The following is a 133,640-nucleotide window of genomic DNA, read 5'->3' as shown; positions in this document are numbered from 1 at the left end:
ATGGAGACGCCCTCTCTCTTACCAGTCTTGCCTCTTACCAGCCTAAATGAATAAGACACATTTAGTCCTTGAAGACATACTCAATTCATACTCCATTCATAATTTTAACCCAACATTTCTGCATTTTTTAGGGTCAGCAGCCAAGTGTGATATCCACCAATCTATTTGGGCTTTAGCAGACTTATCTTCATGGATCTGAATTTCGTCAGGAAAAGTGAACTAGAGGTTAAATCAGCATAATTATGAATACTCTCTGCTTGCAGCAAAATATAAAAAATGTTCCAATTTCTCCCTTATCCATTGTTATGGGCCTGGAGAAGCACCATGCAAATTTCATAGACAAGAAAATGTTCTCCCCTAAAGCTCCAGAAAGAATGTGGCTCATGACATTCAAGATTTGATTTGAGGCTTCTTTCCCCTCATGTATATTCTGAGAAAATAATACAGTAATGATATTCCCAGTAACTCATGCAAATTCATCAGTATTTATGGGATGGTTCCAAGATACAGAGCACCAAAGGAAATAGCACAATTTCATCCAATATTTTCCTCTTAAAATATATGGGGTCGACATCTGCATTTTTGAAATCTTCTTTAAAAATTGAACTGTAACAGGACTTCAGAAAAGCATATAAGTCAGATGTATGTAGTTTGATAATTCCAAAGTGAATAAACATATACAACCTTCTCCTGCATCAAGAGATAAAACATCAGCCAGGCATGGTGGCTCATGCCTGTAATCCCAGCACTTTGGGAGGCCAAGGCGGGCAGATCACGAGGTCAGGAGATCGAGACGATCCTGGCTAACACGGTGAAACCCCGTCTCCACTAAAAATACAAAAAAATTAGCCGGGCATGGTGGCGGGTGCCTGTAGTCTCAGCTACTCAGGAGGCTGAGGAGGGAGAATGGCGTGAACCCACGAGGCAGAGCTTGCAGTGAGCTGAGATCGCGCCACTGCACTCCAGCCTGGGCGACAGAGTGAGACTCCATCACAAAAAAAAAAAGAAAAAAAGAGAGAGAGAGAAAGAGGAACCATCACGGTGGCCCCCAAATCCTCCATAAAGCACCTTCTATCGCTTCCCACCCTCAAGCCCCCAGGCCCCCATACCCTCATATGCAGACCAGCGTTGTCTGTTTTGAGCTTCACAGTGATGGAAACATAGCAGGATGTATTTATTCACTTGCTGCTCAGCTTCTCTCATTCGGGATTCAGTTAGTAAGATGCACCTGTTGTTTGTATCAGCGGCACATTCATTTTCATTTCATACAGTATATTTGGTATGAATATGCCAAAATGTATTTGCTCGTTCTACTGATGATGAGTATTTGGGTTGTGTCAGATTGGCGGCTATTTTAATAATGGTGCTAGTAACATACATGTACATGTATTTTGGTGCACATGTGAAATTGCTGGGCTGGAGGGCTTGGCTATCTATATTCAGTAGATAATGCCAAATCATTTTCCACAGCAGTTTCACTAGTTTTCATACCCACCCACAGTATATGATAATTCCAGTTACTCAAAATCCTCATCCATAGGAGATATTTGTCAGACTTTTGAATGTTTAGCCATTTTGGTGTCTACATAAGTAATCTCATTGTGGTTGTAATGTGTACTTCTATGACTAATGAGTTTGAAAGTATTTTGGTGTATTTATTGATTCTTTGGACATTAGCCACCCACTCCTCAATTTTTTTAAGTGACTTTTAAAGAAATTTTGCAGGCTGGGCGCAGTGGCTCATACCTGTAATCTCAGCACTTTGAGAGGCCAAGGTGGGTGGATCACCTGAGGTTGGGATCAGCCTGACCAATATGGAGAAACCCCATCTCTACTAAAAATACAAAAATTAGCCAGATGTGGTGGCACGTGGCTGTAGTCCCAACTACTTGGGAGGCTGAGGCAGGAGGATCGCTTGAACCCAGGAGGCGAAGGTTGCAGTGAGCCAAGATCACACCACTGCACTCCACTCCAGCCTGGGTGACAGAGCAAGACTCCAACTCAAAAAAATAAAAAAAAGAAAGAAATTTTGCCATTGTTCTAATGTGTTTAAATGTCCTTTGCTTATGTGAAGAACATTACGGATTTCTAGAATTCTTTATACTTCCTAGAGATGTGCCTTTTGTTGATTTTATATGTAAAAACATTTTCTGCCATTCTGTGGTTTGCCTTTCCATGTTCTCAATGTGGCATTTTGATGAATAGAAGTTCCTAGTTTTAATGTAGTTTAATTTATCAATGTTTGATTGTGTCTATTGCTTGTTACGTCTTGTTTAAAAAATCTTTGCTTACCCAAACATGTTTTCTTCTAGAAGTCCAGAGTCTTGCCTTCTGTAGAGAGCTCTAAAATTCACATGGAACTGGTTTTTTATGTAGTGTGAGACAATGGTCATAATTGTTATTTTTTCAGTATAATATACCAATGAACCCAGCACTATTTACCAAAAAGAGCCCTTTCTCCGCCTCAATGCAGAGTCATCTTTGACATAAGTCAGGTTTCTATATATAGGCAGATCTGTTTCTGGGTGTGCTCTTGTGATCCATTGGCCTATTTCTCTACTTTTTCACCCATACCATGCTGAGGCAATTATGACAGCATTGTATTATTTCTGATAATGCACTGTTTCCAATGCACTCCTCTTCTTAAAGATTTTCTTGGCTATTCCTAGCCCTTTGCATTTAACGTGAAGTTTAGAATAAATTTGTCAAATATCTTCTGAGATTTTGACTGGAGTTTTATGGAAACTATATTAAGATGTTTACATTAGGATGTCTATTCCATGACTGTGGTATGACCAGTTATGCATACATTATTTAATTCATCTGAGTAATGCATAATAGTTTACATTGTAGGAGTCTTGAATATCTTTCATTAGATTTAGTCTTCACATTGTATCTTTTCACCATATTGTAAATTGCAAGATTTAATGTATTTTCTGAGTGTCTGTTACTGGAACATAAAAAATGGTTGATGTTTTATAATGATATTAGATTCACACTTTCTAAATTTACTCATTAATTTTTAAAATTATCTCTATATTTTAATAATGTCTGTATATATGGTTATACTATGCACATAATGGCAGTTTCATTTCTTCTTTCCCAGTCCTTAATTGTTTTGTTTCCTTTTGTTCTGTTAGCAGATTGGCTAGGGCTTCAGTACAATGTGTAACAGAATTGGTGATATTGGATGTCTATGTCTCATTTCTGGACAAAGGTCGCTTTCAACTTTTTGCCATTAGGTATAATATGTGCTATAGCTTACTCATTGTGACTATTCTGCAACAGGCTAATATGCTTCCCTGCTGGTTATAATTTTACACGTTTATTTTTTGCATTATGGTCAATGTAGAATTTTGTTAGATGCTCTTTCTGCATCTAATGAAGAAACTGTACAATTTTGAACATGTACGTGCTGACAATTTTTTAATATATTAGAAAACATTTTATGAATATTATCAATTAGCCATAAACATTTTTCTTCAAAAAACTCGGCCAGGCGCGGTGGCTCACACCTGTAACCCTAGCACTTTGGGAGGCCCTAGAGGGAGAATTGCTTGGGCTCAGGAGCTCGAGACCAGCCTGGGCAAAATGACAAAACCATGTCTCTAGTAAAATTACAAAAATTAATCAGGCGTGGTGGTGCGTGCCTGTAATCCCAGCTACTCAAGAGGCTGAGGTGGGAGGATCACCCGAGCCTGGGAGGTCTAGGTTGTGGTGAGCCGCGATTGTGCCACTGCACTCCAGCCTGGGTGACAGAATGAGACCCTATGTCAAAAACAAAAACAAAAAAACCTCTTCACATTGAAGTATTTTTTATGAAAACGTGAAATCTTCCCTTTTCTCACAATTTTACCCCCACAGGTACATACTGTTAATTTTTGGTGCAGAATCTTCCAGAATTTTTCCTATAGAAAACAAATTTTAATATTATTATATAACGTACTCTTTTCTTAGCATATTTCTCCTTGGGGGTAAGGCATTACACTAGCTAAAACTATATTTGATCACCTCGTGAAAAACGAAAGTTTTAGTTTGCATTTTTCCTGATCGAGTAAGGAGAAAAGTTATGTAAATATCTGGTAAAAAACCAGGTGAGCTCTCAAATAAAGTCATCAAATCAGCTCAATTAATACAAGTCAGCTGAATTTGGTAGACTCGGTGATATGTTTCTAAGGTCTAAATTGAAAATAATCAGTAATTTTTAAAAAACACAGCATATTCATTGGATTGGCCAGAGCTGTGCTGCCGCATAGAAGAAAGAGCACGGGCTTTGGAACCGCGGATTTATTCATTCTTCCGATTGCTACATGGGGCCACGAACCACATGTCAGCATCTTGGGTGCTGGGGAGAGAGGTGATGAGACAGATGTGTCTCCTGCCTTCACAGGGGGTAATGAAATACTGTCTTAAGCATTGCTAGAATGATCTGGGAGCACAAGCAAAGGGACATGAATATTCAAGGAGTTGAGGAAGGACCTGGAAGTGATTTCTTCTCAGGTAGGACTGGGTGGAAAGTGAAGAGGCAGGTGCTCAGAACCAAGAGGAAGCAAGGACGTGGGCTTTAGATTTCAGGAAAGAAGATGGCCTTGGACTAATGGAATCTTTAGCCATAATGGGGAGAAGTCATGAAGATTCATGTGGCCAAGTTTGGACTTTATCTCATGGACAACAGAAGGCATCTCAGAATTTCTTAGGCAGGGCAGTAACACAGCCAGATTCCTGTTTGAGAGCACTCCTGTTCCTTTCGTTGTGGAATGAAGACCCACTGGAAGGGGACCTGCTATGCAGATATTGTAATACACATGGTGACACATAATGAAGCCTAGGTTCATGTTAGGGCAGCAGGCATCAAGTTCAGAGAATCAGGAAGTCTCTAGGAGAGAGGCTTCATTGGACTTTGTGATGATAAAGAAGTTGAGAGAGAGGGAAAATCAGAGACAGTATCCATATCATTCTCATGAGGAACTGGGTGTGTGCAGGACCCAGGAGCTGGCCTGGGGTCAGGAAACCTGGCTTGGACAGAGCCTTTGATCAAGGGGACAGGGCAGTGAGAGGAGCAGCCTTTATGAAGCCCTTACTGGTTCCCAGGTCAGTAATCAAAATTCTAACTAGTACTTGTAAAGCAAGCAGTATCCACCATCCATTCCCTTAAGTGCTTAACCAAAGCGAACTCAGGCATTCCTTACCACGATCCAGGGAGATAGGGACACATTTCTGCTGATTACAGATAAAATAGCTGAGGCACAGAATGGTTATGAGAGACCTCAAGGCCCCCAGTAAAAAACTGCAAGGCTATGTCTTAACCCACAACATCTGACTCTTCACTGCTAAGCTGAGCATAGAACATTTACAACAGGCTGCATAACCTCTCTGTGCTCCACCGCCTGTGTGGCAAGGGAGAGTCAGAGCCTGCCATGGAAGATGTATGAGTAGCGTGAGTCTAGCAGTGACCCTGGCCTGAGAGTTCCCCTGAGCATTAAGGGAGCTCACAGCCAGAACAAGGCCTGACCAAAGGTGAGGGCTCAGGGAACAAAACCACATTCCTACTGCTGCTATCATCATCCACCTCATCTTGGCGCAAACACACCCAGTACCCACAGAGCATGACAAGAACTCCTGTAAACAGCTGTCCCAGCAGGAAGGCTGCTGGCTCCCCCATACCTGGATGAGATCCAGGCAGGCTTCCCCACATACCCTGGGACCTTGGGGATGTGGTTGCATCTCTCTGGGCCTCAGCTTCACCATCTGTAAACTAGGGTAATAAGAGTTGCTCCTGCTCAGGGCTGAAAGGTTTAAGTGTGTTTCTTACCTAATGCCTAGAGCAGCCTGCTGTTGGGGCTCAATTAGCATGAGTCCCTGTGGACATCACCTGGGGCAGCAGGTGGGCAGGTGAAACATATAGAAATGCAGAATGGGGCAGGACACCGAAGGTTACCAAGGCCTCCCTCTGATAAGGGGTGAGAGGAGCTAATAGTGCAGAACCTTATAGTCTACAGCTAGGCTGTGGCTTTACTTGAAAAGATATGCAATCACTGGAGAGTTGTGAATGGCGGGGAGGTGATTGGTCTGACTACTATTTAAATGTTTTCAACTTAATGTCATGCTCTGTGGGTACCGGGTGTGCTCGCTCCAAGACCAGGTAGATGATGATAATAGCAGCAGGAATGTGGCTTTGTTCCCTGAGCCCCTCACCCTTGGTCAGGCCTTGTTCTGGCTGTGAGCTCCTTTAATGCTCAGGGGAACTGAACCCATACCCATCTCCTGAAATCATACATAAACTTCAAATAGAGACAATAATGAGGTTATAATTATGCCTAACATAATACAGCTATCCTTCGTACAACCTTAAGTGCACCAATCCTTAATCTAAATGCCATTACATAAAGTTAACAATACTTAAATGCTGACTTGGAGTTAATAAATCTTATGTCACATAATAAAGGGAAAAGAAAGGAAATAAAAAATGAAGATATTTTCTTAGTGCACGTGTATACATGCACAAACATGTTCTTAACAAAATAAGAAGGAAATATACAGTCCTCGTTTCTGCAACTGGTCACATGGTCATAGTTGGTATTGATAACTACCTTATTCTACTACCCAATGTGTATTCCCTTTGCCTTCAGCAAGCACCTCAACAGGTCATTGGTTTTTTTTTTTTGTTTTTTTGCCTGGTGGAGTGACCCACACCTTCATTCCTGAAGGGTCTAGGCCATATGTAGTCCTGCCTGGATTGGGCTCTTGCAGTTTCCCATTGACCTTAATCACAGAGCATGGTAATACTAAGAGACACCTTAACGGATCTCCTGTATTCCATTCATACTCTTCCTTACCTCCACTGTGGAGTAGTAGACTGATTTCATCTCAATAGTCTGGGTCAATCATCCCTGCCAACACTGTAACTTCCTTAGCCTGTTGACTTAGGAGTAGGAGGGGCCTAAAGTGGCCAGGTGGCAATCTTAACTTCCAGTTTAATGGAATCATTGTGTCTCCTGGTGGCAGCATTCCTCCCTCTGGAACTAAGACCTCTAGGCCAGCAGAACGTAATGTCGTGGGAAAAAGGAAACAAGAATTTTGCTGGTGGGTCACTAGGGGTGATAGTAATAGGTGCCACTTCCACTTCCATCCCTTGGCTCCTAGAACCATCAACCCTGGCTATGGGACATACAGGACCATATGTTGGACACTGATTCAGACATACACAGCCTTCTGGAGAACATTGCTCCAGCCCTGCAAAGTATTGTCACCTAGTTGGTGTTGTAATTGTGACTTCAAAAGGCCATTGCACCATTTTATCAATCCAGCTGCTTCAGGATGATGGGGAACATGGTAAGACCAGTGACTCCCATGAGCATGAGCCCACTGCTACACTTCTTTGGCCATAAAGTGAGTGCCTTGGTCAGAGGCAATGCTGTGTGGAATACCATGATAGTGAATAAGGCATTCCGTGAGTCCGCGGATGGTAGTCTTGGCAGAAGCATTGCATGCAGGATAGGCAAACCCATATCCGGAGTAAGTATCTGTTCCAGTGAGGACAAACTGCTGCTCTTTCCATGATGGAAGAGGTCCAATATAATCAACCTGCCACCAAGTAGCTGGTTGATCACCCTGAGAAATGGTGCCATATCAAGGGCTCAGTGTGGGTCTCTGCTGCTGGCAAATTGGTCACTCAGCATTGGCCATAAACTGGTCAGCCTTGGTGAGTGGAAGTCGATGTTGCTGAGCCCATACATAACCTCCATCCCTGCCACCATGGCCACCTTGTTCATGGGCCCATTGGGCAATGACGGGGTGGCTGGGGAAAGAGGCTGAGTGGTGTCCACAGAACGAGCCATCCTATCCACTTGATTATTAAAATCCTCCTTTGCTGAGGTCACCCATTGGTGAGCACTCACATGGGATACAAATATCTTCACAGTTTTTGACCATTCAGAGAGGTCCACCACATACCCCTTTTCCAAATTTCTTTGTTACCAATTGTCCAATCATGCTTCTTCCAAGTCCCTGACCATCCAGCCGAATCACTGGCTACAGCCCATAAATCAGTATATAACCACATATTTGGCCACTTCTCCTTCCAAGCAAAGTGCACAACCAGGTGCACTGTTCAAAGTTCTGTCCACTGGGAAGATTTTCCTTTGCCACTGTCCTTCAAAGGTGTCCTAGAAAGGGGCTGTTAGTGCTGCAGTTGTTCATTTTCGGGTGGTACCTGCATATCAGGCGGAACCATCTGTACAGAAGACCCTAGTCGTCTCTTCCTCTGTCAACTGAGCATAGGAAACTCCCCACGAGGCCATCGGTGCCAGCTGGGGGAGAGAAGGCCGGGTGGCAGGAGTGAAGGCCACGAGCATTTGAGTCCCTTCCTCATGTAACTTACTTGTGCCTTCAGGACCTGCTCGAGCCTGATCACGTATATACCACTTCCATCATCACCCCTTCATTGTACACACTCTTGCAACTACAGCCTTGGGCCTCACTGACATGTTGTGTCACTATTGGCTTGATTTGTCTTTTCCAGAATTTCACATAAAGAATCATATAGTCATGGCCCACATAATAATGTCATACACAAAGATGGTCCCATAAGATTATAATACCGTGGTTTTACTGTGCGTTTTCTATGTTTAGCCTTACAAATATCTACCATTGTGTTACATTTTTCTATAGTATTCAGTACAGCAATATCCTGTGTAGGTTTGTTGCCTGGGAGCAATAGGCGACACCATACAGTCTAGGTGAGTAGTAGGCTCTACCTTCTAGGTTCATATAAGTCCACTCTATAATGTTTGCACACTGACAAAACTGCCTAACAACACATTTTCTAAAAAAACATAAAACAAAAAACATATCCCTGTTATGAAGGACAATGACTGCAGTATGTATTCTTTTGTGTCTGGCTTATGTTACTAAGCAAAACGTTTTTTAAGATTTATCCGTATTATTGTATATATAAGAATAGTTTGTTTTTTGTTTTTGTTTTTGTTTGGTGGGGGGCTGTTTCTAGACTATCACCTATTAAAAACAAAACAGGGTATTTGTACACAAGTCTTTGTAAGCACATATATTTTTATCTTTATTGGATAAATACCTAAAGGCATGATTTCTGAATCATATTGGATGAGAATGCTTACGTTTTTAGGAAACATGCAAACTATTTCCCAGAGTGATTGTTCTCTTGCTGTATTGATTGCACCAGCAAAGCAGGAGGATCCCAGTTACTCCACGTCTCTGCCAACTCCCTGTCTCACCAGGATTTTTAATTGCAGCCATTGTGATGACTCACAGAGTTTCATAATTGTGATTTATTTTACATTTCCTTGATGACTAATGATGTTCACCACCTTTTCATGTGTTTATTGACTCTTAAGCTTAACAATTACGTTAAATTGGAAAAAAAGTGTGTGGTAGACACCCATCAAAGACCTTACCCTCTCCTTAACCCGAATTTACAGGCTAGAGGCTGCTAACATTAAATACCCCATTCCCAGATTCATCTGCCACTAGGGTGCCCCATGAGACATAAATGGAAATTGCTGAGGGAAAATAACACAGCTTTTGAGAAAGCGTTCGTGTCTTTTGTAAATTGGAGAAGTTGCAGCTGTTGCTGACTCCTCTTCCACTTCCTTCCTGTCTTCACTGTGCACATGACTGCTGGAGCTGCAGCCACCATTTTAAGACCAAAAGGAAAAAGTGACTTGGGTTGTAAGAATTGAGGTCCTGACTTTGTTGAGTCACTAAACCAATTATGGAAAACACCCACCTCCAGGTTTTTGTTTGTTTGTTATGTGAGAAACACAAACCCTATTGGTCTGAGCCACTGTTACTTAACTGTTCTGTTACTTGCAGCTAAAAGTATCCCTAACTGATGCTAAGTATCTCTTGGGGAAAGCAATGAAGTTGCAAACAAATGGTAATCTTAACGGTAACATGAATATGACTAAAAGTGCTTTTTAATTTGTTTCATAATTCAACATATTTATTGAGCATCTGCTATGTGGCATATTCCATTCTCAGTGATGAAGATTCATCAATGGACACAGTGGAAAAAGGCCCTTCTCTTCCTGTTATTAAAATAGAGAAAAAAAAGCATAGGTTGACAAAAAGGATCACTTTAGGTATCAATGAGTGCATTGAGGAAACTGAAGCAGGAGACACGATAGTGAGAGAGGGTTATGCAGGACCCTCCTAAGTGTCCTTGTGAGGAGGTCATGAGAGTGACTTTGATGGAGTGTTCAGAGAAATATTCTTTGAGAGGTCACATTTTATTTAATATCTGAATAATGAGAAGGATTCGGGCATGTGAAGATCTTGAAGAACATTGCAATTAGAGTAACCACTGGAGACCAAGTGTGGTGAGTAGCAGCCAAACTAGAGGAACAGGAGCTGGGTGAGTGAAGGGTGAGTGGGAGGGGTGAGGCCAGAGTGCGGACAGGACAGAGGCTGCATCCTGCAAAGCTTGCAAAGGCCATGATGAGGAGTTTGGATTAGACTCTTAAATCAGGAGTCCATTCATTCTAGAAAGTAGTTCCTCACTAAAATTGGTCTTTTCATCCTCAACCTGTAGAGACCCTTTACTGTATAGTGATCAGGTTTTACAGAACCCATGGCTGTAAGTCATCAGTAGTCACCTCGAGTCAATAGAGCTTCAGACCCCTCTGGTTCTGGTCAATCTAACCCCAGAGATCTGCAGCAGGTCCCAGTATGAAAAGAAATGTCTCTATTAAAAACCACCCAGCATTTGGTTTCTGCCACACAGGTATTAGTTAATAATACACAGAGATTAAGAGCTCAGGAAGTAAACTTGGTTCCCATCTTGACTGTCTGTTCACATCTTAACTGCATAATCCTGGGCAAATTTCTCAGACTCTCTGAACTTCAATGATCTCATCTATATAATATTGATAATAAAGGGATTTGTCTCACAGACGTGAGGATTCAGTGATAATGTAGATAAACACTCTATCTAGTGCCTAGGATGCATGAGGAACAAGAAAAGTAGCTACTTTCCTTGTCATATCATCAAATACCATTGTCTTGAGTAGGAAAAAGGACAAAGCTGGCAAAAGAGCTCATCTGCAGTTCAAAGAGACACTTGTAATTTCAGCCCCTTACTCTGCCTGAAACCCCATGCTGGTCAGGTATTAATCATTAGCTTACCTCTAGCTATCCAGAGACATTTCCACTCCAAACTGACTAGGCTAAAGAAGTCAATAATTAATTCATAGATAATTTATTACAGAAATATATTTTTGAAAAAAGCAGGATACAATTTAAGTACGTTTCACTGAAGCTACATCTGAAATCACATTGCACTTCTTTTCTTAAACATTTTTCATCATCTGAATTACCTTTCAGGGCTAAGACTAGGGTGAGCCAGGTGAGTCTCACCCACAGCTCAAACCTTAAGGAGGTTCTCACAATCAGATGCCATCTTTGCACTTGCAGGAGCCTGAGAACTAGTGCCATCTTAAATCTTGTCCCCTGGGTGACTTGCCTTCTGATATGGTTTGGCTGTGTCCCCATCCAAATCTCATCTTGAATTGTACTCCCATAATTCCCACGTGTTGTGGGAGGGACCCAGTGAGAGGTAATTGAATCATGGGGGCGGTTTCCCTCATACCATTCTCGTGGTAGTGAATAAGTCTCATGAGATCTGATGGTTTTATCAGGGGTTTCCGCTTTTGCATCTTCCTCATTCTCTCTTTGCCTGCTGCCACCTATATAAGACAGGACTTGCTCTTCCTTGCCTTCTGCCATGATTGTGAGGCTGCCCCTGCCATGTGGAACTGTAAGTCCAATTAAACCTCTTTCTTTTGCAAATTGCCCAGTCTCAGGTGTGTCTTTATCAGCAGCATGAAAATGGACTAATACACCTGCCTTTTTCTAGTCTGGACCCTGCCACCCTTCTTTGAGTTACAGCTGCCCTATTATCACTCTCAGGCAAATTGCTTGAGCCTGCATTACTGCAAAGGCTGGGATAACAACAGGAGAGGTAAAAGGGGTGCCCATTATTTCCTTATCTCTGACCAAGACTGGAGGCTGATTCTGTCTTCACCTGCTACTAATCTCTAGGCCGCTTCATAGAGATTTTCTCCAATCCCCACAGAGCCAATTTCCTGACAATGACACTAGTAACAGTGGCTAATATGCACTTCATAAAATTGCAGAGTGGATCCCAAGCTGTAAAGATATCATATTCTTTCTTTGTCTTACAGAATCGTTTAAGCTGTGAATCAACCAGGACCCTTAGGGTTCAACAGCGTTACTGGTGGAAAGTGCCCTTGTGGAATGCAGAATCACTTACAGATTTTTGACAACTTGCAACTGACTCCACTGGGGTCAGAGAATGTCCTTGATATTTATGTTCTTAGACATGGAATAATCATGCCGATAGGATTAGGAATGAGTCCTAATATATGACCCCTTACTATGTGCCAGACATTGGGCATTTTCACCTTTAATCATGGCCTCCGCCCTGTACGGAGATGCTATTACCATTCCCCTATTACCAATGTAACAGCAGCTAGCTGCAGTCTGTGCTGGGCATTCTTCTAATTACTTTTTGTCTTTGAATTTATGTGATCTTCATCGTATTCCCGGAAGGTGGGCTCTTGTCACTCCCATTTCACAGATGGGAGATTCATGCCTGCCCATTGTCCAAAAAACAGAATGTAGAAAAGCCAGGGATCTCCATTAAAGACCCTTGCTTCATCTATGTTGTAAGCAGCTTCATATGATCTAAAATGCTTTAAGATTCCCTTCTGAGTTACTCAGAAATCAGAGTTTACTAAACAACAAAAATGTAAACATGAAGGCTTTGGAATTTTACAAATCCTATAGCAGAACTATTATTTTTCTAATTGGGAGGCTCGTAGATGTTACCTGGAATGGGAAAGATATTGTGCTGATCTTCAAAGAGCTACACCATCAGTCATAGTGCAGCATGAATGTGCAGTCAGGCAGACGTGGAGCTGCATAGGGACTGCAACTCAGTGTTGGAATCAATACTTACACATAACACGGTGAAGATTTGCACATAAGCCAAGAGGCAGAATTAATACTCATAGGGATTTCTTTTCCTGTATGACTATTTTTCACAAACTATGAAGACCCCAAGGATCCTATCACCTTACTGAGTGTAAAGGAAGTGAGATGAAGAAATTACAGAAGTATTGAATAGGAAAAGAAAGGGTCGGGGGGAATGCGGAAGAGAGTGGACATAGAGGTGAATACAAGGTTGAGGAAAGAAGAAAACAGCACACACCCACGGGAACCTAGAGTCTATCACTACATTTCCCAACATAAAACTCAACACAGGGCTTCCTGTTAAGCCTTTATGTTAACATGGATATTAATGTAAGCTTTTGGTAACAGAGAAAAATGATCTGAGATTTGTTCCAATATATTATTCATAAGTTGTGCTTAAGCGACCAAAGCAGTGAATGTATTTTCTCTCACAAACAGAAACTCAAGGGCAGAAGAACATTTAGTGAAACTCTCTCACTAGGCTGAATGGTCACCACACAACTGATAAATGCCATATTAGATAACATTGGCCTGGCACAGTGGCTCAGGCCTGTAATTCCAGCACTTTGAAAAGCCAAGGTGGGAGGATCGCTTGAGGCCAGGAGACTAGCCTGGGCAACATAGTGAGACTCCGTCTCCAGCGAAAAAAAATTTTTTAATTAGCCAGGCATGATGGTGCATGCCTGTGGTCCTAGCTACTTGGGAAGCTGAGGTGGGAGGATTGCTTGAGCCTGGGAGTTTGAGGCTGCAGTGAGCTATGCTCACACCCCTGCACTCCAAGCTGGGTAACAAAGTAAGACCTTGTCTCAGAAAACAAACAAACAAACAAAAAACAACTAAAACCAAACCAACAACAACAAAAAAACGATAACATGAAATTTCTAGGACACATTTCTCTCCTCCTCCCCATGTTATCTTACCCCAAGACCCTCTTAATGATTTGGGTTTGAACATGGGACATCTTTTTTTTTCCATAAGTTATTGGGGTACAGGTGGTATTTGGTTACATGAGTAAGTACTTTAGTGGTGATTTGTGAGATTTTGGTGCATCCATCACCCGAGCAGTATACATTGCATCATATCTGTAGTCTTTTATCCCTCACTCCCTCCCATTCTTCCCCCTAAGTCCCCAAAGTCCAGTGCATCATTCTTATGCCTTTGTGTCCTCATAGCTTAGCTCCCACATATCAATGAGAACATACGATGTTTGGTTTTCTGTTTCCAAGTTACTTCACTTAGAATAATAGTCTTCAGTCTCATCCAGGTCACTGCAAATGCTGTTAATTCATTCCTTTTTATGGCTGCATAATATTTCATTGCGTGTATATACCACAGTTTCTTTATCCATTCATTGATTAATGGGCATTTGGGTTGGTTCCATGATTTTGGAATTATGAATTGTGCTGCTACAAACATGCATGTGCAAGTATCTTTTTTGAATAATGACTTCTTTTCCTCTGGGTGTATACCCAGTAGGGGGATTGCTGGATCAAATGGTAGTTCTGCCTTTAGTTCTTTAAAGAATTTCCACACTGTTTTCCATAGTGGCTGTACTAGTTTACATTCCCAGCAGCAGTGTAGAAGTGTTCCCTGTTCACTGCATCCACATCAACATCAACTGTTTTTTGATTTTTTGATTATGACTACTCTTGCAGGAGTATGTGGTATCACATTGTGGTTTTGATTTGCGTTTCCCTGATCATTAGTGATGTTGAGCATTTTTTTCATATATTTGCTGGCCATTTGTATATCTTCTTTCAAGAATTGTCTATTCATGTCCTTAGCCCACTTTTTGATGGGATTGTTTGTTTTTTTCTTACTGATGTGTTTGAGTTTGTTGTAGATTCTGGATATTAGTCCCTTGTCAGATGTATAGATGGTGAAGATTTTCTCCCACTCCGTGGGTGGTCTGTTTACTCTGCTGACTATTCCTTTTGCTGTGCAAAAGCTCTTTAGTTTAATTAGGTCCCAGCTATTTATCTTTGTTTTTATCGCATTTGCTTTTGTGTTCTTCGTCATGAAATACTTGCCCAAGCCAATGCCTAGAAGGGTTTTTCCAATGTTATCTTCTAGAATTTTTATAGTTTCAGGTCTTAATCCATCTTGAGTTGATTTTTGTATAAGATGAGAGATGAGGATCTAGTTTCATTCTCTTACATGTAGCTAGCTAATTATCCCATCACCATTTGTTAAAAAGGGTGTCCTTTCCCCACTTTATGATTTTGTTTGCTTTGTTGAAGATCAGTTGGCTGTAAGTATTTGGGTTTATTTCTAGATTCTCTATTCTGTCCCATTGGTCTATGTGCCTATATTTATACTTTTACCATGCTGTTTTGGTGACTATGGCCTTATAGTGTAGTTTGAAATCAGGTAGTGTGATGCCTTCAGATTTGTTCTTTTTGCTTAGTCTTGCTTTGGCTATATGGGCTATTTTTTGGTTCCATATGAATTTTAGAATTGTTTTTTTTTCTAACTCTCTGAAGAATGATCATGGTATTTTGATGTGGATTGTGTTGAATTTGTAGATAGATTGCTTTCGGCAGTATGGTCATTTTCACAATATTGATTCTACCCATCCATGAGCATGGGATGTGCTTCCATTTGTTTGTGTCATCTATGATTTCTTTCATCAGTGTTTTATAGTTTTCCTTGTACAGGTCTTTTGACTTCTTGGTTAGATATATTCCTAAGTAGTTTTTTTTTCAGCTATTGTAAAAGGGGTTGAGTTCTTGATTTGATACTCCACTTGGTCGCTGTTCGTATATAGAAAAGCTACTGATTTGTGTACATTATTCTTGTATCCAAAAACTTTGCTGAATTATTTTTTAAGTTCTAGGAGCTTTCTGGAGGAGTCCTTAGGATTTTCAAAGTAAACGATCATATCGTTAGCAAACAGTGACAGTTTGACTTCCTGTTTACCAATTTGGATGTGCTTTATTTCTTTCTCTTGTCTGATTGCTCTGGCTAGGACTTCCAGTACTATGTTGAAGAGGAGTGGTGAGAGTGGGCATCCTTGTCTTGTTCCCTTCTCAGAGGGAATGCTTTCAACTTTTCCCCATTCAGTATTATGTTGGCTGTGGGTGAACATGGGATATCTTATTAGTCATGGAGCATTGGACAAATTGTCTAACTTTCTGTGCCTCTAAGTCAGATAATGTGTGTGATGTATAAGGCCCAGCATATGTTTTAAGCCACTAAAAGTTGTGGGTTTTTTTATTGCACCAGCAGGAAGCTAACACACAGAGTGTCCCTCACTCACAACCCTCTACGACTCTGATTGTAGCCCTGATAGTTAACAATCCTCACAGTGAGATACCTGTCATCCCAGCAATGATGCCTGTAGTCTGTATGGGGGAAATAAGCAGCCAAATCCATTGTCCAGAGTCATTTTGAATTCATAAGATATTACATTTCTCCATATGCAATCACAGCCATTTATACCTGTATATTACTTCAAAATGTACAGCTTTTATATATAGAATTGCATGTCATATACCCAAGATAAGCAGGGATTTTAATTCCCATTTTACAGGTAAAGTGGTTGAGGCCATGAGAAGTTAAGTGGTTTCCGGACTCAAGTTCAAGCAAATGGAAACGAAGGGAGACAGATGTGAACCGCGGCTTCTGACTACAAGTGAACATAGTGGTGTCTCTATAGGAGTGAGAGAGTCAGCAGCATTTATTGCATCTACCTGTATGCAAAGCCAAGGTGTATGAAATATCCAAAGTGTAGATGCCAAGGTATCATCTCTCAGGAGCTTTCCATGGGTTTGGAGATTAAATGCAAACATTCTAGGGAAAGACAAGAACATTGTGCAGCCCTACACCGTGGGCTCCAAGGCTCTACATGACCTGGTCTCTGCCTTCCTTCTTGACTTCATCCTGTCCCTCCCTCGCTCTGTTCAATATGCCCCAACCATACCCGACTGATCTTTGGTTCTCAAATATGACTCTTGCTTTGCATTTTGTTTTGCCTGGATCAATATTCATCTATATTTTTGCACAGCTGTGTCTGTCTCAATACTGAGGTTTCAAATCAAATACCATCTCCTCATGGAGATCCTGCCTGACTTCCTATCTAACTAGAGTCAAATATCCTCCACTTATTCTAAATATCTTGGAGATGCTCTCTTCTATTCCATCATCCTGATTTCATGTTTGGAATATTACGTCATTTGTTAAAATTATTTTATGTGTTTGTGTATTGTCTATACACTTTCTGTATTGGAAGATGAGCTACTTGTGTGCAGGGATCTTATATCCCATATTTACTATTGCCCCTGTCACCTGGAACAAGGTTTGGTACAGAAGGTATCTGTATAAAATGCTTGTCAAAATGGGCAAGAAGACAGGTGCACAGGACTCTAGGATGTACATTACCCTAGGTAAGGATACTTTAGGAGAGAAAGACATGTATGACTCTGGAGTCAGAAGATAGTCGGGTCCAATTTTCAGCTTTTCCACTGACTAACACTGTGCAACTCTGGGAATTTGCTTTAAATGCTATGAAGCTCTAACTTCTCATGAATAAATGGTGCTATACACTGTGCTTTGCTCCAATGTTGCTGTGAGGCTACACCAAGATAAACCATGTGCTGTGCTTAGCACAGTATCTGGCCCATATTAAAGGACCAACGTGAGCTCCTGTCACTGCAGGATGCTGTACACAGGGAACGCATGCCAAGCTGGAGAGAATAACACACTGCAGTAGATAGGATCATTGTTCCCAATGCCTCCTGCCCTCCTGCATTTATTTTGTACACACTCATCCTTTGCCATGTGTCTTTGCAGCTCCTCGTGCTAGAGGAGAACTGCCTTTCCCCATCTGATGCCGGACATGGCCATATGGGTTGCTTTGGTGGATGGAATGTGGACAGAGCAGCAGGTTTCTGATCTGGATGAGACTTCAAGAAGCACCACAATCTCAACTCATGCTTGTTCTCCTGTAATTAACAGAAGAGTTAATCCTGGGTGACAACTGCCCCTTCAGCCTGCATATCCACCAGCATAAACATTACACAAGTCAGTACATACAACATTTCTATCACCCAGGAAGCTGTTCCTTCCCTTTTCCAGAAATAGCCAACTCCTCAAATGCAACCACTTTTTAAATTCTACCATCTTAGATTAACTTTGCATGTCTTTAGACATCATATAAATGAAATCATATTTTTAGTCTTCTCATCCCTAAAGTAAGACATTTCTCTTCACCAAAACAAGTCAAGATTTCATGGAAGATGTGGGAAGATGTTACCATTTCTTTCATTTCTATTGCACTTGAGGAGCATCCATTCTCTGAATCTTAAACATTTCAGGGTTGCATTTTCCTTTTAGTCTTCCATTCTCTTCTTAACTGTAAAAATCTTAAGCAACCTTTGTTGGCAGGAGAGTCTAAGTAAGCCCTCCAGGAAAGTTTGATATGTCAACATTCAAATCATGCACATGTATGACTTTCCTCATGGTGACTTTGATTTACTGGCAACCTAGTAAAGAAACTAGTTTACAAGCTATGACAGTGTCAGGGACACTTTTGTAGTCTCACACCACTTTCCTGCCACTATACAGCCTATCATAACTTTCGTCTAAGGTAGAGATCTACAAACACAGTCATACCTCTGTGAAAACAAAGGGATGTTGCTCTCCTTCAAATGCAGCCCCAAGTATGCATGCTGCTATCTGCCTTCTCTGTCATTGATAAATTACACAAGCAGCGCTTATCAGATGAAGCACCTACTTATGTCGAATGAATGGCAGCTTCCTTAAAAAAAAAGAGATTTGCATTAAAACACTGATACATCTAGAGTTTCCACTGCATGGTAAATTGTTGAACTGGTTGGTATTAGCTGTCATTGGCACCTGTGAGTTCTTCGTGTATTGCTGAATGAAGCTGAAGTGCTAAGTTCTTAGGGATGTTGACAGATTTTAATTCCTGCTCTTTATCATTGGATAGCAAGCTCATGTTTGATATCACTTTTCACCAACATATTCATTTTAACTTCCACTCCCAATTTTCATTAACAGTTAAAAAGTGGCACTTGTAATTATTTTATGAGGCATACACCATTCAAATTTAGTTGGAGTGGAAGTCGATCTGAAGATGGGGGTGAAAAGCAACTACTTATGTCAGAATGAATTCCAGGTTCCGATGGCAACTTCTTTCCCCCCTCAAAAAAAAGAGTTGCATTTAAACACTAATATATCTAGAGTTTCAATTGCATGGCCAATGGTTGAACTGGTTTGTCTCTAAAGATGCTCATGATTGCAGATGCACATTTCTTTTTTTTTTCTTTTTTTAAATTATTATTATTATACTTTAAGTTTTAGGGTACATGTGCACAATGTGCAGGTTAGTTACATATGTATACATGTGCCATGCTGGTGCGCTGCACCCACTAACTCGTCATCTAGCATTAGGTATATCTCCCGATGTCATCTAGCATTAGGTATATCTTCCCTCCCCCTCCCCCCCATCCCACAACAGTCCCCAGAGTGTGATGTTCCCCTTCCTGTGTCCATGTGTTCTCATTGTTCAATTCCCACCTATGAGTGAGAATATGCGGTGTTTGGTTTTTTCTTCTTGCGATAGTTTACTGAGAATGATGATTTCCAATTTCATCCATGTCCCTACAAAGGACATGAACTCACCATTTTTTATGGCTGCATGGTATTCCATGGTGTATATGTGCCACATTTTCTTAATCCAGTCTATCATTGTTGGACATTTGGGTCGGTTCCAAGTCTTTGCTATTGTGAATAGTGCCGCAATAAACATACGTGTGCATGTGTCTTTATAGCAGCATGATTTATAGTACGTTGGGTATATACCCAGTAATGGGATGGCTGGGTCAAATGGTATTTCTAGCTCTAGATCCCTGAGGAATCGCCCTAAAACCATAAAAACCCCAGAAGAAAACCTAGGCGTTACCATTCAGGACACAGGCATGGGCAAAGACTTCATGTCTAAAACACCAAAAGCAATGGCAACAAAAGCTAAAACTGACAAATGGGATCTAATTAAACTAAAGAGCTTCGGCACAGCAAAAGAAACTACCATCAGAGTGAACAGGCAACCTACAAAATGGGAGAAAATTTTCGCAACCTACTCATCTGACAAAGGGCTAATATCCAGAATCTACAATGAACTCAAATAAATTTACAAGAAAAAAACAAACAACCCCATCAAAAATTGGGCGAAGGACATGAACAGACACTTCTCAAAAGAAGACATTTATGCAGCCAAAAAACACATGAAAAAATGCTCACCATCACTGGCTATCAGAGAAATGCAGCTGCACCTTTCTTTTAACAATTTGAATGAAACTTTCCTCCAATAAAGTTTCCTTTTCTCCAAGCCTCTTTAGGTCTGAAGAGTTTAGACATTGATATTCTTTGTCCTGCTTGGAATGCTATTTCTCATCCTCTTTTCCTTTTGTAAGAACAGCATTGAGGTTTATCTTTGAGGATTCCTCTCTCTGCTCCTCTGGGGTTTTCTGGTCTTGGTCAGGAGAACCAGGCATAGGACCCCAATCAGTCAGAGCACTAGGTCCTCTAGGACCACAGTGATGGGTTCAGGATGGACACACAGATCCCAGCTTTGAGATTGTTGCTGGGTTGTTGGAAAAGAGGCCACCTTTCTGCTGTGTAAGTCACTTTTGGCTGAAGCAGTTTCTTTCCCCTGGTTTCCTTGAAGCAACGTCTGTCTGTCACCCTGTGTGTGCTGCAGGTTTGCCTGTGAAGTCATTTCCGGTGTGTATACCCAAGAACTACCAAAAAGCTCTGTGCTCAAAGCATGCAGTTCTGTGCTTCAAGTCTGCTGGCATCTGAGTACAAAAGACTTTCATAGGTGACCAGCTGTTAGGGACTGAATTGTGTTCCCCGAAAATTCATATCTTTAAGTCTTAAATTCGAGTAACTCAGAAAATGACCATGTTTGGAAATAGTTTCATTGCTGAGGTAATTAGTTAAGATGAGGTCTTTAGGGTGGACCCTAATCTAATATGACTGGTGTCCTTGTAAGAAGGGAGACCAGGTGCAGGGGCTCACACCTGTAATCCCAGCACTTTGGGAGGCCAAGGCAGGATTGCCTGAGCCCAGGACCAGCAATGTAATGGTCCTGAGACCAGCCTGGACAATATAGTGAGACCCTTTCTCTAGAAAAATGAAAATAAAAAAATTAGCCAGGCATGGTGGTGCATGCCTGTAGTCCCAGCTACTCAGGAGGCTGAGGTGGGAAGATTGTTTGAGCCTGGGAGGTCAAGCCTGCAGTAAGCTGTGATCCTGCCACTGCACTCAAGACTGGGCAACAGAGCAAGACTCTGTCTCAGAAAAAAGAGGGGGTCAGGGAATGTTGGAGACACACACACACAGAAAGAGAGAGAGAACGCTGTGTAAAGATGAAGGGTAGAGATTGGGGCTGTGCTTCTCTACAAGACAAGGTATTTCAAAGATTGCCAGTGAACAACCAGAAGCTACAAGATTCTCTCTCGAGAAAGAACTAACCCTGTCAACACCACGATCTTGGACTTCCAGCCTCCGGAACTTTGAGATAATAAATTTCTGTTGTTTTAAGCCACCCAGTTTGTGGTGCATTTTTAAAAGATCCCTAGCAAACTAATACTCAGACGCAAACCTGGCTGTGAGATGAATAAATTCCCATGGTCAAAATGCTAACAGTAAATCCAGTGACCACTGTCAATTATCGTAAGTCTTTTGTTCTCCTGACCCTTGCAGTATATCAGTGGAAACTGCATACAGTGAGGTTATTATACAGGAGCTAGTAACGTTTAGCTGCATATGAACTGCCATCCTTTGTCAGTGTTTCTCAAAAATGATTTGTGATTAAGAAAACAAGTGGGGGACGTAGGCCAATATAAGCAGCTTACAAAATGAGGCTTTTGCAAAATACCATTAAATTTTCACAGGCCAACTGTTCTCACAATTGTATACGATAATTCTGTGTTGTTGGTCCAAACTGGGAAAAATAATCTCCTTATGCAAAATATATGTGATTAATAAAAGATGAACATTTTTATTCAGAAGTTCTTGCCCTTCCAAATACGAATTATATTTATTCCTTTTTATTCAGCTTTTTTATATAAATGTAATTATTGTTTAGGAAATTCATAACCATTTGTTGAACAGCAATGCTGATCACATCTCTTCAGTTGTGACTTGCAAAGCATTTCATTAAAATGAATTTTGCACCAAGCTTCACCCAGTGAATTTAACTGTGACAACAGAATAAAGCCACACATATACCAGGCACTTTAAAATGCTTCTTTACATATTATCAGCCAATGTTGCTGAAAAAATTACTTGTTTCCAAAGAAATGAGGAAAGGAGGTCAGGATGATGATGAACACAGAAACACTTCACAATGGAATCTACACAGACCTTGGTTTCGGCTTTTTTCACTTTCTGGTTTGTATGAGAAAAAGTAATGAAAATATCCACCTTACAGAAATAGCTTGGGTGAAAAAAGATGGCTTTTGAAGAACTCTTGTGGGATTTCTTGTTGACACTGCAGTCATTTGGCCAGGTGCAGTGTTTGTAAACACTCACCTGCACCAGTTCCTCCCCTGAACTCAGTGGGAGGAAGCACTTGTGAAGAGGGCCATGAGAGCTGTACAAAAATTGTTTATGATGCATAAAAGCCCTTGTGGAGAAAAATGGTTTACCTGTGGCACCTTACAATGTTTGTGGTGTACACTTAAGCAGAGTGAGGGAACTGTAACATATTCAATTTCCCTGGAAGGAGTGCAGAAAATGCCACCCAAAATATGACACTTTGGTATGACTAATTACTTTGAACCAAGGGAATTTGGTAAACAGCAGGTGCAGGCAGAGGCTTTCTTTGAGCTTGTCTTATCTGCTTAAAAAGGGATCCTCCAAAAGGAACTCAATTGTCTTGAATTCCCTGCCTAGGAAGGAATCTTATCAATCAGAGAAGATTAACTTGGATTACAGGAGAGAACACTGGAGGTCGACAGCAGCCTGGATACTTTTATTACCTGAGAGACTTTTTATCTGCATGGTATGGTTTGGCTGTGTCCCCACCCAAATCTCATCTTGAATTGTAGCTCCCGTAATCCCCACATGTCATGGGAGGGACTGGGTGGGAGGTAACTGAATCACGAGGGAGGGTTTTTCCTGTGCTGTTCTCATGACAGTGAATAAGTCTCACAAGATCTGATGGTTTTATAAAGGGCAGTTCCCCTGCACACACTCTCTTGCCTGCCACCATATAAGATGTGCCTTTGTTCCTCCTTCACTTTCCGCCATGATTGCGAGGCCTCCCCAGCCACGTGAAACTGTGAGTCCATTAAACCTCTTTTTCTTTATAAATTAGCCAGTCTCGGGCATTTCTTCATAGCAGTATGAAAATGCACGAATACACTGCATAACAAGACGACCATACACTTCTTCCTCTCACCCTCCCAGAACTTGTGTCATCACCTCCCTCTAGAAGCCCCAAGCCCATATTCCTTTCTGTAGCTCAGGATCCTGTATAAGCTTCAATCACATGTCTCTTCTACTCTGATGTTTTGTGGGACTCCCATGTGTACTTGCATAGTTCAATATGGTTTTTCTCCTGTTAGTCTGTCTTACATCAGTTTAATTTGTAGCCCAGCTAAGGAACTTACAAGGATGGAAGATAGCCCCGTCTTTCTCTGCTACATTCTCTAGTTTAAAAAATCATTTGCTATTAATTCCTCAAGTTTAACTTTATTCTTTCCAAAGTACAATACTGTGCAAGGAGATCACCAAAGAGCTTTCTCCTTGGAAGCCATCTCTCTAGGTGCCTCAGGGGCCTCATTTGAAAGTTTCTTTTTGTTGTTGTTGTTGTTGTTGTTGTTTTGAGACTGTCTCACTGTGTTTGCCCAGGCTGGAGTGCACTGGTGAGATCTTGGCTCACCACAACCTCCGCCACCCGTGTTCAAGAGATTCTCCTGCCTCAGCCTCCTGAGTAGCTGGGACTACAGGCGCACACCCCCCATGCCTGGCTAATTTTTGTATTTTAACAGAGATTGGGTTTCACTATGCCAAGCTGGTCTCGAACTCCTGATTCGCCTGCCTCAGCCTCCCAAAGTGCTGGAATTACAGGCGTGAGCCACCGTGCCCGGCCTGGAAAGTCTCTACCTAATTTTTCCCATTCCTGTGCCTACAAGACCCACCTGAGAAGAAAGTATGCTGGACACTTGCCGGTGGAGGAGAGCATTTTTTTTCTCTCTCTCTCTTTTTGTAGAGAGTGGTGAAAAGCACTAGCTGGCCTGCCTTTTAGAAATGCATCTGATTTACATGCAGGCCTAAAAAGAGAAACATCCAGGACAAAGGAGACTTCTGCTTCTGGCTAAAGTCAGGTCATTTACACAGCAGTGAAATTCCAGGATCAAGTCAGCAAGATACACAGTAGGATAACTGTCAACCATTTAGCTTATATCAGTGAAATTCCAGGATCAAGTCAGCAAGATACACAGTAGGATAACTGTCAACCATTTAGCTTATATCAAACACATTATTCTTCAGAATCCTCTTAACATACTTTTCTCTCACAGACACTTGCACGTAATCACAATGTTACAGACCAGCAGATCTTGGCACTACTAAAATAAACACTTTTAATATTCAGAGAATTTATTTGCCCTTCTTAGTAAATAGCTGGAGAGAGCAACTCAATTTTATGTTGATAAGATACAGAACAGGTATAGCTGTGACCTAAGTTTTATGGTATGTAAATATTCACCAACATTGTCATTCTCTCTCTAAGACAGTATAAAGTCCAGCCCTGTATTTTCTCCTTTCTTAAGGATTTAACCTGGCAGGCCTAGGACTGCATTTGTCAGGAGACCCTGGCTGGCACCTGGTAAAGGTGGCTCACTATGCCCAGACATTTTGTACAAATAATACGATCCCTGCCATACACCTGTTTTCCTTCTGGAATTTTAGTACCTGCCAGGAAGAGGGTGCCTATGGAATCAGCCCCCTAGTAAAAATCCTGGGCATTAAGTCTCTAATGGACTTCTCTGTTATACTTGGCAGATTTCACACACATTGTCACTTGTATTTGCTGGGGAATTGTGTCCTGTGTGACTCCATGGGGAGAGGTTGAGGCTCGTCTCCCCCAGACTTCACACCATCCACCTTTTATGTTGGCTGACTGTCCTTCATATCTTTTTGTGGTAGTAAAACTTAGCCATAATTATAAACCAGCAGATCTTGGCACTACTAAAATAAACATTTTTTAATATTTAGATAATTTATTTGCACTTCTTAGTAAACAGCCTGAGAGAACAACTCGATTTTATGTTGTTAATGTAACTTATCAGCATAACACTATATGCCGAGTCCTGTGAGTCCTCCTACTGAATTATGAAGCCTGGGGTGGCCTTTGGAAATTACAGGCCCTTTCCCCACCTCCCACCCTACCAAGGCTCCTTATTAAACTGCCAACTGGAGCTATTAACTTCTGTTTTTAGTTAAAATTAATAGCCAAGATTAATATAAAGGAGGCAGGAGAAAGGGAATTGTAGTTTTCAGCTTCCCACGAAATATTTTCTAAGTTAGTGAAAAACAAAATCCAGCTCACATCTCAGCAAATGTTATCCCCACATTTGCAAAATGCCCTGGTACTTGCTGATACAAGGCTTTGTCTTCCTGTGCAGTATCAGGGTCAGGGGCATACACGTGTCATTCAGGTCCTGGCTTCCCTTCCTACCATGCGACCTTGGATCCTAACAATAAATTAGACCATGATGTAAAAGACTTAGCTCACTGCCTGTTGCTAGATATCACTCACTAAAAGTTATTGTTGTGTTGTTGCTATCATTATTATTACCTGTCATCTTCCAAGCATATAGCCCCTGGTTCAGGTTTAATTATCAGATTGACCTAAAAGGCCTGTGTTCACTGTGGGTGGGCTTCCTAAGCCCAGGTATTAAAAACGAGATAAAGACTCCATTATTTGACAACAGAAGTATATTAAATATTTGCAAATAGAATTTCAAAAATCACCCTTTTATTTGACAGTTCTTAATTATTTTCACAGGTTCCATTGAGAAAATGCCTGATAGAATTTCTTGGTTTCTTTTTTTTTTTTTTTTTCTGAGACAGAGTCTTGCTCTATCGCCCAGGCTGGAATGCAGTGGCATGAACTCTGCTCACTGCAACCTCCACCTCCCAGGTTCAAGCAATCCTCCTACCTCAGCCTCCCGAGTAGTTGGGATTACAGGCGCACACCATCAAACCCAGCTAATTTTTGTATTTTAGTACAGACGGGGTTTTACCATGTTGGCCAGGCTGGTCTCGAACAGCTGACCTCAGGTGATCCACCTGCCTTGGCCTCCCAAAGTGCTGGGATTACAGGTGTGAGCCACTGCACCTGGCCAATTTCTTGGTTTCTCAAGAAAAATGGAGTATATGTTAGGCACGTTGTTCAAGTTGATAATAGTAATGAATTCTGTGGAGTATGGAGTGAAAAACACTGTCACATCTGAGAGCTTGGACGGATCCCATGTAGGGAGAAATTGAAGGAGTACCATGCCCTAAGAAACGCCCAACAGGCCTGAAGCAGGAAGGTGTCCCTCCACATTCAAAAGGATGGAAAGAGAGAGGCAGATGGTGTCTCTTATTCACTGTGATTGAGAGACAGTGGCAGGTGGCATTCCTCATTCAACATGGTGTGGAGACAGACAGGAGATATCTTTCATCTAATATAGCAGAAAAACCATTAAATCTGCTATAAGAATAATCATTGTTCACGTTTTGGCCCCAGGTCTTACCAAATGAGTGACTTTCACAAATCAGTTCGCTTACTCTTAGATCATCATAAAAGATTGATAAATGTGATAATTAACCTACTATTTGTGAATTTAGTGACTTGATTCTGAAACTTCACTATCTTGTGAATGACCTGACTTACTTGTTGGTATCTTACATGGACTTTTGGTGTATATGTGTCACTGGTATTCTGACACATTTTCAAATGATTGCTACCAGTGTTACTTTTCATTCTTAAATGGACTCAAATTTGCTAGGTCTGTCCCGCAAATCCTGGCCAACAGATGAAATGAGTACTCAGACACAAGTATGTAGCATAAGAGCAGCTGGGTGACTGCCTGGCTCTAGTGGCCAGAGAGCAGCCCCAAGAAGCTGGAGCTGCTTGCTTTTATTCAGTGCAGGCACAATGCCGAAAACCTGGAGCCCACACAACCTGTAGGTAATTAACATTTATTGTTTCCCCTTTCAGGAAGAGTCATGCGCGTGGATGATCAAAGGTCAGTTCCTGGTCAACATAAGTAAACAAGCTTGTTTGAGAAAAATTCCCCCACATTCCCTTGTAGCTACTCCTTGCCCTTTGCCTCAGGGTTATAGAACAGCTGCCTTCAGCTATTCTCCCCTGGGGGCTCTGCAGAAACTTTCGACCTTTCAGAAGATTTGCGTCCTTTCCATATAGTTTTCCCACCACTCTGAGCGATCCCCCACATCTCCCTCTTTTCTGGTTTTTTTTTTTGTTTTTTGGGGGTTTTTTTTTGCACTAGGTTTTGTTGATTGAAGCATACAGATGTGCACAGCAACAGTTTTGACTGGCACAGCAGTTACAGCTTGTGTTCCGGCTTTACATCCCAGAACCAGTAAATAACATAAGACAAACATGAGTATAATCAGTATTATTCTTTTCCAATCAAGGTGTGATATGTAGTGTTACTTAGCACCTCAGTCCAATGTGTGCCATTACTGAGGGACCCCACTGGGGGTATGTCAATCCCTCCTAGCCAATCAGTCACGTTATTAGAGCCTGGGAAGGGAGTGTCTGCCCAAGTAACAGGGTGGGAAAAAAGGCAGATCTAGAAGATGGGCCCAATAGAGTGTAGCAGTTACAGGTAGCAGGCAAAGTGAGAGAATAAAAAAGCTTAATACCCTACGAGAGTTGCAATGTACAACAGCATAGCAAGGAACACATTACCTGGAGTGAATGGTGTCTGTGCCTGGAGCAGGATTTGCTTGGCCTCCTGAGTTGTCTTCTTCAGCATCCCCCAGGTAATGTCCAGGGCCTGTGTCATCCAAGGAAGCCACATCATCCGGGATTGTGGGTCCTGTAGGGTCATTTTCTTCATTTTGGTACCGGGTTGGGTCCTAGCCATGCCATGGTATGGTTTGATGCCTCGTGCTGGAATCCAAAGAGGACCTGACGGGGTGTGAACACAAGCATATCCTCTTTCCCACATTAGCAAATCATTTGGACCACACCATATATTACTATTTACATCCTTCCATAAAACTGAAGGTTTTATATCTTGAGTGATTTTTGCAAAGCGCTTTTCTATACCTAATTGAAATTTATCATCTAAATTGAAGAAATTAAGGGTAAATAAGGCTTGTGCCAATAGTGTTGCAGGGTCCTTACTCATATTCTGCCTTTTTTGTTTTCTGAGCTTATTTTTAAGGGTGGAGTGGGCACATTCTACTATGGCCTGTCCTTGAGGGTTATACGGGCTACCCGTGGAATGTTGGACATTTCATGTGTGACAAAATTTTGAAATTGTGAGCTAGTGTAAGCCAGACTGTTATCAGTTTTAATCTTTGTGGGCCATGCCATAAATGTAAAAGGTTAAGAGAAGATGTTTAATGACATATCGGGCTGACTCTCTAGGAAGAGCATGAGCACTAATTAAGTGGGAATAGGTATCAACAGATACATGTACATACCTTAGTTTTCCAAATTCAGGGACGTGCATAACATCTGTTTGCCATAACTCATTAGGTTCTAGTCTTCTAAGGTTAACACCTGTTGAAGGAGGGGATGTGCCTGTGAGCTGGCAATCTGGGCAATGTAAAATAATTTGTTTAGTCTTTGGGTAAGTTGAAATTGTTTAGCTAAAGTTCTCCAATTCTGATGAAAAAATAGATGTGATTGTGTGGCTTGGTCAAATAGTGACCTCATGACCTGCAAATCTGCTTGATCATTGCCATGAGCCAGCGGACCAGGCAGCGAGCTGTGGGCCTGAATGTGTGTGATAAAAACAGGATGTGTTCCTTGATCCAACAATTGCTGAAGTCAGAGAAAAAGGGCACACAGGGTGGGCTCAAGAGTGGATTTAATGAGAGCTGTTTCAAGGTTTTGCACTAAATAAACAGAATAAGCAGAGTCACTAACGATATTGATGGGCTGAACAGAAAAGGTTTCCAGGGCCAATATTAGGGCTCCAACCTCAGCTCTCTGAGTGCTAGTAAATCCAGATCGAGTGAGAGAGTTATGCGGTTCCCACCAGATAGCTGCTTTTCCTCTGATTGCCTGCATTGCCTGTAACAGTCTATATTAGCACTTTCATAAGCCAATTGCAACAATAAGATATCAGCGGCCTGGGCATGACTAATTTGTCTCTTAATTGGGGTTAACCGATTGATAAATTCAACAAATGGCTCCTGAGGCCCTTGTCAAACATTTACAAAAGATCCCTGTTGAACTCCACCTCCAGAAATTTGGTCCCAAGCCCTGCAGTCACATAAGGACACTTGTGCACAGGCTTGGGGGACAAAATTTAATTGTTGTACATTGACATAGGGACCCCTCCCCTACAGCATAGCAGCCGTTACGTTTTGCCTGGCCAATTGATTTTGGTTGGCTTGTTGTTCACACAACTCATCATATTCTGCCCTCCAGAGGAGATACTGACTGGCCTCTAAAGTTGTTTTAGCTAGCACTGACCAGTCCCATGGGGTTATATGGAGATTATCTGCTATGGCCTCAATTAATCCTTTCATAAATGGGCTAGCAGCTCCGTTTTCTCTAATGCTTTTTCTTATCTCTTTATAAGTCTTGAAAGTAACGGGTTCATGTAACTGATTGCCTTGTTGACCTTGCATCACCAGGCAGGACAAGAGTTCCCCTTCTAATGCCACTTGCCTAAGACAGGGTCCCATAACTGTAGTGTATCCCTTGCCTTTTTTCTAATTTATTGGAGGAGGGGACTCAGGGAGAACCTTTCTCTCCTCTGTGGCACCTTTACCTGGTAATGGAGGGGCTGAGGGAGGAGGAGGAGGTGATAAGGTAGATGATGGTTCTTCCTCCCCTCCCTTTTTAGGCTCTTCTGTGTAGGGTGGGGCCAAAGCAGCCCTAACTAAGGCCCATAACATTAAAGATGTTACTGGGACCCGTTGCCCTTGCACACGATGTTGTTTAAGATTTTTTTCCCACTTGTTCCCAGAGCTCTAGGTCTAACGTGCCTTTTTCTGGGAACCACGGGTTGTGGAAAACAACAGTTTGCATTAGGTCCCTTAATTGGGCCTCTGAGACCGAGGCTCTGCTAGCTTTAAGCAGCTGTTTCAATACTTTATATACTGTTGCTGTTGACCTGATAATTGTTGTCCCATGATGAAACCCTAGCTTGAAAATCCCCTCGAACTTGGAAATCCCCAGCGCGCACCAATTACTTACTGCTCAGTCACTTCATATTTGTTTTCAGGGGTTCCCTTGCAATCCATTGCAGCGTTCCTCACATGGGGCACCACCTGCCTGGTCTGTCCCACAGACCCTGGCCGATGGATGAAGCAAGTACTCAGAGACAGGTATGCAGCATAAGAGCAGCTAGGTGACTGCCTGGCTCTAGTGGCCAGAGAGCAGCCCTGAGAAGTTGGAGCTGCTTGTTTTTATTCAGTGCAGGCACAATGCCGAAAACCTGGAGCAAACACAACCTGTAGGTAATTAACATTTATTGTTCTCCTTTCAGGGAACGTCATGCAGATAATCAAAGGTCAGTTCCTGGTCAACATAAGTAAACAAGCTTATTTAAGATAAATTCCCCCAAACTCCCTTGTACCTACTCCTTGCCCTCTGCCTCAGGGTTATAGAACAGCTGCCTTCAGCCATTGTCCCTTGGGGCTCTGCAGAACCTTCCAACCTTCAGAAGGTTTGTGTACTTTCTCTACAGTTTTTCCTACCATTCTGACTGATCCCCTACACAAATTGTTGGGAAACTCTCAATAGCAAGCAATTAATGTCCCTACAAACAATCATGCCAGAAGGTTAAGTAGTTCTTTCAGGACATCGAGTTCTCCCTTTCCAGAAGTCGCTTATTTAATTCACATACACTTTCACTAAAGTTCAACTGAGTGTCTGCTCTCCCCATAACCCTGCAACGGTCAGAGGGTGGAGACAGGGGCAAGTCATTGCTCTTGTCCTCATGGGACTCTATGGACAAGATCCATAAAAGCTGGCTCAGTTTGTGAGAGGTAGTGGCCAGATGGGGTTTTTTTTTGGATAAGGTGCCTACTTATGCTGATATAGCCATACCACTACATAAGAGACAGGACATACTTTTTCATTTCAATTCAAATAAAACTTTAAATTTTCATATAGGGCTTCCTTTGTTGTAGGAGGAACCATTTGAATATCTTCAGTTACTTTTTAAGTGAGGGAGAAGGAAACACCTATTTTTTCCCAATGCCTGCATTTAGAATTTTTCAGAAGATAATTTAGAAAAAATTTGTAAAAGAGCCAAGGAGCCTCCAAAGGGAAACCATTATATACAAATCCACTTGGATTTTATATTGATCTTATATCCTGCAATCTTATTCAACTTGCTTATTAGTTCTAGTAGCTTTTCTGTTGGTTCCATTTTTAAATAAATAATCATAGTATCTGTAAAGACAGTTTTCAATTTGGATATCTTTTTTTTTCTTACCCTCCTGTACTGGCTAGAACTCCTAGCACAATATTGAAGAGAAGTAGTGAAAGTGGACATCCTTTTCTCATCCCTATTTCCAGTGGGAAACAATCCAGATTCTCATCATTTATTATGACATTAGCTGTAGCTTGTCAGAGATGCCATTTATCAAGTTGAGGAAGTTACTAGTTTGCTGATGGTTTTGATTAGGAATAGGTGTTGGATTTTCTCAAATACGTTCTGTGCATCCACCGAGATAATCATGTGTCTTTTCTCTTTTAGTTTGTGATATGGTTTGGCTCTGTCCCTACCCAACTCTCATGTTGAATTATAATTCCCAGTGTTGGAGGTGGGGCCTGGTGGGAGGTGATTGGATCATGGGGGTGGTTTCCAATGGTTTAGCTCCATCCCCCTAGTGCTATTTTATGATTGAGTTCTCATGAGATCTGGTTGTTTAAAAGTGTGTAGCACCTGCCACTACTCTCTTCCTCCTGCTCCAGCCATATAGAACATGCAAGCTTCCCCTTCACTTTCCACTGTGATTCTAAGTTTCCTGAGGCCTCCCGCAGCTCATGCTTCCTGTAAAGCCTGAAGAACCATGAGCCAATTAAACCTCTTTTCTTTATAAATTACTCAGTCTCAGGTAGTTCTTTATAGCAATGTTAAAACAAACTAATACAGTTTGTTAATTTATTGAATCACATTGATTGATTTTTTTACTTTAAACCAACCTTGCATTCCCAGAACTTCACTTTGTCATGATGCATTTTTCCTTGGTATATATTGTTAGCATTCTATTTGATACATTTTTTTCATCTATCTCTATATGTTTGCGTCTGTGAATGACATTTGTTTTGTAATAGTCTTTTCTTGTAATATTCTTGTATCAGGGTAAATACTGGACTTAAGAAGAAGTTCATAAGTATTCTCTCCTCACACACAGGCAGTCATTAGTACTTATCTGTTTACTCTAAGTCTCTTCTCCACAAATCTCCAGCGTTCTGTATCAGTGTAACTCTCTATACTCTGGTACTGTTCACTGCAATGTCCTCAAGACTCCCAAGTTCTACCTGGGTTCTCCTCTGCACCATGATCTGGAATCTCTCTGCAAACACTAAGCTAGAGCAATCATAGAGTTCATCTCATGTTCCTTATCTCAGAGATCATTGTTCATTGCTTTATGTTCAATAGCTTAAAAACAATCATTTCATATATTTTGTGTGACTTTCCAGCTGTTTCAAGGGAGAGGGTAAATATTACTTCTCTCACTTTATCTTGGCTCCAAGCAGAATTGGGGTCCAGAATTTTGAGTCTCAAAAGTCTTTTTTCTGACTTAACCGTCCTCTCCAAACAATGAGTGTGTCAGAAGCCAAATCTTCAAATATAAGAAGGATCATGAGATGAAATGAAATACTTAGAAGAAATATCAGTTAATATTTTTAAATGTCGTACCAACCCAAAATGCCTTTTATTTTCACACTTCGATATTGATGAGAACGCCAAGCTATAAACATAGAGATAAGGGGCATTCCTATGATGTTTCCCAGCGATACATATGGGGAAAACTCTCAGTGACTAATGTAGATTTTGCAATAGACTTACATGAATTAAGATTGTTTAGAAAAGTATTGTCCTCTTACCCAACCTGTTCTCTCTTCTGAAGCTGTGGACCTTTGTAGTTCAGAGTTTGAAGAAAGAATTTTCCAAGGTCTTCTTTAGCTTTAACATTATATGACCCTATATTAAGCTCTAATCAGAATTGCTAAGTTACAACAGTTTTAATAAAACCAGGAATACAGACTTAACTGATGCAGTAGACTGAATGGTCTCATAAGGTTAACTATGTGTTTCTTATGGAAAGATTCACAAACCTGTGATAATAATCCTAGCATACAAGTGCGGGACACTTTACTGTGTCAACAGTAAGTTGGGCCAGTGTAGTGATCTTTGTTGGCAACCTTCCCAGCAACCATCATCCTCTTTTGCTCCCAATAGAGTCAAAATCTTGTTCAGATATCTACTCCTTTTGCACAGAACCATGAGCCTTGGGGTTATCTTCATGGATGGGTGTGATGGTAATCCATCTCATTGGCATTGATTGGTTCATACATGGATAGATGACTTAGTATTTTCCAAAAAGAAGAAAGTTTTTCTTCTGGGAAGTACTTAATGAAAAAAAAATTAGTTCCATAGAAAGTTATAGGAAAGAAATAACTTCTCTTGTTCCATGTCTAGATGTAATACCTGATACCACTACAACAGTCCTGCTACCTACTTGAGGTTGAAGGAAATGCCCAGGATGGTAGACCAGAGAAAAGGAAAGAGCCTTAATATCACTGAACTTCCGAATCAATCAACTCGGTGGCCTTTTGTAGGCTGGACTCTGTTATGAAGCAAGAGAAATTTCCTTTTTTAAGATGATTTGAGTTGAGATTATATTTCTTTATTTGAAATTATTCAATCATACAAATATTGGTAACATTCTCATTTCTAAAAAATAATCTGAGTTACTTATCTGACCCAACATAACTTCTAAGTGATCAAGCTAGTGATAGAACTTAGTTTTTCTGGCTTCAAGATTATTGGAGGATGGAGGGGAGGAATATCTGAAGTAAAATCTTTAAATAAAATGGGGGTGAATGACTGAAACAAAATTGCATTATGTGCTGGTAAATTATTTTAGAGCAATGGATAACATCTAATCCTTTATCTTATCTTTTTTCTTAGGCTTCAGTCAGCCTCTCGTTCCAGTTGTTAGATAGAATTTTCAGAAAGGAGGCAAATTGAAAAATGGAATGCTAACACTTTTTTAAAATTTAACTCTCACTGTGTCCTTCTTCTCCTTGATATCTCTGATTATTCACTGGTTTTCAGGGACTGAGGTTAACTAAGTTTCAAGAATATGACTTATATAACCCCCACATGGTTTCTGGCAACATTAAGCCCTCACTTTTACTTGGAAATAGTTGCCTCTGGTTTAGCCCTGATGTTCCTTCATAGACAGAATGTCAGTTCCCTTGTTCACTCCATTACTCTCTAGAGTCTTCTAAATGGCCCACTCTACTCACTGGCTTCCCTGGGTCGTGTTGCCATTTGAGTTTACTGTTTGTGGATGTCATTTGAAATCACAATTCAATTTCTCTTTTCCTAATTTTAGAAATTTTCAGGCCAGGCACGGTGGCTCATGCCTGTAACCCCATCACTTCGGGAGGCCGAGGTGGGTGAATCACCTGAGGCCAGGAGTTTGAGACCAGCCTGACCAACATGGTGAAACCCCATCTCTACTAAAAATACAAAATTAGCTGGGTGTGATTGCACATGCCTGTAAGCCCAGCTACTTGGGAGGCTGAGGCAGGAGAATCACTTGAACCCAGGCAGTGGAGGGTGCAGTGAGCTGAGATCATGCCATTGCACTCCAGCCTGGGCAACAAGAGCGAAAATCTGTCTCAAAAAAATAAAAATAAAATAAAATAAAATAAATAAAATTCTAGTCACCAGATAGCCAAGATAGTGAATTCCTGATTATAAATGCTCATATATTTGTGAGTGGCAAATTCAAATTGTACTAGAGAATTAAGCTAGATGATTCTTTCATTTTTCTCCCTATAATGGAAAATTCAGAAAGATTCTACATGCACAAGATGAGGGTTGGGGGGAGAGTTGATTAACATTTTCCTATCCTATTTGTGAATTGACATGTTTTCCATAAAATATATCTCATTTCTGAAGAAATACTAATATTTGAGCAAAATAAAAAGTTATCTTTTGATTCTTAATCATTTTTACTCTTTAATTTCCTGAAACTATCTTATGTTCATGCTACAAACAATTTAGTTCATTTTAAGAATACATTTATTTATGGAAGCAGCAAGTAGAGAACATTGATTTGCAATTTCAGGAGCTTGAACTGAAAGCTGTTGATTACCGAGCCCTGTTTGTAACCCAGAGGAGAATTTTGAAACCTAATTTTTGGAGCTTTTGAACACAAGTCACTCCCACTAACTTCTACTGCCAGTGAGATGTTGGGAATTAAGTATGCATAGGAGTAATCTAAATTTCCTTCTGATAATGAATAGTAATTTAGTCTGTGTCTTCCGGGTATGGCCCCATGACTTGACTTAAAGCAGAGTTTACAATTCATAAACACGCCATCTTAAAAGTGTCTTCCCTAAGTTACAAGTTTCTGCTCTTCAGTTCTAATGCAGTCAAACGTCTCAAGTGAAAATTCCTTTAACCCGTATTCCACTTTTGTTTGACACTCAGTGACACACGATGGCCCTGACAGGTTTTCCTCAATAACTGACAGCAGGTAAAAGGGTCTGCATGGAAACTTCTGCTACTTCACAGTTATAAAGTTCACATGAGGAGGCTGATTAGGGGCATGAGAGGGCCAAACTCCACAATCCAACAAATCCCCTGAGGCTGAGATTTGGATTCTGAAGGGATTCTTTCAATGCTTGTCTGTATACAAAGAATGTAGCCACCTGAACTCTAGAAGACAGATGAGAAAAATAAAATTCACCCTAAGTTATTTCTAACTTCAAAGACTATGGAGTAAAAGCCCAAAGATAGAATAATGGGGCTGGAATTTAAAATGTCTTACGTCTAGAAATTTATGCTTTTACTCTAGTTCTTTTTTTCCTCTTATCTTTATTTATTTATGTATTTACTTACTTACTTAATTTTTTGAGACAAGGTCTTGCCCTGTCACCCAGGCTGGAGTGCAGTGGTGCGATCTTGGCTCACTGCAGCCTTGACCTCATGGGCTCAAGTGATCGTCTTGCTTTAGTCTCTGCAGTAGCTGGGACTACCGGTGTGCACCACCCTGCATGGCTAACTTTTTACTTTTTCGTTTTTTGAGGGGTGGGGACAGAGTTTCACTCTTGTCTCCCAGGCTGGAGTGCAATGGTGTGATCTCGGCTCACTGCAACCTCCACCTCCAGGGTTTATGCAATTCTCCTGTCTCAGCCTCCCAAGTAGCATGGTGCCTGCCACCACGCTTGGCTAATTTTTGTATTTTTTTAGTAGAGACAGGGTTTCACTATGTTGGCCAGGCTGGTCCTGAACTCCTGACCTCAGGTGATCCACCCGCCTTGGCCTCTCAAAATGCTGGGATAACAGGCATGAGCCACCACGCCCGGCCTACTTTTTCTTTTGTAGAGACAGGGTCTCACTATGTTGACCAGGCTGGTTTCAAACTCCTGGCCTCAAGAGATCCTCCCACCTTGGCCTCCAGGGTAGCTGGGACCACAGGCAGGAGCCACCATGCCTAGCTAATTTTTGTGTGTGTCGGGGGCGAGCAGTTTGTAAAGATGGGGTGTCGCTATTTTGCCCAGGCTGCTTTCAAACTCCTGGGCTCAAGTGTTCTTCCTGCTCCGGCCTCCCAAAGTGCTGGGATTAAAGATGTAAGCCTAATTTATTTCTTAAAACAGGAACACTGCATTACACTGTTAATAGAAATCCAGTAGTACCTACCATCATAGGGAGTAACTACAGGAAATAAGTATTGTGCAAATTAATGTGATAAAATGTTACGAAATCACAGCTACTCTTTTCTGCAGAGGCTTCTCAGTCTGGGTTTGGCTCTCTCTCTAAAACATATTATAAATTCACTGGTGCCAAATGGTCTCTCTCTTTTATGTAATCAAAAGGTCTGAAGGACAATTGAAATGAAAATATGTGATTTAATGTTATTTAAAGAGGTATCTGGTGCCACCTAAAACCTAAAATCGCCCAGCATTGATGCAGGTGTGTGTGTCTTCTGCCCTGGGAAAGACTGATGTGGTCTAACAGCTTCATTTTACTGATGAGATTTTAGCACAGAGAGAGGATGTGATTTATTCAAGGTCTTTGGCAAAAGAAGCACCAGAACACAAGTCTTCAGGGTCTATGTTCACAATCATTTAGCTATACCTCATCAATTTCTAAAAATACCAAGAAGGATGTGAACAGACACTTCTCAAAAGAAGACATTTATGCAGCCAACAAACATATGAAAAAAAGCTCATAATCACTGGTCATTAGAGAAATGCAAATCAAAACCACAATGAGATACCATCTCACGCCAGGTAGAATGGTGATCATTAAAAAATCAGGAAACAACAGATGCTGGAGAGGATGTGGAGAAATAGGAATGCTTTTACACCGTTGGTGGGAGTGGAAATTAGTTCAACCATTATGGAAGACAGCTTGGCAATTCCTCAAGGATCTAGAACCAGAAATACCATTTGACCCAGCAATCCCATTACTGGGTATATACCCAAAGGATTATAAATCATTATAATATAAAGACACATGCACACGTATGTTTATTGCAGCACTATTCACAATAGCAAAGACTTGGAACCAATCCAAATGCCCATCAATGATAGACTGGATAAAGAAAATGTGGCACGTATACACCATGGAATACTATGCAGCCATAAAAAATGAGTCCGTGTCCTTTGCAAGGACGTGGATGAAGCTGGAAACCATCATTCTCAGCAACACAGGAACAGAAAACCAAACACTGCATGTTCTCACTCATAAGTGGAAGTCGAACAATGAGAATATATGGACAGAGAGAGGGGAACATCACACACTGAGGCCTGTTGGGGGGTGGGGGCTAGGGGAGGGAGAGCATTAAGAGAAATACCTAATGTAGATGACGGATGGACGGGTGCAGCAAACTACCATGGCACATGTATACCTATGTAACAAACCTGCACATTCTGCACAGGTATCCCAGAACTTACAGTATAATTTTTAAAAAAAAGAAAAATAAATTAATTAAAAAAGAAATTCTGAAATCTTGAGATTAGAATACACATCACATGGATGTGTGCGTGCTAGAACAATCTACGTACCTAAGCATTCTATGTATACCTATGTAACAAACCCACACATTCTGCACACGTATCCCAGAACTTAAAGTATAATTTTAAAAAAGAAAAATAAGAAAAATAAATTTATCAAAAAAGAAATTCTGAAATCTTGAGATTAGAATACAAATTACATGCATCTGTGCTAGAACTATCTATGGACCTGAGCATTCTGTGCCCAGCAATGTGGATAGACATCAGTTTATAGAACAGAAATGGGTTGGCATGGTGGCTCATGCTTGTAATCCCAGCACTTTGGGAGGCCAAAGTGGGTGGATCACCTGAGGTCAGGACTTCGAGACCAGTCTGGCCAACATGATGAAACCCTGTCTCTACTAAAAATACAAAAAAAAAAAAAAAAATAGCCTGGCATGGTGGCAGGCCCCTGCAATCCCAACTACTTGGGAAGCTGAGGCAGGAGAATCACCTGGACCCAGGAGGTGGGGGTTACAATGAGCCAGGATTGTGCCATTGTACTCCAGCCTGGGCAACAAGAGTGAAACTCCATCTCAAAAAAAAAAAAAAAAGTACAGAAATGGTACATGCCTTTGTGAAGTTTATAACTTCACAACTAGTAAGTTATAAACTTACTAGTAAATACATCATTTTAAAACATTGATTTGTTAATTTCAGAAGCTCTAACTGAAAGTTGTTGATTCCTGAACCTTATTTGTAATCCAGAGGAAAATTTTGAAACCTAACTCTTGGAGCCTTTGAACACAAGTCACTCTCAGTAACTTTTTTTTTTTTTCCTGTCACTGAATAACCAACCACCCTAAACTTCACGGTATAAAACAGGGGACAGCAAAGAAGGCCCCAAATCAAAATCTGATTGGCTGTCAGATTTTGTAAATAAAGTTTTATTGAAACACAGCCACACCCATTCATTTACTATTGTATATGGTTGCTTTTTCACTATAGTGGCAGAATTAAATAATTGCAGCAGGGACTGAATGACCCACAAAGACTAAAATATTTCCTGGTTTGTCCTTTACAGCAAATCTTGCAACCCCTTGGTGGAAAACAATAAAATATGTTTGAGCCAACTTAAGTGCCCAGTACTGTGCTGGGGTAAAGACAGACACTGATATTATAAACAGACCTAACATCCGTCCCTGCAAAGTGTACACTCAAAGACCCAGTTTTTGGGGCATTTTTTGTTTGTTCATTGTTCTTTTCTTAGCACCATCACCAATAAATACATGCAAAACTAAGAACTTAATTATCTCATATAAAGAAAGCGTGTTGCTCACTCCAGATGTAATAAAAGTCCATTGTCTGGATGCAAATGCTTCTTGTGGGTGTTGATTCATGATTTTCATTCACTAAAATGACCCTGCACCTTCGCCTCAGTTTCTCCACTGTGAAACAGAATCCTTTCTTTCTCTGAACATGTTAGCATTTGGAACTGGCAGATCATGGTAGTACCTGGAGTTGAAGAAAGACTTGCTTCATTTCTGCCTATAGAAAATCGTTGTGTCTTCAAGTAAAACTTGATTTTTTTTTCCTTATATTTCCAAACAGACTTTATGAGTGTGTTTAGGATTAGAAGTCATCACATAAAACATTAAAATGATCCTGACTTCTTAGTCTGATACAAAGGCAACTTGTCTATTTATGGACTCTGTTTGCATACATAACTCCAATTAGTTTAATGTGAATGTTGTCCACGCACCATTACTGACTCACGGCCTCCAGCTTTTTTTGGGAGAAAAAAATTATACTTACTTTTTCCCTATCATTGGTTTCCTTCCTAAAATTGTAATTCAAAGCTGCAGTTTTGATTCCTTGAAAAGCTGAGACATTAGTGGTGGGTGGAAAGACATCCATCCATCTTAGGCTGATAATGCCCTTAATACGCCAGGGGCTTTGTGAGCCATGGCTTATGATCAATTTTGCAAGTTCATTCTTCCACACCTCTAGGCTCAGATGTGAAGTCCATGTCGTAAGTAGTGAGAGCTGGTCCCTATGGTCTTAAGTTGAAAGGTTTGCTAAAAACACTAAGAACCAGCAGCCACTGGCCCACCAAGCCAAAGGCACGGCATGCAGACCACTCCTCTGGAACATGTCAGTGCAGCTCAAATCCCAGACCAAATCTGGAGGTTTTAGCCTGATGTCTGTAGGTTACATTGGTTCTCAAAGTTCTGTTTCTGAGCCTCTTTGCTTCTTTCAATGTTGATTTACACAATGTTAAAAACTGAAATAGTTGCTAACATAAAAATAAAGAGATTTCAAATCTAATTTAAGATTTCTGGTATCTCTTGAAAAAATCAGAGTATCTGTTAACACAAGGACCCCACGTCTTAATGATGACAAGGTCACTCTCCTTTTGCCTTTGACATCCGGCCACTGTCCCTTCCTTTACCTGAAGCTCACAGACATTTTCCTATCCAATGCCTCATTCTAAAGTTGTACACGTGCATAACATTCATACTTACTGATGTGGTTTGGCTGTGTCCCCACCCAAATCTCACCTTGAATTGTAATAATCCCCACATGTCAAGAGTGGGGCCAGGTGGAAATAATTGAATCATGGAGGCAGTTTCCCCCATACCGTTCTCATGGGAGTGAATAAGTCTCACGAGATCTGATGGCTTTATAAATGGGAGTTCCCCTGCACAAGCTCTCTTGCCTGCCACCATGTAAGACATGACTTTAATGGACTCAAACCTTTTTCTTTATAAATTACTCAGCTTCAGATATGTCTCTACTAGCAGCATGAGAACAGACTAACACACTTACATATCTAATCAGAGCCCATTTATTTTTCAGTAACATTATTTACAATGCCTTCCTTCAAAAACAAACAAATAAGCAAACATCATTTGGGGATGCCCACAGCCACTTGGCAGTTACTCCCCATGTCTACAGCAAGCATTCTGGGGTCAGCCTGCCTGGTGTAAAACCTGGCCCTGATGCTTGTACATCTGTATGGCAGCCGGCAAGCCCAGCTGCTTCTCTCTGCATCCGTTTCCTCATCTGTAAAATGGGGATAATATTAATATATACTTTGTAGAGTTACTGCAAGGGATTCATGGGATAATTTGTATGAAGCGCACAGGGCACAGCTTGGAAGAACAGAACCTCTTGACACAGGTTGGCAGTTGCTACCGTTATAACCACGACTACCTTACCACAAATGACCTCCTGCTGGTGACTGCTGTTCTCAGTTCTTCTGTCCCATGACTGACTTTCGCCTGCACTCTGTTGGGCATCAAATCACACTCTAAACTGCTTTACAGACTCTAGCTGAAGTGATTTCACCACAAATAAGATCATGTCGTCTAGACACTTCAGCAGCTTTAGGGTCTTTCTTTTGCTCTTATAACGAAGACAGTGCAACCCAGTGGAGTCCATGATGCCCCGTGTGGTCTGGCGCCTGCGCTTCTCCAGCCTCAGCTCCTCCCTGCCCCAGCTCCCTTTGTGTTTCCATCTGCAGGGACCTTCTTTGGGTTCCTGGTATTCACACAGATTCTGTGCCCCAGGCCTTTTGCTCATGCTGCACTCCTTTTGTGGGTGTTCTCCTCTCCCCTCTGCACCTCCTAAATATCTACTTGTTCTTCTCTTGACATCTCAGTGATGTAAGATATTTCTCCTCAGTCCTTTTGCAAGCTGGGGACCTCCAGCTAGTGATGCCCCACCAGGCCCCACTCAGCCATGCTGGCATGCCCCTGCTCACCTGTGTTATAGCTTGTGCCTGCATTCAATGGTTCCCAAGCTCTTGTCCCACACCCAAGAAGAATGAGGATATGTGGGACATTGAAGGGAGGAGGGAAGAGAAGAATTTTATTGAGTGACGGAACAGATTTCAATGGAGAAGGCATGTTGGGGATGGTCCCTGACCCCAGCAGTTGGGTGATTCTCACCTCCCCATGTAGCTGGGTCTGGGGCTTTTTACGGCCCTAGGTAGTATTGGAAAAGGCAACATTCGATTAGTTAAAAGGAATTATTCAGAAAGAACCAATCGGGAAAGGGCAGGCAAACAGGAACAGAAGTTCTCACTCTGGGTCATGGGTTTCATTTGGGATCAGCAGTCTGGGCTTTTGGCCTTCATTCTGTTTTTGGCTTGAAGGTGGGGTTTCAACCGAGATGCATCCCTGTCTGTCTAGGCATTTTGCTGCCTCCTGTCTCTATCATTAGTAGACACATTCCCACAGAAGCCTCCTTGACATCCCAAAGGGATGCAATCTTCCCTCTTCTGCTATTAGGGGACCATGTGCTGCTCCCTAGCAGCTCTTGTCACTGATAAAAAGATAAGTTTCATGTTTGGCTCTGAGATCGTTTGCTTATTTTTCCTTCATTATACTGGGGCAGAGGCCAAGTCAAGTTCCATACACTCTTATGTCCTCAGGACCCAGCATAGAGCTGGGGCCCAGTAAACATGGGACCAAAGGAACAACTGACAGGGGCTGACTTATATTTAATTAAGTCAGTTGAACTCATTTAAGTCCTAAAGTGAAGCTCTTTGTAATGCAAATAGCTGCCCCTGATTTATTTGTAATGTTGGTTTTATTTTCACATAGCAAGTTACTAGCAGTGAATTATGTCCCCAGTGGTAATCTTTTGGGAAATAAATGAACTAATTCTAGTTTAGTTGGGGTTTCTCACCTTAAAAATAGCTCACATTTCATGTGCCACTAACAGTTTTAAACAAAGTAATTTGGTTCTGTGTTTGCCCTGAAGAGAGCAATCTTGTTCTACATGACAATCTTCTGGAAGAATGATCCCGGTGAAGTGATTTTTTTTCTCTTTCCCTCCTTACTCCATGTACCCCAAAGCCTAGAGATCTATAATTGAAACGACAATTGTCCCCCAAAAGTCTTCACGTCTTAATCTGTGGAACCTGTGATTATATTACTTTCAGTGGCAAAATGGGATTAAGGTTGCAGATGGAATTAAGGTTGCTCACCATCTGACCATGGGATGGGGAGATTATCCTAGGATTATCCTGATTAAGGCCAGGTGCTGTGGCTCACATCTGTAATCCAGAATTTTCAGAGGCCAAGGTGGGTGGATCACTTGAGGTCAGGAGTTCAAAACCAGGCTGGCCAACATGGTAAAACCCCGTCTCTACTAAAAGTACAAAACAATTAGCTGGACATGGTGGCAGGGACCTGTGATCCCATCTACTCAGGAGGCTGAGGCAGGAGAATCGCTTGAACCTGGGAGGTGGAGCTGCAGTAAGCCAAGATCTTGCCACTGCACTCCAGCCTGGGTGACAGAGCGAGACTCCATCTCAAAACAAAAACAAAATGATTATTCAGGCAGACCCGATGTAATCACAAGGCAACTTACAAGTGGAAAGGGAGGCAGAAGAGAGAGGACAGAGAGATGGCAGCATGAGATGAACTCAGCTAGGAGTTGCTGGCTTTGTAGATGGAAGGGGCCAGGAGCCAAGGAATACAGGCAGCTGCTAGTGTAGCAGTCTTTCTCTCCTTAGCTCAGCTAGGTCCAAGTTCTTGTCTCACGACCAGGAAAATTTAGGCTCATGGACACCAGAGAGTAAGTGGAGTATAATTTATTAAGCAAAAGGAAAATTATCAGTGGAGATGGAATGACAGGGGTGGTTCCCTCACCCAAAGGCAGGAAAGTGCCCCATGTGGCTGCATCTGGGGCCTTTTAAGGACTCAGAATGGAGAGTTTGTGCTGATTGGTTTGTGAGTGTGCAAAAAAGGTTAAAGCAAAGACACCATTCAAAAGTGGGCAGAACAGTGTAGAAAACCAATTAGGAAAGGGTAGGTATATGTAAAATTGGTAAAGGGTGGGGATCAATCTGAGGAAAGTTCACCAAATAAGAAGATGAGTTCTCAATCTGGTCTGAGGATTTAACTTGTGGCTTGGTTTTTAGGCCTTACACTGTCTTTGGCTTGGAGATGGGGTTTCACCAAGGACCTGCCCCTATCTGCCTAGGCATTTGGCTGCCTCCTGCCTCTCTCATTACAAGCTGGAAACCCCAAGAAAATGGATTATCCCCTATAATGTCCAGAAAGAAACACAGTCCAGCAGACACCTGAGCTTTAGGCCAATGAGCTCTGTGCAACACTTCTTCTGCCTTTCAGAATTGTAAGTTAATAAAGTTAAGTTTTAAGCCACTAAGTTTGCAGAAATTTCTTACAGCAGCAATAGGAAAATAATCCAGGTACACCACATGTTAGTGCATCTCACTTTATTGTGAGATGTTGTGAGATGGGATATTGTGCATATTCCCCAATATGCATTTTTTACAAATTGAAGGTTGTGGCAATCCTGCCTCAAGCAGTTCTACAAGTGTCATTTTTCCCAACAGCGTGTGCTCGCTTCAAACTCTGTGTCACCTTTTGGTAACTCTCACAATATTTCAAACGTTTTCATTATTATTATATCCATTATGGTGAACTGGGATCGGTGATGTTACTATTGAAATTGCTTTGGGATGCCACAAATGGCACCCACACAAGATGATCAATTTAATTAATAAATGTATATGTTCTGACTGCCTCACCAAGCAGACATGTCCCTGTCTCTCCTCCTCTCCTCAGGTCTCTCTATTCCCTGAGAAAAACCAATCCTGAAATTAGGCCGGTTAATAACCCAACAACAGCCTGCCTGCGTTCAAGTGAAAGAAGAGTTGGATGTCTCTCACTTTTAATCAGAAGCTAGAAAAGATTAAGCTTAGTGAGGAAAGCATGTTGAAAGCCAAAATAGGCTTAAATCTAGACCTCTTATGCCAAACACTTACCCAAGTTTTAAAACCAAACAAAAAGTGTTTGAAGGACATTAAAAGTGATACTCCAGTGAACACACGAATGATAAGAAAGCAAAACAGTCTCCTTGGTGATATGGGGAAAGTTTTAGTGGTCTGGATAGAAGAACAAACCAGCTACAACACTCCCTTAAACTGAAGCCTAACACAGGGCAAGGTTCTGACTGTCTTTAATTCTATGAAGGCTGAGAGAAATGAGGAAGTTACAAAAGAAAAGTTGGAAGCTAGCAGAGGTTAATTCATGAGGTTTAAGGAAAGAAGCCATCTCCAGAACTTAAAGGTGCAAGGTGAAGCAGCAAGTGCTGATGGAGAAGCTGAAGCAAGTTATCCAGAAGATCTAGCTAAGACCATTGATGAAGGCTACATTAAACAACAGATTTTCAATGTAGACAAAACAGCCTGCTATTGTAAGAAGATGTCTTCTAGGACCTTCATAACTAGAGAGAAGTCAATGCCTGGCTTCGAAGCTTCAAAGTACAGGCTGATGCTCCTGTTGGGAGCTAATGCAGCTGGTGACTTTATGTTGAAGCCAATACTCCATTCTGAAAATCCTAGGGCCCTTAAGAATTATGTTCAATCGACTCTGCCTGTATTCTATAAATGAAACAACAAAGGCTAGGTGACAGGACATGTGTTTACAGCATGCTTACTGAGTGTTTTAGGCCTATTGTTGAGACCTACTGCTCAGGAACAAAAAGATTCCTTTCATATTACTGCTCATTGACAACGCACCTGGTCACCCAAGAGCTCTGATGGAGACGTACAAGGAAACTAATGTAGTTTTCATGCCTGCTAATACAGCATCCATTCCGCAGCCCATGGATCAAAGAGTAATTTTGGTTTTAAAGTTTTATTATTTAAGAAATACATTTAGTAAGGATATAGGTGGCTTAGATGGTGATTCTTTTGATGGATCTGGGTAAAGTAAATTGAAAGCCTCCAGAAAGCATGCACCTTTCAAGATGTCATTAAGAACATCTATGATTCACAGGAGGACCAAATATCAACACTAACAAGAATTTGGAAGAAGATGATTCCAACCCTCATGCATGACATTGAGGGATTCAATACTTCAGTAAAGGAAGTAACTGCAGATGTGGTAGAGATAGCAAGAGAACTAGAATTAAGAGTGGAGCCTGAAGATATGACTGAATTGCTTAAATTTCATGTTAAAACTGTAACAGATGAGAAAAATTGCTTCTTACGGGTGAACAAAGAAAATGGTTTCTGAGATGGAATCTACTCCTGGGGAAGATGCTATGAACATTGATGAAGTGACAACAAATAATTTACAATATTATATAAAGTGAATTGATAAAGTAGCTGCAGGGTTTTACAGAATTGACTCCAATTCTGAAGTAAGTCCTACTGTGGGTAAAATGCTATCAAACACCATGCATGCTACAGAGAAATTTTTTGTGTAAAGAAGAGTTGGTCTATGTGGCAAACTTCATTGTGGTCTTACTCCACAAAATTGCCACAGCCACCACCCTGATCAGTCAACCACCATCAACATCTAGGCAAGACCCTCCATCAGCAAAAAGATTATGATTGGCTGAAGGCTCAGATGAGCATTAGCATTCTTTTAGCAATAAAGGGATTTTTAAAAATTAAGGTATATTTATTGTTTTTTTTGACATAATGCTATTGCACACTTCATAGACTAGAATATAGTATGAAGACAACTTTTAAATGCACTGAGAAACCAAATAAATTTGTGTAACTTGCTTTATTGCAATATTCAGTTGATTGTCGTGGTCTGGAACCAAGCCCACAATATCTCCAAGGTATGCCTGTGCAAGGTCTACACCAACAACTCACACAGCAAAGTCATGAAATCCACTCTGTAGGTCAGATTAAGGTTTCTCTGTCACGTGATTGTGCCCAATGAAATCAATTCTTTCTTCCTTTACAAAGGCTTCACAGCGCATTGTACATCTAATACAGCAGATTCTCTAAACTGCCTAACATTCCTCGTCTACTTTTTTATTGGCTTTACAGAACCCATATTTTCTTCTGAACATTATATGCCTAGCTTAATTTTTTTCCATCACCACATTCTCCCTTGCACCTGGGGTGGCCAGTTGATCCCATTCTGGCCCATGAGACACTGTCATAAGTTTATGGAAGGGTGGTAGTTCTGGAAATGGTTTTGCTGTCCTAATAAAGGGCAAGACATGACTGTCATTACTCCTTTTACATTCTTCTTATTCTTTTTTTGGGGGTGGATGGGAATGTGATTGCTGGAGCTTCAGCAGCCATTTGCAACTATGAGGAAAATGTCCATAAAATTGAAAAGGCATTCACCTAGATTATACTGAGGAGCTGCTAAAGTAAAGCCAAAAAATCTCTACATTTATTGATATAAGAAAAATAATTCTCTATGTATGCTATTATGGTTATCCAATTGCAATTGTGATTGATACCCAATAGCAAAGTACAATACTCACCACACTGTGCAGTCATTACAGAGAATAATGCAAATGTCCATCTCTTCTAAGTTCTTGGGGGGCATTCTCCACTCCTCTGCATTGCTCAAAGTCCCCAGCACAGTGTCTGCTCTGCTTTCTTAAGTCAATGGTGAGAAATATCCAAGTTGATTGAGTTATCTACAAGAATACTGAAAATTATCCAAGGAATCTAATTCAACAAGAATTTATAAACTCTTGCTGTGTGCCAATCATTGTTCCTGATTCTGGACTTAACAGGGGAATAAAGTACTACTCCTACCTAAAAAAATTCACAGTGTCCTGGAGAGAAAAAACAATTTCTCAAATACAAGGTGATAAGTGTTGCAATAAGGATATGTAAAATATAGCAGCAACACACCATTGACAAAGGTGTTTGTCATTAACTGCTTTCAGCTACAGCAAATGCAGTCTCAACATGCTTATTCAAAAGAGGTTCATTATGTCCATTAGGAAGACTACACACCAAGTGGGTCCCCGAGTGCATTGACTCAGTGGCTGAACCACGACAACAGAGGCTGAGGTTCTCAGTTTCTCTGTTGAAGTTCCTGATGGTTTCCTCTACAGGTTGGTAGCCAGAAGGTGGCAGAAGTTCCAGGAGCTCCATAGAGTTATGGCAATATTCACAGAACTGTTTCCTTCTTTCTCGGCTGTCCCTCGGGAGAAAGGAACATTTTCCTAGAATTGCATAGCAGAATTCCCCTCCCACCTTATTAATCAGAGTTGGGAGCTGGGTGAGGAAATGGGATTACCTTGGTACAAATCAAACTCATGCTGGTGCCAGATTGAGGGGTCAGGTCCCCAGAGGCACGTGGATCGGTCAGAAAGAGGGGTTGCCTTCAGTTAGGAAGAAAGACAAGAGTGATAGGTTGTGGGAAGGCAACTCACACTTTCCACTATGGACATGCAGTTCTATAGAGATTCAGCATTTGATAGTTGGGTAGTTTGTTTAAATTACAAACATTTAATAGTATACTTACAGACCGGGCATGTTGGCTCACACCTGTAATCCCAGCACTTTGGGAGGCTGAGGTGGGTGGATGACTTGAGGCCAGGAGTTCTAGACCAGCTTGGCCAACGTGGTGAAACCCTATCTCTACTAAAAATACAAAAATTAGTTGGGAGTGGTGGTGGTCGCCTGTAATCCCAGCTACTCGGAAGGCTGAGGCAGGAGAATTGCTTGAATCCAGGAGGCCGAGTTTGCAGTGAGCTGAGATCATGCTACTGCATTCCAGCCTGGGCAACAGAGCAAGATTCTGTCTCAAAACAAACAAACAAATATAGTACATTTACATTTAATAGTTAGATAGTTTGTTTAAACTACAAAACATTAGGGAATGAGTTATAGTGAGTCACCCAAAAGTTACAAAGCTGTCTTTTGCTTGTACCTATTTTTTAGTATTTTGGAAATTTTTATGCTGACTCCTCATTTTTCAGTGTTTCTTCTTCTTCTTCTTCTTCTTCTTCTTCTTCTTCTTCTTCTTCTTCTTCTTCTTCTTCTTCTTCTTCTCCTCCTCCTCCTTTCTCCTTCTCCTTCTTCTTCTTCTCCTTCTTGTTCTTCTTTTGTTCTTTTTTTGAGATGGAGTCTTGCTCTGTTACCCAGGCTGCAGTGCAGTGGTGCGATCTCAGCTCACTGCAACCTCCGCCTTCCAGGTTCAAGTGATTCTCCTGCCTCAGCCTCCCAAGTAGCTAGGATTACAGGTGCGTGCCACCACACACAACTAATTTTTGTATTTTTAGTAGAGACTAGGTTTCACCATGGTGGCAAGGCTGGTCTCGAACTCTTGACCTCAAGTGATCTGCCCACCTCGGCCTCCCAAAGTGCTGGGATTACAGGCATGAGCCACTGCACCCAGCCCTCAGTGTGTTTTTTTAATATAATAAAGGACTGAAGATGTACCACAGTTTTTAAGAAGAAAAAGCATTTTCAAATGGAAACTAAAGATTATTTCAACATAATCCTGTCTGCTTCTGGAAGAGTGTGAAGATTATTCTAAAAAATTCAATTAAGCAATTCAATTAACCAGTGTGTATTGAGTATTCACTACGTACCAGACAAGTTGGCATTTGAAAATTTAAACATAAGGAAAAGAGTCACGCTGATTGTCATTTCTTCCACATGCACAATTTAGAAAATTGATGCCACTTTATCAAACCACAGCTATTTACTGCATCCCTACTATGTGCAAGGCATGTTCCTAGAAGCACTGACGATTTGAGAAATCATTTCAATAGGGATAAATAAAAATGATTTTTAAAATGTATTTGCTTTGATGGATGAGTTGATTATCGATTGAGATCAAGTTACTTAAGATTCAGTTTAAGGAGGAAGCTATAAATATTTAGGATTCTTGAAGTTGAAAGTGCTTGAGCACACGGAATTGAAAGGAAGGATGAGGAGTCATTTAGCTCTTACATAGGAGAAAATAGGAATTAGACGCTATCCCAGCAGCATCAGTTCTCCCAGGAAAAACTACCAGGCTTGCTCCTTGCCCCTGAGGTTTGCGGTCTCCAAAGTGTTTCTTCATCCCTAATAATTCAATTTCTAAGGGGCTCCCTTTACATAAAACATAATGTGACGATGCCCCTAGAGTCACATAACCAAGTGACCTGCCGCTACCACACACACCAAAATGCTCTAAATTCACCTCCCTGGTACAGAGGTATTGAAGGAACCTGCAATTTGCCACCTGGAATCCCCACAACACCAGACGTGCAGCTGGCCCTGACCTGACCTCATTAAAAACACTCCAGTAAATGGATTCCTCAATCAGCCATCTCACCTAGACCTCAGCGTGCTGCCCTGTCCCCTGTGCTTGCCTCTCCATCCTAAAACCCTGCAAGGACTGCAGCTTTCTAGGAAGCCAGAAGCTTAAATGCTTCCACAGCTTCTCCATTCTGAACCCAATACCAGACACCTCTTTTGAACTTAGCAGCTGTGAGGTCCTCAGACAGGTGGGTGGAACCCAGAGGGTGCAAGTAGAAACCGAGACTTGTTAGTGTCTGGTTTTAATATATTGGGAAGGACCCCAGATGTCATGCAATAGCCTCTCATTCAGATTCAGAGAGGAGACATGGGGAGCCCAACCTCACAGCCTCTGCCTCTGAATTACAATACGGAATTCTTTCTACTACCGCTGAATTTCCCTGTGCAGGTAGGGGGTGGGGGAAGTTCAGGTGTCCTGGGTAAGGGGACATGATATCTTCATTTCAGCCATTGGACAGTTTGTTTTTCAGCAAACATCCTGTGTCTCTGGGACAGAGCACTTGGGCTGTGCTCAGAAGAAGGGCCCAGACCTTCTACACATGGCTTCAGGGAGAGATGACACTACTGATCCAGTCACATTCTGCCTTCTCCTCCCTCTTTCTTTCTTTTTTCTTTTTTTTTTTTTTTTTTTTTTTTTTGAGATGGAATCTTGTTCTGTTTCACACAGGCTAGAGTGCAGTGGTGCAATCTCGGCTCACTGCAGCCTCCACCTCTGGGTTCAAGCAATTCTCCAGCCTCAGCCTCCCGAGTAGCTGGGATTACAGGCATGCACCACCACACCCAGCTAATTTTGTATTTTTAGTAAGGACAGGGTTTCACCATGTTGGCCAGGCTGGTCTTGAACTCCTGACCTAAGGTGATCCACCCACCTCGGCCTCCCAAAATGTTGAGATTACAGGTATGAGCCACCACACCTGGCCATCCTTCCTGTTTCTTGAATTTCCACAGAAACAGATTTTATTCAGGTCTTATCTAGGGACTTTTTGAGATATAGAAGATAGGTGATGCCAATGATTAGTTGTGATTTGGATCAGGGACTAATAAGGTAAAGTGACATTCTCTCAGATTCAAAAAGTGATTCAGAAAAATACACAATTGCAGGTGCTGGGTCTCTAGGCTCTTCCCCAGGTGCCTGGATTCCAACTTTTGTAGCCTAAATGTTCAACTGACAGAACAGGCCATCTCTGTGAAGGTTTGCCAGGGAAGAAAGTACAAAGCCAGGCAAACATTGTGGTTGCTCCCACTTATGTTTTTCCTAAAATAGTATTGCAAACTTAATGTGTATGTGAACCAGGCCCTCCTGCTTCAGCTCCTGGTTCCATTGCTATTGGGGTCTGGGGTTTCTGGCTTGAAAATGAAGTATCTTAGAATTAAACAGGGGCAGTCCAAAAGTTTTTCTTATTAGCAGCCTAAATTAACACCCTGGCCAAAATCATTCTGCTATTTTTCTAATATATGCTTAAATGCCATATTCCAATGTACTCCAATCTCTAGAACCAGATAGTACTAGTCAGATCCCTAACACCAAGGTTTCTTTACTCCTGTAAATTTACGCAGGCATGGTCAGCATGAGGTTCGCTTTTGAACACCTGGACTGGTGGGGGCAGGGCAGGGGCTTGTGTGACTATTTTCCCTAACTGTCCATTTCAACTAGGTCTTTCTGGATCCTTTAGAGAAATCAACAATTGTTACAGTAGGTGCAGATTGAGAGACACAGGGCACAGAAAGGTCTGGAGAATGTCTAAGTGGAGCCTAGTCATAGACTCTTTAGGAACTAATAACATCAGCCACATGGTGATTAGAAGGCCTTTCCCCTGACCCCTCCTCAATCAAGTAATTCATAACCAACAAACCTCCAAGCTCACTGCAAACACTACTTACTGCTTAATTTTTTTAAAAAAAGAAATACTGTGATGGTAGGGAAGATGGAAAATGCAGTCTTATAATAAATATATTCCTGTAAACACAGGTTTGTAGCTTTAAAGACTTTTGTAAAAGATCTCACCAGGTGTGGTAGTGGCTCACTCCTGTAATCCCAGCACTTTCGGAGGCCAAGATGGGGGGATTGCTTGAGCCCAGGAGTTCAAGACCAGCCTGAGAAACATAGTGAGACCCTGTCTCTACTAAAAATTAAAATTAAAAAAAAAATAGCCAGGCATAATCGCACATATATGTGGTCCCAGCTACTTGGCAAGCTGAGGTGAGAGGACGGCTTGAGCCCAGGAGGTCAAGGCTGCAGTGAGTTATGATGGTGCCACTGCACTCCAGCCTGGGCAACAGAGCAAGACCCTGTCTCAAAAAAATGTGTATATATATTTATATATAAAATGTGTGTTTATATATATATATATGTAAACATTGCGTAAGTATGTAAGTATGTATCTAATATGTGTATATATGTGTGTGTGTATATATACATACACATATACATATATATGTATATGGCCAGGAGCTGTGACTCACACTTTGGGATCCCAACCTTTTGGGAGGCCGAGGCAAGTGGATCCCTTGGGCCCAAGAGTTCAAAGCCAGCCGGGGCAACATAGCAAAACCCTACCTGTACAAAAAAAATACAAAAATTAGCCAAGTATGGTGGCACGTACCTGTAGTCCCAGTTACTCTGGGGGCTGAGGTGGGAAGATTGTTTAAGCCTGGGAGGCAGAGGTTGCAGTGAGCTATGATCATGCCACTGCACTCCAGCCTGGGCCATAGAGTGAGACAATGTCTAAAGAAAAAAAAAATCTCCCAGTGAAACATAGCAGATGATTACTCTGTTTCCTAAATTAAAATGAAGTATTTAAAAAGTAATTTCACGTGACTCCAAAGTCAGATCATTACTAGCCACAGAGCAGTTAAAACTTCTGTGTCCTCATTCTGAGAATAAGAGAGATCAGTGAGAAGATTTTAACATTCACTGAGTGCTTTATTTGTACCATGCCAGCTACATGTACCATTTCATCAAATTATCACAACAACCCCTTGAATTAAAAACTATTCACCCATTTTACTGATAGAGGAATTGAAGCACAATTAGAGCACCAAACGAGGCCAGTCTGACTCCTTAGCCTGCAATGTTGAGATCTGTACCTCCTGTATTTCTAAATATAGGACTGATACAGAAGGGCTCCTGACTGAACCCCACTGTTAAGCCTGGAACCGCAGCCCTAAGTGAAAACGGCTGACCCTGTTTTTCCACCCAAATTTTGCCTTTTTGGTCTACCATGCCCCTATCCTGTGCCCATAAAAAGACTTCAGCTGACACAGCAACACAAGTGGCTGAGTGTCAGGGATACAAGTGGCTGAGCACTGGGAATACCAGTGGCTCAGCAGCAAGGATACAGGTGGCTGAGTACTGAGGATACAATTGGCTAAGCAGGAAGCAGAGAAGCAACTGAGTGTCAGAGACTGGATAGACACAGCTAACCTCAGATGGTGCAGCTTTGGAGAGGGCCCCAGCCAGAGATGGCCAGACTTCAGGGAAAGATCACCTTCTTCCTGCACCATCCCCTTTCCAACTCCCCATCCTGCTGAGAGCCACTTCCATCGTCCAGTAAAATCCTCCATATATGCTACCCATCAATCCATGCATGTGACCTGATTCTTCCTAGATGCTGGACAAGAACCCAGGTGCCAACAGGGCAGGGGCTGTCACCCTGACCCTCCACTGAGCTGGTTGGCACTTGGCCAACCCTGGGTGACAGAGCTGAAAGGGCATTGGTTGTAATACACTTGGACACTGCTGTGGGGCTGCACAGAGCCTGCTCCCGCCAGAGAGGAGTGACTGGCTGGTTCCAGTATTCATTCACTCCAGTTCCCACACTTGCTCCCTTACACACTCCCTCTCACAAGGGGTTTGAGCGTGTGGCAGCCGAGTAAACGAGCCACACCCCTGTCACAAGTTCCACAAAGGGATCAAGGGAATTATCCCATCTCACAACCAGCCCTTTAGGTTTGCTGATGAGCTTTTCTTTTGGTTTGAGTTCTTCAGGAAGCAGGCCCTATGTGAAGGATTGCAGTGCCTGTGATTTATGAAATAGTTAATCTCAGGACAACAAGAAGTAAGAGGGAGAAGAAAAGCAAGGATGTGATTCAAGGTAAAGTCTCAACCCTGTCTGATCCTACAGGATGTGTGAAACCACACCTCAGTCTATACTGCCTAGAAACAAAGGGCCGGGGCTTCTGTGTCCCCACACAATTCAGCCACTGGCTATGGGTTGCTCCAGGAGTGTGTAAATGCCCAGGTGCTTGTCCTGTCCCAAGGTGAGGCTGCCCTAGTAGCTCAAGGCTCTCCTTGGAGTGCCACTACTCTGAGGCGTTCAAAGAGCACAGAATACTGGCAAAGGGGACTCGAGAGGACCTGGGCAGGACACCTGTTCTGAGCACTTTCTACTCATCCTGCTGGTGAGGGAGGGAATCCTCACCCTAAATAGAAGACAGGTGAACACACAGCACCTGAAACTGCACAAGTGAGGTAGACTGCAGCTTGTGAGCCACATATACTCACAGAATGGGAGAGGTCAGTGAACACCAGACACCCCTCAGGGGAACACAGAGGCTGCAATCAAGAACCCTGCGGCACCACTCATAATAGCAACACATGGACTCAACCTAGATGCCCATCAATGAAGGACTGAATAAGGAAAATGTGGTACAGATACACCATGGAACACTATGCACCAGGAAATACTGTGTATCTATGTAGCTATGAGATCATGGCCTTTGCAGCAACATGGATACATCTGGAGGCCGTTATCCTAAGTGAACTAAGGCAGGAACAGAAAACAAAATACCACATGTTATCACTCAAAGTGGAAGCTAAACATTGCATACACATGGACTCAAATAAGGAAGCAGTACTTACTGGGACCTTTTAAGGGTGCAGGATGGGAAAAGGGTGAAGAATGAAAAACTACTTATCAGGTATAATGCTGATTACCTAGGTGACAAAATTATCTGTACGCCAAACCCCTGAGACATGCAATTTATCCATGTAACAAACCTCCACAGGTACCCTTCGAAACTAAAATAAACGTTGGAAAGCAAAAAAAAAAAAAAAAAAAAAAAAGGAACAAAGTGAACCATCAGGAGCTGTAGGAAGCAGGCTTTGTAGTAACAAAAGAATGTGAGAATGTGGTGCCCCTGGTTCTGAGAGGAGGATGTGATTGACTTGATTCAATGATTCTGTGGAATAGCAGGGAAGTAAAATTGGTTAGGTTGAGGACATGGTGGAGTGCAAGCAGTCCAGCCCATAGATGAACTAGCTGGGTAGGGGGCATATCTTTTCAGCTGGGGAGGAGGCATATCTGATGAGAGTAGAGAACACCCAGTTAGTCTTGGAGGCCCTCCAAGGCCCAAAGATGTCAAGACAACCCGTGAAATAATAGGCCCTACACTACAGCATCCCTAATATATATATAGTCAATTACACAAGAAGTGAGTGGAGGAGAGGAGACTGATGCAGGGAGCATTGGGCTGTTCTTGCATTGCTATAAATAAATACCTCAGACTGAGTGATTTATAAAGAAAGTAGATTAAATTGACTCATCGTTCTGCAGGCTATACAGGAAACAGTGCCAACATATGCTTCTGGGGAGGCCTCAGGAAGCTTTTAGTCATGGCAGAATGTGAAGAGGGAGTAAGCACTTTACAAGGCAAAAGCAGGAGCCAGAGAGAGAAGATTGGAAAAGGGAGTTGCCACACACTTTCAAATAACCAGATCTCATGAGCACTCACTCACTATGTGAAGACAGCACCAAGCCATGAAGGATCCAGTCCCGTGATCCAGACGTTTCCCATCAGACCCCACCTCCAGTATTGGGGATTACAATTCAACATGATATTTGGGCAGGGACAAATATATAAATTATATCAACCCCAGCCCCTCCCAAATCTCATGTTCTTCTCGCATTGCAAAATACAATTATGCCTTACCAACAGTCCCCCAAAGTCTTAACACATTCCAGCATTAACTTAAAAGTCCAAAGTCTCATCTGAGACATGGCAAATTCCTTTCACCTATGAGCCTGTAAAATAAAAAAGTAGTTAGTTATTTCCAAGATACCCTGAGGTTATAGGCATTGGGTAAACGTTTCCATTCCAAAAGGGAGAAATTGGCCAAAAGAAAGGGCCACAGGTCCCATGCACATTTGAAACCCAGTAGGGCAGTGATTAAACCTTAAATCTCTGAAATAATCTCCTTTGACTCCATGTCCCACATCTAGGGCACACCGATGCAAGAAGTGGTGTTCCAGGGCCTTGGGAACCTCCAGCCCTGTGGAGTTTTTCCCTGTGAAAAAGCCATGAAAACCCTGTGCCTTTTTCATACTGAGGCTACAAGTTGCCAGTGGATCTACATTTCAGGGTATAGAGGATGGTGGCCCCCTTCTCACGGCTCCTCTAGGCAGTGGTTCCATTAAGGACTCCATGTGGAGGCTCCAACCCCACATTTCCCCACCTCACTGCCTTAGTAGAAGTCCTCTGTGAGGGCTCTTCTCCTACAGCAGACTTTGGTCTGGCCATCCAGGCTTTTCCATACATCCTGTGAAATCTAGGTGGAGGCTGCCAATCCTCAACTTCTGCACTCTGTACGCCCACAGGAATAACACCATGTGGAAGCTGCCAAAGCTTACGGCTTGCACCCTCTGGAGCTGCAGCCCCAGCTGTAGCTGAGCCCCATTGACCTGAGGCTGGAGCTAGAGTGGCAGGGATGTTGGGGAGAAGTGTCTTGAGATTACACAGGGTAGCAGGGCCCTGGGCCTGAACCATAAAACCATTCTTCCTTCCTAAGATTTTGGACCTGCGATGGGAGAGGCTGCCACAAAGTTCTCTGAAATGCCTTGGAGTCCTTTTCCCGATAGTCTTGACTATTAGCACTTGGGTCTCCTTTAGTTATACAAATTTCTCTAGTAAGTGGCTGCTCCACAACCTGCTTGAATTCCTTTCCTGAAAAAGCTTTTTCTTTCTCTGCCATACGGCTGCGCTGCACATTTCCCAAACTCTTACACTCTGCTTCTTGTGTAAATATATGTTCCAACTTTAAGTTATTTATTTGCTCTTGCATCTGAGCGTAGGTTGTTAGAAGCAGCCAAGCCACAGCTTGAATGCTTTGTGGCTTAAAAATTCATTCCACCAGATACCCTAAATCTTTAGTCCAAAATTCCACAGATCCCTAAGGCATGGACATAATACAGCCATGTTCTTTGCTAAAGCATAACATGTGTGACCTCTGCTCCAGTTCCCAATAGGTTCTTCATTTCCATCTGCGACCTGTTCAGCCTGAACTTCATGGCCTACATCACTATCAGCATTTTGTCACAACAATTTAAGCAGTCTTTAAGAAATTCCAAACTTTCCCCCATCTTCCTGTCTTCTGAGACCTCCAAAATCTTCCAACCTCTGCCTATTACCCAGTTCCAAAGTCACTTCCACATTTTTAGGTATCTTTATAGCAATGCCCCACTTTTCAGTACCAATTTTCTGTATTAGGCTATTCTTGCATTGTTATAAATAAATACCTGAGACTGGGTAATTTATCAAGAAAAGAGGTTTAATTGGCTCATGGTTCTACAGACTGTACAGGAAGCGTAGTGCCAGCATCTGCTTCTGGGGAGGCCTCAGCAAGCTTTTACTAGTGGCAGAAGGCAAAGTGGGAGCAGGCACTAAACCTGGTGAAAGCAGGAACGAGAGAAGGGGTTGGGGGGTGCGACACATTTTTAAATGACCAGATCTCATGTGAACTCGGAGTGAGAGTTCACTTATCACCAAGGAGATGGTCCAAGCCATTCATGAGGGATTCGCCCTCCAGAAGGAAACACCTCCCACAAGACCCCACCTCCAACACTGAAGATTACATCTCACCATGAGATTTGGAGGGTAAATCCAAACTGCATCACAGGGTTTCTCATCCTCCTAATTAGAGAGCATCACAGTGGATGGTTTCACCCACCCCTGCCATGATTGCCTAATCATAATATTAATGCACAAGTCACTGCACTCTCCATACCTAAGTCTCTGGCAGAAAAGCAATATTCAATTAGAGTACTTAATAAAATATAGACACTATTTGTAAGATTCCCTTTGAATAGACCTCAGTGATTTTTCTCCCTCAGTTATAATGACGGACTGAGTTCAGGATTCCCCCAGATCATGAGAGTTTAGAAACTACCATCAACACTCCACACTGTTCCCAGATACTAATGAGGGGCTCCTTGTATTGAGCAATTTGTTATAAATCTGGTATGAATCTTGGAGTAGAGCCAAACAATATGATGAAAGTGAGACAGTGATCAAAGGAAACTTGGGGTGACAGAAGAGCTTTTTCTTATTTCCCTTCATTTAACGAGAAGTCCTGTTAGAATCACCAGGCAGATTTCAATGTGAGATGAAGATTAAAATAAGCAGAAGCATATTATTCACATACCAGTAAGACAAATTGCTGATGATTAAAGTGTAAATCTTGGTGGCCTAAATTGATGATCTCTGCGGGTTTTGTGCACCATTTGTAAATGGCATTATCTTGTCAACTTGGATTTTGGGCAATTTCTTTTCTTTCATTGAGCAACAAACAACATGGCTCTCCCAGGCAACTAACTTGCTACCTAGAGAACGCCTTTGTTCTTGAATTCTAGGAACCAGAATTTGGAATGGAAGCACAAAATTGCAGTGTCTAATAGCCCTTTTCCAAGTCTTCATGAAGTCCGGTCACATGAATGAGAGCCCTTTCTTACATTTTCCACTGAGGCGTTCTCTCCTACCCCTTCTCACAGTGACCATGTAAGTGCAGAACCAGGTAAACATAATTTAATTGATGAACTTCCCCTTAAGGAGCCAGGGTGAACACTTAGCAGAAAAACAAAACAAAACAAAACAAAAAACCTTGGACTTTGGGTGATAATGATGTGTTGATGTAGGTTCATTGATTGTATCAAATGTCCCACTCTGGTAAGGGATGTTGAAATTGGGGTGGTTGCATGTGTGTGGGCACAGGGGGTAGATGAGAATTCTCCATACTTTCCATTCATTTTTTTCTGTGAACTTAAAAGTGCTCTAAAAATATAGTCTATTAATCTAAAAAAAAAGATTTGACAATGTCTTGTGGACTAATATAAAAAGTGGAGACTAGCCAAAACTTCAAAAATGTAGGAGAGGCTGGATGCAGTGCCTCATGCCTCTAATCCCAACACCTTGGGAGGCCAAGGAGGGAGGATTGCTTAAGTGTAGGAGTTCGAGGCCAGCCTGGGCAACATAGAAAGACCCTGTCTCTACCAAATACATTTTAAAAAATTAGCCTGGCATAGTGGCACACACCAGTAGTCCTAGCTACTCAGGGAGCTGAAGTGGGAGGATCGCTTGAGCCCAGGAGGTCAAAGCTGCGGTGAGCTGTGATCACGTCACACACTCAGCCTGGGCTTCAGAGTGAGACCCTATCTAAAAAATGGTCAAAGAATATAGACTAGAAGGAGACTTTCTCAAGAGGTGTATGGGAGAGGAAGAAAAATTACTCCGAAAAATGCTATTTGATATAATTTTCTCATTTTTATTTTTGTTGGAACCCTCATGACTACAAAAATTCCCCACCCTCATAAAAATAATTATTCATTCACTTGCTCACTCACTCATTTACGAATTGTTTTTGAGAAGCTCCTATGTGTCAGCACTCTTGCAGATACCGGGATTGTTGAGGTGAACAAAACAGATATGGTCCCCACCCTCAGGCAGGCGCATTCTAGTGAGAGAAGACAAGAAAACTAATACATAAACAATAGTTTAGATGCTTGTAAGTGCTGTTAGAATCATAAAACTTGGAAATAGCTGTGTAAAGACTAAAAGAAGAGAATTCCAAGCAGAGGGAATGAGAAATGCAAAATTTCTGAAGCTGTCCTTACCTTGACATAATCACGAAAGAGAAAGGCCAGTTAGGAGTGTGCCAAGCACTGAGCTTCGCGTGCACTATCTCATTAAATACTTCCAACAATCCTAGGCAACAGGTATTACTATTATCCTTGTCATGTAGATAGGAACCTGAGGCACAGTGAATGAGTCACAGAAATCTACTAATTTTGAGGGAGACTCTGTCTCAAAATAAATAAATAAAGCCATTCCCACTGGAAGAAGAAGCACTTGAGTCCTTTCTCAAAACTAGTCAGGTGTTTTTGTCTAATATCCCAGAGTCATTCGCACTCTTACACATGACAAACCTGTATTTTAAAAACCATTTAGCTCCCCAAATATCTCAGAACAATAAAAGATACTGGGAGACGTGATTGGTGGTCCTTGTCTTGCAAATGCCCTTCTCTTGGTGAGTTTCTGTGCAGAATGGGCATTCTGGAAGACGTAAGTCAAACAAAAGTCAACAGTTTCCTGACAATTAATAAAAAGATAATTTAGTGACAGAAAGAGGCAGGTGTGTACAGAGAAATCATAATTCAGCAGTGAAGAGCAGTGTGTTGATAATTTGAAACTATTTAAATCAGATAATAGGGAATGGTTGGACTAAATTCTTTCCTATTTCCATCTTTTACTCTCTCCCCTAATTCTGTGCAGGGTAAACATTCCCAAGCCCCTTTGTTCACCTAAACTTCATCACTCAGAGTACTAAATGGATAATTTTCGGCCACACACTAGAACACTGTCTATCTGACCTGGGTTTTTATTATCTAGATAACATATTTCCCATCTTCTTAATTTATGGCAGAATATGGCATGAAGGCTCAAGAATGAAAGAAAGAGATGGCTTTTTAACAAAAACTGTTAGATTGGTGCAATGATCTAGAATTCCGATGCTGTTTCAGGTTGCCCGAAATTGGCGATCACACTTGTTCTTCTGGCATCCCCGCTCGGCGATGCATCTGCCAAGTTGCCTTTGGTTTTATGAGGCGTGTGTTTCCAGAGTGTTTTGAACTAAATATCATAAGAATCCAGCAGGGCTTTTAGGAATTTCACATGGATGGAAAGACAAATATTGGGTTCACAGCTGCCAAGGAAGCCAACACTTGAGGGGCCATAATCCCGAAGAGCAAGGAGGTACTGAGAAGTAAACACTACCCTCCAACTTTGTTCTCAAAACATTGCCAGGTTCTTAAACCACACAGGGGAGACTGCTGTGCATCTAAACAGAAAGCTGCTAAAAAGTAGATCAAAGTTCAAAGTGCTCTCAAGGTGCTAAGAAGGCAAAAAATGTGGAGTAGGAGTTTGCCAATTCTAAATGTGAGAGCATCTAATGATGTAGCCTGAAATATATATGAAGCAAAACTGAGAACTAAAAAGAGATATAGACAATTACACATACATAGAGAGAAACTTGAGCACCCATTTTTTTTTAATGAAATAAATAAGGAGTTATCACCAGATTGGGTGCTCTGGGATTCAAGACCAGGTTTGTCTGACCCCAGACCTGAGACACAATAACTGAGCATTACTTTGCCAAGTTTACATCATCTTCACCTCTTGAACCTACATTGTTCTCTAACTTGGATTTCCTTTGCTTGATTTTCATTTTGTGTTTTCAAGCTCACTCTCAGTGAGTGGTTCATCATCACATCCTAAATAACCTATTTTATAGTTTCTGACATACCACAGGTATTCAATAACTATTTGCTGAGTGAACACCATCAATGTCTTACGAAAATAATTTATGAGGGTAAAGTCAGCATTGTTTTGTTGTCTTCGGACATTCAGGCTTGTGGTCTTTGAACCACAATTCTGAGCCCTATTTTAGAGTGAAGTGAAACATATCACATCTGATATTTTTAAACTGTTGCCAGTGCTTACGCTTTGACCACTTCTTGCTCCTTTCATTATTATCCTGATAAATTGTTTGTATCCAAATCCGCAACCATTTTTGGCTAAATTGTCTAATTACACAAGTTATACACATCCTTCCAATTTAAATGTTCCTCTTTTATTTGTTCATTTGTCCATGACCCGTTGTTAAGAACATCTTACAGTATCTGCAATGTTGATATAGAAGAAAATAAAATCATTAACCCCAGAGCTAAATCTTCTGAGTCCTTTTTTGTACAAGCAAGTCCTTTTTTTGTACATTTATGAGTCATAAATTTATCCTGTTACTAAAGATAAACAAGTTAGGGTATTGGTATTCTCTTCATTCAGCTGCTTAATCAATAGGTCAATCACTCACTAAATAACTTGTATAATTAGTTAATTAAGTCCAAAATGGTGGTGGATTTGGAAGCAATGAGTGGAGTTACACAGTATTCATTTTGGCCAAGGATTCATCCAATGTATCTTATCTGAATATCAATTATATGATAATATGTAATTTTACTATTGGTCTACAGCATTTTATAGTAGAGATAAGTTATGGATTACGTGATCATTTTCATTCAAACTCAGAAAGCCGAAAGCTGCATTTAAGGGATGACAGTATTCCATTAAAGGTTGATGACTGCTTCCCATTAATAGATTCTGAAACCTTTTAAGAGAAAGTAATTGATATTCAATTTTAAGAAAGGCGAGAAATGTATAAACTCTGAAGCCATTTTCTCAGAAATGGAAGTGATTTTTAGCATCAAAAACTAATATAAAACAAACTATATGGGTACAGAGAAATATTACCCTTTTTCTCAATTTTAGGAGAGGAAGCATATGAGAATATAAGAGAGAACACATATGGCCCATTTTTATTGAACTTCTGCAAAGGTTTCTTCTCACCTACCTTAGTTTCACATTAAAGGCAATTCTGAGGAAACACATTGGATGTAGGGATGTGTAAATTAGAAATTAGGCCGGGCACGGTGGCTCACACGTGTAATCCCAGCACTTTGGGAGGCCAAGATGGGTGGATCACGAGGTCAGGAGTTCAAGACCAGCCTGGCCAAGATGCTGAAACCCCATCTCTACTAAAAATACAAAAATTAGCTGGGCATGGTGGTGCATGCCTGTAATCCCAGCTTCTCGGGAGGCTGAGGCAGGAGAATCGCTTGAACCCAGGTGGCAGAGGTTGCAGTGAGCCAAGGTCGCGCCACTGCACTCCAGCCTGGGCGACAGAGCAAGACTCCATCTCAAAAAAAAAGAAAGAAAAAAAGAAATTAATGTATGTTCACTTTTCTCTCATAAACACTTCTAGAATTTTTCAGCCAACAATTTTATTTCAGCAAGATATTCAGGTTGGTTGATTACTTTAAAACTTATATCTCATTATGATGTTTTGGGAACAAACAGAATATATGAAGACTGTGATGACAAGATTTGTTGTGAGACAATATCTCACAGTATCTTAAAACCCTCAGGAATTAAGACTGAGAAGGGTGTAGATTTACAACGTGGTTGTACTCTATTGTGAATCTGCTTAATGCCATTGAACTGTTTACTTTAATATAGTTAATTTTATGTTACATGAATGTTACCTCATTTTTTAAAAAAATACACTGTAGCCTTTTTTTAAATTGGATCTAATGTTATTTCATTTCTTTTTGAAATTTTTAACTGTTATTTTTTAATTGACACATCATAATTGTACATATTCATGGGATACATGGTGATGTTCAATACATATAATGTATAGTAATCATATCTGGGTAATTTTGTACCCTTTAATGAATCTCTCTCTATCCCTCGCTTCACCTAGTCTTTCCAGCCTCTGCTATTCTCTGTTCTACTTTTTACCTCTTTGAAATAAACTTTTATTTTAGCTACCACGTATGAGTGAGAACATGCTGTATTTAACTTTCTGTTTCTGGCTTATTCTGCTTAACATAATGTCTTCCAGTTAGCCAAGTAAGCTCTCCACGCTTCCATTTCTTCGTTTATAAATGTTTCTAAATATCTAACTAAAACATTATTATGATGAGGTTCAATTGTGATTTAATAGACTACAGCATTTGTAAATGATAAAGCATTACAGAAATGCTAGTTGCTGTTTCTGTTTCTGCTCATGTTGTTCTTGATAGAATTGTCACCGTTTGTGCTTTTAGCTAAACTATAGGAAACTGTCCCCTATGAAGCAAGGAAGGGATTGTGCAAGCTATTTTCATCCATTGAGAAATACTTAGAAAAGAGTGTGCAACTATATTGGCAATTTTTCCTCTTATTTATTTGTGTTGATTGCATGCCCATTATAGCTGAATTCATGAAGACGATTGTCCTCTGGGTTAGAGAGTTCCTACCTCTCCCTCCAGAAGCACTTTTCACCCTTCCCCGCCCTCCTCTGTGCTCTGAAGACTGACTTCTTTGTACAGCATCACCTGGCTTCCCTTTCTCTCGACTTCTGATGAGGTTTAGTCAATGGAGACACCAGCAGCATTGTGGAGGACAAGAGCACAGAGAGATCAGGGAATGTATTTTGCTTACTCCCTCACTGCTGGTCATGGTTTTGTGAAGTCTGTTCATCTGGGGAGGCCCACAGTACCATTGGATAGCCATTCTCTCATGGCCACCACTCTTATGGGGTGTGACAATCTCGCCCACTTCTGCCCTTCCAGCCTGAATGTGAAGACAGCTCCACTGGAGAAGTTCCCGTGTGTTTTGCCCCCTCTCACTGGTTCCCTTAATTTTGTCCACCCCTATGTGAGTATTCCCTATATTAACTCACTCCATTTACTGTCTTTGAATGTGCTACTTGTTTTCTGCCCTTCTGACTGATACACCTTCCCTAACAATATTAATAGGCAACATATGCGTGGTCATATGAATTCGGTGCTATTATTATAAACCATCGATTATACGTGAGGGACCCGAAGCCCATTGAGATTAAGTAACTTGCCCAAGGTCATGCAGCTCATAAATGACAAAGTTGATTTATGACCTGAGGCAGTTTGGCTACACCATAAAAGCTTTAACCCTTATGATTTACTGTCTTCACCTATAAAATTGTTATTGGTGCTGCTTCCAAGTTCTTAAATGAGGGTTGTTCAGGCCAATGACTTTTCCCCTTACACTATCAGTGATATGATTTATTGTACTATTTAGTTTTCATTAGTCACTATTAATTGTGAGAAGTGCTTACTCAAAGTCACAAGCCAATGTCCTCCAATCACCAAGTGATACTTTCAATTAGTCTACTAAGAGAACCCCTCTTGCTACATCTAATCTGCCCTTGTTAACATGCTATTAGTGCAGCATCCAATTTTCTCTTTTCCAGACACTGAAATGAGGCAGGAGCAGCAATAATTTAGATACAATCAGAGTGGGTTATACAGCCTCATTTTCAAATTAGTAGGAATGATAAAATACTTTGCTACACCATCAAAGACTCCTCCATTTAAAAAATAAAAACAGGAAGATATCTCTCACATTCGTTATGTTTTAAAAGTGAACTTTAGTCTGCATGTATGCTCAGGAGTCTAGGGTGGGATTAAAAACAGACAAAAGTACTGAAGAGAAACAGGCACTGGTGACCACTCTGGAAGTTTTGGGTATACCTATGAGATACATGTGATATTGTACACAAATAACACTGTTTAAAATTACTTGACTGGGGGCCATTTGTTCACATGCTTAGGTTTAATAGTGACCATCATATAATATGAACTTACTGCAGGCAGTAGACTTTCCTAACATTTCACATGTCATAATTCATTTAATCCTTACCGAAGCCCCATGTGGTAGGTGCAGATTAATAAACCCATTTTACAGATAAGGAAACTGAGGCACAGAGACATTATTTAACTTGAATAAACTCAGGATTATTTGACTGGCTCCAAAGTCCAGGCTCATATGCCTTTCTTACTCCCCATTTGGTTTCAGTGATAGCTCCTGGATCATCATTTCCAGTTGTGCTATGAACTTACTCAAGCCCAAGTAAAGACACCGTCCCAGGTGGCCAGCTGGGTAACAACAGCTTGAAGTGAAATGACCAAGAACAATATTCTCTTTAGCTTCCTTAATATGTGTCAAGATTTTCCCTAGAATTCACATTCCTGGGCTTCTGAACAAAGCACTGAATTATCAGACTCAACTCCCTGGTGAGAACTGCAAAACCAAGCAACCTTTGATATATTTTCCTTCCAATATTTAGAACAAAATGAAAGAAAACAAAACCCTGAGATGGGCATTTCAGAATGTGGGCTCCTAAAACCAGCACTTGAAATACTTCCAGGAATGCCAGCCAGAACAGAAAGACCACTGGCAGCAATCTCCAAAGCACACTCAAAAGATCCGCAGGTGGCCAGATGGTGCCATGACACAGCCAAGGCTTCCCCAAGGGCCCCAGGATGGAAGAAAATACCAGGGCTCTGTCAGAGACAAGCCTGCATCTGCCAGTGTAAAGAACCTTTCCTAGCCAAGTTATGACAATAGTCATGGGAATACGTTCCTGTCTTCCACTGCCTTCCCTCAGATGTGCACCTAATGTCCAAGAGGACATTTATTGCAAATGCCTTCACAGTCATCAGGATAGAGAAGGAGTACTCAGGGTCTGGGCTTTGCTTTTCTCTTAAGAGGAAATTCTGCTAGAAATGAAAAGGTCTACAGGATATTGATTTTTCTCTTTTTTTCTTTGAAAAAAAAAAAGACTTTTTCACATTCTTTTAATTTTATGGACATGATGATGCCAGAAGTAACATTTGCCTACTTATTATGTGCTGATCATTGTGTTCCTCATTACATTTGTTTTCTCATTTGATAATACAACAGCCTAAAATAGACTGATGGTAAAGAGAGAGAGAGAGACAGAGAGAGAGAAAGAAAGAGAGAGTGAGAGAGAGAGAATAGAAGATAGATAGGATAGATGATAGATGATAGAGAGAGAGAGAGATGATAGATTAGATAGATAGATAGATAGATAGATAGATAGATAGATAGATACACACACAGAGAACTATACATGCACAAAAAAAGAAAGAAAGGGAAAAATAATCTGTAATTCCATCACCCTTAATCTTACAATTTTCTTTTTTGCCTATCATGGTCTGCAATCCCATGTACATATGCGTCTTACTGCATGGACATTGGAAATGTTCTTGGAAACAGCAATGGTCAAAAAAAATCCCCCCACCCCTAGAGTTTACTGCAAAGAATGACCCTTCCCCATATGACTTAGATAAAATTTACAAATGACCCTCTTTTTCCCCATGACAAGGACAGACATAGATCCTCCAAATTCCTATTCATTGTCTGGCAAATGATTAGCCAAGTCCTTTGACCCCACCAACCAGTCTGGATAAAACTTCGACTAATTTGACTTGATGAAACTTTAGTCGGGTTTTTCTCCTTCCCCAGGGTCACAAATTTTGGCTCACCTTTAAGCATTAGAACTCAGAACAACCCCTTCTAATAACCCCTCCTGAAACTCAGCTGACCTCAGGAAAAAAGTAATTCCTAATCAATCATCCAATCAATCCACTGACTCATCCCACTCCATGACACCTAATTATTTCTAGCCTTGTTTACTCCTCCCTCTAAAACAAGGGTCCCCAACCCCTTGGCCATCCATGGCCTATTAGGAACCAGGTCTCAAAGCAGGAGGTGACTGTCAGGTGAGTGAGGGAAGCTGCATCTGTATTTATAGCCTCTTTCCATCACTCACATTGCCACCTGAGCTCCACCTCCTATCAGATCATCAGCAGCATTAGATTCTCACAATAGTGCAAACCCTATTGTGAAGCGTGCCTGCGAGGGATCTAGGTTTTGAACTCCTTATGAGAATCTAATGCCTGATGATCTGTCACTGTCTCCATCACCCCAAGATGGGACCATCTAGTTGCAGGAAAGCAAATGCAGGGCTCCCACTGATTCTACATTATGGGAAGTTGTATAACTATTTTATCCTATATTACAAGTAATAATAATAGAATCAAAGTGCATAACAAATGTAATGCACTTAAATCATCCCAAAAACATTCCCCCACCCTGGTCAATGGAAAAACTGTTTTCCATAAAACCAGTCCCTGGTGCCAAAAAGGTTGGGGACCACTGCTCTAAAAGAAAAGCCCCCTTTCTGCCTAGCCTTTTTTTTCTAGCCTTGTTTTCTCCTCCCTTTAAAAGAAAAGTCCCCTTTCTGCCTGGCCTTTGAGATTTGCTTGCAAATCTCATATGGGAAGATCCTCCCTATTGCAATATGCATTTCTCCCTCATCTGGCTGGTTCTTGTTTAAATCCTCATTTTCAGTAAACTCTCTTTCTACCTAAGTTTAGATCTGTTTTTATTTGATATTATCTATCTAGAAAAAATAATAGTTGATGAAACTGGGACTGGCCTCTATTGCATATGCTCGTTTACAGAGAGGCAGCAGTGTGCCACCTGAAAGTTGGGCAAATTTGGTCTGGTTGCTCACCCTCTCCATACTTCATGTGTCATCACCTGTTCAATGCAGATGACAGTACCTGCTTCATGTAACTGTTGTGAAGACTAAAAGGTTAATATTAAATGCTAACAACACTGCCTGACACACCATAAACACCATACTAGTCTTTCCTTTTGCTGTTATTATTATAATTTTTTCATTTAATGGTTTATTTTGAATAAATTCTTATGTTTTTAAAATTACTTTTCAATATAGTTTTAATGATGACTAATATTCCATTATGTGCTAAGGTCATAGTTCGCTTAACTAATCTCCTATTATATTTTATTCTAATTATTCTCTAAAATATACAATGTTCTTGATAATTTCCAACCTAATATCATTACTCACATCCCTTATTATAGTCCCGGGAATAATTGTTAGATCAAAGGATATATAAATGTCAACATTTATTTTGAAAATATGTACGATCAAATATACTCCAGAAACACTGGGCAAGTGGTTCAGTGTAAGAGTACACAATTATTTGCACATTTTTAGCACATTTTTCCATTTTTTAACTCATTGACAATTTTAGAATTTAACATTATATAGAATTTTTTCTTAAAATACTTTGCTATAGCATAAACATGCAAAAAAAAGTGTATGAACAAAAATGTATTGTCCATTAACTTATCACAAAGTGATATTCACAAAGTTTACCCATGTAACATAATGGTGGCGAATATTAGTAGCACTGTAAAATCTCCCAAAGGCCACTCCCATTTTTATGAATTTTTATAAACAGCATATAGGTTTTTTTCCCTTTAACTCATAGTGAAAATCACTATCTTTAAATTGAACAGTTCAGTCAGCTCACAGGTTATATGTTTGCCAATATAAACTTATGCTGCTATTTTATTATGTGCTTTCTATCTGTCTAGTCTGTTTTGTTTCGTTTCTTTTTTATCCTTGTTTTATAGTGCAAAATTTTTATTATTCTGTTTCCCATCTTAATTCTATTGCTTCTAATATTCCCTTCTACATTCTATTGCTATATTTTTAATTGTTACCCTAGACATTAAAAAGCATGTTCGATTTATGGAAGTTGAATATAATTTGATAATTTTCGTATCTTCTAGGACCATAAAAGGGTCTTAGAACAGTTTATATCCATGTACTCACCTCCTGACATAAATGCTGTTGATGTCTTGTATTTTAATTCTACATGTATTTAAATCCCACAAGTCATTTTCATTTTTGTTTTACATGGTCCATACTCATCTATCGATGAGTATAGACCCTCATTTTTACCCTTTCTACTCTTTGTTGCTTCTTGCACCTCTAACCCAAAATCTGGGATCATTTTTCCTTCTGTCTTCAGTACACTTTTCATTACTGTGGGTCTGTGATACATTTTTATCTGTTATTTGTCTAAAATATGTTTATTTCAAAATTTTTAAGGATATTTTTCACTGGTTACAGAGTTCTTGATTGGCATTTTTTTCAGCCATGTAAAGATATCCTCTCACTGTTTACTGTCTTCCATTGTTTATGTTGAAAAGTCAGATGTCAAGTCTATTTGTTGTTCCTAGGAAGGTAATCTGTCTTTTTCTTTGAAACAAATTTCTTTTGAAATTTTTAATTGTTTCTGAATTTTAGTACTTTTACTGTAATTGATACAGCTGTGGATCCTTTATAAAAGTATTTTTTCTTGAGTTCATAGGAATTCCTCAGTTTTCTTGATGTCTTTAATCAATTTTGGAAGGTCCTCAGCCATTCTCTCTTCAAATATTGCTTCTGACTCATTTTATTGCTTCTCTGCTTTTAAAAATATAAATTCTTAAATGTTAGACCTTCCAACTGTATTCTCTGCAGTTCTTATTTTATCTTCTTTATTTTTAATCCTGTTGACTCTTGGTGTTTACTCTGGACTTTTTTCCCTGATGCATCTTCTTGTCCACTAATTGTCTCTTCAATGATTAATTTGTCCTTAAATTAATCCACTAAGTTTTACATTTTGCCTTTTGTTTGTTTCTTTGTTTTTACTTCTAAAACTTATTTTTATAGCATTAGGTGCTTTTTTAATAGTTTCCATTCCTCTGCTATAATTTTCAGTCTCATCTTTTATTTCACTTAACATAAATGTATAGTTGTCTTGAAGTCTGTGGGTAGCAATTACAATATGCAGAGGCTTTGTGGATTTAACCTATATGTTTCTATCATGTGTTGGTTTTTGCTGGTTTTCATCTACAGTGTTTTGGTTTGTTCATGAGCCTATTTAATTTTTATTTATGGGGGACTATGTTTCTGCTAAATTGCTTGAAATTCTAGGATGAATTTTTTTTCTTCCAGAGAGAAATTGTATGTGATGCTGTAAGTCACACATGGGCACTTGCGAACTAATATGAACTCTATCTTATTTCCGCAGTTGGGGTGATTTCAAACTCGGATGAGGTCTTTGTGAAGGACTGCCTATTTGTGGCTCACATTTACCCCTAAGGTGCTATCCTGGGGAGACCCAAAATATAGTGTCGGTCCATCAGGCCCCCATCCAGCCACTCCCTAAATACCATTCCTTTTCTCCCTAGTCACACCAGATGTTCAACGTACCTCTCAGACCTCAGCATTCCAGCTAATTCCTCTGGAATTGGCCTGTAGGGAAGAGGGGCCTCAAAGTCCAGGATTCCTTTCCTGGATCTCTCTGTACAACCCTGGATACTAGCCTGGGAATCCTTTATTAATAAACCATTGGCTGCTATTTGCATTTGTTATTTTTTTGTTGTCCTTAATGGGAGAGTTATCTGAGAATCATCCCAAAATTACCTAACCTGCCATGACTTAAAGTAAAAAGCTTTTTTCATTATTCTTTTATTTAGTTTCATTGATTTTTTTTGGTCAATGATAAATGATTTTTCATGGGCTTATAAATGATTTTTATTTCTTCTGGGAGTTGCCTTTTTGTATATGATAATGACTTAGTATTAATAAATCTACAAGTATTTTAATCCCTCCTTTGTTATCTCTGAGCTGGTGAAAATACAGCCAAATTATTTTGGCCATGTCAGGAAAAGTTGATTATAAAATATGAGTGTAAGTTCATTTTAGAAAAGATATAAACTTCTAAATTATCAGCAATTCCTGTGCTTTAAACATCTAGTTCCTAGTCATGGACAATGTTGTCTATTTTCAAAGTGTAGAACACATAACTCTCAGTTTTGCCTGTTAGGAAAGTACTAACATGGAGAATGCAAATGAAACCTACATATAACCAAGCCATTTATTAAACAGTATTTAATACTCTTTCATCACTAAACTACTGAAACAGCTAATAAGCTCTAATGTTGACTTATTTGGGGTTTTGCCTCATTCTTAAAGGTTGAAATGTTAAAAGTTACTGAAGTATCTGTGGGGTTAAAAGTAGGGTAGACTTTATAAAGAGAACAGGTTTTCTACCAGTTGTCAAGAGAATCTAAATGTAAATGTCTCCTCAGAAAAAAAACAGCAAAAGCTGAGTTTATGGATCAATAGCCTACCTTAATGCAGTTTGTCTAAGTGCCTTCACACATTTCCTCACAATTGATCTTGACCTTTAGATATGATATCCATTTTTACAGGAAGAAAACTTGGGTCTAGATTTAGTCCATGTATTGGACTGCAGACATTGTTTCTTTCATAACTAATGATGGCGAGCATTTCCTTCTCATCTCCATCACCTGCTAGATGGAAATCTTTTGATGACTACTCATCCATGCTATTTCTTGAATAATACGATTGCGCTAATGAAGAAGGCCTTGTTTCTTGGCAAAACTATGAAAAAGATCTGCTGAGAAGTACCTAATCAACCACCTAGTGGTTGCTCTCCTCACAGTTAAACCCGAAGTTACCTCACCTAGGACTTAACCGTGAGGAGAGCAACCACTATAAGGCCAACAACAGGTTCATTGCTAGAACTCCCCTAGAGGCATGGGGTTGTGATGTGAATGCATCATGCAGCCTGGCAGCAGTGGAAAGCCTTTTGTAAGATATTTTTCAATGTTCCCCGGCCCCTTTGGTAGGTACACATCAACCTTTCTCACATAAAAGTGGTTCGCACTTCTCTGAGATCTCTGGGAAGCCAAAGATACAACACTTTGAGCATAACTAGTGTTCTAATGGATTCTAGCAAAAGAATGGGTCCATTACTTACCTGCTGCAGGTACTTGTCACAGATGACAAACTCCCGCTCGTGAGGGTCCTGGAGCTTATGTGTCTTAATATATTGCCACAGTGCTTGGATGATCACTGGACGAGTCTGGGTATGGATGCCCAGGAGTCGAGCTAGGCGGGGGTCTAATTTAAACTGAGGAGGCTGCAGGGAACCAAAGGGTATAGGGGATGAAGCTAGTTAGCTGCGTCTATATGCATCAATACATTCAAGCTATTCAACAAATAATGTAGTGCTTTTATAATACTGTCTATTTTCCAGAAAAGGCTGATGAAAGGATGTACACCCATTTACCTCCAACCGCCCTTGGATTTCAGAATCTATGAAAAGAAACAATGAATCGGCCAGGCACGGTAGCTCACGCCTGTAATCCCAGCACTTCGGGAGGCCGAGGTGGGTGCATCACCTGAGGTCAGGAGTTTGAGGCCAGCCTGCCCAACATGGTGAAACCCTGTCTCACTAAAAATACAAAAATTAGCCAGGCATGATGGTGCACAACTGCAATCCCAGCTACTTGGGAGGCTGAGGCAGGAGAATCGCTTGAACCTGGGAGGCAGAGGTTGCAGTGAGCCAAGATCACACCACTGCACTCCAGCCTTGGCTACAGAGCAAGACTCCATCTCAAAAAAAAAAAAAAAAAAAAGAGAGAGAGAGAGACAATGGACCAATGCCAATATTTTCCCCTTTCCTTAGCTCTTATTGTGGAAAAAAAAATAATTGTATAAGAACATTTGAGGAAATGCTGACAGTCACTTTTTGACAAATAGACCAATAGGCCAGAGGCAACCCAGTAAAACCAACAGACACCCAAATGCTTAGGTATTTGGAGTGTTATGTCTTTCTCTAGCTCGCTGGAGTATTATGTCTTTCTCTAGCTCAGTGTTTCCCAGCCATTGATAATCTACATCTCACCTACATATGCAGTTTTTGATAGGTGTGTATCACCAGTGTTGGGAAAATACACTTCAAAACAAAATATCTGGCCAACGCAGAAAATCTCCCCATAAAGATAGTAGAGAAAGAAAATGTAGTTTTATCATTTTATTGTTGAATAAGTGTTAAACCAGAATGTGATACACATCACAGGCAATCTGCTAAGAGATTGCAAAGATAGAAAGAAATCTCACCCTTTAATATAGTCAAAGCAATACAACTCATTACACATGTTCTCAAGATAAATAATAACTAGTTCTGAAGTAAAGGACCTAACAGTACCATTTGTCACACATAGTTCATTCTAAATTCACCAAGTAATTGAGGTTACCATCTGTGTTACCTAATTGGCTTCATTCAGAAAAAAATACACTTTTTCTATCTTTATGACAGGAGATAGTTTTGCAACTTAGAGTAAGGAGACTATGCAAGTTAGACTCCTACCTTTTCACAGAAGCTGGGAGAGAGGGCAGCCATCTTCCTTGTAAACGATATTCCAAAAGGATGAGTCCCAGGTTCATCAGAAAAGACATTCCTGGTCATAAAGCTGGAAAAGACTTCTTTAGCTTTTAAAGAGATTTACATACATTTCAAAGAGACAGAGAAAAACAATTACAATTAGGAAATCTCTAAAGTGCTCTAAGAAAAGGAAGGAGGTATCTCTTTCTTTATTTTTCTTATTTTCAACAGGGAGAAGTCAGTCTCTTATTTTAAAATTGTATTTGCTCTTTACACCTGTACTGTTTTTATTTAATTTTTTATTCAATTCATTGATTCTTAAACTTAGCTAAACTACAATTCATGAAATAATAATTTTGATGTATTGAAAATAATTTTAAAACATTTAAAATAAGTGAGTCATCACCAAAATTTTAGTTTTTATTTTCCCATATAAAATGACTTTACAGACACTAGTGATAGGACCACCACAATCTGGGAAGCACCGTCTAAGCTGAGTTCCATGGCTAAAATTGAAGATGCGATAGTCCTAGAATAACTAAGATGATTTTGCCAACGGAAGACTAAACTCCAGATACCAAAAAAGAAAAGCCTTCGTAGGTTCCAAAATATGTGAAATTTCTCTCTTTCAGGCAAAAGTAGGAGGGGGAGAAATTTTGATGGGAAATTTGTTAACATTTTAACACAGAGTATCCATGAAGAAATGGATCATTATTTTTAATTACATGCAGTTATTGGAAGAAGGTTCATATTAACAACCAGCACATTGATAACCAAGAGTGGTTCTTAGAAAGGGGAGGGGTGTTGGTTTAAAAGTAAAATAAAAATTGTATGGAATTATAAGTTCATAGGTATAAGCCGGATGCTCCCTATGTCTTTCAGCTCTCCTTTCTTCAATGTCTGCACATGGTAGCTCAAGTGAAGAGCTTTCGTAGTGGCAAGCTGAGCACTGCACATACACACCTCCCCACCACACCACCTGCACCTGCTCTGGACCAGCCACGGCTCGCTCCATGCCATGTCCTGGTTCCTGTGGCTCTGCCCATTATGCCTTGATGTTTATTGGACATCACTCCACCCCACTCAGTCACCCAAAGAGCTACTTACCTAATGCTGACCAAACTGGATTTAGCGACAACCCTGGGGCAAAATATAGAATGAGAGCCCTGGAAATTGAGAGCTAAATACCACTTTCCCAGAGCTTAAGAAAAGACAGCTAGAGCAAGCAAGAGAGAAGCCACTGGCTCTAGTGCCATCATAAATGGGGGCACATCCAGGTCCTCCTCCGTGTTTCTAAGTCCTCCTTGGTTCAAGAGTTTTCTTCTCCATGTCCTCTTGACAGTACCGTCCCATTCCCTGGGTGTTCTCCCTACTTATTTAAAAAGATGTCTGTATTAGTTTGCTAGGGCTGCCATTTAAAAATGACCACAGACTGAGTAAAACAACAGAAATTTATTGTCTCACAGTTCTGGAGGCTGGAAGTGTGAGCTCAGGTGTTGGCAGGGTTGATTTCTTCTGAGACCCCTCATCCTGGCTTGCAGATGATGTCTTCTCCCTGCGTTTTCACATGGTCTTTCCTCTGTACATGTCTGTGTCCTCATCTCCTCTTAACAAGGATACCAGTCGTATTGGATGAGGGTCCACCCTAACAACCTCATTTTACCTTAATTATCTCTTTAAAGACCTTGTCTCCAAATATATTCACACTCTAAAGTACTGGGGAATTAGGGCTTCAATACATAAATTGGGGGAGGGGAGTAAAGTTCAGCTCATCACAGTGACTTACTCAACCTAGACTGTGCCCAAAACTTTATATCTTTTTCAATCAAGATATACAAAGGTGTTTTTCTGAATAAAAACCCTGCAAACTTATGAGATGAATGTTGCCTTTCCCCATAAAACTTAGAGGTAAAACAGATATGTTATCTTCAAAACATTAATCCTCCCAAAATTGTAAGCATCCCTTCTAATTTGATTTTAATTTGATTCTAGATGTAGGCAAAACACACTCCCGTAAACATTAAGCAGTAAAAAAGCACAATGCATTTTAAAGGACTGGGTTTTCACACTGGATAGAGGTGGCATGGAATCCCAGCCCATCATCACCACAGGGACTTTGAGCGCGTTGCTTAGCCAGGTTGAGCTGCCTTCTTTTCTCCTGTCAACTGGGTATTGTTAAGGTAAGAAGCTTCTCATCTCAACCAGGCTTCCAGTTAAGGTGAAGAAAATAAAAGCTCACTCTCCTCCTCCTCTCCCACTAATAAGAAAAAAATTCCGGCCGGGCGCGGTAGCTCACGCCTGTAATCCCAGCACTTTGGGGGGCCGAGGTGGGCGGATCACGAGGTCAGGAGATAGAGACCATCCTGGCTAACACGGTGAAACCCCGTCTCTACTAAAATATACAAAAAAATAGCCGGGCGTGGCGGCGGGCGCCTGTAGTCCCAGCTACCGGGGAGGCTGAGGCAGGAGAATGGCGGGAACCCGGGAGGCGGAGCTTGCAGTGATCGCGCCCCTGCACTCCAGCCTGGGGGACAGGGCGAGACTCCGTCTCAAAAAAAAAAAAAACAAAGAACAAAATTTCCTGGTCATAAAACAGAAAGCAACCCACAGAAGGCTCTGAAATGTGGAGATTAGAAGGTGTAGCGGCTAGGGACCTCAGAATTCCAGGGAAGAGGAAGGATGCTGTTTACTTTTGCATCCTAAACACCCTGGCCCTCCAACCTAGGACCACCAAGGAGCGCAAAGACAAAAAGCTCCAAGAAAATGTTGTTCTAGGTAGACAGCCGACTGGGAGGAGGGAGGCGCTGCAGATTGATCTCTTTTAACTGTAACCACTCCTCTAACAGTTAAGGAGAGCCGCTTCCTCACACGAGCAGCTGGGCCGATGTCCCTCCCCACCTGAGTCCTCCACCAAGGGGCGTGGGGGGCTGGGCCCAGTCAACCAGCCTTTCCCAGAATTAGGCAAAGAATAGAAGGAGGTGGTGCCCCGCCCCCCGCCACCCCACCAGATACTGATCCCAAGGGGGCTGAGGGGTGGGACCTTGTCCAGCCACCAAGCTCAGCACTAAGCCCCCCAGTAAAGGGGGCAGGCTCCACCCTTTCCTAAACAGCACTTCCTGTAGACCAGGAGATTGTGGGGTCCAACCCTGGCCCCTGGCCCCAGGGGCACCAAGAGAAAGCCAGCAAAGTGATGGGGACCCGCCTGGGCAGAGCCTGACAGCCAGCCCTGCCCAGCCCTGAGCAAAAGTTGCAAAGAGAAGGTTTCCCCACAAAGCCCCTCCTACAGGAGCTGCCGCCTGCAGCCCGTGAATTGGAGGTCTCAGGAGGACAACTAGCCTCTCCCAGCAGAGCAAATGCCCCACAGAGAGGGTACCTTCCCCTACCGCGCCCTGCCCCCGGGGAGCCTAGTGAGGACCCCCGGCCAGTTTTAAGAAAAAGGCCACACTGGCGTGGGGCCCCTCCCCTTCTTACTGTGGGAGAGGTCTCTCCGTTGGCCACGCCCATTTCTGGTAAACGTCACAAAGAAGTGTGCCCCTCCTCCTCCCTAGAAGCCTGTGGGGCCGAGACGCCCGGACCTGCCCGGCCCGAACTAGGCAAAGTCCAGCGAATAGGTGAAGAGGTGGTGCCTCCTCCTCTCACAGGGCTCTGCCCCTAGGAGTCCCGGAAACGGGGGTGTCTTGTCCGCTGATGGTTCCCGCTAATAGGCAAACACCAGGAACGTGCAGCCCCTCCCCTCCGCTTCGCGCTCTTTCTGGGAGGAGCCTGGGGGCGGGGAGGGTCCTGTCCACTGGCCCCGCCCTGCGCTAGGCGGAAGCCCCCAAAGTATCAGCGCCTCGTGGAGCCTGGCGACTGCTTTGGGAAGTCCTGCTGGCAGGCACTCTGCCCCTGGGGGTGTGCAAAGAGTTGTCCAGTTACCTTGATCTTCTCACAGCCTCCTCCCCAGGGCACCGGCAGAGACCAGGATTGGAGGACGGTAAAGAACACACTTCCCAGAGGATTCTTGGAGGTAGAGTCAACAGGAAGGGGTGGTGAGACCTGCACAGACCTGCTCTGTCCCCTGGGCCTGGTGACAGATGACCTGGGTGTTGGGTGCAGCTGGGCAGGGACTGCAATTCTGTGTGTCCCTTTTTCTGGGAGCCACAGGAAACCCATGCCCTAATCCACATCAGACTACCACTTGTCCTTATCCTCCAAACGCAGCAAAATATTACACAAGGTCCAGGGCCAGGCAGGATGGCCACCTCGCTCACTCATCACAGCTGTCCTCTGACCTGAGCAGGGCCGTTCTGTCTCAGACCTGGAGACCCCGCACTCAGGGCGTTCAGGAACTCCCCGACCCACCAGGAGCCTCTCCTGGTGTCTCACAGGGATTGTCAATAGTTCCATTTTCCTTGAAGAACTTGTTTTCAGGTATGCACTTCTCTAAACACGTATGCATTATTTTTTCTATTTTAAATTTAACCACGTTGTTTTATTTTTAATCACATCTACATTTTGTAAATTTGGAAACGGGGTGGTTTTCCATGTTCAGTAATGATAGCAAGCTTCCTTTTAAAATACGTTTTACTTTTTATCTTCTTCTTTTTTTTTTTTTGAGATGGGGTCTCCCTGTGTCGCCCAGGTTGGAGTGCGGTGGCCGATCTCGGCTCACTGTAACCTCCGCCTCCCGGGTTCAAGTGATTCTCCTGCCTCAGCCTCCTAAGTAGCAGGACTACAGGCACACGCCATCACGCCTGGCTGATTTGTGTATTTTTAGTAGAGACAGGGTGTCACCACGTTGGCCAGGATGGTCTCGATCTCCTGACCTCATGATCCACCCGCCTCGGCCTCCCAAAGTGCTGGGATTACAGGCATGAGCCACCGCACTGGGCCTAAAATATGTTTTTTAAGGAAACAAACAAAAAGCAAGTCAGTGTGATGAGGTGGCAAATATAGGACAAAAAATCATGAAGGTGTTTCTCAAACGAGCAAATTAGAAAAAAACTGTATCTCACCTTTCCCCCTACCTTACACATGGGCGAGTGGCAAATGTTTATTGAACAATTGCACATGTAAGCACCCTGCCAGGTCTTCTTTACATCCCCAACCACGTTACAAGGTGGATGTGATGATCCCTGTTGGTAAGGACACGGGAGCTCAGGGAAGCCAGCCCAAGGCTACAGAGCCAGCATTGCACAGTCAGATATCAGTGAGGGAGAAGGAAAAGAAAAATAATTTGGGAAAAAGTCAGACTGCAGAAGCAGTCGGCCTGAATAGTCACAGCAACAGGCAGAAATAAAACAACCTGGGAAAACACTCAGGCTGTACCTGGACAGATAAACAAGCAAGGTCCAGCCCAGAATCTCTTTGTTCTTTGTAATTAGTGAGCTCCCAGGAAAAATTTCCTCCCCTTTTCAGGCATATACACGATGAGAACTTGCACAGGGGGGAGGGAGCTTACCTAAAACAAACCCACAGTTATACAAACAAGAGAAGCTGTACTTTGTGCTTGCGTAGAGACATACCCACGGCCGCATAAGAGAAGGGGAGTTGCACAGACACCTTTACTGATAAGAAAAGTTACCCAAATAATTACAGGGAGGAGAGCAGTTTCTTGTAAAAAGCTTTTGAGGCCGGGTGCAGTGGCTCATGCCTGTAATCCCAGCACTTCGGGAGGCCAAGGCGGACAGATCACCTGAGGTCAGGAGTTCAAGACCAGCCTGGCCAACATCGTGAAACCCAGTCTCTACTAAAAATACAAAAATTAGCCGGGTGTGGTGGCACGTACCTGTAATCCCAACTACTCGGGAGGCTGAGGGAGGAGATTGGCTTGGACCGGGGAGATGAAGGTGGCAGTGAGCCGAGATGACGCCACTGCACTCTAGCCTGGGAGACACAGCAAGACTCCATGTCAAAAAAAAAAAAAAAAGCTTTTGAATTCAGCTGTAAACTGGCAGTCCACTTGCACTCCCCTCTCCACTGCAGAGAGTTTTCTTCTTTCACTTATTAAATTTTTGCTCCAACCCCAAGTTTGTGTCCAAGTTCCTTAATTTTCTTGGATTTAGGACACAGAACCCAGGATACTAGTTCAGACAATGAGAAACTGCTAGGTTAAGGTGCATTGGTGAGACTGCAACATCAGGACCTGGGTTTTCCTGAAGGTTGGAGGGAGAGAGAAGCCAGTTCCCTGGCTTAATCTCTGTGGTTGGCCACCACCCACTTAAGTTTCAAGCCACATAGGATCAAATCCACAGAGACAAAGTTCAGGAATAGAAGCCTGAGCTCAACCACAGCAGTGTGGTGATAGGAATGACAGAGTGGGGAGATGCCACAATATCCAGTTATATGTAGAAAAAGGCTATTGTGTCAGCAGATGTTATAGAAAGGGCTGGAATGAACAGGCTGCCACACACTGTCTCTGCAGGAACAAGATTCACAAGGATACAAACAAATGCATTTATAGGAACTCACTAGGCAACAGCAATACCATTGCATTGACAGGTGTGCAGACATGTGTGTGCAGGGAGTAGAGAGAGAAGACGGGTAGCCAAGGAGAGAGAGAGAACAGCAAATCCCAGTGTTTCTTTCAGCACAGCCTCTCAGGAACTCATAATTAATGCATTAATTCTCACACCCCTGTTTCTGGACTTTTGTGTGTTTCCTCACACTTCCTTTGATCTCATTTTCCAAAGGATAAATGAAGTCTAATGGAGATAAAGCACTGACATTTACAGAGGGTTGGAGACTAATGATATTAATGACATTCTTGTGGTTTGTCCAACATTATTTTTGTGCAGATTTCAATTCATGCTGCACTCATCCTGGGGGCAAAAGTTAAAGGTTTTCTAAAAAGCTACTTAGTGAATGTCTTAGTTAATGGAAAAGAAAATAAGTCAATCCTTTTTTTTCTAACCTTGAAGTTGCAAAGATTGACAGTGAACTCTGTAATGGTGCATTCTCCTCTTGTGTGGTTTTTGAAAGCTGAGTTATCCTTCCTGTAATGATTCTGCACCTGCAAACTATACGTACGTGTCTCATTTTGTTTCATAATAAGAAATCATAAACAAACCCGAAATAGCTTAGAAATAAATGTAAGCAATTCATGACTAGAAATAAATAACATCTCTCACATTTCTTCCCTAGAATAAATATCATTGTTTACCCAAGGATGCCAACTATTTGCATGGTGGTGTTTAATTAGTCAAATTCATTTGTTTAATACATGTATATTGGGCTAGTGTCTGGAGACACAGTGGGCTACAAGGGAAGGGTCTCTTCCATTTTAACCCAGTATCAACCTTAGAGACAAATATTAGGTCAGATATTTGTCTTCTGTAAGGTGGCAGCACAGAGTCAAATCTATGTTTCCCTAGAACAGTGAGTACTTCTTTAAAAAATGGAATCCATCATCAACATTTAAATATCAGAATATTGCATGTAAAAATAGTGTTTCCTTCTTCCCTTTGAAACACAGATTAATTCACACTGGGCCTATATTACTGCATGAAAACAGCTGACTGCAAGTGCTGTGGTTTGGATGTTTTTCCCCCCGCCCGCCCCCACCCCCGCCCGCCAACCTCATGTTGAAATTTGATCCCTAGGGTTGGAGATGGAGCCTGTTGGTGTTTAGGTCCTGGGAGCATGATGTGGTTTGGCTGTGTCCCCACCCAAATCTGATCTTGAATACTAGCTCCCATAATTCCCACATGTTGTGGGAGGGGCCTGGTGGGAGATAACTGAATCATGGGCGTGGTTTCGCCCATACTGTTCTTGTGGTAGTGAATAAGTCTCACGAGATCTGATGGTTTTACAAAGGGGAACCCCATTCACTTGGCTCGCATTCTCTCTCGTCTGCCACCATGTAAGATGTGACTTTTGCCTTCCGCCATGATTGTGAGGCCTCCCCAGCCACGTGGAACTGTGAGTCCATTAAACCTCTTTTTCTTTATAAATTACCCAGTCTTGGGAATGTCTTCATCAACAGTGTGAAAATGGACGAATACAGGGCATATCTCTCATGAATAGATGAATGTCCTCCCTGGGTGGTGGTGAGTGAGTTCTCACTCTCTTACTTTCCAGGAGAGTCTGCCTTCCTCAGTTTCTCTCTCTTGTCATGTGGTCTCTGCACACACCAGCTCCCCTTCAACTTCCCCCATGAATAGAAGCAGCCTGAGGCCCTTTCCAGATGCAAATGCCCAAGCTTTAACCTTCCAGTCATCAGAATTGTGGGCCAAATAAACCTTTTTATCCTTTATAAACTACCCAGCCTCAGGCATTCCTTTATAGCAACACTAAACTAAGAGCAAGTGAGCGCCAGCCATTCTTTTCAGTTGGGCCACACGACTTTCAGTTCACTACCATCCCTAACTGACTGCTTCTTTCACTTAATTCACTTTTCAAACTAATATTATATTTAGATAGCAATTTCTGAAAAAAATTGATTGCACAAATTTGTTTAATTATATCAGCAATCCGCATTGCAAAGGAAAAATTAAAGAACATGCTACATGGGGTGGAGAGATCTTCCCTAGTCTCAGGTCCCAGCCCCTGAGACTTCTCCAAAATCAGGCTGCAGGATTCAGCACTGATAGGGCCAGCCAGGTAAAGCTTCTGACCCACACTGAGCTTTACAGATTGAAGTCATTTCAAGCTCCATTAAATAGCTATTCATGTTTGCCTGATAATGTGCATATTATTCTGGCTAAATACATCTGTTACCAGGAGCTGGTCTGCTTCAAACATTCTTGGCCAGAGAAAGGGCCAAGACAACATCTTCTAGTGATTAGGAAGATTATTTAAGCTGTTGAAAAATGGTTTTGTGGCTAAGAATCATATAAATCCCGATATTTTAACTTGAAGCAAGGTGCTGAGCTATTACAGTATTCAATTATCTAAATGCTACAATGCTACAAGGCAAATGTTTCCAGGTCTGACATATTAATCTACTTGACATTTAACAAATTACACTGTGTTTTTATAGAGTGACAGCCATTTGAGAAGGCCAGACCACATGTCACCCAGCCTCTCCCCTGCCTGCCCTGACCACCTCCATTAACGCACCTGTTATTGATATAAAGGGGACACACTTAAATGTTTCCAGAAGAAAAAGCACCTGCAGCTTTTAGGAAAGATACCTCAAGGTCAGGGATTGTGCACATAAGGCTAAATCTGCCATGCCTTTCATCTTGAACAGATGAATTTTGGTACAATAACAGAATTACTTCATCTTCAGTAAAATTCCAGCCCATAGTCGCTTCTCAGCTAAGTAAACCTTCTCTGTTAACTTTCCCTTACGAAAACAAAGGAGCAAGGACATTGGGACCTATGATCCATCTTTGCCAAGCCACATGTGACAATCTTATATGACACATGCAAAAGGCTCTATCTCATAACCACAATCTGTTAAACACCTTCTCCATGTAAGGCACAGCAAGAGGTATTTTGAATGCATTATCTCGTTGTCATCATAATAAAAGTAACAACAGCTAACTTTATTAAGGGCTTAGGATGTTCGGGCATGTACAACCCATGGATCATTGTGTTTAACATTTACAACAACCCTGCAAGGTGGCTGCTCTTACTATTCTGTTTATTAACTTTTACTATTCATTTACCAATGAGGAAACTGAGGCTACAAGAAGTTAATTTGCCCCAAACCCAAATGTTTATAAACTAGAACTAGGGAATAAAACATTGTAGGAGCACGGGTCAGCATCAACTGCCATGTCTGTGAGCCACAGTGGACACCAACCCAGCCCAGCCTTCAGATGAAGGCAGACTTAGCCACCATCAGTTAAGAAATATCTGCAATTGAGCTTGCAGTGAGCCACGATCACGCCACTGCACTCCAGCTTGGGTGACAAAGTGAGACTCTGTCTCAAAAAAAAAAAAAAAAAGAAAAAAGAAAAAGAAAAGAAATATCTGCAATCACATAAGACTCAGACTAAAGAAGAATCTGGGTGGCTGAGCCCAGACAGCCCGCAGAACCAAGGGAGACAATAAATGATCATTTTAAGCCGTTACATTCTGAGCAGTTGAATAAACTAGATACTACTAATATACCAGTTTTACCCATAAGGAAACTGGGGCTCTGGAGAGTTAATTTGTCTAACATCAAAGACTTGTCAGTGAAAGACCCAGGAAACGGTTTCAGGTTCCTCTGACTCAATGGCCCTTATTCACGCAGGTGCAACGTACGGGCCACTCTTCTTTGCCAAATGTATTTGAACATTCTATGCCAAATACATGGGATGTGTCTCCAAGACCATCAGCCACTAAGCATGCATTATATGTAGGCATATGATAACATACACATAAGAGTTTTGATATGTGGACACTTTAATCCAGCCTTATATAATTTCTAACTAGGAATTTATCACACCCGTGTTCATGTAAAAAAAATGTAAAATCAGCTTATTAATGATAATGTTCAATGAAGACAGCACAAACACTATCTTCCATGAATCTCCAACCCGCTGCACTGATTACAATTAATTTTTAAAACATCCATGCATCACAGAAGTTGTAATCTGCAGAGCAGGGGATTATTTTTCTTCGTTGGGTAAAAATCATGCCTCTCTCCAGTTATCAGAAGGAACAGACGGTGCATAGCACAGTAAAAATGAGCACAAACCACAGCCTGATTGCCAGCTCCAAATCCAAGAACTGTCACTGCCTCTGTGACTTTGAACACGTTTCTTTCATTTTTGAGTAATGACTTTATTGAGACATAATTCATGTGTCATAAAGCTCTCCCCCTTGAAGTATACAATTCGATGGTTTTTGTTATATGCACAGAGTTGTAAAACCATCACCACTAATTCCAGATCATTTTCATAACTCCCAAAAGAAACCCTGTACTCAGTAGCAGTCACTGTCCATTTCTGCAGTCCCCCAAGACCCTGCAAGCACTAATCTCTTTTCTGTCCATATGGATGCGGTTATTCTGAAGTTTACATATAAGTGGAATCATACGATATCATTCTGTGTCTGGCTTTTTTCACTTAGTGTGATGTTTTCAAAGTTCATTCATATTCTAGCATGCATCAGAATTTTATTCCTTTCTATGGCTAAATAATATCTCATTGTGTGGATGATTATCCAGGCCATATGGGTTGTTTGCACTTTTTGGCTATCGTGAATAATGCTGCTATAAACATTTGCGTACAAGTTTGTGTGAACACGCTTTTGATTCTACCACATATAGTGCTGGGTTATCGCTAGTTTAGGCATGTTTCTTACTCTCTGAGAACCTCCATTTCCTTGTCTGCAACGGGGCACAATAGCAGTGCCTCCTTCATGAGGTTGTTGTGAAGATTAAATGCATTAAATCTAGAGAAAGCATGTTAGGACCTTTTTCTATGATGCTAAACATTGTAGCATTTTCTCCCCAGCAGGTCTAGCGTGGCCTAAGCTGTGCCTCCACTTCACACGCTTTCGTGCCTTTCCCCGTCGGCACACACAAGCCACACTGACTACTGGAACTTTCCAGTTATCTCTAGTCTCTGGGCTCTTTTGTTATTCCCTTCTCCTGAAATATCTTTTTTTACTGCTCTATTCTTGGCTGAATTTTCTCATCCTTTACGTCTCAGACTAAAGAACTAACTGCCTCCTAGGTGGGCCCATCTCTGAGCACCCTGAGAACAATAGGCTTGTCTTTCTTGTTCTCTGATTATTTTCAATATAGCCCTATAAGGGCTGTCATATTCATTTCAGCTGTTCTCCCGTTTATTGTCGACCTCTCCACTGCACCAGAAGCATCAGAAGTTAGAATATACGCCTTTCTCACTATAGGCCTTCTAGCCAAGGTGAGGACACATATTTCATGCTCAAGAAATATTTGTCGAATGAGTGAATTAGTGAATTAAAAATTTTAGGTGGCCGGGCATGGTGGCTCACGCCTGTAATCCCAGCACTTTGGGAGACTGAGGCAGGCGGATCACGAGGTCAGAAGTTTGAGACCAGCCTACCCAACATGGCAAAACCCCGTCTCTACTAAAAATACAAAAAAAAAAAAAAATTAGCCTAGTGTGATGGCGGGCTCCTGTAATCCCAGCTACTTGGGAGGCTGAGACAGGAGAATCGCTTGAACCTGGGAGGCGGAGGTTGCAGTGAGCCGAGATCGTGCCACTGCACTCCAGCCTGGGTGACAAGAGCAAAACTCCATCTCCAAAAAAAAAAAAAGAAAAAAAAACCTAGTGACTCCATATTGCGGGATCTGGCCAGCAGCCTGCAATGCAACGGGGCTCTCTCTTTGTTCCCAGGTGGATCGGCAGGTTGAGAAATAACAGACACACACAAGATAGTGAAAGCTGGGTCCAGGGGGGGTCACCGCCTTCTGGTCCCGCGGTGCCAACAATGCACTGGATATACCAGCATTTATTATTAAGTTTAGTGAGGGTGGGGGTAGGTTAGTGAGGGATTTAGGGTCATTTGATTATGAGGTGAGATGGTCACATGCGGATGAAGTAATTCTTTAACATGACATTTGTATGCAGAAGTACTGTATACAGAGATAAGAATTTACACTATAGTGTGTGGGTCAGTAATTTCTAACAGAGCCTTAGAACAGAAACACAGTCTTTCCATAACCTAGGATTAGCAAGATATTAATCAGCAGGAACAGTTGCAGCAAAAGCTGGTTACAAACAATCCATAGAAACAGGACGTGACGTTAGACAACCGTTTAGACCGGAAATTCTCAGAAGGGAGTATGCCTTAACCCTGAAGAGGCCTAGAAGAGCCGTGGCAAGATGAGGGTGTTTATAGCCCTATCTTATCCATATGGACAGGCGCCCCCCCCATGCGTCCGTTTATAGGCTCTCCATAAGGGTCGCATTCCATTCCCAGAGCTATGAACATCTGCTTTTCTGGGATAGGAATCTTGGTGATGTGAAACCTCCGTGACTGCACGTCCATTCATAAGCTCTCTGCAGGGGGAAGCACATCACGCGCTGTTGGCTCATTCTGGCGTCCAACCTGGCATTGTCTTTACACAATCCTGCATGCAATTTTGTATTTACAATAATCAGGAGCATTTCATCTTTTACATAACATTCCATAGCAATAGTTTCAGGGGGTCTCCCTACAACTGCATAATATTTTGTTAGATATAAGGTCTTACCAATTTTAACAATTATTTTACATTTATTATGGCTTTTTGGTGATTCTAATTTTATCTATTATAAATATAACAAAGTATTTTGAATGGACCTGTGCTGAGAGTCATAGAGGTCCATGCACAGACTTGGGTAGCACACATGCACTCACTTTAGTGGTTCACAGAGAGGTGGAAGAAAGGGAAAAAGTCTAAGCTCATGCAGCATGGGAGGTGTGAGCTATGGGCTCACTGCACCCAGGGACAAGCTGGTCCTGGGACCCACAAACTCATGGGACCTCAGAGAAGTTTCCGGTACACCTGTAAGGCCTATTAGAAATTCTGAGAAATAACTGAGTCACCCTAGAATATTGGCTATTATTATTATATTAACCTTAAGCCCCATGGGTCTATACTGATGCTAAATTAAGATTACCCAAGGAGTGGCTTTTCTCTTTTTTAATATAAATATTGCCTATATATGGAATAAGCTTTAGAAAAGTAAATTTCTTTCTTTTTTTTTTTTTTTTTTTTTTGAGATGGAGTCTTGCTCTGTCACCCAGGCTGGAGTGCAGTGGTGCTATCTTGGCTCACTGCAACCTCCGCCTCCTGGGTTCAAGCAATTCTCCTGCCTCATCCTCCCAAAATAGGCACTGGCCACCGCACCTGGCTAATTTTTGTATTTTTAGTAGAGATGGGGTTTCACCATGTTGGCCAGGATGGTCTCGAACTCCTGACCGTGTGATCCACCCACCTCGGCCTCCCAAAGTGCTGGGATTACAGGTGTAAGCCACCACGCTTTTGACTAGAATTCAGAGTAAGAAATTCATCTTACGTTACACAAGTACACACAAGTAATTCAAGTAACATTTCAAAAATCTAAATTTATCTTAGTACCTGTAATAAGGTAGTAAGGTATTCTAATTCTCTGAGCTATTCTATTCCATCCTATCCCATTACTTTTTTTTTTTTTTTTTTGAGGTAAGGTTCTGCTTTGTCACCCATGTTGGAGTACAGTAACACAATCATAGCTTACTGCAGCCTCAATCTACTGGGCTCAGGTGATGCTTCTGCCTTAGCCTCCCAAGTAGCTGGGACTGCAGGGGCGCACCACCATGCCTGGCTAATATTTCAAATTTGAATAGGTGGAGTAAGGCACTGGTTCAGAGGAAACTGTAGCAGCCTCTCTGGGGGCAGTTACACTGAGAAGTCCCTTCCTGCTGGAGGTTCCCAGCCTGAATCCGCTATTCCAGTGGCTTGGTGGGAAGCAGGAGACACCATGTAAACATATCCTTAAAAAATAGGAGAGGTGAACAAAAGACAGGCAGGAAAGACACAGATGGAGGCAGTGTGAGTGACAAAAACTCTGAACTCTTTTTTGTTTTTTAACTTCTACAAACTTTTCTATATACTCTGTCCCAGGTGGCTGGGCAAATACTTGAGCCTTGAAATGAAATCTTGGAGTATTCAGTAACTCGCACCAGCTAAATCAATCATGAATTGTGTAATAAACTTTAGCCTTTGGCATTTCAGAATTTCAAGACTTTTATTGCGGCAGCTATTCTTATAGTTTATCTTCTAAGTTATTTGTGTTTTCTTTATAATCTGTGTATACTTTTTAGAAAAGGAGTAATACATGAACCTCTGAGTCAGGGAATAGAGCTAGAATTGTATGTTTTTTGCTATATGCAAATGATAATTTACTTTGTTTCATATTTTTACTTTCAACATTATTTTTAAAAGGTAGTATTTCAGATAGATGATATAGTGTTTAATTACTGTTTAACAAACATCATTGCTGTGTGAGATTTCCCAGAAAACTTGTAATCATGCAAACATTGTTTTTGTAAATTTTTAAAAATAAAATTTACCTTCATACTTGTTTAGCAATTATCAATATGTGGGCAAAGGACTCACACAGAAGATCTATTAAAGAAGAACTAAAGCTGCTATAAAGACACATGCACACGTATGTTTATTGCGGCATTATTCACAATAGCAAAGACTTGGAACCAACCTAAATGTCCAACAATGATAGACTGGATTAAGAAAATGTGGCACATATACACCATGGAATACTATGCAGCCATAAAAAATGATGAGTTCATGTCCTTCGTAGGGACATGGATGAAATTGGAAACCATCATTCTCAATAAACTATCGCAAGAACAAAAAACCAAACACCGCATATTCTCACTCATAGGTGGGAATTGAACAATGAGATCACATGGACACAGGAAGGGGAATATCACACTCTGGGGACTGTGGTGGGGAGGGGGGAGGGGGGAGGGATAGCATTGGGAGATATACCTAATGCTAGATGACGAGTTAGTGGGTGCAGCGCACCAGCATGGCACATGTATACATATGTAACTAACCTGCACGATGTGCACATGTACCCTAAAACTTAAAGTATAATTAAAAAAAATAAAATAAAATAAAATAAAATAAAAAAAGAACTAAATATATTGAACAAAATTATACAATAGAATCAGTCTTTAAACAATATGACTACTCCAAACCTCAATATTACTAAATTTATTGTTTTGCTAATCTTGCTCCACATATTTCAATTTTTTTAAATGAGTTTCTCTAAGGACTTCTGTGAGTGAGAAGAGTTTGTATGTTTCTTTAACATTTTCATTTCTCTTCTTATGTTCAAATGCTCTGACCATTTTTCTTTGAGTTGTCTATATTGTTATTTCTGAAATATATTAGTTCTTTAGATATGTGAATTTTAATCATATCTGGTATATATACTATAGATATAATTCCTAATTTATCACCATTATTTTAACTTTATTGATTCATTTTAATTTTTAATATTCAAGTTTATGAAAATATTTAGTAATAACTTTTATACCTCATTAATTACTAAGTAGGAATATTCTTCCTCATATCTAATATATAGTCTGATATAATTCTTAAAAATATTTTTGCAGTCGCATTGTGCTTAGCTCTGCATTTCATCAGGAGTTTATTTTTCTAAGGCATGGGGTAGAAACCTAAATGTTTTTCCTGAAGTAGCAAAGCATCATTTATTGAACTGTCATCGGTCTATTCATACCACATTTCCCACTGATTTGAATATCGTCTTAATTGTGTGCTAAATTTATGAGTATGTGGATCTGCTGAATTCTGTGATATTGACCAGTCTATCAAGATCCATATTGGCATGATACTGTTTTAATTGCTATACATTTATAGAAATATATGTTATGATATGTAGCAAATCAACCATCCCTCACTATTATTTTTGTATTCTTAAAGTAATGCTGGATTGCAAGAATAAATATATCTCCAAATTTCAGTGTCTGAAACAAACAGAAGTTTGTTTCTCATCCATGTAACCAAGGCAAATGCTCCTGCTTGGCAGGTGGCTTCCTCCAGGCAGGAAATCTACAGCCCAGGCTCCCTGCATCTTATGGCTCCAATCACTTTGGATCTCATCGTCGCCTGCACCTTGCCATACACAGGGAAGGAGAAGAGATAGAGAAGGCAAAAACTTTCTGAAAGCCGTGGCTAAAAGCTGGCATGTGTCACATCAGTTCACATTCCATTGGTGAGAACATAGAATATGTAAGGCAAAGAGAAACCCAGGAAACTATCGCGTGCCGTTCTTAGATCTCTCCGTCCCTAGCTGGTCTGCCTTCTTCTCTCCACATTTCTGAGTTTTTCTTCTTTCCTTAATTTACAATGTCCAGGGTGTTTTAGTGAGAGGAATCTTCTCTGTCACACCCCGCACAGCAGTTTCTCCATATCCTTTTAATATATTCCTTTTTTTGTGGTTAGAATTGAAATAATGGTTACTACTACCGAAACCCCTAAATAATAAGTACCTTGATGGAAGGGAAAAATGCAAATGACAGACTTCTAGCAAAAGTTAAAAACAAAAATAAGAAAGAAAGAAAAAATAGGAAAGAAGAAAGAAAGAAAGGGAAGGAAGGAAGGAAGGAAGGAAAGAGAGAAAGAGAAAGAGAACAAAAGAAAGAAAGAGAAAGAAAAAGAAGAAAGAAGAAAGAGAAAGAAAGAAAAGAAAGAGAAAGAAAGGAGGAAAGGAAGGAAGGAGGGAAGGAAAGAAGGAAGGAAGGAGCTGTGTATAGTGGTACAAAGAGGAATCCCATGTTGGGATGAGAATTTGAGAGTCTTAATTCACTCCCTTATAGAACTAAAGTCACGAGCCCTCAGTGGTTAAACTTTGAGGAACGTGATATCTAATTATCAAGGTATTAGCATTCCAGGTCTGTCTTGTAGCTTTAACAACTACAAAGTACAGACACAGACATGGCCCAGTATTGTCATCTGAGAGCAGGTGGTGCATGAGTGTGAATTGGTAACTTGGGAAGAGGAGCCAAGTAGAACCCTACATGAAAAGGTGTAGCATCTCCTGTAATTGTGCACAAGGCAGAATGTGGCAGCTTCATTCTCTACCACCATTCTTTACCCCATTTCAACAATGTCTAAGACTGGTGGGCCTGTGAGGAAAATATAAGATCTGGACAGATGGGATGAGGACATCTGGGAGGAGCCCCGACTCTCTGAGATTACCCCTATACCTCACTCCGTGCCCCCAGCCACATCAGTGAGGTGTTTCTTCTCATTTTCAAGCCCATTTAACTAGGACATGGTTGAGATATCAGGGACAGTTTTCTAAACCAGATTAAAGATCCTCTCTGCCTGTTATTTCCAATCTGTGCTGTGAGGACCCAGGATTAATTGGAGAGCTGGGCAGGTGGCAGATCTCATAGAATTAGTGACATCACAGCAAGCCCAAGAATTCACAGAGCAAAGCCCAAAATAATGTTTTTTCACTGCTTATCAGTAGATTCCAAGTGAAATGAAATTAACTTAGTTGATTAGGTTTTCAAGAGTTTTGGTGACAGAACCCACCCCCTCCTCCATATTTACTGATGAAGAACCCATAATTTTTTAGCCTCTGAGGATTTAGCCTCTGACAGGGACCAGGTATAGGAATCAACAGGAAGGAGGCATGTGTGTGATGTCTCTAAGTGTGTATTTTGAAGAAGTCAGGATTGGAGTTCCCCAACCTCTCTTCCTCTTTTTAAAATTTCCAAGTGCAATGGCCCTGTCAGTACTGGATAAGTAAAGGAAATTTCCCTTGCAAGGTGAAACCAGATTAGTGAACTCAACACTTCTAGGAAATATGAACAAATGGGGTCCCACAATCTCAATGATCCTAGTATTTATCTTTCTAGCCTAATAAAGAATAATGTGTACCCCAGGGAAGGAGACCCTAGATGCTTATACATAAGCCAAATAGAAGGTGAGACCCTCTTCCTTCATGAGACCGAATGAACAGCTCAAGATTCCACAGCCAGCCACATATTCCCAACCACCTGCGGCAAGCCAGAATAGCAGCAGAATATATAACTTAGGTAAAGAGAGAGAAAAAAGTCAAAGAGACAGAGATAGAGAGAATTAGAGCTATATAAATCACCAAGATATTTAGTATAATTTTTTTATTGGAGAGGTAATTTAACCCTTTTCCCATTTAGAAAAAAAAGAAAAGTACAGCTCACTGCCGGCACTCATTTAATTTTACATAAACACATTCTTTGAGGCTGAAGCCAATCTGACTGATTTTCAATGTGAAAATAGAATATAAAAACTGTTATTGAAGCTATTTCTAAACAGAACTAACATCAGAATCGTCTGAATAATCAGAATCGTCTATTTCAGAAAACTCGGATTCATCAAATAATATTCGGCCAACAACTGTTCCAGAGTGATGTTAACATCACGTGTAGAAATGTTACATTTTCTGGGATTTGATATTTTCCGTGATCAAGAATTACTATATTTTGTAAATGGAAATACCACTACTAAAAACGGAATGCTATGAATAAATGATGTCTTTTTTCCCCAAAGTTGATATACCAGAGCAATGCGAAAATAATAAAAGCGAGATATTATGTGGCAGTTATCTCGGGGTAAAGGCTGCAGCCGCAAGCACCACCGGCAATCATTCTTTTTTTTTTTTTTTTTTTTTTTTTTTTTTTTTAGTGGAGACGGGGTTTCACCGTGTTAGCCAGGATGGTCTTGATCTCCTGACCTCGTGATCCGCCCGCCTTGGCCTCCCAAAGTGCTAGGATTACAGGCGTGAGCCACCGCTCCCGGCCTGGCAGGCATTCTTGAGGCAAACGGGAAATGGGGTAAGTTACACAATCGATACAGCTCCGTCGTCGCGGTTTAATCACTTTTCCACGTACCATGTTTCCTGACAGGTAGAACGATCGGCCTGGGCCTCCGTTTTTCATTCTACAAAGAATGAAGTGCATGAACTGTCCTCTATAGAATTGTGGAAAAAGTTGTTTTTATTGAGTTGTGGTTATCTTTGTCTTCATGGTCTAATTACGGAAATAAATGCTTTTCCGAGTCTCCGAGGATGGCCTGCCCTAGTCCAGCTCTCTGCAGTGTCTTTCTGGGTTTTTCCTCAGTGAACGGGAGGAACATTGGCAGCACTTGTGGTCTGCACCAAGAACTGAATCGAATTTCCATGTGTTACTGAATGTTCACAAAGACCTTGTACAGCGAGTGTTACTACCTCTGGTCAGTGATTCATCTCAAGGCTCAGAAAAGTCAAGTGTCTTGTCCAGGGACACTTAGTCAGAAGTGAATCCAAGGTTTAAGCTCAAGTCTGCCTAACTCTGAATTTCACAGCCTTTTGCTACATATGGCGAATAATATATCCCTGAGCACTAAAGGCAGACTCCAAGGATCTTTTCTCTGCAATCATCATTCTGGCCATAATTTATGAAAAGCAACCCAAAGTATGTGATGTCATAAAAAGTACTATCTATGAGTTTACCCTTCCAAAAATTGAACTGAATTCTGAGCTCTAAATTTGGAATCAAAAGAACTTTTCTCTGCACTAATCATTTGGAACATCACTTAAAGAAAACAACGAAAAACTGGTGTCCCCTGAGAGAAAGCAATACAAAGCATTATGCATAAAGAAATCCTTCCAAAAAATAAACCAAATCCAGTCAAATCTCTAGTTTTGACTCCTAGCTTACCGGAAATACGTGATGGGAAAAAAATGAAATGACACCACTATGATTCAATCAGCCAAATCCAGCATATGCAAGTTTCTACCAGATAAATGGTTTAGTTTCTTCCCCAGACAAATGGCACAAGGAAACGGAGGTAAGAATGGGATGCTGTTATAGATTTAAAAAGATTTAAGAAAGTATAAACTAAATACACTATGTGCATCTTCTCTGAACGTGCTTCAAACATATCAAGGGGTCAATGAGCAGTTTTGAAACAATAAGGGAATTTGAACACTGAATGGTTGTCAGAAGATAGTAAGAGATCATTATTAATTTTACTAGACATAATGATGTTCTGATTTTGTTTATTTTTTAAAAACAGTGTTATTTCCTTTATAGATACATCATATAGTATTAACTAATGAAATGCTTTGATATCTGGAACGTTTAAAAAATATTCCCGATGGAGTAAGTGCAAAGAAACAGGTAAGCAAAATGCTGATAATTGCTGAAACACATGATGTGTACCTGGGGCTTCATTTACTATCTCTTCATTTTCTATTTTGATATTTGTTGGACATTCTCATAAAAAGGAAAGTTATGTTTTATTTTCTCATAAGCTAGTAATGAAATAGCCCTAAGTAACTGATATTGTAGAGACAAGAATAGGTGTAATAGAGCTTAAGGTTTTCATTTAAAAAACTATCTGTAGACTTCAATGGATCTTAGGTGGCATCCATGCAATAACACTCGTGGAACATGCAGGACAGGTGTGGAGCTCCATCTTCACGCAGCGACATTTTTTATGCTTCTGTTTTCCCTAAGAGTGGAGTGAGAGGATGATTATTTTATATCATAGACTCCTTCCCTGCTATACTTTTTTTAATTATTTTACTTTCACTTCTGGGATACATGTGCTAAGCATGCAGGTTTGTTTACATAGGTATACATCTGCCATGGTGGTTTGCTGCACCTATCAACCCATCATACAGGTTTTAAGCCCTGCATGCATTAGGTATTCGCCCTAATGCTCTCCCTCGCCTTTCCCCCCACCCCCTGATAGCCCCCAGTGAGTGATATTCCCCTCCCTGTGTCCATGTGTTCTCATTGTTCAACTCCCATTTATGAGTGAGAATATGTGGTGTTTAGTTTTCTGTTCCTGTGTTAGTTTGCTGAGAATGATGTTTTCCAGCTTCATCCATGTCCCTGAAAAGGACATGAACTCATTCTTTTTTATGGCTGCATAGTATTCCACGGTGTTATATGTGCCACATTTTCTTAATCCAGTCTGTCATTGATGGACATTTGGGTTGTTTCCAAGTCTTTGCTATTGTAAATAGTGCTGCAATAAACATATGTGTGCATGTGTCTTTGTAGTAGAATGATTTATAATCCTTTGGGTATATACCCAATAATGGGACTGCTGGGTCAAATGGTATTTCTGGTTCTAGATCCTTGAGGAATTGCCACACTGTCTTCCACAATGGTTGAACTAATTTATACTCCCACCAACAGGGTAAAAGCATTCCTATTTCTCCACATCCTCTCCAGCATCTGTTGTTTCCAAATGTTTTAATGATTGCCATTCCACCTGGCGTGAGATGGTATCTCATTGTGGTTTTGATTTTCATTTCTCTAATGACCAGTGATGATGAGCTTTTTTTCATATGTTTGTTGGCCGCATAAATGTCTTCTTTTGACTTTTATGTGGAAACAAATTTAACTGCACAGAGAGGTGAAAATTAATTAATAACTTTTAAAGTAATTCCCTAAGTTTCTAAGGATCTATATGTTTCCATCTGACTATTTTATTTAAGCTCTTGATTGATGCTGCATTTGGAACAGGTTCATGAACATGAATAGAGTTAATCTGGGACAGATTTCCCTCATTTGATTTTTTCACTGTTTCCATCACAGAACTTATTTCATGCTCACTATGTTTGCAGGCATTGAGCTTGGTACTGGAGCCACAGAGCTGGATCAGACAGACTTGTGCAAATATTTCAGGTTTTTCTTGTGGGGGGGTCATATTTATAGATAAATAACAGTAAAGAGTGACGGGTTCTTATGAAAATGCATACACAGTGAAGTAGAGGGTGAAAAGGAGGGATGTGTCCTATGAGGAGGAAGAGTGATCAGAAAGTGTAAGGGGATGTGTCTGTGTCTAGACATATGTGTGTTCACGTGTGTGCGTGCTTGTGTGTACTGCATGTGTATACGTGTGGCCATGCACCTGTGTGCATGTTCATGTGTGTGTGTGTATGTGTCTGTGTTGAGGACTAAATTGGGCTTATGGAAGCAGGGAGCCACTGATAGGTTTAATTAGAGACTGACATGATACGATAGTTTAGGTGGATTTCTCTGAGGGCTGTGTTGAGGGACAGTGGGGAGGAGAGCTAGAAGGAAGAAAAGGACACATGCATAACAGAAGCAATATCTGTCTATGGGATGGTGGAAAGAATCAGAAAAGACTTAATAAAACATGTGACACTTTAACTGAATCTTGAAATAGACAAGTGTTGGAGGAGGGAGTTGGACCAGATACTTCATGCAAAGGGAAGAAAAGTGCACAAACAAAATATGAGAAACAAGGCAGACAGGCATTTTTTAAAAATTTTCACACCCACTGATAGACCAGTGATGCATTCACATCGTCTGCATTCATGATCAACAAAAGTGCTTTCCCAGAACATGAACCTCAACCCAAGTGTCACCTCAAGTAGTGTATGCATGAACTCAAGCATTAAATTAGAATTGATTTTTTTAAAAACTCACACAAACAGATGTATTATTTAAAAATCTTTAAAGCAGGTTTAAACAGTTTTCAGGATTAAAAGCAGCCACTATTAGAAAGAATAAAAATACATTTGACATAAATATAAGGAGCCTCAATAGAACCTCCTGTACCCAGTCATTGTCAATGCCACATCCATTCATTCACCAGCCCTTATATCGATGCTTGCTGGGCTCACTTACCACGATCAGCACCTGCATGTCCTTACCTGAAAGCTTGCCACTCAAATGTGCTCAGTCTTACCAGTGTGGCTGGGAGCGTTGGGGATTTAATGTCAAGGGAAACAATCTTCCATCAATGAATGATGAAAGTTAGTTTTCACAACTTCCGGTCCCCTTGGCCCTCATCAAAGGGCTTCAGGAGGTGAGGTTTGGGCTTCTTGCTATCCTCCGAGTTTCCACGGTAGTTTTAAGCACCATTGCCCGTGGTAATGGCTGACATTGATACTGCACTTTTTTTTTTTTTTTTTTTTTTGAGATGGAGTTCCCCTCTGCCACCCAGACTGGAGTACAGTGGCACGATCCTGGCCATTGCAACCTCCACCTCCCAGGTTCAAGCGATTCTCCTGCCTCAGTCTCTCAAGTAGCTGGGATATGGGCACCTGTCACCATGCCCAGCTAATTTTTTTAAAATTTATTTTTAGTAGAGATGGGGTTTCACCATGTTGGCCAGGCTGGTCTCGAACTCCTGACCTCAGGTGATCCACCCACACTTTTTATTGTTTGCCTACACTTTCTAGACTTGCTTCATCAGCCTACTCCCTTTCTGGTTGATATGGTTTGGTTGTGTCCCCACTCAAATCTTATCTAGAAGTGTAATCCCCAAGTCTCAAGGGAGGGACCTGGTGGGAGGTGATTGGATTGGGGGGTGGTTCCCCCCATGCTGTTCTCATGATAGTGAGTGAGTTCTCATGAGATCTGATGGTTTTATACGGCAGTTTTCCCTATTCTTGCTCACTCTTCTCTCTCCTTCTGCCATGTGAAGAAGGTCCTTGCTTCCCCTTCACCTTCCACCATGATTGTAAGTTTCCTGAGGCCTCCCCTCAGCCATGCACAACTGTGAGTCAATTAAACCTCTTTCCTTTATAAATTACTCAGTCTCAGGTCGTATCTTTATAGCAGTATGAGAATGGACTAATACACTGGTCTATCCTTCATCCAAATTAACTACCTGCACTGCAGTCCTTGTCTCAGGCTGTGCTTTGAGGGACCCCAACTATGACAGCCACATTAGAATGCATCACATACTGCAGTGAAATTCTAGAGTGGGTGTTGTCAGGTGGTGATGATTGTTAGATATGTTAGTCTGTTTTCAGGCTGCTGATAAAGACATACCTGAGCCTGGGTAATTTATAAAGGAAAAGGAGGTTTAATGGACTCACGGTTCCACATGGCTAGGGAGGCCTCACAATCATGGCAGAAGGTGAAAGGCGCGGCTTACAGGGTGGCAGCAAGAGAGGAAATGAGAACCAAGTGAAAAGGTTTCCGCTTATAAAACCATCAGCTCTTGTGAGACTTATTCATTACAATGAGAACAATATGGGGGAAAATGCCCCCACGATTCAATTATCTCCCACCAGATCCCTCCTACAACACATGAGAATTGTGGGTGCTACAATTCAAGATGAGATTTGAGTGGGGACAAAGTCAAACCATATCATTAGATAAGACACTGGAGAAAGGCAAGAAAGAAAAGACATCTGAAGAATGAAGGGAGCCAAAGAAATGCCAACATTTTGCTTTTTGAAGAAAAGCTAAATTAAAGTCAAAATGGATTTATCAATTTCCTTGGGTTCGTGAATGTACAGAACTTTATTAAGGCAAGTCAAAACTTCTCTTTTTATACTTAACCCAACTCAAATTGGCTTATGTAGGGGAAACAAGAAATCAAAACCCAAAGGAACATGCCAGTTCAGGAATATACAGTTAGCTAAGCTTCTTACTGAACCAATGAAATCACAAAGCATGCATGCAGATAGACCACAAGTGACTATAGTGCGGTAGTTTATTTCAGCTCTATTTATCTGGAATTAATGCTACACCATCTGACATATTAAGCAGTTATGCATCATGTGTCAGTAGTTACATCTTCCAGTGCCTCCTACAGTTGCCCCTGATGGTATATCTACTCGAAAGTATGTAAGTGCACTCACATTCTTCAACATTTCCTCATTAAAGCCAGATGGAATTGGGCTTCTTATACTTGCTATTCATTCATTTAATATTATCAGAGTGTCTACCATGTAGTAGGCATTTCTGTAAATGCTGGGGATATCTTGATAACAAAGACAAAACCTTTCCCCACATAGATCTTAAATTTTAGTGCGAAGAGAAAGACAATGACTATTTTGAAGTTACGAAGGGAATTTGCTGATTTGAATGCCTACTTAGGAGATTCAGAAGTGGTTGGATTTAGGTGCTTAGATTAAGTCATCAGGAATTTCCACCTTCTACCCATAACAGTGAGCATCTGAAACTTACAAAACAATATTTCCTATTTTATTTTACTTCATTTTATTTTAGAGACAGGGTCTTGCCTGTTGCTCAGGCTGGAATGCAGTGGCACAATCATAGCTCACTGCAGCCTCAATTTCCTGGGCTCAAGGGATCCTCCCAAAGTGCTGGGATTACAGGTATAAGCCACCATGCCCGGCCAAGATACTCTATTTTTAATTTACAGTTTATATCAAGACACTGAGCCAGGGGAATTTGAAGTCACCCATCCAGTGGTCTTAGCATCTTTGCTCACACACTGAATGACTTGATGTAAATGACTGAATCAGACTTGTTTGCTCAAAGCTGACACCACCGAGCAAACATATTCTCTCTTTCTCTGGGACAACACCTGATATGGTCTGGCTCTGTGTCCCCACCCATATCTCATCTTAAATTGTAATCCAAATTGTAATCCCCACGTGTTGGGGGAGGGACCTCATGGGAAGTGATTGGATCATGGCGGTGGTTCCCCCTGTGCTATTCTTGTGAAAGTGAGTGAGTTCTCATGAGATCTGATGGTTTTATAAGGGGCTCTTCCCCCTTCATTTTGCACTTCTGTCTCCTGCTGCCTTGTGAAGAAGGACATGTTTGCTTCCCCTTCCACCATGATTGTAAGTTTCCTGAGGCCTCCCCAGCCATGCCAAACTGTGAGTTAATTAAACCTCTTTCCTTTATAAATTATCCAGTCTCGGGTATTTCTTTATAGCAGCATGAAAATGGACTAATACAGCACCTATCTCCCAGTATTGTATTTTCACAATGGAAGTTTTAATCCAGGGATGTCTAATCTTGTGGCTTCCTAGGCCACAGTGGAAGAAGAATTGTCTTGGGCCACACATAAAATACACTAACACTAATGATAGCTGATAAGCTAAAGAAAAATCACAAATAAATCTTACAATGTTTCAAGAAAGTTTACGAATTTGTATTGGGCTATCCTGGGCTGCGTGCAGCCATGGGCTATGGGTTGGACAAGCTTGGTTTAATCCATAGATGGAGCATTCTACACAGCTCCCTTAAAGATGTTGCAGAAGTGCTGACTCTGTGTCAGGCACCGTGTTCACCACTTAGATGTTCGTTTAATCCTTACAAAAGAGCCATGGAGCACGGACTGTTATTGTGGCAGATGTGTTAGCTTCCTGTGGTTGCCATAACAAAATACTACAAACTGCGTGGCTTAAAACACCAGGAATTTATTCTCACTGTTCTAAAAGACGGAAGTCTGAAATCCAGGAGTCAACAGGGCTGTGCTCCTTTTTGAGGCTCTAGGGAAGAATACTCCCTCCCCTCTTCCAGCTTCTGCTGGCCACAGGTGTTCCTCGGCTTGTGGCCGCATCACTCCAATTGCTGCCTCCATCCCACATAGCCTTCTTCCCTATGTGTGTGTTCTCACATGGGCTTTGTATAAGGATATCAGTTACGAGATTTAGATCCTACCATAATCCATCATGAACTCTACTGCACTAATTACGTCTACAAAGGCCCTATTGCCAAATAAGGTCACATTCTGGGGTTTCAGGTGAATATAAATTTTGGAAGGACACTATTCAACCCAGTACAACAAGTAAAATTTAAAAAGGCACCCTATTACCTTGGCATGTTATCTCACTTGATTTTTATAACAGCCCTGTAGATTAAACAGATAATATGTTATATTCCCACTTCTAGATATCATCACCCATTATTTGAGAGAATGGAAATGAAGTTCAGGGCTGTTAACACTCCTGCCACTGAAACATCCCAGGCCAGTGACCTTTTCATGTCTGACCTAACGGGTGGTTTCCAACCACAGTTACTTGTGACATCATTCCATCACTCCCCATACACATTCCCTGTAGATCAACTTATCTGGCCCTACAATTATAGTTACAGGGAATTTTACATTCTTCATCTTCCACAGGCAACTGAATCTTCTGGGACAAAAAGCATATGTTCTCCCATAGTAATAAAATTTCTCGTTTTTAGCCTGGCACGTGACTGCCAATAATAACACTTCCCAGACTCTCAGGTGTCCACGTCTATCCAAAGGGAAATATAGTCAGTGATAACTTCCAGACATAGATGAAACATGCCACACCTTATAGTCACTTTATGGGGTTCATTCTCCCTTCCCATAGACTGTCATGCTGTCATCATGGCTGGATCTGATACGGCCACCGTGGACCTTGAGGTGACCTCGGGAATGGAGACAGTGCATGGGAGAGAATCACATTGGAAGGGGCCTGGGTTTCTGAAGACCCTGTAAGACAGATCTCCTTGCAGCCCTGACTGCCCACATTAGGGCTTTTATGTTAGGGTGAAGTTACCTTGCATTGTCATATAAGCAATTGCTATTTGTGGTGTCTTGCAAATAAACCTATTCTGATCTAGTATGTTTCCTAAAAAACAAAAGTTTGAACCCAGCTCTTTACATGTTACATGTTCTGAATACAAAAATAAGACCCAGTTTCTGCTCCCTAGCAGGACCCAAAACCCCTCAATGAAGGCAGACACCATAGGAATAATCTCACAAGTACTTTAGCCCCCTACCTAACGCAAACCTACTGTTCATAACTGGATTTTCTGAGAGTGGAGACCAACCCAACTGCACCCTATTTAAGACTGGAACCAATGGACAGTAAAAACAAAGTTAAATTTGTATCAAAAACAATACCTTTATTGCTGCCTCTGCAGAATTGAAGAAACATGATTGGATCTGAGGTAAAAATTGTCTTCCTGATACTTCACACAAAAACTCGACCTGTGGGTCCGCTCATATGGCAAACCGAGCTGTCTTTTATCTGGACAAGCACCGAGAGCAGAAGTCTGCCAACAGAAGCCACTTGTGACCCCAACATACAGATATTAACCCTGCCTAACAGGGGAATATGGGCAAATGTCTGTCATCATCCTGCCCTCCCCTCAATACACGTCCCTCCCCCACCTGCAAGGATGAATGACCATAAAGGCAGTTGGATGCTGGCGAGTCTGTGGAGAAATAGTAACGCTTTTACACTGTTGGTGGGAATGTAAATTAGTTCAACCATTATGGAAGACAGTATGGCAATTCCCCAAAGACCTAGAACCAGAAACACTATTTGACCCAGCAATCCCATTACTGGGTATATACCCAAAGGAATATAAATCATTCTGTTATAAAGATACATGCAAGCATATGTTCATTGCAGCAATATTCACAATAGCAAAGACATGGAATCAACTCAAATCCCCATCAATGATAAACTGGATAAATAAAATGTGGTACATATACACCATGGAATACTATGCAGCCACGAAAATGAACGAGATCACGTCCTTTGCAGGGACATGGATGGAGCTGGAAGCCATTATCCTCAGCAAACCAACACAGGAACAGAAAACCAAACACTACATGTTCTCACTTATAAGTGGGAGCTGAACAATGAGAACACATGAACACAAAGAGAGGAACAATACACGTCGGGGCCTGTTGTAGGGGCAGGGAGAGAGAGAGCATCAAGATAAATAGCTAATGCATACGGGGCTTGATACCTCGGTGATGGGCTGATAGGTGCAGCAAACCACCATGGCACACTTTCACCTGTGTAACAAACCTGCACGTCCTGCACGTGTATCCTGGAACTTAAAATTAAAGTAAATTTAATTTAATTTAGTTTAAAAAAAAGTTTGAGTTTAAGGCAAAAAAAAAAAAAAAAAAAAAAAGAAGAGGCAGTCGATCCCAACGCTCCTGACAGGGAAAAACTTCCTATTTTCCTGGTCCAGACAGAATAAGCTGGAGCTGAGGATACAGCAGAAATGATGTCTTTAATAAAGATGAGGCCAGCCACCATGGTTAACACCTGTAATCCCATCTCTTTGGGTGGCTCAGGCGGGAGGATCACTTGAGGCCAGGAGTATAAGACCAACTTAGGCAACATATCAAGACCCTGTCTCTTACAAAAAATAAAACTAAAAAAGTTATCCAAGTGTGGTGGTGCCGGCCTGTAGTCCCAGCAATTTAGGAGGCTGGGGCAGGAGGATTGCCTGGGCTCAGGAGTTCAAGGCTGCAGTGAGCTATGGCTGCACCACTGCACTCCAGCCTGGGCAACATAACTAGACCTTGTCTCTTAAAAGATAACATGAAATAAAATAAAAATAAAAAATAAAGATGAGCAAACCATGGGACCCATGATTTGAAATGGCGAAGTAATGACAAGCGGAGGAAGGAGTCTGAATAACTACAATGAGATTGATCCATGGATGAATTCACAAGGAATATGGTCCTTGTCTGTGTCTCCTACTCCCCATTATTATTAATATTATTATATGAATTGATGACATGTCTCTTCTCTTCCTCCTCCTCATTATTATTTTATTGGTGGTAAGGTCTGTTTCCATTACTTATTTAATATAATAATTCCCTGCAATCCAAGCAAGCAAAATGTACATATTTTTTTAAAAAGCTAAAGAGCCCAGAAGTCACACACACATTTCTTTGGCTGGGGTGTACATATGCTCTGGGGGACACCACTCTGCCATGTGTCCTGCTGTCGGCAACACCAAGCCCACTTCTCAGCGCCAGTCCACACCGTGGGTATCTCTCTGGGCAAAGAGCTGTATCTAACACAAAAGGGGCTTCCATCAGGGAAACAGATGAGCTTGTTAATGAAGGGGATGAAAATTGGAGCCGTAATGAGTTACTGTATCATAAATGAATGCAAATTACATTGTCAGTGCTATTTACAATTTCACACGGCACAGAGTCTTATAATTATGTCTATTCAATTATTCCATTCACAGAAATGTTCAGTAAGGGCTTCTCACCATGGCCAAAACCCATTTGGAAGCTTCGGTTGTACACGGAAGTTAGAACTGGCTCTCAAAGGATTAATCACCACATACTCAGTAATAAAAACATGGGTGAAGGGTCTAAGATGGGTCTGTACCTGAGAAATAGACGCTTAAGAGTTTAGAGACAGCATATAATGACTGTGGGCTGTGTGGTCACCGAGTTGAAGCACTGAGTTGAACTCTAAATATAAACGTGGGTCAGGTCAGCAAAAGCTTCTGCAGAAGTAAAACATTGCAAATAAACTGTGATGACAGGTTTCTGCAAGGCTTAAAAATCCTTTCAGGCTGGGCGCGGTGGCTCACACCTGTAATTCCAGCACTTTGGGAGGCCGAGGCAGGTGGATCACGAGGTCAGAAGTTCAAGAGCAGCCTAGCCATGATGGTGAAACCCCGTCTCTACTAAAAATACAAAAATTAGCTAGGCATGGTGAGGGGCACCTGTAATCCCAGCTACTCGGGAGGCTGAGGCAGAGAATTGCTTGAACCCAGGAGGTGGAGGTTGCAGTGAGCCGAGATCGCACCACTGCACTCCATCCTGGGTGACTGAATGAGACTCTGTCTCAAAAAAAAAAAAAAAAAAAATCCCTTCAAAGGTAGATTTTTTTTTTTCTTCATAAAATCTGTAAGGGGGCTGGGTGCAGTAACTCATGCCTAAAATCCCTGTGACTCTGGGGGCTGAGACTAGAGGATCCCTTAAGCCCAGGAGTTCAAGGTTAGCCTGGGCAACAGAGTGAGACACCTTCTTTTAAGAAAATAAATGAAAGTAGAAAACAATCTGTAAATATTTTAGTTTATTTCTTTGAAAGGACCATTTTTCAAACATGATCACAAGACCATATCATGTCTAAAATGATAAAAAAAATTTGTATTATCACAGGCCTAATAAGCACTTGTTTTTGCAAGTATGTGAACCTATTTTAAATCTCTTCTATACATGTGGGATTTTATATTTTATATTCATAAATCATTGTATCAGTCTTTCATTTCACTTTGCTTCCTTTAAACCCAGCAAATCCCATATTTAGAACCACCTTCACTAAACTGTCCACAGCTCCTTCTGATTGGGCTTGGTTTCCTGCAAGATGTAAGCTAAATTGCTCAACAGACAGAAGAAGACGTAGTTTGTCCTAAAAGCAGAGTTTAGCTACCATCCTGGTGGAAAATTAAAGCATTGACTGACATAAGTAAAATCTGCTTTTGCTATGTTATAAATAAAGCTTTTGGCTACCATAACGAAGGTCAGAATTGCAACTGCACAGAGGACAATAGTAAGCACCAGAATTATCTTAATCTATAGAATTTTCAGGGCAATGTTGGACAACTCCAGATGCCATCAGGCATTTTTTTATGCAGAAGTGCAGATGTCACGTGCCTGCTCTACAAAAGCTCCAATTCTGTCCTGGCACCATAGCGCCTGTGCTTCGAAAGTCTTAGCAGAATCCTGACTGGACACAGCGGCTTCAATCCTTCATTGATATGAGTTGGGGCACAGGGGAGCAGCTTACTTCCTGCTGGGAGAGGTGGTTGGAAAAGAGCTATAAACCGAAACATCTCCAAAGACCATCCTTATTCTTCAGCCTATTTGGAATCAGAATTTAGAATCTGTTGCTTCCAAACCTGCCTTCTATGGTCTTGTTGCCATGCGGCCACTTAGTAAACACTCGCACATGCTGGCCACCCACGTCCATCTCTGTTTCTGAAACAAGCCAAGCCCGTTCCTGCCTGCGGGCTGTGCCCTGGAGTGTCCTGTGCCTGGAGCTCCTCCTCCTGTTCTGGCTGTTTTGGATCTTTCCTCCTTACAGAACAGCACCCCACGCCTTAACCTAGAGGAGCCTTCCCTTTCCTCACTGTCTCAGGCAGCTCCGTCACTTCCATTCTAGTCTCCCTCCATCAAGCCACCTTGTTTAGTACCTTTATAGCATTTTATCACAACTTGAAGTGGTATGTTTATTAGTTGCCTTGTGCGTTGTCTAACCCCTCCATTGTATGTGGCTATCCTGAAGGCAGGAATTTGATTGTCATGGTCACCATGGTGCCACCAGGGACCACATCAGTGTCTGGCATGAGGGAGGTGCTCGTGGACAAATGGTACATGAACGAGTGAGTGAAGACCCTGCACTGGGGTCAAGGCAGATTGATATAGTTTGGCTGTGTCCCCACTCAAATCTCATCTTGAATTGTAGCTCCCATAATTCCTACATGTTGTGGGAGGGACCTAGTGGGAAATAATTGAATTATGGGGACACCTTCTCCCATACTGTTCTTGCGGTAGTGAATAAATCTCATGAGATCTGATGGTTTCACAACGGGAAACCCCTTTCATTTGGCTCTCATTCTCTTTGCCTGCCACCATGTAAGACGTGCCTTGGTTTTTTCCCCACCTTCCACTGTGATTGTGAGGCCTCCCCAGCCGTGTGGAACTGTGAGTCCATTAAACCTCTTTTTCTTTATGAATTACCCAGTCTCGGGTATGTCTTTAACAGCAGTGTGAAAACAGACTAATGCAGCAGACCTACCTTCATCAGATCCCCCAGTACAACCCACACCATGGGGAAGTTCCAGAAAATTTGTCTTCAAGGAGTCAGGTCTTTGGCTTAAAATCAGTGAGAACATGGGGAAACCTTTTCTCTTTGATTTCCAACCAAGGACGTGTTAAAATAGCAGCAGTTTTAACATAAAAGTAGGGTGGACTTTGAATATTAAGGTGACCCAAGAGCTGAGCTACGTGAAAAGGGCACCAAGCAGTGTCTTATTCTTGCCAGCACTGATGACGTCTGCCACATCAAAATGCAGGGATTGTGACAATCTCAGTATGTTCGAAGTAGCAACTTGCTGCATTTGAACTCTCTCTCTGGCCTCACACATGTAATATTCAGGAATATCTGTGTTCATAAGGGGAGCATGATTTGTGTCTTCTGGAATCCTTCTTCACGTCTGTTCCAACTCTGTGGTGTCTTTCTGAACAATTGTCCTCAGTCCTTCAAAGACTCAACTTTGCCAAACTCCTAAATAATGTCCTTCTGGAAACGGCACTTATTCCCATCATGATGACAGAGAAAAATAAGGGGAAAAACAAGATCCACATGGAAATAAGGCCTTCATCAAAAATGTGTGATGCCCTTTGATTGAGTTTCATAATGATGTTTGAATTAAAAATGCTTGAGCATCACACATGTCATCAATGAAGTACATTTCTTGGAGAGGCTGTGTTGGAAATAGATGCTCGTTATGGATCTCAAAATGTTTTATTTTGTCGGAATTGGAGCTGGGGTCACGTGAAAATCACCACAGGCTTCCTCACGTTATCACATATGCCCACAGGTGTGCTGGTAGCATCAATTTCCCTGTAGGTCCATACAGATAAGTTCTCTCCACTCCATGTGTGTGCAGATGGGTCCCCACAAACCACTTCCCCACTTTATGGAGGCAGGTGTGCTCAGGCACTAAGCTCTGGGGTCCAGCATCCTGTGTCCTGGCAGAGCTGGCCCTAGAGCGTGGAGACCAGAAGTGGCCCATGCCACTTGGGCAGGAGACCTGTCTGCTGGTCTCCATCTCACTATCCTGATGATGCTAGTTTTCCAGCACCAGGCATGCCGTCCTCTTCTTCCTCAGCTTCCTCTCCACCTGATGCTCTGAAGACTGGTTCAGCATGGTGTGCAGCCACCTCACCCGGCACCTGCCTCGGGTGCAAATGACCACGGGACCCTGAGTTGGGGTGTAAATGACCGCAGGACTCTAAGATCTAGGAAACCAAAGGGCTCTGTGGTTAGGGTAGTCACCTACTTAAAATTAGGAGAGAGCCGCCTTTACACAAGATGAATCCGCACCTGATGTTCCACACCTGGAGGGCTGGGCTATCGAGGGCTTGACTCACGTGTGAAGGGCCAGGCTGCCTCACTCGGGCTGAACCTCCATGCAGTGCACAGACATTAACATGCTAATTAATAAGCTTGGCACCCATCATGAGATTCATCCCCACACGAGCCGTGTTCCATGGAAGGTGTGGCGTGCCCTGCCTCAGCGAGCACAAATCAAAGCACCTGTGAGCACTATATCTGTGCCCTCATAGTCACGCCTTTTGGAAGTTTCTCTGCTTTCTTAGTTGCAGTGGGATCTTTGCTCTTAGTGCTAAAGTTCGTGAGCCTTGCTCGGTTTCATCCATGAAAGTAAATCAGACACATCTGCAGCCACAGCAGGATGACACCCTGCCCTGAGAATATCTCACCACAATTTATGTTAAGTCAGACCAAGGGGAGATGCTGGACATATACTTACAACAGCCGGAGATAGAAATGTGTGTGTGTGTGTGTGTGTGTGTGTGTGTGTGTGTGTGTGTGTGTGTCTGGTAGGAAATGGGAGAAAGGAAAACGGGATTATTGAATATCATCTAGTCCAGGCGTGGTGGTTCATGCCTGTAATCCCAACACTGGGAGGCTGTGGCAGGAGAAACACCTGAGCCCAGGAGTTCAAGACCAGCCTGAGCAATATGGATAAACCCCATCTCTACCAAAAATAAATAAATAAATAAATAAAAAGCAATAATTAGCCAGGTGTGGTGGCATGTGGTTATAGTCCCAGCTACTCAGGAGGCTGAAGTGGGAGAGTCACCTGAGCCCAGGAGGCAGAAATTATAGTGAGCTGAGAAAACACCACTGCACTGTAGCCCAGGCAACAGAGCAAGACCCTGTCTCAAAAACAAAAGAAAGGAAAAAAGAATCATCTTGGAATTATTAAATATCATTATTGCAGGGAGAATAACCTAGTTACATCTAGACGCATCTTAAATACACCATGTCCAAAAGTTTAAAATTATTCCTAGGGCACAAAGGTAGATGTTTTGTCCCACTGAGTTTAAGAGTCAGACACTGCTATAGGACTTATCATTATCTTCATTTTGGAGGTAGGAATCTGAGGCACACAGGGGCTGAGATCCTGCCAGGATCCCCAAGTTGATAAGCGAGCTGAAATTCAGATCCTGGCAGTTTGACTGTAGAGTCTGAGCCCTTGTTCACTATTTGGCTCAAGATTTTTGCTTGGAATCTAGTTCTCAGGGAACCATAATAAACCATGTTTCCTCTGAACGTCATTTTGCTCCTACATAAAATGGGATCATACTATTAATACTTAACTTGTGAGCATCATTGAGATAGAACATGGTAAGGAAGGTTACAATATGTAACATCCTGAGCACTACAGGTTACTCATTGATTCATGTCAAGCTGAGGGATACATCTTCCTGTCCCTGACCACAACTTGCCAGTCTCGTGCTTTCTGTCCTCTTCTCTGTGGACCCAGATCAAATTTCTTACTTGGAGAAGCTGCATCCTCACTGTTCACTCCTCACCAGGTGCATGCCAATACCTTCATTCGCTGTTTCTCCCACCTGCAATATCCCCTCGGAGAAACCGTAAGTACCCCATTCTCAAAGGGGCCAATCAACTCCACCACATCCATAAACCAGCTGGCTCCAAACTACAATGGCAGACACAGTCTACTCTACATGATCTAACCCTTACGTCCTGGCCACATCTTCTATGTGCTATGTCTTGTCTTCCCAGCCAAACTGCAAGCTCCCCAGAAGGTAACTAGTAGGTTTTTAAAACTTACATCCCCTAGTATATAACACACCCAGCATAGAGCTGGGTACACCGTGAGTGCCGTCTACTCTAGGCAGGCTATAGATCAGCCTGGCTATATCACTCATAGATGCCCCAACCAATTGGACTGAAATTATTTGTCATACAACCCAATGCTGGTATATATAGAGCTTTACGTTTTGCTTGGTAACTGTTATCGATTCACCCTGCCCTTATTTTCAATTTCTTAAATGTGTACCCAAGACTAAATCTGTCTTCCTTAACATGAGGACTGTAGGAATAATCCACCAGGTTGAGTTTTGGGCTAGACAAAGTCATATGTACCCCTGTGGGCTCCTTAAATTTTGCTAACTGGCAAGAGGCTGCACTGAAAACTATATCTCTCCATGCGTTAAATCCAGGATTTAACTACAGGGTATTTATATTCAGTATGAAGAGGCACATAGGTGAGAGAGGGAATATAATATAGTTTTTTTGGTTTTTTTTTTCTTTTTTTTGGAGACTGACTCTTGCTCTGTCACCCAGGCTGGAGTGCAATAGAGTGATCTTGGTTCACTGCATCCTCTGCCTCCTGCGTTCCAGTGATTCTCCTGCCTCAGCATCCCAAGTAGCTGGGATTACAGGTGTGCGCTACCACCCTGGCTAATTTTTGCATTTTTAGTAGAGACAAGGTTTCATCATGTTGGCCAAGCTGGACTTGAACTCCTGACCTCAGGTGATCCACCCACCTCAGCCTCCCAATGTGCTGGGATTACAGGCATAAGCCACCACACCCAGGCTGTATATAATATAGTTTTAATGAAATGAAAGATAGTTGAGGAAAAAAATAAGTACACAGAAACAACAGATATTGTATTCCAGCATCACGTCGCAGCCCATCTCCTGAAACCGTGGTGTGTGCAGTTCAGATTCTTCAGCAAGACATTCAGTTGTTAGTGTAAGGATATATTTTGCCATCAGAATTCTTTTTCTTTGCTTCCGCAACACTTATATTCCAATTTTCACCAACAGAAGTAAGTAATCTTCCCAACGGCACTGCTGCAGTGGCAGAGTAATAGCTGTCCCACACATTGATTCCTCTTTCTTCCTCACTATTCACGTTCTCAGAAGACTCGTGAGAAACAGGGCTCACATTTTTCCTTGACAGTGCTGTGTGAAATAAACAACAATTCCAGGAAAAAAGCGAGAGAAATTAGTAAAGCCCAAATCTTCAAAAAATAATTACTTAATAGATCTGAGGAACAGTTTGTAATGATGAAATTTGGAGGAGACAAGAGTTTTTAATTAAAAATGATGTTTATCAGAAACTTCTTATTTATCTCCTGGAAATTGAAAAAATCATCCATCCTAGAAAAGGAGTTTTGTTAAATTTTGAGGTCTTTTTTTCTTTACTACCAAACAAGAAAAGACTCACCAACTGTATAGTCGTGTTAACAGCAACTTTATTTATAATAGCCACAAAATGAGAATTAGCTCAGATGTCTTTCACCAGGTGAATGGCCCAACTAGCAGTAGTACATTCACACAATGGAAGACCAGTCCATAGTTAAAAATAAATGGAATATTGACATACATAACAACTCGAGCAAATCTCCAGGGAATTATATTGAAAAAAATAATTTTATGGAAAGATACTCTAATACCAAAAAGCCAGATTTGTGATTCTATATATACAATGTTATTTAAAGGGGAAAATTGTTTAGGAAAGGAGTAGCTGCCAGAGATTAGGGAATGGGGGGCTATAATGGAAGGTAGCTGGGAGATGGGTTTAGTTAGAAAAGGGCAACAAAGGGATGCTTGTGGTGTTGAAACTGTTCAGTACCTTGACTTGGTAGGGGATATAGGAACCTACACAGGTGAGAAAACTGTATACAACTTAGTACACACATACAAATGAGTGAACGTATAACTGGTGAAATCAAAATAAGATCTGGGGCTGGGCACAGTGGCTCATGCCTGTAATTCCAGCATTTTGGGAGGCTGGGGCAGGAAGATCACTTGAGGCTAGGAGTTCACGACCAGCCTGGGCAACATACTGAGGCTCCCCCCAATCTCTATGAAAAATAAGAAAAGTAGCTAAGCAGGTGGCACACACTTGTTGTCCCAGCTACTCAAGAAGCTGAGGGGTGGAAGGATCTCTCGAGTGCAGGAGGTCAAGGCTACGTGAGCTATGATCACACCACTGCCCTCCACCCTGGGCAACAGAGCAAGACTCTGTCACACACACAAAAAAAATCTATGGATTATACTTATGCACTTATGTCAATATCCTGGTTATGGTATTATGATATAGTTTTACAAATGTTACCATTGTGGACATTTGGCAAAGGGATCAAGGGATCTGTGTGCATTATTTCTTGCAACTGCCTGTCAGTTATCTCAAAAAAATGTTAACCACTCCCCAAAACAAAAAATAACCCCATATCTAACCAGAGAAAAACGACACCCAAATAGAAGGGCATTTTATAAAATATCTGACTAGTTTTCTCAAAACTGTCAAGATCATCAAAAAAGTTGAATAGTGGATACAATTCACTACAAAGTATGAGAAACTGACCCAGCTAAGAAGAGTTTAAGGAGAGGTGATGACTGAATGCAATGTGGTCTCTTGGATCCCAGGACAGAAAAAGCACATCGGGTGAAAACTAAGGACATCTGAATAAATATGGACTTTAGTTAATAATAATATATCAATATTGGTTCATGCATTGTGACAAATGTACCATGGACATGGAATCTTTTTAACGACAGGGAAAAATTGGGTATGGGGTATATGAGAAGCCTCCATATTGTCTTGACAACTATTCTGTAAATTCAAAACTATCATTAAATACATAAATAATTGAATAAATGTTGGTAGTTCATTTAATAGTTAATTATTAAATAAAACACTGTTGCCCATCCAAAGGTCATGTCAAAAGGCAGGGGCCAATTTTGTCCCAACAATACAGAGAATTCCTTTCCCAGCTCCCATGAAAGGCATCTGCAGCCATGGCAGGCTTTGAAATCTCCTCCGTGGAAATGACACTTTGCTCCTATCACATAAGAGCACTATCTGCAGTGCTGTGCAGGAAAGCCACCAACCACAACTCTGGATCTGTGTTCCAGGACCGGCAACATAAGCGCCTTCAAGATGGCCCGTGAGAAGTGGCTAAGGCATTCTCGGTGTGAGCTATTATTTATTTACTAACGAAAAACTAAAGCTAAAACGTTTACTCTAAGCACGAAGGCAGCGTGATATATTTAGCTAACAATGTCCTCAATATACAGCCCTCTGGCATTGCAGTGACATTTTCTAGGGATGGAAATTATATTTTGCTTTCACACCTACATGATTCAGGACCTGAAAAGTGGGGAAAGCAAAACAGTAATAGAACAAATAAGAAGGTGGTTACAGCCTGGCTGTCTTTAGTATTAACTAGGTCGGACTTGAAAGTGGTAGGGCATAATTCGAAATTTCCCCAAGCTCAAGACCTGAACCTGTCAGGACTATAGTAAATGTGTGTCCTTGGAGAATACAGGTGACTACATTTAGATGGAATATGGAAGCCTTTTGAAATTTACTGGGAAAACAGACTGAAATGAGATTCGTTTTTCAAGTCCTGCTTTCTTTTGTGATATATTTGCCTGTGTAGTCCCCAATAAAATAAGAGAGGATTGTTTTAACACACTATGAATTTTCTTTGGGAGTCTATCAGCAAATAGCAAATATAAAAATGCATTAATAAAGGTATATCTGTAAGTACCAACTGCATGTAATACCCTTTAATATATTGGCCATTAAAACTTTATTTATTCATATTTTTCATAACATTTTCTCAGAGGGAGGGCTAGTCTGCCAACAACTATTTCATCGTGGTCAGAAACAATAGCCTCATATTTGTTATTTCTGTCTCTGCAAGTAAAGGAGTCAGACTCTTGTAAAAATGAATTGATTGCAGGTATTTCACCATCTTTGCCTTTCTGTCTCCACTTCTAGGCCAAATATATTGAATCAATTTAGTTCAAGAATTATCTGGGCTTATGCCAGGGACTGAAGTTCAAAGAATATATAATAGAACAATACCTAGCTCTTGCTTTGAGAGAATTTTTTTCTAGCTTGAAGCAAAGACTAACCTGAAATAATTATATCTGATTTAGCACCTTCTTTTACTGAGTGCAAAACATATGCCAAAAACAATAAGTACTCTATCTATCCTATGAAACATACAGTATGCAATTAGCCTTAATATTATAATGAAATATTATTCAAATTTGGCACTTTACAAATTCTCTGTATTTAATCTGGTCAGGTGTAGTCCTAAAATACTGACAAAAATACTAACAATAAAGAAAAATATAGATTACCAGGTAAACTGATAATTTTATTATTACCTGTTTACCTAGTAATCTATATTTACTAAACTGGAAACTATATTATTTTCATTCCACTAAATTAGGTGTTAGAGCACATTGTCATATTGGACTTGGACTTGCATGAAGATTTATCAGGGAATCCTTTGGAATGTGATAAATGTAATAGAAGAAAATGATTTTTATTTACAGCCTCTGTTGTTTGACACTTTATTTATTCCTGGCTTTGACTCCCGGAATTACCTGGAAAGTTCATTGCCTGTTGTTTCTAAATACGAATGCCTTCGTTACTTGGGTTTCCTTTTACTCTGGATCCCCTTTGAGTCTCACATGGTGGCATACAATTTTGATGAAATTGTTGTAGTCGTGATTTCCAGCGAAGCAGAATTTATCCAGAACAGAACGCTGACCTTAACATCAGCAGGAAAACCTTTTGGATAGCTGCAAGTTCAGGAATGCCAAAATATCCGGGAATAGGAAAACATCAGCTTCTTTGGGGAAAAAAGTGACAGCGAGTGTCTGAGAGCCATGGTTTAAAAGCTTGAGCTTGCATCTAGAAAGCCACACCCAGCCAAAGAAACGTCCGCATATTTCTGAAAAGTGCTATTTTTTTAAATGTGATCTTTCTGTCAGAGACAAAAATAAAATAGGAAAAGGAAAATGTGATCTGTCCATATTCCTAATTAATTTTATTTTCACAAATAAGTAAAAAATAAGATTTAACTTAATTATTTGAACATAGAAAATACAGTCATTCCATTTTACTTTTCTGATTTGCCAACTGCAATAACTGTCCATTCTAGGTTGGTTTGATTGATTGATTGATTGATTGACTGGTCTCATGACCTACTTTGCATGGTTAATAATATCAAACGTTGTAATTTTACCTTGCTGACTGCTGGACATTTTTGTATTCTTAGAAATGTTCTTGAGTTTTGTTCTGGGATTCACCGAAGTTAATGAGAAGCAGTTTGAGCCTCTTTGGTCCTGCTTTTAAGAATTGTTTGGCTGAACAGGACTAGTACTCAGTTTAGAGTTGATTATTCCTACTGAAAAAGAAAGACCTTTCTGAGTACTTTCACCAATGCCCCACTGATCTTGAGGATTTCTAATGTGGCTAATGATACAGGCCCACAGCTGTAATCCCAGCACTTTGAGAGGCTGAGGTGGGATGATAGCTTGAGCCCAGGAGATCAATACCAGCCAGGTCAACATAGCAAGACCCCATCTCTACAAAAAATTTGAAAAAAATAGCCAGGCATGGTGGCTTGCACTTGTAGTCTCAGCTACTCGGGAGGCTGAGGCAGAAAGATCACTTGAGCCCTGGAGGTCGAGGCTGCAGTGAGCTATGATCACACCATTGCACTCCAGCTTGGGTGATAGAGCAAGACCCTTCTCTAAATATACATGTATATTTACATAGGCAGTATCCCCAGCACTATGTGTGTCCCAGGCCCTGGGACTCTAATTCTTTCTGGTAGTTCTTGTCCAGGCCTCAGGTAGTTTTCTCACACATATGTGTTAATCAGTACTGAGCTGAGATACTCAACATATCTTTGCATCTCTGTCTCTGCACAGCTCTATTCTGCCTGGTCCTTTGTCCTCCAGCCTGTAGCTGCCTTGGTCTTTCTTAGCTGTTAGCTCTATCTCTCAAGACAGGGAGCCTGCCAGGCCCCACCTCAGCCCCGCCCTGCACCACAGTCCAGAAACTCAAGACAGGAAGCTGAATCACTCACTTCATTTGTTCCTCATCTTTCTGTCCTTTGTTGATTTATTGTGGGTATATTACAAGTTGTTTTTTCATTTATTTTTATCTGTTTTTTGTTGTTGTTGTTTTAGGCAGGAGGCTAAATCTGGTCCCTGCAACTCCATTTTTGCTAAGAGCAAAATGTTCACCCCAGACTTTTTTTCAAGACATCTCTTCATTTGTTTAGGCAGAGATTTTACTACCAAAAAAATTAAATGAAACTCTCCTACTGAGGACCAGTTTAAAAGATGCACTTATTTGAAACTCAAAGATATGGAATTTTCAACAACCAAGACTGAAATATGGTTTTTGATTCATTATAGATTTCACCAAACTGGCAAGGACTGTCAACAAGTAGCGCCCTTTAGTGGCCTGTATTCTTGATCAGAATTGCCAATGAGCTGTTTGCAAAACAGTCTATTCTAATGGATAACATCTCCATATGGAAGTAAGGTCAGCCTCAAAATGCAAGCAGAGTATCGCTGCTCTAAATCCCAAAATAGCAATAATTGTAAGAATTAACATGATCAATAATGTATATAAATATGTACCAATCACCAATGCTAAGTGCTTTTAAAGTATAATCTTACCTAATTTAATCATAATCATTGCAGCAGCATTAAGAAGTGGATCTTATCATTATTCCCACCTATACATGGCAAAACTGGGGTTTAAAAAGATTAGGTGAACTGTCTATGGTTACTCAGGTATCAAGTGCTAGAGGTGAGTTTTCAATTCAGCTTTTTCTGACTGCAGAGTCCATGTGAGGCCTTTCTACTCCATTCTGCCTCCCTGTGTAAAGAGAACCTTTTAGTCCATAAAATGCATTGTATCCAGCTTCTTAGCGTATGTGTTATTCTTTGCAAAAGGACAAAAGCACTTCCACTTGCTTCTTGGATGTCCTTAAAGTTGCCTATGGAAATCTATGCTAAGGAGGCAAAAGTAAGCAGCAGCAGTTACGCCAAAATCGATATTTACTATAGATTATGCAACGTAAACATTGGATATTCTATTAGGATAAAATGTGAGCTGTCATAATGCTCGTACTATGGGGAAATTATTATGGCACAATAGGCTCAGTAAATATTTACTAGGGCAACTTATCCAGAGCTGTGCCCGATATTATATCCTGACTCTTGTATTAGCCAGGTTTCTCCAGACAAACAGAACTAGTAGGCTATATATGAATATTTCAGAGGAAATTTATTATGTGAATTGGCTCTTGCAATTTTGGAGGCCAAGAAGTCTCATCATTTGCATCAACAAGCTGGAGAACTAGGAAAGACAGTGGTGTAATTCAGTCCAAGTTTGAAGACCTGAGAATGGAGTGGGGAATGGAGCTGGGGGTGGTGGCTGGTGTAAGTCCCAGAGTCCAAAGAGCCAAAACTAGGAGCTCCAATGTCCAAAGGCAAGAGAAGATGGATGTTTCAGCTCAAGAAGAAAGAGAGAGAGGGAGAATACACCCTCCATCATTTTGCTCTATTCAAGCCCTCAAGGGATCTTTACTCAGTCTACTGATTCCAGTGTCAATCTCTTCCAAAAACACCCCCAGAAATAATGTTCCACCCACCATCTGGGCATCCCTTAGCCCAGTCAAGTTGACACATAAAATTAACCAATGCAACTAAATCCTTAAAAATTTTTAGTTCATTTCTGGCAACTCACTAAGGCATCTAAAAGTGTGATCCTCTTTCTTTATGTTAGAAATATGAAGAGGGATAAACAGAAGATGAAGGGAGGGAAGGGAATATGGACTTCAAGTTATTTGGAACAGAGTTATATAAGTTTGACATGCTTCATATAATCTAAACAGAAATAATTATTCAAGATCATGTCTCTTTTATTCTTTTTTTGCATTCTAAAGAAAAAGCAACATTTTAACCAATATCGTCAAGAAAGATCCTGTTATTCACTATTCTCAGTCTATATTAATTCAGGTAGTATTTGGATTCACTCCAGGACCAGGAAACCTAAAAATTTCTGCACAAACTTCTCCACGGGGTAAAAATTCTCAGCGATATCCCACAATAATCCCTGCTTAGAAGCTATCAATAGTGTTTATGCCAACATACCTTCCCCAGGAAGCAGCTCTGAGACACACAGCTTCAATACCTTTCTAAATATATGCAACTGTTTTAAAATTGGTTTTGCCATGAAAGATTGAGGTGTGCCCGTGAGATATTGACTTTAAGTGCTTAAAATATCAACGTAGAAAAGTTCAAAAAGCAGTTGGATTAATGAGCCTCTCCCTTTAATTAACTCATTAAGTTGACAAGTATTTACTAAGTACGTGTTCTATGCCTAGTGCTATTCTGTCACTGTGGATGCAGTCACGACCATAACAGGCAAGTACACACTCTCAGAAGCTCACATCCTAACACAGCAACTGACTCTGGAAAGACAGGGAACTTTACAACTGTCAAAGACAGAGATGGATAATATGGAAGATTGGCAGAACTGAAATACTTTAGGTAACTTTATAAACAAGTGTGCCACCTCTGCTCTGAGCCCCTGTGCACACACTCACACAGACACACATTTTAACACATGGGAACTGTCACAGACACTCACATGAACACACCCTTCAAAGGATGTAAAAATCCTCCAAGATCTACTGAGGTTTTAGATAGCTTCATTTATCAGAAAGGGCTTCCTCACAGTTCATGAAAATCTCCTTTTCTTGATGATTCCACTGTTAAAATATTCCTTATTCTTTTTAGTGCCCGAGGGTCTTGTTACCAAAGTGTCTCCAAACACATTAAAACCACAGGCAATTTCTTTGTTCCCTCTGAGTCTGCCCTGGAAGATCCTGATACATTTACAGGTAGAGAAAAGTAGATGCAAATTGAAGACAATCATCCACAAACATTGGCTGTGTCCTTCATTGACATCCCAAGAGGTTAGAACTTACTGGAAAAATTCTGCAGTGATCCTTTAAAAAATGTTTTATTTTAATTGCTGTGGATACATAGCAGGTATATATACTTATGGGGTACATGAGATGTTTTGATACAGGCATACGATATGTAGTAATCACATCAGGAAAAATAGGGTATCCATCCCCTGAAGCATTTATCCTTTGTGGTACAAATAATACCATCATATTCTTTTAGTTCTTTTAAAATGCACAATTAAATTATTATTGATGATAGTCACCCTGTTATGCTATCAAATACTAGGTCTTCTTCATTCTTCCCATTTTTTGGTATCCATTAACTATCCTCACCTCTCCCACAGTCCCCACTACCCTTCCCAGCCTCTGGTAACTACTCTTCTACACCCTACTTTCATAAATGCAATTGTTTTGATTTTTAGATCCCACAAATAAGTGAGAATATGCAATGTTTGTTTTTCTGTGCCTGGCTTATTTCACTTAACATAATTGTCTCCAGTTCCATCCATGTTGTTGCAAATGACACGTTGTCATTCCTTTCTATGGTTGGATAGTACTCCATTGTGTATAAATACCACATTTCCTTTATTCACTCATCTGTTGATGGACACGTAGATTGCTCCCAAATCTTTGCTATTTGAATAGTACTCTGCAGCAGCTCTTGATCGGGGGCAACTCCCAACCTACATCTATAGGAGGTTTTTCTGATGCCCCACAACACAAAAGGTAAGTGCAAGCTGGCCCAAATAAAAGTGAATTCTTTCCACACATTATGACGGGGCTGTGGCTATATTAGGTGTTGTTGCAAGAACTACATTAAAACATAGCATTTAATGGGCCAGGCGTGGTGGCTCACACCTGTAATCCCAGTACTTTGGGAGGCCGAGGCGGGCAGATCACGAGGTCAGGAGATGGAGACCATCCTGGCTAACATGGTGAAACCCCATCTCTACTAAAAATACAACAAATTAGCCTGGTGTGGTGGCGGGCGCCTGTAGTCTTAGCTACTCCAGAGTCTGAGGCAGGAGAATGGCGTGAACCTGGGAAGCAGAGCTTGCAGTGAGCTGAGATCATGCCACTGCACTCCAGCCTGGGTGACAGAGTGAGACTCCATCTCAAAAAACAAACAAACAAAAACATAGCATTTATTTTTAGTACTAGTACTATCTAGTAGATATCTATTAGTACTACTGGAATATTAGTGCTAGAGTATTAGTAGTGCCTCAAGTACTATCTAGTAGATACCGAGCCTAATGCTACACACGTTGCATGCAGTATCTCATTTAGCTCTCAGCAGAGCCAGGAGGGGTGGGTATTGTCACCATCCCTGTTTTATACATAAGGACAGTGGTAAGGCTCAGAGAGGTGAAGTACCCTGAGGGTAGGCATCCTGTACAACCTGTAGCATGTACAGGTTGTGTTCCTCAATATTTAATTGTTGATTAAAAATAAGGACTGCACACAAATTATTTTCACTGAAAGCCAGCCTGTTACTGGGTATGTGCATCTTTATTCCTTTTCAAATTTATTTCTATTTTGCTTGAGAAAAGCCAGCCAGATTTATGACATGGTAGGACCCAGGATACCGTGGCCCCACTTTTCTCAAGAGATCCACTCGGACTCAACAAAAGAACCTTCCTGATAACTCTGCTGACACTGTGACTGAGCTAAGGGCACAACATTTATCAAAACAAATAACCATTCTGCATTCTGCTCCTAGACGCATAACAAAATAGGCCTGGAGACTGGGGGAAGGGAGGGAAATTTGGATGCCACTTGTGGGGGCCATGTTTTCTCTCCTGTGACTTGAATTCTTCCAGGGTGAAAAATGTGGGTCTATCTTAGCCTCAGGAAGATGCAGGACCAAAGGGAATAAATGCCTCTCTTCCCACCTGTCATGGGTGAGTTGGACTTTTGCACAGAAATCTCCAAAGATCTGAGACATCAACGCATCTTCCATCCAACTTGCTATGTAGCAAGATGACAAGACACTGGAACACAACAGAAAACTGAAAAGTGCAGTTAGAATATTTGACATTTCCCCATGGCCCTCTGACAGTGGAGGTGGAGAATTTCAGAGGTGGCCTGTTCATTCATTTTGTGTCTCTATCGCCATACAGGGTACTGTCCAGAAGCCTCCAGCCCCAAAGACTTTGTCCAGGCAGCTTTTATGAGGTTCCAGAACAAGGAAAGAAGAGACTTTAGGGATTCAGAAAAACAGGAAAAAAAATCTCAAATTCACAGATGATGCCTGATTTTCTCTTTTGCAGTGGGAGCCTGGGAGATACGTTTTAAGAGGTCAGGCTTTCATTTATAAAGTCATACCCAGCAACAGCAAACTCATCAGGAGTTCTGAAAATTTGCATATTAGCAAATATGATCTGTCCACAGTTCTAATTAATTATATTCTAATAATTAAGGAAAAAAAAGACTTAGTTTGAAATGACTTCCATGGGTAGAGTGAAATATAAAGAACAGTACAATTTACAAATCTTTGTTTCTGGATAAAATAGATTAAAATATTAAGCTATGGTAGCAAAACCAGCATTAAACATAATCTCTGTATGTGTCCCTTTGGGTTAAATGGGGTTTTGGAAAGAACAATAAATTCAGAATGGTCCCTGAATTCCAGAATGAACATGAACAGATTCCTTCAGAAAGCTTAGCTCCAATATGCTGCCAGCTGATGATTTTGCCTTCATCTGCCAGCTAAAATTGTGGCTTTCAAAGCATCTCTTATTTCTACTCATTTATAATCGCCACGGCATGTCAATCTAACTTTTACTGTGTTTTACTTAGTTAGATATTGGTTAAGTTAAAATTATTTTTACCCACAGCAACAGTAAAACATGAATATAATTAATAGAGATCAAATTCAAATTATTTACTTCAAATAGATCACCTGGGGAAGGATCCACGCTGCATAAACTGGTAGTAACATGCACATTTCAATCTCTACAGACCCTTGATTTCCAAGGTTAATCTCATTCATGGCCCTAGGCCAATCATGTCCCAATACTTTCTTGAATAAAACCATAACTTTTTTCCCCGAAGTACAAAAGCCATCTATATTCACAGTAGAAAATTCATGGAGGAAAAAAGAAAAATGATTTCCAGTCTGCCAATCCTACAACCCACTGTGGTTAACCACTTATAGTGAGCGTCGTTTCTGTCTTTCTTTTCTTTTTTTCTTATGAAAACATATGCATTAAAGAAGTACACTGAATATCACATTCTAAGGAGGATGCAGAGAGACTGGATCACTCGGTCGTCCATACATTGCTGGGGCAAATGGAAAATGGAAAAGCTGCTCTGAAAAATAGTTTGGTGGTTCATCTTTAAATTGAATGTAGACTTACCATATGACCTGGCGATTGCATTCTTGAGTGTTTTGGGTTTTTTTGTTTTTTCAAAGAAATGCAAACTGATTTCTATGCAGAAACTTGTACACTAGTGTTCATAGCAGCTTTATTCATAATAGCCCCAGACTGAAAACTACCCAGATGTCCTTTAATGGGTGAATGGTTGATTAATCTGTGGCACGGCCATACTATAGAACACAATTCAGAAATAAAAAGAAATAAATTACTGACACATTCAACAACTTGGATGAACATCAAGGAAATTACTGTGAGTGAAAAAGCCAATCTCAAAAGGTCACATACTGCATGACTCCATCTATATTTGCGAATAACATAATTACAAAGATGAGAACAGATTAGTGATTGCCAGGGGTAAGGGATGGAGGGATAAGAGAGGAAGGGTCTGAGGACTAGCAGGAGGGCACCCTGTGGCAAAGTACATTTACATACGGTGATCAATTGTGGTGGTGAGTATACGAAAGTATACATGTGATACAATTTCAGGCACACACATGCACACATCTGCAGAATGCATGTATAACTTGTGAAACCTGAATAAACTGTGAATTAGACCAATGTCAGCTTTTTTATTTTGGTGCTGTATTACAGTTGTACAATTATCCTAATATCAGGGCGGGCTGGGTGAAGGTTGTCTGGGACCTCCCTCTATGTTTCTTTCAAACTTTCTGCAAGTCTATAATTATTTTTAAATCTTATTTTTTTAAATATAAGGAAGTAAGCTTGCTTTAATAAGAAATATATATAATATATATATTATAATATATATAATAAGAAATTATATATAGCTTCAGTCATTATTTTTTCTAAAACCATCATGCTGTTCTAGTACAATTTTAAGGTTAAAGTATGAATCAATATGATATATAAAGAACACTCTATCTCATTCAAAAATATATTAAAGTAGGGAGCTAAGCTATGAGGATGCAAAGACATAAGAACGATACAGTGGACTTTGGGTACTTAGGGGAAAGGGTGAGAGCGGGGTGAGGGATAAAAGACTACACATTGGATACAGTGTACACTGCTTGGGTGATAGGTGCACCAACATCTCAGAAATCACCACTAAAGAACTTATTCATGTAACCAAATACCACCTGTTATCCAAAACCATATATATATATATATGTGTGTGTATATATGTATGTATATATATATGTGTGTGTGTATATATGTATATATATACATATATATGCTATAGATTTTTTAAGCAAGCTGTGCATGTTACACTGTAGCCTGATTTAACTTTAACTATATGTAATTGCCATTTCTCCATATCATTATATTTTTTCAGCATTTTTTAAGTGTCTTCATTATATTCCCATGTAAAGCTAGACTATATTTAACTATTTAACTATTGGATATTTAAGCTGTTTCATACATGTCACTATTACTACTACTATGATATGCATGTTTTTGGATATCATGGTTGATAACTTTTCTAATTACTTCCAGGATAATTTCCTAGAAGTAAAATTTCTGGCTCAAAGGTTTTCCAAAATGTGTAAGGCTTATAATGGATATTTACCATTTCCACATCAAAAGAGGCTGCACACATTTCCTCTCCTAGAAGCATTTATGAGAGACTGTGGTTGACTCATCCTCCTCCCCTACAAACTGATCTGAGCAGAAATTTCTCTCCCCAGCTGCCTCCTGGGTTGCAGATTAGCACTCACAGAAAACCCACAGGCTGGAAACCCCAAACCTGTTACAAGGCTGTGGACCCATGAGAAGGATTCCCTGGTGGGCACTGGTTAGGAGTCAGCCCCTCCATCAGCTGCAGTAGGGTGATGGGGGCTCCTGCCAGATGATGAGACACACTGTGATACCCTGAGCAACAGCAGAACTAGAAAACAGAAGAGCATCTCCCTCCCCATCGACTCTTCTCTATGCTGCATCCCAACAGAGTTCTTCCCTCTCAGGCCACAGGAGTTCACCCTCATAAAACATCAGTGAGTGTTTCCAAGATGACAATTAGTCTATTACCACCAAAAAATATTTTTTTGAGGAAGAACATTTAAAATATATACATATAGGCTGGGCATGGTGGCTCATGCCTGTAATCCCAGCACTTTGGGAGGCCAAGGCAAGTGGATCACTAGAGGCCAGGAATTCGAGACCAGCCTGGCCAGCATAGGGAAACCGAAAATACAAAAAATAAATAAATAAATAAATAAATAAATAAATAAATAAATAAAAATAAAGTTAGCCAGGTGTGGTGGCACGTGCCTGTAATCCGAGGTACTTCAGAGGCTGAAGCAGGAGAATTGTTTGAACCTGGGAGGCAGAGGCTGCAGTGAGCCAAGACTGTGCCACTGCACTCCAGCCTGGGCAACAGAGCAAGACTCCGTCTCAAAAGTATATATATATACACATATGTGTGTATATATAGACATGTGTGTATATATATATTTATATACATATAAAAATAACTATTTTAGATATCCTTGCATTTTCAAGAAGGGAATCAGAAAAAAAAGTACTAAACAAAGTTGAAGGCCATGACAGAGTTAAAGCCAGGCAGAGCCAAGTCACCAGAGAGACCTTGGATTTCTTGGATTTTATCTCACGTTCTAATGATGCCATTGACAAGGGGTGCTGGGAGCACGATCTCCTTTACTGTGAGTTTCTGATGCATCTTCTACTGTCAGCTCAGCCTTTGGTTGCAAAGAAAGGATGAAATAAACTCGCAAACAGAATCCATAAAGTTTGGTAGGTGACGGAAGTGGAGATTTAAACTGCAAATGAGGTCACTTCAAGAATTCGTATATTCCTGAACAGCATCGCTGGCCCAAGGTGAGTGAAATCATAAGAAGAAGGGCAGGTGAATTCACAGATGTTTGACTTGGTCCATGGAGTTTATGCCCCCCTTTTCCACTTGTTGAAGTCAAAAAAACAAATGTAGAGATGAATCTCTAAATTTAATGCTTTATTGGGAAAGAAAGAATTGCAATTCCAGGCATACGCATAGACTGTGTGGTCTTCCATATGTCCAAAGAACAAAGGTTACAGGTTTGTTTGTTTGTTTTTAAAGAAATGTTACATGTTGCTCTTTGAGAAAGAGTTTGTTGGCACCAGTGTATTAGTCCGTTCTCACACTGCTATAAATAACTCCCTGAAACTGGGTAATTTATGAAGAAAAGAGATGAATTAGTTCACAGTTGCACAGGCTTTACAGGAGGCGTGGCTAGGGAGGCCTCAGGAAACTTAAAATCATGGCAGAGGGTGAAGGGGAAGCAGGCATGTCTTCTCATGGCCAGGAGGAGAGAGAGAGAGTGAAGGAGAAAGTGCTACACACTTTTAAACAACCAGATCTCGTGAGAACTCACTCACTATCACGAGAGCACCAAGAGGAAAATCCACCCTCATGACCCAATCACCTCCCACCAGGTCCCTCCTCTGACACTGGGGATTACAATTCAACATGAGATTTGGGTGGGAACACAGAGCCAAACCATATCAACTAGTAAGGATTTGGGAAACTGGTAAGCTCCAACTGGTGAGCAAGGGTGGTGGGCAAAATTAGTCCTGAAGTTGCAGCAGGTTATCTCAGAAGCTATAGACGAAACACTTCAGGTTACAACAAGCAGTTTTAGCAGTTTTATCAGTCAGGCTTGCAGAGAATTATATTCTCAGAGCAATATTTTGTACCCTGTGTGCTTTTCCCCCTAGCTTTTCAATTCTATTTTAGTTGAGCATGACAAGAATGACCCAATTTTTATAATCAACTTTCACATACTGCCAAGGCTGAGAGTGGATTCAAGACTGCAGGTCACACTCAGGGTTCCTTTCCTTATAAATGACTTGGTGAGAACAAAAAGCACTTCTACTAGATTGGATCAGACTTCTGCTGTCTTCCTTTAGTTTTAGGAAAAGGAAAAATAAAAATAAAAATGACAGCTAAAGATGTATTCACAACAGAATGTGTCCCTAACAAGCCTTTTCTTTAAAGATAATTTATAAAGATGCATTTTGCAAAAGGTGATTCTGAGGACTCATCCCAGGCAGAGCAGGTGCTTTTTGCCTCAAGGCCCATAGTCTTCTGCAAGTTTGCTCTGGCCTGGTTCAGTGTTCCCTGTTTCTCTCCAACCTATTGCTGCCTGGGAATTTGTCCTCATGATAGCTGCCCCTGGGTATTTATTTTCAGTTTTGTATTTTTGATTGCTTTGATCAATATGCTACATTTTAATGTCTTGCTCATTCTATGTGCACTGCAATTTATGTTTAATTTAAAGTGAATCTGTATTTTCTGGGGTGGCCTTTGTTTGAATTCATAAAGTGGTAATCTAGGGGAAAATAAATGATACTCTACTCTCCAGAGTAAAGAAACAACCTATAATTGTTTTAATCGTTGGTTAGGGACATCCCTTGCCACTCACTCGTTAGACTTGAGGGATGTGGCTACACTCTCGAAATGCAAAGTTGTGTGGGGCAAATAGGAACAGTGTTTGCAGAAATTCCTCCACCTGTGGGGATTTGCAGCATAACAAAAGTACCTGTGGAGAGTAAAATGATGATGATCAGAGGCTGGGAAGTGTATCAGGGAAGAAGGGAGATAGTGGGGATGGTCAATGGGTACAAAAATAAAGTTAAATGGAATCAATAAGATCCAGTATGCAGTAGCAAAATAGGGTGACTATAGTTAACAATAATTTATTGTGTGTTTAAAAATAACCAAAAAAAATGGAATTGGAATGTTCCTAACACAAAGAAATGATAAACGCCTGAGGGGATGGATACCCCAGTTACCCTGGTCTGATCATTACATATTGTATGCTTGTATCAAAACATCGCATGGACCTCATAAACATATACAACTGTTATGTACCCATAATAATTAATTTTAAAAATGCAATGCCTGAGGACCCTTTTCTACCTGGGTGCTTAATAATCACTTTTCCAAAGATCCAGTATGTCTCATGCTTCTGGAGAAGTTGGCAAATAGTTTCTAACAGCTCTATCAATTCAGAGATTTATGTATCTGTATAGAGTGAATTCTAAAACTTTGTACCATCTCACTGTGAATACTGTAATAGATTAATAAAGCATGCTATGGGCATTCAATAGAAAATTACACCAAACTTGCCTGGAATGAAGGGAGATGGAAGCAATTCCAAAGGTCAGTAGATGGGGTCTCAATGCTTAGATCAATGTCTGAATAGGCCACCTATTCACTGGGCCAAAGCCAAGCCAGTTTTGTTAGTTAGGTGGGTATACAGTTAGGGATGCTTAAAATATTTTAGAATCTATTCATTCACTCATATGTTTATTCACTCCACACAATATGTTATAATACTTATTATTGCCTAAGGACTATCCTTGGCCAGCAGTTTATAGAAACTTATTAGAGAAGCCAAGTCCCCTGCCCTTGGAGAACTTACCCTTAGGAAGAATGTTTCAGTTTCTTATTGCTGCTGTAACAAATGACCATAAGCACAGAAGCTCACAGCAACACAAATATATTATTTCATAGATCTGGAAGTCAGAGGTCTGAAATGGGTCACCTAGAGCTAAAAACAAGGTGTTGATGGGGCTGCATTCCTTCTGGAGGCTCCAGATGAGAGTCCATTTCCTTTCCTTTTCCAGCTCCCAGAGACACTCACATTCCTTGGCTCATAGCAGCATCATTCCAACCTCTGCTTCCATTATCACATCTCTGTCTCTAGTTCTTACATGCCTCCCTCTTTCACTTATAAGAGCCCTGTGATTATATTGGACTTGCCAAGATAATACAGAATAATCTTCCCATCTCGAGATCCTTGTTTAATCACATTTGCAAAGTTCCTCTTGTAATGTAAGATCACATTTTGACAGGTTGCAGAGATTAGGATGTAGACATCTTTGGGGCATCCAAAATATGGACATTCATTATTCTACCCACCACAGGAGATGACACAACATCAATTGATTACAACTGTGGAAAGTGCAAAAAAAAATGAGGACTTTCTGGGTGCTCTAAATCAACATTAATGTTTATGCCAAACCCTTTTCTTACAACATAGATTCTGTTTTAACCTGATGAACTAAGTCTACTTACCCTCTATCCTACAATTCAGTCGATTTTTATGTGAAGGTAACCTATTCCTCACCACCTTTGTTGAATTTATGATGCAGTTTCATCCTAGGTATTAATATGTAAGCATGCTGATAAACTTCATTAGGAAATCTTTAATGAACAGCCGATGGCTGCAATTTGGCTCTTTATGACTAGGGAGACAAAATGCATTCTGTGCAATTGATGAAATTAATAACATATTGACATAGTACATCAAAGGGAAATTTCTGGAGACTGTAATGAGGGAGCTGAAAGAGAAAAATGCCCTTTATGTCTGTCTGGGGGAGAGGCCTATGGTGAGACTATATCCTCAAGACAAGCAAAGGCAAAAGGGATGCCAAGGAGCTTCCTTATGGCTCAGGGATTGGAACCTGGCCTCTGAGCTAGGGGTTCTGGGTTAGAATCCTGACACCATTACTGTATTAGTCTGTTCTCACACTGCTAATAAAGACATACCCGAGACTGGGTAGTTTACAACAGAAAGAGGTTTGACTCACAGTTCACATGGCTGGGAAGGCCTCACAGTCATGGTGGAAGGCAAAGGAGGAACAAAGTTATGTCTTACATGGCAGCAGGCAAGAGAGCGTGTGTAGGGGGACTCTCATTTATAAAACCACCAGATCTCATGAGACTTATTCACTAACACTAGAACAGTATGGGAGAAAGCCACTCCCATGATTCAATTTTCTCCACCTGGCCCCACCCTTGACACATGGAAATTATTACAATTCAATGTGAGATTTGGGTGGGGACACAGCCAAAGCATATCACTTACATTCTACCTGCAAGTTGTGGACACAATGCCTACCTTCTCATTGGTAAGATGGGCACCATGACAACAACAACCAGCTGACAGGCTCATCACCTTTAAAAGTGGAGTGACACATAACCAATGCTAAGTGTTGATGTTATCATCATGATTATCATGTTGGAAGATGCTAAGAGGGTGTTAAAGTCAACCTCTTTCCTTACATGAAAAATATTATGGCATATCATTGTAGTGCCAGGGACATCTGTGTTTTTAGTGCCCTTCCCCTTTGCTGTGTTTAGGGACACCTCTGACTTAGGCGAGGTATGCTGCCTCTCACATTAGGGGACCTACCTCCGCTAGCTCTCCTCAAACCAGGGCATAGGTCCAGGAGCTGGACTCCTTGCCAGATATGACCCTGTAAGCTTTCAGCCAGAAGCTGGGGACATAATGAAGGGACTCCAAAATGGCAGTGGGGCAGCCTCATCCAAGGGGCAGATATGGAAGTGGTAATAGTTCCTGAAGCAGCATCAGGGCTGGGGATGTCAGCAATGCAGCCCTGGTTTCTGAGCCTGACTTTGCCTCTTATGTGCTGTGAGAACCTGGGAAAGTTGCTATATTAGTTTGTTCTCACATTGCTATAAGGGAATACCTGAGGCTGGGTAATTTATAAAGAAAAGAGATTTCATTGACTCACAATTCTGCATGTCTGGGGAGGGAGGCCTCAGAAAACTTACAATCAAGGCAGAAGACACCTATTCACAGGGCAGCAGGAGAGAGAATGAGTGCCAGCAGAGGAAATGCCAGATGCATATAAAACCATCAAATCTCATGAGAACTCACTATCATGAAAACAGCATGGGGGATCCACCCCCATGATTCAATTACCTCCCATTGGGTCCTTCCCACAACATGTGGGAATTATGGGGACTACAATTCAAGATGAGATTTGGGTGGGGACATAGCCAACCATATAAGTTATTTGACCTCTCTGTGCCTCAGTTATTCATTACTCCTAGAGAACAAAGCCCGTAACAGTATCTCATGTGCTGTTGTGAAAATTAAATAACTTTGGAGTGCTTAGTTTCTGGAACACAGTGAGTGCTGTATAAATGTATGCTATTATTAGAATGGAAAGGATAGTTGAGGTCTAAAAGAATCATTAAATACAACCAAAGCAAGATAATTTTCTCACTTTGAATCTGTAGATTCTTTCAAAGAATCCTAGGACAAGTTGGGAGAAAGGAGTCCTTTGGAAATCATTTGATCAGGTAGGATAACAGCTGTAGCAACCACACTCCCAAATCCACTCTCTTTGGACTCCTGTTTTGACCTGCTCTTCAAAGATCTGAGACTCTTTTGCCATATTTATCATCATTGACAACTAAAAGAGGCATTGCCAGAGTCTCATCTAACCAGAGTCCTCTAGGATCCAGGTAGCAAATATTAAATGTGACTGTCACTACCCAGATTGAAGATGGCAAACAAGATTAAAATATTCATATTTTCCTGCATTTTTCCTGCATTGAGTAAATAGAAAAAGATAGGGTTAGGAATCAGAGATTATTCAAAGTTGTTCCCAGAAAACAAAATAAGCTGAGTTGCTTTTGGTCCTTCTTGAAAAATCACGGTTTCTTAAATTAAAAATTTCCATTAGGAAAAGTATATGTGGCACGTGTGTATCCATATTACACACATAGGTATAAAGGTATATGCATATACATACAGTTGACTCTTGAACAACGCAGTGGCGCTGACCCCCAGCACAGTCAAAAATTCTCAAAAACTTAACTCCCAATAGCCTACTGTTGACCAGAAGCCTTACCAATAACATAAACAGTAAATTAACACATATTTTGTATGTGTATTATACACTGTATTCTTAACACAAAATAAACTCGAGAAAAAAGTTCTTAAGAAAATTATAAAAAGGAGAAATAATACATTTTTATATTCATTAAGTGGAAGTGGATCATTATAAAGGTCTTCACATTGAGTAGACTGGGGAAGAAGGGGAGGGGTTGGTCTTGCTGTCTCAGGGTGGCAGAGATGGAAGGAAATGCATGTATAAGTGGACCTGTGCAGTTCAAACCTGTGTTGTTCAAGGGTCAACTGTATATGAATCTTCTTGCTTCAGAAAAAATATGTACTTTGTATACATATGTAACAAACCTGCATGTTGTGCACATGTACCCTAAAACTTAAAGTATAATAATAATAAATAAATAAATAAATAATTTTTAAAAATGTACTTTGCAAAACTATGGAGATGCAGTCTAGAAAGAGCATTTGCAAATATTATGGCTTACATGCATATGGAATAAAAAATTTATTGACTTTAGTGAGAACTATTCAGGATCTTCTGTGAAATAAATAAAGATAAGTAGTAAATTGGTTCAAACAAAGCAGTATAAATTCAGTAATATTGTACTCACAGTTCAGGGATAAACAGAACAGGACTCCTGGTTGAAAGCTGATAAATGTGCTTCAAAGCATGGGACCTGGTATTAGATAGATCACACTAGGAAGGAATATTCCAGTAATATCCAAAGATAATACCCATCCCTTGCCTAAAACCCAAACTACAGCAAACCAGCACTAACTGAAACCCATGCATTTTGTTAGGGCTTTGGAATGTGTCCATATCAAAGCAAGAGGGAAGCTACATCTTTGACTCTTACCTTGCTCAAGCTCTGAGCATGGCACCGTACACTCTGCTACAGCAAAACCCCCATTGTGTTCCTTTTATTTTATAGAAGAAAAGACAAGACAGCTATGTGATTTATTCCCTGCAGAGGGCACACCTAACAATCTTTGTCCTTAAAAGTCAGCTACAGAGGTCCAATTTTGCAAGATGCAATTCTCCACCCAAAGGCAGAGTGGTTGCATTGGGATCTGCCACCCATGACCTCTTCCAGGGATGCTGTTCTGTGAAGTATTTCTTATCTAACTTGGACCACTCACTTCTGCTCTTGGTGAATTTGTTATGATGACACCTGTGCTTGGTTATTTCTTTCCTCCTTTTCACTTTTGATTGCCTCTATTAACGTAGCACATCATAATACCTTGCTCATTTATGTGACTGAATACTTATGTTTAATGGAGGGCAATTGTTTTCTGGATGGTTTTTATTTGAGTCAGTAAAAAGGTAATATAAGGGGGAAAGTGTATTCTTCTCCATTCTAGTAATAGAAACAGTATTTAATTGATACTGTTGTATCACCTGTTTGCTTGCCAGACCCAGGAGTGTGGTTATACCCAGGGAAATGCAAACTGATTTTGAGTAATGAAGAAATCATCTTGCAGAATGATCCCAACTTTGGAGGTTTGAAGCACAATGAAGACGCCCCAGAGCGCTCCCTTCTTCTGCTGATTTACCTAGTAGTCACCTTCCCCAAATTCACTTTCTGCCTCTTGTCTCTAGAGAGGGTGTCCAGCTACCCTGTTAACTCTGATAAATTGGTTGTGTCAACGTGGGCTCAGGTGTTCACAGGGAATCTGAGACCTGGTCCCACCTCAGTGAGAATGCTGTGATTGATTAGTGATGATGCAAGCAAACCCCCAAATTAGGGCTCATCACAGAGGGTTCTTAGGTTTGCTCAGGAAAGAATTCAAGAGCAAGCCAACAGTGAAAGAAAGCAAGTTTATTAGAATGACAGTGTACAGTTAAGTGCCTGCTGCATAGACAGAGCAGGGATACTCCATAGGCAGAGTAGCACTGAGGGATTGCTGGCTAGCTATGTTCATAGCTACTCCTAAGTATATGCGAAATAAGGGGCAGGTTATTCACAAAGTTTCTAGAAAGGGGGCGGAGAATTTCCAGAACTTTATAAGGTAACATCCGGGCACTGTCATCGCATCTGTAAACTGTCACGGTGCTGGTGGCAGTGTCCCATAGCACGCAAATGCATTATCATTCCTAGTCCAAGCTGGTTTTAGCTGGTGTCTTTGCTACATCCTGTCATGAAAACACAACCTACTGATCTTCTACCTCAATGATGCCTGCTGGGGACACAGAGTGGGAACAGACACAACATTGCCTCTGCCTAAATGAAAGAGGATGGAGCATTAGTATCCAGGTTGATTTCTGATATTAATGACCCTAATATGGTAGCCCATACACACGACCAGAGCTAAGTCATCACGGAAAAGTAATGGAGCTTGCATTTACCGGTTTTCAAGACAACCTATTTGACTAGATCTATGTGTATTCATCCATTTGTTTATTCCTCCAACAAATATTGCTGATGCCTCTGATGTTCCAAACACTGGTCTCCGCTATGAGAGCATGAAAATAAATTAAAAATTTCAGTACTTGCCCTCAGAATTTACAATTCAGTAGGGATGATACAAAATCCATTAGTTATAACTGC

General features: G+C 41.1%; 1 protein-coding gene and 1 long non-coding RNA gene across 3 annotated transcripts; both read right to left on the bottom strand.

Annotated features, from left to right (window-relative positions):
- Positions 1-17,746: 17,746 nt before the first annotated feature.
- LOC104001734 (uncharacterized) lies at positions 17,747-30,720 on the bottom strand. The gene is made up of 5 exons (XR_673672.5): positions 30,464-30,720; positions 28,735-28,813; positions 27,992-28,213; positions 18,643-18,787; positions 17,747-17,972 (listed from the first exon to the last, which is right to left on the bottom strand). It is a non-coding gene; the product is annotated as an uncharacterized LOC104001734 (long non-coding RNA).
- A 16,284-nt stretch (positions 30,721-47,004) lies between these two features.
- LOC134807520 (uncharacterized) lies at positions 47,005-77,754 on the bottom strand. 2 transcript variants are annotated; one of them, XM_063786129.1, is made up of 7 exons: positions 75,416-75,677; positions 74,294-74,415; positions 72,899-73,060; positions 48,514-48,598; positions 48,228-48,439; positions 47,744-47,902; positions 47,005-47,137 (listed from the first exon to the last, which is right to left on the bottom strand). In XM_063786129.1, the coding sequence occupies exons 2-6, from the start codon at positions 74,390-74,392 to the stop codon at positions 47,759-47,761; spliced, it is 702 nt and encodes a 233-aa protein (XP_063642199.1). In that variant the 5' UTR covers positions 74,393-74,415; positions 75,416-75,677; the 3' UTR covers positions 47,005-47,137; positions 47,744-47,758. The 2 variants fall into 2 exon arrangements, with proteins under 2 accessions (XP_063642199.1, XP_063642198.1); XM_063786128.1 differs by lacking the exon at positions 47,005-47,137 and having other exon boundaries at positions 47,687-47,902; positions 74,294-77,754.
- Between the last annotated feature and the right edge of the window lie 55,886 nt (positions 77,755-133,640).

The sequence above is a fragment of the Pan troglodytes genome, chromosome 10 (genome assembly GCF_028858775.2).
Source record: "Pan troglodytes isolate AG18354 chromosome 10, NHGRI_mPanTro3-v2.0_pri, whole genome shotgun sequence".
NCBI lineage: Eukaryota > Metazoa > Chordata > Mammalia > Primates > Hominidae > Pan > Pan troglodytes.
This window is presented reverse-complemented; position numbering and strand designations above follow the sequence as displayed.

What these genes read in the sequence shown, in the direction of transcription:
- LOC134807520 (XM_063786128.1), bottom strand. Translation starts at nt 74,392, where the DNA reads ATGACCAGGAATGTCTTTTCTGATGAACCTGGGACTCATCCTTTTGGA. An exon ending in CTCCCAGCTTCTGTGAAAAG is followed by an intron (nt 73,061 to 74,293) that starts GTAGGAGTCTAA and finishes GGTTCCCTGCAG; the next exon opens with CCTCCTCAGTTTAAATTAGA. An exon ending in GTGACAAGTACCTGCAGCAG is followed by an intron (nt 48,599 to 72,898) that starts GTAAGTAATGGA and finishes TCCTAACTGAAG; the next exon opens with GCAACCCCTCTTTCTGACCG.